Source organism: Psittacula echo, assembly GCF_963264785.1.
Source record: "Psittacula echo genome assembly, chromosome: 25".
In the NCBI taxonomy this organism is placed as follows: Eukaryota; Metazoa; Chordata; class Aves; order Psittaciformes; family Psittacidae; genus Psittacula; species Psittacula echo.
Window position 1 is genome coordinate 5,098,448 of NC_137760.1, and position 144,179 is coordinate 5,242,626.

Here is a 144,179-nt window from a genome sequence, read left to right on the forward strand (position 1 = left end):
CCTGTGAAAGTGTACCCATGTGCCTGAGTTTATACGCTGAATAAATTCACTGCAGCACACGTGTAAACCCTATTCTCACAAGATTTATGCACATCAATAGGGTTCCGCACAGTGCATGACATTAAGCACGTGTTTAAACCATCATGAGACTGGGAACAAAACATGTGAAGGGTGAAAGGGAAAATAGCTGGACAGAAAGGGGAATTAACGCGCCCTGTCATGGCATTCACATCCACAGGGCACAATGCAACAACTGCCCAGAGATACCTGAACTAGCTCTAGTTCTTGCTGTTGCAGGAAGTGGTTTAGCCCCCTAGCAAGCCACTCTGCTTAGCCTAATTTACCTACTAGGCAGAAGGGTGAATTAGCCTTGGCAAAGCAAACACCAGCACAGCTCCACAGCTTTTAGAGCATGCTACCTACCATTTATAGGCTGTATTGAGAGGTAACAATTGTGTAACTTTGGATCTGCTTAGTGCTTAACCTTCTACTTCATAATTTTCACTTCCCAGATACATCCAACTGCTTAGTTATGGCCCTTCTTTTGTTAAAGCTGTTCTCCATAAGCTGTGTATCTGCCTGCTGCCCTCCCCCTGAAAATATCACTCAGGTGCCTCCAATCTATATTAACAAATCGCTTACAGCTGGTGATGTGCAGCACAAAATGGAGATGAGGGGATGGACAGACAAGATGGTTGTCCCAGTTCAGCTTACTCAAACCCAGCAGTGTCCAGAGAAAACAACCTTACCCAATTCTCCAAGTTTTTATACTAAAATCAAAACCCAGCCCTCTCCTTTCGCTCTCTTACACACCACACAGACCGCAGAAGCAAAAATATGCCTTCTAAGGCTTTCAAAGTCCTGTTTGAAATTCATTCAAAGCCCAATGTCACATTTAACTTAAACCTTTGCTGACCGAACACCCCAATACCCCATTGTCCTAATTGCAAGCAGAGTGAAATGAGACCTTGGATTGAAATTGAGGGAGAATCTGAAGGCTGTGAACCCAAGGGGAGTTAAACCAGGACTACAATGAGCAAAGCCACCAGAGACTACTTAAGGTACTACTTGAGAGACAGCTTATCATGGCAGCAGACAGCATCTGAGAGCATTTTGGACCACAATTTTTCCACTGCATGACCAGCAAAACTCCATAGTTCCTCTAGAACCTTCCAGGAAGGAAATAAGCCTAGGCAGCAAGGTGAAGCCAAATGAGACTCAAAGCAGGATAAGGGCAATCTTGCTAGCAGGGCTGGGGTGTTCTTTAATTTCAGGCTCTATTTATTCAGAAGAACCACTTCAAGGAACAGATTCCATGAAAAGCCAAAGAGCCCCACTCATTCAGAGAGCTTTCAACACCCACTGAGCAGAACCATTACCATTATCACCCAAAACCATTGCTTTCTTCACACACAAAGCAACACCGCATCCTATTCCCCAAGCACAAAGCAGGATTTACTCTAAGGCAGCTCTAGGGTCACAGTTTCAAAACTACGTTCATTACTTCACAAAAATGGAGAAAAAGTAAATATAAAAAGAAATTTGAGGGGGAAAACCTCTCAGAGAACTTACCTGCCCCCTGCAAAGCCCAGCACCACTGAGCCGGTGCTGAGGAAGAGGCTGCAATCAGAGGTAACTAAAAGCACCTGAGCCCAGGCTGCTCCACAGGTGACCATTAGGTCACCCATCAGGTCACCACACCCCTGCCCTCTCTTGAATTCCCTCTGGTTTGGCTCTTCCTTTCGTTTAGGAAGAGGTTTGGCTGTGAAGGGCACCCATAAGGCTGGATAGCCACAACATTCAAGCAGAAAGGAGGAGAAAATGAGAAGAAAGTAGTTTGTTTTCTGAATTTTAGTGTATCTGGAGTTAGAACCACCTTATTTTTGTGACAGGGAGAATGAAAAACATTAATTTTCTGATGTTTTGGGTTTATCACAGTAATTTAATCATTACATTACTGTTCTCTATGCATGCCTACACGTTTCTCTGTGTGCATTGCTCTTTGTTCAATATCTCTGAAACAGACAGGCCAGCATGCCCCAGCATTCTTTTTCTCTATGCATAGGAACTGCTAAACCTTCAAGAAGCTCTTGTCTGCAGAGATTCACTGTTTTGAGGTGTGGCTTTCCTGCAGCACATCACTGAGGAAGTGCACACCCTTGGCAACCATGGCAGTTTGATTTCTAGACTTGTTTATTTCTTTGCTTCCCTTCAGCACATTCAGTGAGTAATTGTGAAGGGAAAACTTGCCCTCTCCCAGAATTAGAAGCTCTAGGATATTTGAAACACTATAAAGACAAAACAGCGAAAACAATCACATTTGCTTACTTCTCTGGAGAGATTCACTGAAGTCCTGCCAGCTAAAAGGAAAAATAACCCTAATGATTAAGGAGAGGCTGTGTGGAGGGGAGGACAGGAGCATACACTTCACTCAGGCAGGCAGACTTGTTCCACCTGCTGAAGAGAGGAAATGAAATTAATTCCTCTTTGTTTTCTTTCTTCCCCCATTAGAGTAGAGTTAATGTCTTGTGTTCCCCATCCCCACCTGCTAATAGCAGAGAATTACCTATTTTCTAGCTGGATCATAGAAGAACATGTTTAAAATGAAAACTGAAGTTGTGTGATGATGGGAAGAAGGGGGAAATTTGAGAAAGACAGAGAGAGATACTAAGCACTTGCTCAAGCACAGCTTTGGCTGAAGCAGGTAAGATGCATGTGGCACTTGGGCTTAATCCTGAGTCAAACTGGCCATTTGCCACAGGCCAGTGTGACTTGCAGCTGCCCTGAATGAAAGCAGGAAATTGCATTTTTGCTATTTATAAACTGTGAGAGTGAAAGAACATGAATACTATATGCCTCTCCCAATCCCATCTGTGGGGTTTTAAGTATCTTATAAGCCCCACTAGATTGTACTTCTCAGATCTTATAAGGGCATTCTCATCATACCAACCCAATAATATGGTTCAGCATAATTGGACCATTGTCTTTCATTATATTAAACTGGATAAATTCCCTTTTGGGTCGTAGCTCCTGTACAGCTCAAACTGAAGCGGTTCTCTTTATTTCAAGTAGTAGGAGCCAGAGCTGGTTTATCTGCATTGACTCTGTCACCACATGGCTCTTTGAATGACAGTCACAAAATCCTAACAGGGGTTACGGGGCTCATTTTCTCCCAGATTTATTCACACTTTGTACTTTAATATGTATCAAAAACACAACATAAGAACAAAGCACCCAATCTCAGGCAAAGTCAGCCTAACACAGCAAGGTTTCTCTCTAAATCAACCCAGTTTCTACGCAGCCTAATGCAAAGATGTCTAAGGAAAAAGAAAATCTACCTGCCGCTGCAATATAGATGTTGTGGCAACACAAAGGAAGGGGTCTGCTTCCACTGCAAATGTGGGCTTACGCCACCAGCTGAAGTTTAGTACCAAAAATCACTTCTCACTGCAAACAAACATGAAACCTAGGCTGGCTTTATAGTAAGATGTATTCATACAGATCCTATGCCTTGTAAAGGGGTAGCTCAAGTTGCAAGCAAGACCCTTTAATCTGTAGCATTCCTGTTCATTGCAATTTCCCAGCTGAGTCACCTACGAGGGTTTACAATGAAGCACTAACTTACCCAAGTGAGTTGTTCAAACAGATTATGGCTTGTCAGATTTCCCCAAGTAGAGCACCGTTAACTAGAGACGCCGGTGCTGCACTACCTACCAGCTGGGAAAAGAATTTAGTTTCTACTAGATATTGTGTAGTTCAGCTTTTCAGGGCAGGGAAATTCCCCCAGGGATGGGAAAAGCTAGAGCTGATGAGCACATCCATAAAAATAATAAAAAAGGCACTTGTGATTGTACCAAGATAATGACAGGAAATAAAAAGATTTCATGCACTGAACACTCCAGTATATTTAATCAAAGAGCTGCTCCAAAGGGGCCTCCTAACTAAGAGCTTGCTGTGGCATTTTGGAGCTTCTGAAATGGGATCCCTCCTGTCACTGTTGTGTTTGGTAATCAACTCTATAACCTTTGTAAGCCTCAAGTCCTTCCATGTCAGATCCTTTTGCCTTGTCTAGAGGAGGCTTATTAAGACTTGTGTCTCCAAAGCAACTGGAAGAGAGGCAATGCCATTCCAGAGAAGTGCTAACTAAGCACTTCTCACAACACCTTATAGTCAGATCCCACAAAACGTGCAAATGTACTTTGCAAGCAAATGAAGAGATCACCTTCACTTAAAGAGGTTGGAAACTAACCTCACGTTTTTCATAGATGGAGTGAAATGGGAAGAAGGGGCAAAGGAAAGGAGTTGCAAGAGACTATCACCTGGCTTCATCCTTAGCAGTGTTCAAGGCCAGGCTGGACAGAGCCTTGGGAGAAATAGTCTAGTGTGAGGTGACCCTGCCCATGGCAGGAGGCTGGACCTGGATGATCTTAAGGTCCTTTCCAACCCAAACCATTCTATGATTCTATGAGCTGACTTCTGTCCTTTTCATTCTGGAGGCATACTTTTAAGAGAAGCCTACAGGTATCTACAGTCTCTTTATCCTCTATCTGGCAACATCCACTTTCAAACTGCATGGCCCCTTTGCAGAAAAGACCCAGAAAACTTTCCAGTCCGGACTCTCAAACACTGCCTACCAGAACAATGCAGAGGGCATCAGGCTGTGGCTGAGCGTGCTTGATGCACCTCTGAACGGGCTAGAACAGAGTCCAAAAAAGAAATGATTACCTCCCTTCACTTAAACATCCATTCTTTCTTAATAAAGTATCCCAGGCATTGAATTTCAGGCCCAGTGTTTTCAGGGATATACGGGTTATTTCCAAGCCCAGCTATTACCAGTGCATGCGGTGACATTAATATGAGTAAATGCAGGAAAAAGGATGAAATAAAACATATCCTATTGAAGGAAATGAGAGCTCCTTAAGAAAGAAAAACACACATAGGAAAGACGTGGGCATATCAGGATACAAATGGGACACTGGGGAGTGCCGGATTCCACAAGCATGATGTTATTGAAGTGTTTGATACCAGAGTAAGCACCTGCAGATATGAATTACATCCTTGTTCAGACCACTAACATCGGAGTACTGACATCTCAGGAAGTGCTTATGTTATATTTCAAATCCCACTGCCAACTGCATAAATATCAAATAAATCAATCATAGATATAAAAGACATTATCTTAAGGACTTTAAAAAGCTGAACAAGCCACCTCTCTTCTCAAAGTAGTACCACCCTTAAATCATTTGGGCTTTTTCTGTCAGCTGCACCTGAAGAGCAGGATCATTAGTGCTGTTGACCATCAGACATTAAATGCTTCACCTCTGCACATCGAGCTAGAATTGGTATAGAAATAGTTAAAGCCACTAATAGTTCAGTGACCGTGTCAAAGCTTTTGCACACTGTAAATGTACTTTCCACTGCCTTCAAGAGGTGCTCATTTCATTTGAACACATGTAGAAACTGAGGCACCAAACTATAAAAAGAGTTGTGCGATATCAAGAGAGCTCTGGAGTGTCATGAGCAACACAAGCTCAGGAGCAGGAGGCCTCATACTGCTTATTAGACCTCACAGTCTTTATTTTCAGTGTATTTTAAGAAGTTATTTACTACTGAAGATGATGCAATCTAGCAATGATAGATTCTTGTGATAGAAAGGCATTATCAGCTGCATGTATTGTATAAAAAAACTCTTAGAAATAGACTCTTAACATAGTTCATCTCATTTTAAAGAGATCTTGGGAGTTAACTGAAAGTGTCTATTTTGTGCCAAAAAAATCAGGCTTTCAGTTTCTGCTCCAATTTTAAGTATTTTTAAAATTAAAAGCTACAAATTTCAACACAAATACAAAAAAAAAAAAAAAAAAAAAAAAAAAAGGATTGTAATAATTCCATGAGCTTTAATAAACAGTTTTTACCAGTGTTCCGGAATTTTGGATTTCTTTTCAATTTAAGACTTCCCCATAAGCTCTTATTAGATTAATTTGTTATTTTTCCTTGCTTGCCATGGGAGTCTTAATTACTATTGCTTCAAATACAGCTACAATCCATCTTAATCAAGCAGGGCCTATTTGGCCATAGAGCTAAATCATCTGGTGCAATCAGGTTTTCAAAGTTTGTTCTGCAGTGAAAAACTGGCTGAGGAGGGAAGCAAAAGTAAATCTATCTTCCTACTTTTTGTTAGCAGGAGCAGGAAGATGAAGTGGCCATTCTACTAGAGATGTGTAAGAGCTCAGAGGTTTTAAGCAGAAGTATATTCTGAGCCACAGAATGTGGGAGATGTGAAGACAATAAAAGGGCCTACTGCAAAGGAATTGAACCGGAATGAGTTTGTGAATTAAAATGGAAGCATCAGTAGAATCAAAACTTCACTGCTGGTGATAATCTCTCGAACTCCTAAGAACACCAATTCTCCACACCTAAGTAATTTCCAAGGAGAAACCTTTACAGGACTACTATTTTCCATGGAGTATACAGGGAACTCCTGTAGAAGTTCTGGTCCAGCCTCATCACTGTTATGCTGAGCTGTTTTCAGAGAAGAACACTAACATGACTTGTCAGTCACTCTGGAGATAGCAGAAGTATTGCAGACCAAGCAGCCCATCTGCTGCCTTAGAGGCTTCAGATGCTCTGGGAATTGCGAGTGTCAGAAGTCTGTGCTACTACTGAGTTTGCTGCACTTGTTCTGTGGCAGAAATGAAACATCTGAAGAGGTGGTTGTGTCATGATTCTGGACAACAGGTCCAAGCGCTGATCTTACAATCATACCTTTTTCCCCTACTGAAATAATACAGTACCACTTGGATGTTCCCATCTAGAACCCACTGCAGCCAACAGGAGGATTTCCTCTGATTTCAGTATGCTTCAGAACAGTCCCTCTCTTCTTACTATCTTATATATCTACAACACACTTTGTTATTAAATGATTTTATAACCTGAATGTAGCAGTAATATGCACAGTGTATTTAGTGTGTGTTTAATATAATTACATAATTTTAATGGGTTTTAGCAAAAGTCTTTTAAAATCCTGTGCCAATTTCCAGTCACCAGTTTCAGTGCCAGTCCCTCAGCAACCGGACCAGCTTCATGATCCTTCTTGTTAAGAACAGAGTCTGCCTGGGACAAAACACTTCTTAGAAAGATTAGATATCAAATTGGGATAGAGGAAGTGCCTGTAGGGCTCGACCTTCTTTTATGATTACAGAGTGCCACAGCCTTTGAGTGAGAAAACCAAACTCAATTAAGCTTTTGCTTGGTTTTGTTTTGCTAAGGAGCAATTGAAGGTGCCAAGAAAAAGATGTGAGATACAAAAATATCTCTTTGCCCATCAAACAAATCTGGGGCAGTAGAATGTGGTTTGCCAAAAAACAATGGGAACATGAAGTAGCACAGGAGGCTCCTTTCTAATTCAGCGCCATGGTCCAATTCAAGCCACTTATGAACCATCAAGTGACCTGCCCTGGAGCATGTCTGTCCAGGAAGTTATTCTTCTAGGTTTTATTACACTGGGATGTGTTTTTATTTTATATCCTGTAAGGTAATTGTGTGAATTAAAGATGAACAGTTCAAAACTTTGCAAATCCAACTTGCTTTTAGCTCCTTAACTGTCTGCGAAACAAACTGTGGACCTTTGTGAAACTGCAAGCTCATCAGCTTTCACCAGAGCAAGGAAAAAACTCAATCTGTTGATCTGCACTATTAAATTTAAGGAGTATACTTCTCCTTGTTCCGAGATTTTCATTTGATATAAGAAAGCTTATCAAGTGCCTCCTTCATTGATTGGGAACCAGTCCATACACAAGAGGAAACACAATACTGTTAGAGCTCAGACATTGTTCATATGGCTGCTGTCCCATTGATCCACCCAAATCCCTCCATCCTCTGGTCTTCTCAGAGGTTTTTCTCCTTTTAATCCTCAAAAAAACCCCTAAATTCAGTGTTTCCAAGGAAGCTTTCATAATTAAGATTTCATTAGGAGTTTGCATAGAAAACAAATTCATCTTTCTGCAGCTTTACTGTCAAAACTGAGACATTCCACTCCTAGAGTTCAGTTCACAAGATACAATAAGAGTGGGGAAAAATGTAATGACAAAAACAAAGGAGGTTCAAGTTTCCTTAAAAAAAGTCTAAGTCCCCCCTCCCCTCTGTTCAGCTGCAGTAAGGTGAAAGGCTAAATGTGGACAGAATGGTAATATGTAAGCGGTTTCTAAGCTTTCTGGTGGGAATACTTAACAGCCTAAGTATGTTTCCCCTGGAGACCTTCTCCACCATTTGGTCCAATTTCTTACTCCAAGAACTGAACCAATTCATGACGTAATGCTCCAGGGAAAACATTCCTCTTGAAAAAGAGTATCTTCCTAGGGAGAAGTTTGAAGAAAACATCTTAATATTGTTTAAACAGCTTTTGGCACGGTCATAGTAGTTGTGCTGCATTCAATACTGAAAGCAGAAGAAAGGCAGGCTAAAAATATGGAAAAGGAAAGTTTCAGGATTTGGTTTAAGGCTTCTCCTCAGCTACCACCCCAAGTCCCAAGCCCTTGCTGATCCTTAGTGGAATGAGAAAAAAGAAATGTTCAGAAGCAGAGATTTTCTTTGCTAATAAAAGAAGACCAATTTAAGACATTGGCTATTCTGTGTCAGTGTGAAACCACATACTTAATTTTGCCTAAAGCCTTATCATTTGCTTTAACTCTGATACAAAGGTGCAGTTCCAAGGCACTTAACACCGCAGATCTGGCTGTGACTGAGGCTCTTTGTGGCTCTATTAAGAGGCGCTATGCCAAACATTAGAAAAAGCTCCTGGCAGCAATGCTGTCCTTTGCATCTTGCATATGCAGCCATTCTCTGTGCTACCAACTGCTCTGCTTCCCCTTTGGATCCTCACTCTGTGAGGCAACTTTCATTTCTGTGACTGGCAACAGCTGGAGATCAGGGTATTGAGCAAGAGGAGGAAGCATTGGGAAGAGAGAAGCAAGGTAAGTGAGGCAGAGCAGACGGCAGAACACTCCAAACCGGAGGCAGTGGAACACACTGCTTCTGCACTGGGGAACTCCACGAGGTACAACAGACCTCTTCTCCTATGAGAAGCAAGCAGCAGGAGATGCAAAAGAGAAATGTAAAGTGAACATTTGGGTTTATATTCCATAGCTTATATTATGTAATGCTTGAAATTAAGATAAGCTACACGTACATTACCTACTCCCTTATATAAACCTTACAAAGCTTTCCTGGCAAAACAAACCACGGGTACTTAAGATTTTTTTTCTTGAGGGGAGAACAAAATGAGCTTTTTATTCATCATTCATATTTGTACCCACACGATTACTTTTTCCTCAATAGCACACACGAGGATACTCAGCGTATCCAAGTCACAGTTCAAATGTGAATTCCCTTACAACCTTAATAGATTTGCATTAGTGAATATTATTTACTACCAGAACTCAGTATTACTGACCTTCTGAACATGGAACTAAGTGCATTTGTTTGTCCAAACATTTGTGTGACATAGGCAGGTTATTTATGACAGAGTGAAACAGGGCTTCAAAAGTGTCTCCAGTATAACTCAGTTATTTAATGGATGGTGATATTAGATCCGTATTTTTCACCCTGATGTTACAAGCGCTGGCAAATAAATAGAAGACAAAGAGCAAGGAAACTGAGTAACAATTTAATTCAAGAACAAAACCAACCCAGACCACAGAGGGGACAAAAAGCCCAATTTTCTGATTTCTACCTTGTTTATTCACTACAGCATTAGGGCTTTGAAGGAATGATGTCTATCCACTCCTGCAACTTCTCTTTGGACTTTGAGACCCTGTTCGTAATCTTTAATGATTTGGTCACAACAATGTAAAAAATGAGGCTCATTTATCTACTTAAAATCATTAAGAGTTTTGCATATTATTTGTTCAAAGGGATTTTTGCTTGCAGGGTGGGATTATGAGGAATAACTGCTTTGGTTGCAGGGTGGAGGCTGTCTGGGCATGGTGGCTGCTCTGATCATCTAGTTTTACTCCTTTCACAGCCTAAATTAAAAATTGTTATTATTAATATGGCTCTTTGGGCTATAAAACATGTTGCACAACATGAAGTATCCCAGTAACACAGTGCAAGGATTTCACTCAGCTGCTCAGCAATGCTAAAACCAGCAGTAAGCCTGCACCATAACAGGGTATTTAAACTAAGCTTTAGTGGAGCTGGAAGCCAGTGCATAGCAGGCTCCTGTCAGGAGGTTTTACTGCTGGTTTGCTGGGTCTTGTGTTTGTACATTTTTCAGTTTCTTGGTAGACCCTAAACTTTTAAAGCCTTGAATCACAACTATTTATCACCCATCAGGGAGCTCCACAAAATGTATTTTCCTTCAGAGAGACTATTCTCATTAAAGAAAAAACTAATTTAAAAAAAGAGACAATATGCATTTTTTTGACTCTCCAATCTAGCCCAACTAGGAGGGATTCTTAAAACTAAATACTACGAGCCACAAAAAAATTAATGCCACCTGCAAGCTGTAAATATGTGTATTATTTAATTTTTTCCAAGTATTTTCTTTGGCTGTTACATTCAGCTGAACAAGGCCTAAAAATTGTCAAACTGAATTCTTGTTTCAGAGTAGAGCTCTAACTACTGCCAGTTTGAGTGAAACACACATCCAGGTTTAGGGAATATGTTTTATTTACTTTGGCTGCAGTGCAGGGTAGAACATTTTCCATCCCATCCGAATGCAGTCAAAAAGGTTTTGAAATATTGCACAATAAAAGCCATTCATTATATCTGTCTCCTCTCCCTTCCAAAAACAGAGCTGGCTGACCAGTTCCAAATCTGTGCAGGGGGCAGGAAGATGGGAGTCAAGGGGTCACTGGAAATAACCCAAGACTAACACCAGGTTCTTCAGGTTTGAGTTAGGGAATATGTTCCATGCCCTCATTCCCAGAGCACACAGGTTTTTCTTCTTCCCCCTCCAAAGCTTGGCTAAAGTAGTTCATTGCTCTGTTATGCACAATTTACAGGACTTAATTACAAAACTAATACATTAGCCTTCTTGTCTGTAAGTCACAGGCACAACTTCATCTTTCCTCCTGGGACACAGTGAAATTAGACTTTACCTTGTTTCAAGTGAAAGCATTTTGGTTTGCACTGTTTACCTCCTCATTTTAAAAAAGTGCAATTTGAAGGAATACCCAACTACACTTTACTGTTATAGATTGATTTCCATTGCTCACCTACCTGCTAGCAGCTTGAAAATAGGATTCTTTCACTGCCCACTCCTGCTCTGTGTGCTTAAGCTACATTTGACATACTTCAGTGGTGCTTTTTTTCCCTTCCTCTCTCCATTTCCCTGTACATGGATCTAACAATGCTTTTCTGTTTGCTTCCTTGGGCACAGATCAGTTCATCACTAAACTCCTTCCAGGTTTAAGTGAAGTATAAGAGTGCTAAAGGATTCAGAGTGAGGGGGGAAAAATAAAACACAATTTTTTTAGTGCTTTTCTAAACAGCAGCTAGAATAAATGAACGTATAATAGTGAATTTTATATGCCACACTTAGGTGTCTCCATATCCCCTTCTATGGCCCAATTAGTCAGAAGCAAGTAGAGAAGAATAAGCTGAAGACCAGGTAAAGCTTTAGATACAACTGAAGTTCAAGAAAAAAAAGCAGAAAAACATACAATTCTTGTTATTTTCTTTCCCCCACTTACCATGACTGTCAGGTTGGGGAAACTACTTCCATTAACTCCCATGTGAGAAAACTTGGTCATATCCTCTCCACTTTTGTGCATCTTCATTATGGCAAAATATTGGCATAAGACAATTCCTGGAACACACTAACACTTTACCTTTAAAATTTCCTGAAGAATTCAAGTGTGGGTATTGTTGTTCTTTGTATCTCCACCTCACATTAAGCAAATCTAAGCAAAGACTATGTCAGCTGTGAAATACTCCTTACCGCTAAGAACTCAGCTATCTGAGAATGGATGAAGCCTGCACTTCACAGGATAGCACACAAGTGATGTGTAATTACTCTTCCTTATTAACAACATCATAATTACAGAGCAGCAAAATAATCAGTCTTTCTAGGAGCCACACTTGTCCTTTCTGTCAGTCAGAGCATGATAATTACACGGCAATCTGGTAAATGCAGTTATTGGGCAATATACACTATTATCCTACTTGAAGCCATTTAAAGCCTATTTAAAGCCTATACAATACAGCACTTAACATTAGTCAAGTACTTTTAAACACAAAGTAAGCTTTGTAACAACCTTCTACAGAGAGGAAAAATACTCCCTTTAGAAGAGCAGGGACAGTAGATGAAAGGTGAGACTGGCCAACACCGTAAGTTTGCTTAGATGCCACTATAATACACAGACTGACATCGAGCTCAATACTGCACAAAGGTCAAAACAGTGACCCAAGTCAAAGGTGGCAAAGACTAGGACTGGAAAGCACATCAACAGCCGAAAAGTAGGACTCCAAACTTTAAATATCTCAACACATGTCTGCACTGGCCCACAATATACCTTTAATTTAATTCCTACACCCCAATATGGCAATGCAGCCAAGAGATGTCTTCAGAAAGCTCTTCTGTTGATTGAATGGGGATAGTGAAGTTGCTGGTCACTCAAAGGTTAATGTTAACTCCCTTGTAGAAAAACAAACCTGTAAGTGGAACAGCTTTGTTTATTCTGCTGCTACACTTCCTGTATAACAGCAGAGACACCAAGTTGTAGGTTACACCACTTCAGGAGTCTATACTCTTCTGAGGAAGAGCAGTGAGTCACTCGAGATCTGAATGTTTCACATACTAAGAGCATTTTGCTAGCCTTGCACAAAGAGCTGTCTCCCAAGTGCCCCAGTTCCTTCCCATGCTAAACAGCCCCCTGTGTTAGCACTCCTCCAGCTCCCTATTCCGTGACAGATTCTACTTCAGGTCTTAGCTATTAGGTAAGTCCCAGATCACCTCTTGCAACCCTAATCTCCAGCAATCAGAAAACACAGCCAGAAGAGACCTCAAGAGGCCATCCAGGCCCTATCCCTACCCCTAGGAAGGATCATATGTCATTCCTGACAGATATTTGTTTAATCTGTTCTTAAAAGCCTCCAGTGATGGAGATTCCACAACTTCCCAAGGCAATGTATTCTCAACCATCTCTGCTGCTGGAACTTTTTCTTAATGTTTAACAGAGACATTTTTTTCTTCTAATTTAAACACATTATTTCTTGTCCCATTCAGTCCAGATATGGAGAACAGATTATTACCTCCCCCTTACAACCTTCTGCATAACTGAAGACTCCTCTCCCCCCTCAAGTCCTCTCCAGGTTAAGTCCCATTCACTGCAACCTCTTTATTTCTCTGTAGGATCCAGCTTTGTCCTCATGTAAGCCATGCAAACTGCCACCAAGCATCTACATCTAATTCCTAACAGTCCTTTCCAACCTGGCAAGTTCTGCCAGGAAGAAAAGCCAAGCTCTGTTTTCTTCTCCTTATCCTTGCTCTTCTCTTTCTGACTTGACTTCACATCTGCAGTGCACTCAGCCTTCCCACTCAAGAAACCTCAAGAGAGAATTCTCTTCTAGGGCTGCAGCAACTGATGCATAAGGACAGCAATATCAGGAAAAGCATGTTCCAGGCAGCATTTCAGGTTAAGCCCTCAAGCATCACACACAGCTGCAGTGCTCTACCATGTTTCAGATCACAGCATGATTTCTATATGGGAAGTCATACCTGAATACAGGACAGCAGTTTCACTTTTCCAAATTCATTTCAATGTGTAGCACAGCTGCTGGCTTGATTTTTTAAATGTTAGAAGTAGCAGCTATTATTAGTTTTCATTTCAAGGAGCAGCTATTATTAGCTTTAATCTCCAGGAGCTCTAGAGTTGAACCTTAGCTAGTATGTTATGTGTATGTTATATTATACCATAAAAGCTCAGGTCAGACTGCCCTCTCCTGGTAAACCAACAGACTGCATCGCAATCGGTTCAACCCAAGAAACTATCCCCCTTCTGTCTCCCGGTCTAAAACAGTCACCGAGACACAAAAGAAAACCCCAAACAAAACCATCAAGAAAACTGTGTTTGGAGGTATTTAGATGTTTAGATGTGACACTGAGGGACACGTTTAGTTGTAACTTGGCAGCGCCAGGTAACAGTTAGATTTGATCTTACAAGTCTTCTCCAGCCAAAATGAGTCTGCAGCAACTTCAGTAACGTTTCTAAAGCGGCATAAGATAAACAGCATTTAAGTAGTGAAGTTTCTTTCAAGTTGCCTTTAGGAGTTCTTGTCTTGAGACAAACTGATGATGGCTGCAGAGAAAAGTAAAACATGCACAAAAAAAATTAAACTGCTCTGTTTGCTTTTAAGTGTTATAAAAGCAGTCAAGTACATAAAGTATTTTATTCCACATCAAGAATGTTAAAACCAAGGTCACAGCAGAGATCATTTGCAATGGAAAGCTATTTCCTTCAAGCTGGCACAGGTATTTCACTACGGCTGAAACACAACAGGATGACAAATGAAAGCAACAGCAAATGTGTAAGGAGACCACCTACAGTCATCACTTTTTATTACACTGTTCAGACTAGAAAAATGAAAACAGCAAGACAACAGGTCAACTTCTGGAGGATATGCACTGTTCAGTAACACACACACACCAAAGCTTGGACATAGCCAGAGATGGAGCACAGCTTTACTGTATGATGAATGTTTCATTCTCCTTAACCAACTTATTTTTTTTAAATTAGTTTTAGAAACAACACAGGTTTAAAAGCTTTTTTTTTTTTCTTTTCCTAATGTCCAACCTTCACAGCAGAAACAAAATTCATTAATTCTAACACAAAACTCAGCCTTACTTATAGGACCTCTAGTCTTGCTCGTGCCCAGAAGGTAAAGCAAAGTCTTTTCAGAAGATGGTAACAGCTTCCCCGCCTTCTACTCCTCTCCTTCAAGCCAGAAGTGATTTCTTTCTTATTTGCTGAGCATCTCAAGGGGTCTTTTTTTAGGATAATTTTGAAACCTGGAAAAAAATTCATGCAGATTTCAAAAACAATTTGTAAGGAATGCTCAAGCACATGGGAAACATCAACACTTCAAGCAATTCTAGCTGGACGGGCATAATTTGCAACAGTATGATATAACTACTAAAGACAAAGTCACATTTTATCTACTTCAACTTCAAAAATATAACAAAGGCTTAAGCTTGAATCCTGTTCTTTCAAAAGAAAGAGCCCTATCTAGAAACTAACTTGTCACCATAGGCTGTCTTTTTGAACTATCAAGTTCGTTCCTCTTTACTGAGAGTCACACATTTGCTGACACATCTCCAGTTTAGCAGCTTCCTACACTTACTGTGCATTTGAGTGGAGCAAATGGAGCAAGGTGGTCTGCTAAACACATCCAGTCTAATCATCACAACCAAGTTCCAAGAGCTAAAATCCCAGCCTGCTGTGCAGGTACCACAAGTGTAAAGACTTACCAAGAAAATCCCAGACTGCAATAACAAGTATGCAAATGCACATCAATGTTATTTAACTTCTATATATTGTCTTACTTGAGGTTTTTTCTAATACTAGCAGCGTTTCATTGCTATTGACCTGTAGACAGCACAAAGTCTGAGAACACGTAAGCACGGATGGAGACTATAGCAAAGGGGTGACGTCAAATTCAGTTCATCACAGAAGTTTATCCTCCTGATTACCTGCCATGACTGTCTACCAATGTCTACCTACTGAGAGCAATGCTCTCAGCCAAACTAGGTCTTCCACACAGTTCTGATCTTCAAGCATTTTAGGCATCAAGACAAGGAAAATCATTTCTAAGTTATCCAGAAAAATTAAGAAAGAAATAGTAAGGAAATGTAAGTGGGAGAGAGAAGAAAACAGCATTTAAGAGAGAGAACATGAGTCTAATACTGACCTTCACTTTAGACAATCAGATGGAACCTCACTAAATGTTATTTTCAAGAGGTATTTCTACTTCATCATCATGATTCTGGTTACTTCTGTCCTTCCTGTATACAGAATGTCTTCTGCTCCTTCTCCGGGTTGGAGAGTAAGTTCTTGTTTCTTGAGCTGTGAGTTCACACATGCTTTTCCTTCTCCACCTTTTGGAAGGCGCATCAGCAAGATTAACAGAGTCATTGTTCTTCCCTGGTGCAGAAAACTGGAGATTTTGTCCTTTACAGTGAAGGTTCTCAGATTCTGTAAGGGTGGATGTGCTTATTGTCCTTCTCCTGGTTTTGCAAGCAGAAGCTATCAGGGGAGGGTTCTTCTGGGTCTCACTGGCTAATTGAATCCATGCAAGTCCTTCCATTTCTGCACCTTTATGTAGTCTCATGCTGCGCCTCACTCTCTTTCCACCACTGTTATCACTCTTCTTTTTTTCTAGAGGAGTAGAGAAGATTTCTTCCACATTATAAGAACAAAATGGAAGACAGTTTCCAATGGGGAGAAAACACATGGCACTGCTGCTTCTTCTTCTTCTTCCTCTTGGTGGACCACTTCTTGCAGAATCCTTTTGTGGACACTGAGTTCTTTGGGCATCTGCATGTTCACTCATGTCCTGTTGGTGCAGAAACTCCAGCCCTGTCAGCTGCTCTGCCTCATTGAGATTTTCTTGTAATTTCCAATTTCCTATCAAGAAACCACTTTCTTTTGCCTTTTTTAAACAGGCAGTCTCTCCACCTTGTTGGAAATGGTCAGATGTATCAAAACCACACTTCGCATCTGGCACAACATTTGAAAACTGGGGAAAGAAATTGTTTTTGTAAATATGGGCAAACGTAACCCACAAAAACCTGGTTTCAAAGGGCTGACAACTAAACACATGCAACTGTTTTCCTGCTAAGTTTCATCATTCACAAAACACCCCAACCAACACACTGAATCCTGCAGGTTGAAATGTGGGACTAAACTTCTGCTGCTTGAAGCCTTGCTAAGTTCTGAATACCTCCTTCAAAGGCTGGGGGTTCCACAGCTTCTCCAGGCAGCCTGTTCCAATATTGAATCATTCAGGTTTTTCATTCCTCAAAACACTACTTGTTTTATCCAACAACATCAAGCACAATTCTGATTTTCTAGCAGTATTCTTAAGCTTATCAGTTACCTCCTGTTCATTGCCAGACACAGGCTTCAGATCACCCTCTGGCACCTGGAACACTCTGTCACTGGGGCTGCTGGTTTCTCCTGCATCCAGGTCCTCAGAACCTGAGGATGTATGAACCACACAGGTATTTTTCCCTCTTATTTCTTCAACCAACAACTTCTGTTGAACATCCTTGCCAGCATTTCCAGATTTGGCATCCTCTAAAAGTACATCCTCTGGATTGGAATAAGCATATGGTTACTTAACTCTAACGGTGAATGGACAAAGCCTTTTGTTAAATATTATAACAAAAGTTTTATAGTATTTTATTTACATACAAGTAACCTTTTAAACAACCATCCCACAAAAGCAGTGTGGAAACACTTCACTACTCATGCCCAGCTTACTAGTTTTAAAGACTATGAAAATATCGACATCAAGTCCAAGTCAGCTTTACACTGGAGTCCAACAGGACTTAAACTTACCCAGTTGGAGATTAGCATGTTAGATCCTCTGGACTCCACTATTACAAAAGCAATTAAAAGTAAAAAATGTATTCTGGGCCTTTTACCTATGCACAGAACTCAACCCTCAACAGTTTTTCTATGTAACTGTTGAAATAAAAAATTAGAAGGACCAGGAAGAGTATGGCAAAACAGAACTCAAAACCTTATTACCTGAAAAAAATGCAGTTGCCTTTGTTGAGTTCGAAGATGAGGCAGAGAAAAGCTCTGGAATTTCAGGGATAGGGCTGAGAAGAGGTTTCTTAGAAGCCATCTCTCTCTCCCCATATAAAGATTTTTTTACTTTTTTCCTTCTTCTTTTCCCATAGCCTGTATATTTTACTTTCTGAAAAGATGGAGAAGGCTGAATAAACCACAGTGTAATTATAATGTTCCTGTACAAGAGAATATTTGCAGCAACAGGAAACAGCACCCTTTAGAAAACCTTTATTAAATCAAATTAATCACTAGAACACACAAGAAGAGACACTCGGATTGAGTGTCCAAATTCAAAGATAAAGGCAAAATCACCAGCTGCAACTGGCCGACACTTACTTGTGTCTTTTTGGCAGCAGACGTGGTTACGTTCCTTTGTCTTTGAACCTTGTTCTTTCCTGGATTTTGAGTATCCTTAGCATTCCGATTACTTGTGGCTTTTGAGATGTTGAAATTGATCTCCTCTGAAATGGTGCTACACTGTCGAAGAACACGAATTTGAAGTTGTTGGGTGCGAGTGTGTTGTGCTTATTTTAAAAACATGGTTCATGTGTCACAAGAATCACATTGCAATAGTCTTGTTATTTCACAGATGATTCTGTAAGAGCTAGACACTGACAACTAGAAATCAAAGCTTTATAGAGCTAGTCTTCTCACACAGTACAATACAGCCCTGTTTGTACAAACAGGAGATTCTAATGAGAAAAGCGAAAATGTTCATCTTCAGCTATAAGAGATTCCCATCTGATACTGTGTCTGCCTTATGGCTAACAGCCAGGGTAACAGGAATGAAGAGCTTCAGCACTCAGCTGGGAACCACATTTTCAGCAATATCTGAAGTCATCACAGGCTGCACAATCACCTTGACCTTATCAGTCTCTACCTCATGTTCCTGTGACTCAAAGAAATTCAATCACACAGAAAAATCAGACAGAAAACTTTGTTTCTGTTCTCCTCAATTTTCTGTGATTCTGTTTTTAGACTCCCATGAGTGAACACCCTAATCTTATGAATGATTGTCTATGCATAAATCTTCTAAAATAGTGTCAGACTATTTAAGAAAGTTACTGGAAAATTCAATAATAAATTTAAGCATTAGACCATAACCAAAAATGTTTTTAATAACTGGAAAACCACTTTCACTCAAAAATGAGATTTCCTTAAGATATTATCTGCATTAAAATGATATATTCCCATATACCTGGATATAAACAACCCTCATACCTAAGCCTGTAAAACTCTTACAAGCATCAGGAGCCATAAATATAACAATTCTGCCTGAAGAAGTTAAAAAATAAAACAAACGTCATCACTAAACTCACCTTCCTTTTGGTAGAAGGAGTTTTTGTCATATCAGATTTGTCACTTTCTGCTATTATATACAAAGAAAATATGATTATTGATTCCGTTTCAACACAAAAAGTTAATCACATTTTGAGGAAAGTATCCATATCACTTCCAACATTCTGCATAGCATGGTTATTCACCTTAGTCTTGAATAACCAGTAACAATCTTAAGCTCTATCAAACATGGCAAGATTAAAAAAAAAAGCATTACAGCTTGCTTTACAAAACAGAGGAAAACAAACGTGGTGAGGATTTGGTAACAAAGTCTTTGCACAACTTTCATTGACATATATACGTACACATGCACAATCCCCCTTCAGCTTTCTGTTGTTGTCTTGCTGTTAAAACCTCCAAAATTACAATACCAGAATCAAGATAGTAAGCCAAAGTATTTAAAGCACTAAGTCTAATTAGATCAGCCACTTTCAGAGAAGAATACAAGGTCAAGTAACTTCCAGTTAACCAAAAGAACAGGTAAACACTGCAGCTACTGCAAAGACCACTAGAAGAAAGCAAGAGCATTTCCATGTTAGCACAACTGAAATAGATCCCTTTCTACGAAAAAAAAAAAAACAAAACCAAAACAAACAACCCTTGTGTCATATCTCAGTTTTCAGAGACAGAAAGATGTATTCTCTAATGACAAAAAACCAAGGTGGGGTTACCTTCTGCAGTTTCAACAGTTAATAAAAGGTCTTCTGCAGCAACAGAAGCCTCCAGTGACTCTTGAAGAGGCTCAGTACATTCCTTTAAACAAAAAAAAAGTTAGTTTTAGCAATATACTATACCAGATATATACTGAAAAACACCTTTTCTATCAGTGCTTGGAACAGACAAGTGATTTTACTTTCTTTCCTTAAAGTACATGACAGCTCATTTGCCATATATGGCAAAAAGAAAGTTATCAAAAGACAGCATCAAAAGTATATGAATTAGCAAAGTGAAAAACATTTCATGTGCTACCAGTACTCGATTTTAAACATAGCTCTATAGGCCAAAATGCTACTTAGAATTCAAAAACCAAAAGCAAGAGTTCTCAGTGCCATTCTAAAGCTTCCAGAAGGCCCTTTTTTAATATTTTAGCAATTTCTTTTCAAAATGAAGCAGACTGGGAAAAAAACTTAACCAAACCTGAACATTCAGAGAGACCAAGAGGCTGGGTTTATGGTTTAAAAAAAAGACTGCAACAAAACTCTTACATTGCTGCAATCAAAGTTCAGCTGTGGGAACGGTTCCTTAAGGAGACTTGACCTTGCAGAAGGGCTGTTGCTTCGTAGTCCTGGATGACTGACTGGGGTTGCTCCTTTGCGCAGCGGAGTATTTGCAGGTAAAGCTTCATCAAATATTTCTGGGCTCAGGACTTCTCCAAAAGTGACTCTCTTCAGCTTTTTGGAGCTCCATGTTTTTGTTTTCTCTATTGTAATAAAATACACTGGCTGCTTAGTGGACTTGGAACTGTCAGACAGCAGACTTTTCAAGGGCTTTTTATGGGTCTTAACATTCTCTTAAAAATCACCACCCCTTAAACAAAGAGCAAAATACCACCTTTATATGTTTTGGGGATTCCACCAGAAGTTTCACTATAGCTTTACCACGATATCAAGAATTAAGGAAGAAAGAAGACTAGGAATGACTGGCTGTTCCACAAGGTTTGGGGTGGGATTTTTTTTAGTTTCTTTTAATAGACACTATTTTTATTGCTAACCTTATTTTCTCCTTCACACAGTAGGATGCCACACTTGAGTTACTTTAGTGGTGGTTAATGCATATCATTCTTCAGAATTAGCAAAGAGGCAAATCCTTATGATGCCACAAAATACTTTGCCTATTTAAAAACCAAAAAGGGAATCTGACCTGTTTGCACTGCTTCAAAGGTTTCTGCGCAACTGGAGACTGCAAGAGATTCACCTCCTCCTCTGTCAATCATATTTGAGTATTCCTATCAAAATCAAGCAATACAATTATTTATTCAATACCATTTAATTAAAACATTGTCTTTGTGCAAATCAAAACTGAAAACACCGTCTGTAAGCAACATTTAATAATCAGTCCTAGTGCTTACGAAAACTTACTTGTTTCCTAAATGAATAAAACTCAACAACATAATATGGATCTTCTCTTACCATGAAAACATCAAGCAAAGCTTCCAAGATGACCAAACAGGAAACAGATATCCACTGAGAACATTATTTCAAAATGCATTTTAATTAGTAAAAATTATCTTCAACAATTCAACTTCTGGTAGTTCAATGATGACTGCAGAAGTTCATCCTTAGAACTCCACGTGAGCCAGTTAACCCACCTTGGTCAGCATTTTCTTCAGCACAGATCGCAAGAGGGAGCCGCTCTCTTCGTGCTCAGGTAGGGAACCCCTTCCTAAGTGTTGTGGTGTGACTGCTGCCTTGCTTTCATCACACATTCCCAGGCTGGGCTCTTCTGCAAAGCTGACTTTCCTTCTGCTTAGATCTGACATAACATTACTTGTAACGTCTTTAGTGATGTGCTCACAACTGGAATCTTTAGAGCAAGTAGACAAATATGACAATTAAAAACTGAAGTAAAATTGAGAAGACTATAGCATTAGCAACACGAAGTATAAGTGTACCCATCTCCATAGAATCTGTGCATCAACATCACAAAAAATCCATGTTTCTAAATCTCTGCTATTATTGTGCTACCTTTATATTTCATATTTTGAGAAATTTACAAACCATACAAAAGCAGAAAGGGAGCCCTACAGAAGGAAGAGGCATTTTACACAAGGATTTCTCTCTCATCCATATAAATCGGGGGGGAAATATGTATGCTGTAATGTACACAGAGGGACTCTCTACATTAACATTGCTCTCTCCTTCACAAGCATCAACTACTCAGCTATGCTTTTCCCTATAAATGGCGTGACTAGCACAACTAAGGGAAACTCCAATCATCCCCTGCTTGTGTGTCAGTTTAAACTTGCTTTTCGTATCAGAATCAAACTGCCAACACACCACCCAAGAGACCCTACCCCACCTTTCAAATATTTCAGTTCCTCTCATAAAAGCTATTTCCTTCCTATGAATTGTGCTTAAGTAAAAGCATGTTTAATGCTAAGTTGCACTGAACGAGCTCCGCATTCAGTTTTAAACTTTGACTTGAGCCTCCTCTGCAGCAGCACTTGAAAGAAGATCACTATTTTCAGTGTTATGCTTTTATGTCAAAGCTGCATCAGGTTTCTACCGCATTATTAATTGCAGACAAGATGACAGACATGGAATGACTGCTTGTGAAACATTTCCTTGCAAATATTGTAAGTATTTTTACTTTCTAATAAGCATATAACAGATTGTAACAGTGATGAATCCTCTTACCATGACCTGTTTCTAAGACATCTTTAGTTACAACAGTCTCCAACGACTCAATAGGATTGTGTTGCTCATAAACCCACTCCTAGAGAAAAAGTTACAAGATTTTATATGTGTATATATATATATATATATATATGTTCTCTGCCCACACTTATATTATAAAGTACCTTTGCAACAGCAGCAGCAGGCTCAGTGACAGTTGCCTCTTGGCAGGAAGACAAGACCTCGGTATCAGGCTTACTGCTGCTGGTCAAATTTTGTCTTGGATTCTCTTTCAGATCAGCTCCATTGTCACCAGACATGGACTTTTCACTGCACTGACTCAGGTTCTGCTCTTCTGTAAAACATACTTTGTTCTGAGCTGCATCAGATAAAAAACAAACAACAAACCACAAACTTCAGGTTTTTCAGTGAATGCTCCTTTTGTGGCTCTTCACCCAAAGGATGGGGAGATTCAAAAAGCTTGGTAACTTTCTAGTCAGGGAAAAAGAAAAAAATATGCATTTTAGGTTTTACTTAGAAAATAACTTTACCAAATCTTTAACACAAAGCAAGTTTGCTCTTTCATGGAAATGTTACTAGGCCCACCAATACCAGAGAAGCATTGTAGAAGCATCCACACTACTATTTTCTCACAGTAAAACCACAGTACTGCCCTGACTTGCTTTTGCAATACTTACTATTGTCGTTAATAAGGATGTCACACTTCAGTAATGTAATGGCATTTCTAAAATTACTGCACTTGAAAGTTATTAAATAAGTCTGTACATCACGATCAAGAGAGATAACAGTTACCACAGCTAAAACCAGTCATCAGGAAAACCATTCTCAGTTTCACAGAAAAAGTGTGAAAACACTAATTTACTTTTCACTAGGCATTAAAGGGTATAAATCTAGAAAGTAACCCTAAGAAAAGAGTTACCAAAACTGTTTGGGTTTTTTTTCTGGGGCTATTCTGAGAAACCACTATTCAGGATGCACTAAGAAATAAGATGGGTTTAAACAAACAAAACCTGTGCTAAACCTTATAAAGGAGCATTTCTTTTGCTGTTGTTTATATTAACTGTTTGTAGTTTAATACTTTTGGCCTAAAGGCAGACCTCACGCTTAAAATAAATCACTGACTACAAATATAACCAACTTACAAGAGCCCGTTCCTTGGGAAGTAGCATCCACTTGTGACAGTCCAGAGGAGCCAGTTTCTGCTTCAGCTTCTTGTACGGATTTAAAAGATGTTTGAAAAGCATCTATCTTGTCCTTCAACGACCTGGCAGGTTTGTATTTTAAAGGACTAACCTGCTAAAACAAAATTAACCACAAGATGGTTTGCTTTTTTCCCCAAGATGAAATGGGCTTATTACTTTCTATTTGAACTTTGGCACAAAAGAAACTCTGAGAAGCAGCAAATCTTGTATTTAATCTGGCTTCAATTTGAGTTGTGTGATAAAAATACACAAAAAAAGGAATTGTACCGAGAAATCTGTTAAGTTTTACTGCCTCTCAAAATCTGCCCCTCTAGATCAGAACCATAATTTGGTTTCTGACAGCCTACGCTACTTTAAGAACGTCTGATTATAAACCAAGACACTTATGCTAGCATTTACTTCACTTTAAACTATTAACACTTTAATTAGTCAAAAAACAAGCATGGCAAATACAGGTTATAGTGCACACAAGTTAAAATATACAAGCAAGCTGGGCATGGAGAGAAGACTCCAAACTCTGCATAAGCAAACCCTCTAACATCCCTCTATTCTAACGTAAGGTGTCCAAGGGAAGGCAATAAAATTCAGGCAATGGTTGTTCCTCCTCCTGGCTTCTTCCAGACACCTGCCTTCTCTTGCTGCCAGCATATGTCGATATTTGAGAAAGACTCTCACCTGTGCAAAAGCTGCTTTTTTCCTGTTACTTCTCTGTTGGGCAAGGTACCGAATAAGGGCGTTATTTTCTGGTGACCCCCGTACTCCAATTGTTGATCTTCGGCGAAATTTTAATGGAGTTGATTTCCCTGAAATAGAAAAAAAAATATATATATATAAAAAACTAAAATTCTTTTTGGAGTAATAATATCTGAAGTTTTAAAATGGCATTTTTGTTTGTTTAAGAGTGATTTGTGTTTATGAAAACATCTGAAGTTAGCTGCTCAGCTAAAGGATCCTTCCTGAGCAAAACCAAATTAGCTTCCTAAAAGCAAGTTAATATTTAACTAAACTACAAACCAACCAAAGAGCTGTATTTCACTTTTCCCATTGGTAATTAAGGAGCTGTCTACCAATATTTGCAGGATTCGTCTTACTACTGCCTTGTGAAACTCATCGACACCTCATTAACCATACTGAAAAACATTCAATAGGGAATTACAGCAACATCACATCACAGTCCTATCCTTGGGCATATTCCAACTCAGCCAGACAACCTGAACCTGACCTGAACTGAAGCTTTTGAAGAGAGGTTGGACTAGATGAACCTGAGATACCCCTCTGAGAAAGACAGCTGTCATTAGGCACTCCAGCCTTACCAGGAGATGGTATAGCGAAGCTTTCTTGAGTAATCCCAAATTCACCAGTTGTTACAGCTGCAAAGTCAACTTTTTTTTCCTGTTTCTCTGATGTTCCACAATCAGATTCTTCTGCTTTGTTCCTATTAGGTGTCAAGTAGCATTCACCACCCAAAGAAACGGGCCTACTTCGTGACAAATTTTCCTTGCTGTTCAAAGGCAAGGGAGGTTCAATGACCACATCCTTTGTTGGTGTATCAGAAAAGCTCCGAGTATACTGACAGCTACCATCCTCTTCCTTGTTGTGGCACGATTCCTTCCTGAGCCCTGTGCTGTATCTCGGGGTGCATTCTTGCAACTGCGCTTGGTTCCAGTCACTGACATTCTCCTTCTTGGATGCCTTGATGACTTTTGATTTAGTCACTTTGTAAAACTTCTGGCCTTTTGAGAGATCAGAGCAAATGGCCTCCTTCTCTTCAGGACAGACACTCTCATTTTCTTTAACTTTCAGGGGAACATTTACACTCTTTTGTCTCCCGCGCATTCTCAGTGATGTGTTCTAAGGAAAGCCAGCCTTTGCTCTCCTGTAATTACACATACCTAGCTAAAGGAAAAAGAAGATGTTTTAATAGCTACAGAGTAAGAGCAAGAGTTGGCCACCATTCTCAAACTTCTACTCAATCCAGGTTTTTTACCTCCAACCAAGTGTTTAACAATGGGGGGGCAGGGAGAGCCTAATCTCCAGACAGCTCCACAGAAAGGACACAAAAAGACGCTATAAATACGCATAGCAGAAGTGCTTCACACTGTGCTTCCACTCATCAATTTCATGTTAGTATAAAGTGTGTTAAGCACAAAGTACGTGTGAGGTGTCCCTGCCCATGGCAAGGATTTGGAACTAGATGATCTTAAGGTCCTTTCCAACCCAAACCATGATTCTATAATCACACTGTGATCGTTTTGCTTTAAGTGTTGCAGTAAGTATTAGCAGTTCAATATGAAGCAGAACATTAGGACGCTAAGATTTCCTGCACGTAGCTAACTGGATTTTAAGTTAAGCATGTAGAACTCAACAACGTCAGTCTGAAACTTTGGTTCCACAGATACATACGTTTTTCCGCACTTGGTGCAACAATTAAACTGTTAAATACCCCGTGCACAACTTGTATACACTAGAAATCGGTGCCTTCCTCTACCCGGTTGTACTAACGAGACGTGTGCCAGGGAGAACCTCCCCGTGCGGACTCACCCCCATTACCTCGGGGCCCACAACACCCCCAGCGCCCCCCAAACGCGCACCGCTCCCCCCTCAGGTACCCTCCCGGGGCTCCCCACTCCTTTATATCCCCTCACCAGCGCTCCCCATCTCCTTCTCCTTCGGCCCGGCTCACCCCACCTTACCGCAGCCCCCCTCACGCCCACCCCAACGCTTCCTCTCAGCCACCGGCTCCGTCCCGCCTCAGGAATTCAAACCGAACCGCAGTACCGCGTATCCCTCCGCGCCTTCGCCCCTCTCGGCCGCTTCCCCCTTGAGCTCACCGCCTACCACGGATAAAGGTGCACAGAATGAGAGCGGGTCGTGAGGAGAGGCAGCCCCGCGCCGCCTGCTCCCCGGTCACCGGTAGGGCTCCCCGGGACCGGGGGACTCTTTGTCTCTTTACGCGCGGAGGGATCACAGCTGTTGCCTGCGCGCTGAACGCGCATTTTCAAATCTCCAACGATCCGCGCCCACGTGACAGCCCACGACAAATCAGGGGCGACCCCGCCGCACCTCAAGCTTCATGCAAATGAGGGGCTCTACTCCTCCCTTGATTGGCTGCAGCCAGCCCGGGGGGCGTTTCCCCGCCCACCCGCCTCGCCCGCGGTGCGTGGTCGCTATTGGGCACCGCGCTCGGGGCGGTGCGGCCGCCATTGGCCGCGCTCATGCCGTTCAGCGGCCGCTGCCTTCCGGGTTCGGCAGGAGGAGCGGGGCCGCCGCCGCCGCAGCATGAGGCGGGTCACGCTGTTCGTTAACGGCAGCCCCCGGAACGGGAAGGTGAGGGGCGGGAGGGGAAGGGGGTCCCGCCCGCTTCCTGCGTGGTTCCCTTCTCCCTTCCCTTCAGGCGCCGGTGCCCGTGGCGGGACCCCCGCGCCGTGAGGAAAGGCCCTCAGCCGCCCCCTCAGGGTCGGCCTGAAGGGCCCCGCGGCCTGCGGGTGCTGGCCCTGGGAACCCCGGCTCCTGCCCGCCTGAGGGGATCGGGGGCCGCCGCACCCCTGGGGCCGCGGTTGAAGCCACCGCCGGGTCTCTCACGGTGGTGGTGCGGGTCCCGCCACGCCCGTCCTGGGGAAGGGTGGGAAGCGATCGGGAATGGTGACCGTCCCCGAAGTGTCACTGTTGGAAGCAGAAGGAAAAATGACTTTTCTTCACTGTGTAATGTGTTAAGTGCGCGGATGGCTCAGCTCCCGCTTTTACACGGCTTCCTTACAGAAACCTGGAATGGTTTGGGTCGGAAAGGACCTTGAGATCGTCTAGTTCCAACCCCCAAATGAGGTGCAGTAATGTGCCCACATTAAAGCCTCCTTTGCTTCTGAGATTCTGATTATTATATGATATGACACAAGGATATTGAAAACTAGACTTTCCATTTCTTATTACGGGCTTTTGCTTGCTGCCCTTGCAGCCTGTCATTTCAGATAGTGCAGGATGTCCTACCTTTCTGGGTGGTTTTATGTATGTCTGGTAAATGTGAGAGTTCCGTTCGATATACTGCAATATATTCTTCCTCAAACAAAAGTTACTACGTCAGACCCTAAGGAAAGTCTTCATCTTACAGGATGTCAGGCCTCTGCCACGTCAAACTAACGCTGGTGGAGAGCCAGCAAATAATCCTGCTTAAACTCTCTGGGTGTTTAAAACCTATGAAGTATTGCCTCAAGAGGGAAAATAGTGATGTTTCTAGGCACAACCAGCACGGGAAAAGGCCCTGTGGTTCTACTAAATGCTACCTATAGTCTCTAGTTCTTCCCATCCATGTCTGGAGTGAAGATAGTTAATGGGACTGTAGTTTAACCTTTGGTTTTAGAGAGGGAAATAAATTCTGGAGGGGCTTAGAGCAAATAGTAGTATTTCTTCAGAGAAATAAATAACTGAATCATAATACAGTACCAAGGCTCATTCCCTCACTGCCTCCTCAAGTACCTTGACTTGGGGTCACAGATGTGCAGGTCACCCTGTTTTAAGCCAGGTTTGCTTCTAACATCAAAGTTGGTCTGGGTGCTTCCTTTTAATAGTAAAGATCTGTACGTGATCTCCCTCCCTCTGTAAGAAGGTGTTGATAACCTGGTAACCAGTCTGAACTGACAGAAGCCATACGAACACAGAGCCTGCAGCTACTTCTCTCTCCCACAGGTTGTGGCTGTGTATGGGACTTTATCAGATTTGCTGTCTGTGGCTAGTAATAAGCTTGGAATAAAAGCGACCAGTGTTTACAATGGAAAAGGTGGACTCATTGATGATATCGCTTTGATTAGGTAAGGCTTAGCCAATGGAAATCAAATCACAGGTATGGATTAAGAGACTCACTGGCCTACTAATCCTCTGACCTTGATCAATAACCAGTGCTTTCCTTAAAAACAGACAGTATCATTCCCAGGCAGTATGCCTCAAGGAAAAATAATACTGTCTTTTGAACTTCAAAGCATTTCTATCTTGATGAATCAGAACTTGATACTGATTGAAGCTGCATTTTATACCTTTTAGCATCCTCCTGTGTTGATTCACGGTGTGCTGTATGTACCAGGAAAATCCCAGTGTTCTAGTCTGCACTTGGATGAGGGTTTCCCAAAAAGGAGGCAAACTCCAGCATTGCTTGGGCTTTGTAGAATAAATACTCCCAGAGTGGGGAGAAAAGAAACTCTTTTGTAAAACCGAACTGGTTGAGTAACAGAAATGATGCCTACCTGGTTGGTTCAGGTAACATCTCCAGTAACGTCAGTCACATTACAATCCACTAGAACCTGCAAAAGAGAGATGGAAATGAGATACTGAAGCTCTAAATAATGGCAACTGATTATCATTGACCTGAAACAAATCAGGAGGGGTTCCCACTGTGAAGGAAATGAAGAAGAAATGATGATTAATCTTATTTTTCCTCTTCCTCTCTCAGGGATGATGATGTTCTGTTTGTCTGTGAAGGGGAACCGTTCATTGGTAAGTCTCTAATTCTTATTCTCTTAACCTTTTGTTTAATGGAAAGAGGCTTTGTTTTGCTTGAATGTAAATCTGAAAGTTTATTTTCTGGTGTTTTCTTACCGTATGGAGCATTCAGAAATGAAACCATTTTTCTAAGAATGACTTTCTTCTCCGTGTAGATCCTCAGACTGATGGGAGACCTCATGAAGGACTGACAGGGTCCCACACGGACTGGTTAACACTCAATGTTGGAGGCCGATACTTCACCACTACACGGTAAAAGTGCAGCTCGTTGGGTTTGTTCTTAAAGGACTTGAGTTCAGTGAATAGGTTATAACAGTTGGTGAGGCTTCAGGTGCTTTTGCAAAAGAGCTAGAAAATAACTGCATGGAGTTGGAGGTCTTTGACTTCTGACGCTTTCTCTGGTTTTTGTATTTAGTTTTACACATGAAGTAAAACTGGTGAAAAGCCTGAACAGGCCTGGATTTATCCGTGGAATATTTCAGTTACCCAAGTGCTTTGTATTTAAAATATGATACGTCGGGTCAGAAACGTATTTTGCTATCCCACTATATGAGTTAGCAGCATGGTAGCTGTTGGAATGTGTAGCACACACCAGCATTGCCTTCAAGCTGTCAAGGGCAGAAAAGACACACGAACCCCCAAGTTTGTCTTGTGAGCAAAACATTCACTCAAATTGTGCTGCCTTTGTTTTCTAGGAGCACTTTGGTTAACAAAGAACCTGACAGTATGTTGGCCCACATGTTTAAAGATAAAGGTTAGTATATTGAAATAAGCTTTATTTGTTAAGGAACAAATTAGCAAAGCAGGCCAAAGGCACTGTCAAGTTGAGACTCTTGTTCATCATTTAAAATATCAAAAGTATGTTGAAGTATCGTAGCAAAACATATAATCTTTTTCAAATGATTATTTCTCCATTGCCCATGGAGCTTATCTCCCAAACTGAAAATACAGTTTCCATCCATAGTTAATATTTTGGGGTCTTTGATTTTAAGTTTTCATCTTATTGTTGCATCTTGCTCACTTTTGTCAATGAAATCAATGAGCAAACACTGCACAAGAGCCTTTAGGAAATGGGGACAGACTAAAATCTTAATTCTGCTTTGATCTGAGCAAAAATTCTAATGTATGTGATAAAACATTTTAGTTCTTTATAGCAGGAGGAGCAAGTTCATTTTAAGGTGATTTGCCCCCTCACACTCCTCTCTTCCTTCCTATTCTCTAAGAAACACCCTTTCAAGTGGAATGTTTCATAATCCAGTCCCCTTTGGTAATACAGTTCTGAAACTGAAGCAAATGCTCTTCTATTACTACATCAAATTTAATTATATATATGTTGTGGAAACAGATGCTTGGGGAAATAAGCAAGATCATAGAGGAGCATTCCTAATTGACCGCAGTCCAGAGTATTTTGAGCCAATTTTGAACTATTTGCGTCACGGACAGCTCATTGTAAATGATGGCATTAATTTGCTAGGTAGGTATTACCTGTATGACATCTCCTAAATTATTACTCTTTGGAAGTTAAACTTTGCCCTCAGGTAAAGGTGGTAAAATGAGTGGGACTTTTGTATGTTCATCTAAGTGTCTGGGATATTTCTTTGGTGGATTTATTCTCAAGCATTGCAATTCCTCATGCTTGGTTTAATGAAGATAGACTGCTGAAACTGATTTCTCTTGAGAACACGAAAAATTCTCCCCAATGGATTAATACCTGGCTGTAATTCTGGATTTGATGTCTTTAACCTATTACTGGTATTGGAAAAATCCTTTCTGAGTTATTTTTTCCTTTTAGCTGCAAGCAAGCTCACTTTTCCTCTGTCCAGTTCCATCTATTGTAATGTATTGGTTGTCAGTGTGATGAGTTTATGCTTTTCTTCGAGACTCCTTAAACTTCAAGTGATCTATTTATTCCTCTTTGTTAGCGTAGCTAAAATGTGTAAAAGGTGTTACAAGTAGGGAAAGTCAGTTGAATGGATGCTTCTCCACCAGTAAAGATGGATTAACCCAAACTTTTTGGCATGTTCTTAGTGTGGCTTTCTCCAGTGAGGGAAGAAGAGTGCTCTTTTGTTTAACACCTCCCTGTGCATAACAAATGCTGCTTTGTTTTGGTAGGTGTGTTGGAAGAAGCCAGGTTTTTTGGTATCGATTCACTAATTGAACATCTAGAAATAGCTATTAAGGTAATTTGTTTCCTTTAATACACAACTGCACATGCCCTGTCCTTCCAGGCAATATATAATGTTAGTCCTATCTATATTAGCTTTTAAACAACTCTCTCAACAGAATTCACAGCCAGCTGAGGATCATTCTCCTATATCTCGCAAGGAGTTTGTCCGATTCTTGCTGGCAACCCCAACCAAGTCCGAGCTGCGCTGTCAGGTGGGAAGATGCAGACTCTGTCTTGCTCTGTGGTGTTGATGTTCGGTGGGGAAATATCCTGCAGCATCATTCTGGGGTTGCTTGTTTTGTCCTTAGGGTCTCAATTTCAGTGGAGCAGATCTCTCACGTCTTGATCTTCGATACATCAACTTCAAGATGGCAAACCTGAGCCGGTGCAACCTGGCGCACGCCAACCTGTGCTGTGCCAATCTTGAGAGAGCTGACCTCTCCGGATCAGTGCTTGATGTAAGAGCTGCTGTGTCTTGGAAAGTCCAGGCTGTCCTTTACTTTAAGGGAAGAGGAATTGGAGCAAGCAGATAAGTGTAAAACATGTAGTTCTTCAGTATTTTCTAAGTTAGATCACAAGCTTTTTGATGCTCTTAGGTAAAAAAGGGGGAAAAAGGGCACTGAGTGATAACTATCTACCTTCTTGATGATAGAGAAGTAATTGTATAGCAAGTTCTTGCACTTCCTCACAATAACAAGGCAGTTGTGCTTTAATAGGATTCACTTACAAAACAGAAATGAAAACTCTTCTCTGCTCATTCTTGGTACTGTTCATCTTTGAGCTTTTACCAATCTCACTGACGTGTCTCTCTACCAGTGTGCAAACCTTCAAGGGGTGAAAATGCTGTGTTCCAATGCAGAAGGAGCATCTCTAAAAGGGTGCAATTTTGAAGATCCATCAGGCCTTAAAGCTAATTTGGAAGGTAAGGAGGTTTTGTGGAAACTGAACCACGTGTTTGTGAAGCTACATGGCATGTGAAAGGCTGGCTCTGGTTTGTACAAACAATGTCTTCACAAAACAAGTCCACAAATACAGGAGTGTGTGACCACATAATCATTAAATTCCAAGTTCTACCTTGATCTCTATCAATTTACATGGTTCTGAGGAAGCCGTGTTCTGGAGCTGCTGCTATTCTGACTGTTTCTCCTCATAAAACTATTCTTTGTGTGTTTTAGGTGCCAACCTGAAAGGTGTGGACATGGAAGGCAGTCAAATGACAGGAATTAATCTAAGAGTTGCAACGCTGAAAAATGCAAAACTAAAAAACTGTAATCTTAGAGGAGCAACTTTGGCAGGAACTGATCTGGAAGTGAGTTATGATTCGTTAATACACTAAGCAGTCAACTGATAAAATTGGGGCGATTGCTGGCTTTTGGCTGAGTTCTCCAGCTTCAAACCAGTTAGAGTGAACCAGTCTTTTTTCAGGCTTAGTGAGCTATAGATGATGTAAGCAATCTCATTCTAGCCTCACTTTGTCAGGTGAGTCTAATGTCTTGGATTTGCCAGCACCCCAAAGCCACAGGAATGGCTTGTCTCATCTCAAAAGTGATGCATGGAAACATTGCTAAACTTAACTCATAGCGTGCAATCATGCCATCACTGAAGAACTCAGAGAGAAACTCAGTTGCTTAGGTTTGTGGGGGACTTTGTTGATCCTGAGCCACCATTTGTAAACTAGTGATAGAATCTTACCTGACTGGTGGTGTGCGATACACTGCTGTCACAGTTAGAAAGACAAACTAGCTGACTCTACAAGCTGTGTACGTGGCTGTTCTTCCTCAAGTCCTAGAGAAGTCTTCAGAGTAACGTTTGGTGGGACTGCAGGAGGCAGCTTCTCCCTGGTGGTGTTCAGCAAGCATTAGTAACGCCTGGAAGAGAATTTGATACGAAGAGTTTAAGTCTTAACAGCATTAAAAATATCCCAGCTGCTGCTGTGGGAAGGTGCTTGTCACAAGAAGTAAATGAAACTCTAAACCTGAGAGATGGACGAGAAGCGTACACTGAAGCGTTTGGAGGTAGATGTGGTTTCTGTGGAAATGTGAAGTTTTGAACTAAGTTGTGGGTATATTCAATTAACACTGATTTTCCTTCTACCCTTTAGAACTGTGATCTATCAGGTTGTGATCTACAAGAAGCTAACTTGAGGGGATCTAATGTAAAAGGAGCTATCTTTGAAGAGATGCTGACACCTTTGCACATGTCTCAGAGCGTCAGATAGGGAAGAGAATATGCTGAAGAGGAAGGAATCAAAACCTCTGTTGTGACTTTCTTCACCTCCTCCCCTTATTAATTTAGAAGTGATGATTATTAGACAACTTACATTTGCAGTAGTGCCTAAGTAAACTCTTCTTTGATCACATTTGGGGGAGGGAGGGTTTGTTTAAAAGATAGAAACAGAAAGTGTCTGTTTCTACCTTTATGAACAGAGTGAGGAAATGGGCTGGTTTGGGGGGGAGAGTTGAATAGATTCATTGTTTAGCATTGCCTCACTTTGGAATGCATTTTAATTTATAAAGCACAATATATGCAATTCTATTTATTAAATCTGTAGCTGCAATATGAATAGAAAATGTTATTCATGTATAGTAGCAACAAAGTTCAGGTTTACAGTTAGGCTAGTGTATTTACAGTTAGTTTCTTCATTCATGCAGTGTGTTAAATGACACATGTGGTTTAGACAATGTCCACAGGATGTTTTCAGGTACTCCTCTGGAGTGAAAACAGTAGCTAACTGTCATCACTGTCATATTGCCTTGTAGTAGTTTGAATGCAGGTATAGAACAGCTTTATCATCTTCTAAACTGTGCAGGGGAAGCTGCTTCCACTGCAGGGATCTGCCTACGCAGCAACTTAAACACCCCCTGCTCAGAAATTGGATGTCTTCTTTAATCCTTTCCGAATTAGTGTGAAATTGCACTATCAATCACAGCTGGTAAGAAGAATTCTCTCGCTTTCAGATGTCCTCACCACTGCAAAGTGGAGTACCTGTAGAGTTTTCATTCTTTGTGGGGAATTAAATGTACATAGGCAAATACAATACTGTCACCAAAGTAGAGACAAGCATTTGCTCCATCCTCCATTGTTACTCCCATATATGAATATATAGCACCAGTTTCCCCTTAATGTACTATGCAAATACTCCTGTACACTGAATCCTTGAAAGCATGGGCATAACCCTCTTCCCAGCCAGATCTTAGTGTTCCACTTCGGGCCTGCTTAAAGCGGCTTTAAAAGCATCTTGTGTAGGGCACGGTACCCTTTCCACAACTGCTTTACCTGTGAGCAAATAGGGAACTGTGTGACTTCTGCAGTGCAGAAAGCCTCACAGCATCTCTTTAAGTGGTGGTGCACTTCATTCAAGCTGTTTCCCCTGTAGTGTCAATCTAGTTCTCATCTAACACATTTATTTTATACACAATCAAAAAGCACATGAAGAAACTATACCAAAAAGAAGAAGGTGCATCAAGAACTCTTACCTCAGATGCTTACTTAAAACACCCCAAAGTTAAAACTAACCTTGAATCTAAGCAAATACAGCTACTACTGGGAGTTAAGAACCAATGTGTCCTAAAACTTACAGAATGTGACACTGTTGGCAGTAGCTTGTCACTTTGGTGGGTTGTCTTTTACTTGCAGTGCATATTTCCTGTCCTCTGAGCAGAATTCTTCTTGTCTCAGTAGTTGTTGTGAAAATGCTGCTTTGCCATTGATCTAGAAAGATTAGTTCAGGACCAGCATATGATTTGTTGGGCGGGGGGAATTGCTGGATTCTCCCTTATTTTCAAGTTGGGTTGACTCAGGCATATGACTTGAACTTCTGGGACTCAAAATCCCAGTGTTCTGTGGGTCAGAATTGGGATTTTCCATCCTTAAGATTCCCAGGCCTCTTGATCTGGCTCCAGGACAGCACCAAATCCTTGGTGAAATACAACTATAGATTCAAGAGGAATAGTTCAGCGTGATTTCGGAGTCCTTTCTCCCACCTCATCGCTTTCATCGAGAGTGATGTGTCTGTTGCAGTAGAAGAAGATTCCTAGGGCTAGAGAAATAAATGAATTATTTTTCTTTATCATATTTTGTAGTTAGCAGAAGTAAAATATTGTATGGGAAAAAAAAAATCTCTATTTTCATAATCACTGTGTATAAACTATATTTGAAGTTCCACTGATGCACTATGTTTGGAATAATCACAGCATGTGGCATCATTCATTCACAGCTGAATTGAAGGTACCTCTTTTGCTATGACAAAGCTGTACGAATAGCCCAGGGTGGCCTATTCAGAACGTGCAGGTTCCAGCCTAATTTAAATTGCATTAATAAAAGTGTGAAATCTAAAAGTGTCTGGGTTGTCTTCTTGTAAACTGGGAGTCATCCACACCTGAGCACACACTCTGTGAGCTGTCTGTGGCTTAGGTGTCTTTACTTCTGCACAGACAATTGGGGTTTTAACTTGTCATTCACCTGCAACGCTTCTCAGCTTTCCTTTGATCCCACCCTTCATATTTGGTTACTAAAATAGCTGGAGTCAGAATTTACACAGGTATGTGCACCATTTGGAACACTTGGAGATGATCCTCACACAGCCCCAGCAGCTCAACTTAACAGGGAAGTGCTAAAGCACAGAAAAGAACCCCGTCCTTGATTTTGGTCTGTAAAGTGCTCACTATATGGCACAACAGTACAAATGCAGCACATCTGTGTAAGTGCCTGCTGTAGAGCACCTCGAGAACAAAACTGGGGAAAATCCAGTCCTTTCTTCAGTTTCCCACCTCCAGGACACATCTTCAGGCTAGGAATGCTGCCAGAATCAGAGGGGTTTACTGCTTTCCATTGCACTGGTCCTTACAAGTATTGGTGGGCAAACAAAAGCAGCTGTAATGTGTTCTTTAACCTCCCAGCTCCTTTATGGAAGTTAACAGCTGTGGCTTAGAGTTTGAGAGATGTGCAGCAGCTCACTAACACCACAATTATGTGCCCTTCCTGCCACTCTTTGGTAGGTCAGCTCTGGAGCTAGAACAGAAACCTGTGGAGAAACACAGCTGTAGAAAGATGCTAAGGCCAGACCATCATTAGACCGAGTTGAAGCAGTGGGTTAATTAGAGGTGCAATTATTGGGCTAAGCAGCCCCCTTTTCTCTTTAAATGTCATCCCTCAGGATGAACAAATCTTCCATTTACATTGAAATAACCTTAATTTTGGGGAGGCTCATCAGGGAAGGAAGGAGTTACAGGAAAACCTCCCTTCTAAAGCCATGTGCCTACACAGGAGTAATGTTTCTCCTACTGAAAGCAACTATTTTCACAGCTTGATCAGTTTATCAGCTGAAGTTAAATGTTGGCCACTCTTGCCGTGAGTAGGAGGAGCATTAGAGCAGGAAGAATTACTCTTTGCTAGTCACTAAATCCTCCTGAAATTATTTACTTTTCAAATGACTTTGAATCCAGTAATGTCAAAGAGGTCACGGGAGCAGGAAGAGAGGATGTTTGAAGAACACTGAGCAAGAGAGGTTCAGGTCTGCATCAAACAATGCAGAGCAAGTAAAATAGCTGCCAGGTGGGTCAAAAAATACATTTCTGCAGGCAAAAGTGCTGAATTTAACTCCTGCCTGCAAACAGCTACCGAGTCCTTCATGCAGCTGCAGTGCAAACACTCTCAGACTGAAGAGCACACATCCTTAAACACACACACGAGACCTTGGAACAGTCTTCCAGTATCTAAAGGGGTGACAAGAAACCTGGAGAGGGGCTTTGGACAAGGGCCTGTAGGGACAGGCCAAGGGGAATGGCTTGAACCTGCCAGAGGGGAGACTGAGATGAGCTCTTAGGCAGAAGCTCTTCCCTATGAGGGTGCTGAGGCGCTGGCACAGGGTGCCCAGAGAAGCTGTGGCTGCCCCATCCCTGGCAGTGTTCAAGGCCAGGTTGGACACAGGGGCTTGGAGCACCCTGCTCCAGTGGAAGGGGTCCCTGCCTGTGGCAGGGGTTGGAGCTGGAGCAGCTCTGTGCACATGTACAAGCCCAGGCTCTCATTTAAGCACGAAAGAACTGTTTCCTTCAGGCCTGATACACAGGGACAGGCTAAGCTGAATTCCTCACCCATTTCAAGACCTCCTCAACAACTTCCAACTTCACCCAAAAACGTTTAGTTACAAATTAGAACTCACTGCAAGAAAAGCTGGTGCACTTTCCGTGGGGCAGCAGCAATCAGCTGGATTTGAATGGCAGCTTTACAGCCTCTTAAAGAAGGGCTGTTACTTTTATTGCTCTTCGAGAAACCAGCTGAATTTAATAGCTGCGCAGGGGTGTTCCAATTATGTGCTTTACTCCTGCTGCATCACAGCACTTTTAAGCACAAAATTGCAGCCTGGGAGGTAGAATTAGATAAAGTCACCTGCTGGGAAGGGTTTGGCCTTGGGATGATTGTGTATAAAACCTGAGAGGACAAGAACACTCACAGGGCGCTGTCAAACGGAGGAGAGTTGGAGTTCCTCTGCAACCTCTCTCAGCAAGCAGGTAACGTGAGTGAGAAGCGTGCCATGTTCCTTTCTTACCTGTTCAGTGCTTACAGATGCTTGTATTAGAAGAAACTTGCATTAGAAGGGACTACAAATAGCACTTTTTAAGGAGCAGGGATAATAGAACAGAAGCTGGCTAAACTTAACGCATCTGTCCAACCTCCACAGGGACTTCCATGGAAACTTTGAGGTCCAGACATTCTGGAAGCTCTCAAAGGGGGATCAAAAATCCTAATGTAGATCCTCATCCAGATTTTTCAGCTATTAAATCTCTTTATAAGGAGCTAATCCACACTTGGAGAGGCTCAAAATCCAGCTCTCACATCAGCACAATGCCACTGGGGTGCAGAGAGCCAGAACTGCAGCATCTCCCTAATTCTGTAAGATCAAAATGGAGCTGTGATGTTGTTATGTTCAGAAAGACGTTGTGTTCTCTCACAGGATGGAGAAGTCCAGGAAGATCTCTGTCTGCATCCTCCTGCTTGTCCTGTCTGTGGAAATCTGCTCGGCTCAACACTGGTCTTATGGCCTGCAACCAGGAGGAAAACGGAGCGCGGAAAACGTGATGGGATCATTTCAGGAGGTGGGCTCTAGACTGTAAAACACCCTCTGGCTTTAGCTATGATCCCTCATCTGTAAAAGATGCAAGCAAAGAAGAGGTGACATAGCTTCACTGTCTATATATCTATATATCATTATGTCTATATATCTATGTATCATTATGTCTATATATCATTGTGTCTATATATTTATCTATCTATACATACGTATATACACACACACTTTTTTAAAGTAGTAACTGGAAAGTAACTGTTAGGGTAAGATAACCTTTGCCAGCCTTACATGAAGATGGAGAGGCCTGGGCAGCCTGCTCCAAAGGAGAGATGATGTAGTCTGAATTCCAGGTTAAACCTGATTTCATCCTCTCCCTACATTTCAGCCAACCCTCTGATGGGCTGTTTTAGACAACATTCATCCACCGATGTGGCAGGGGGTGGCTGTTATATGGCAATGAATTAGAGGGTAAGCAGTTGGATGACAAAGCTGATGTGGAAGCTTCTGTCCCCCAGTGACTTTCCCATCCTTTCTAGTACTTCCTATGTAGTCCCTTGTAACGGTAGTCCCAGCATCCTGATTTTAAGCTGGCTCCTGGGAAAGAGGTGAATGGAAGTTGTGCAGGGGAACAGTTTCCTCATCATCTGTACCAGGGCAGTGTTGCTTTAGCAGAACCAAACCCCCTTTCTCAAGGGCTCCGTCATTTCCCACTCCAGATTGCAAGTGACATGGAGAAAATCGGGGAAGTGCAAAGGACGGAATGCCCAGGCTCGTACCAGCGTTCCAGGCTCAGTGCTCTGAAGGAAGCCGTGGTGAGTAATGAATGTAACTTTATCCCTATGGAAAAATTAGGGGATGGGTGCAGGCTGGGAATGTACATGGAGCGAAGAGAAAAAAGGCTGGTGGAGGAAGAGGAAGAGGCATTAAGTCCAGTTCACATGTGGCAATCCTGGCTCTGCCCCAGTGTCTGCATCATCCTCAAGTACCTCAGTCCTAGGACAGGGCTACGTTATCCTTATGCTCCGGTGTAGCAATGTCATTACCCACTAAATCAAAACCAAGTCAAACACATTCCACCTTAACATAAATCTATGCAGCATTCACAGATGCTTAACTTCAAAAGGCACTCTTTGCCAGCTGAAGGATCAAGCCATATGGAAGCTGCTGCTCCCAAGGTCCCTAGGCTGGGAAATGGATTTTCCATTAGATGCTCTAATGCCATGACAGCAGAGACTTTGCATCCAAACTAACTGCCATGGAAAGAATACTCTCAAGCAAAAATGTGCTCTTTAATTAATACAGCAACACCTTGATGGGGCCAGATGGGCACCACTTCCTGGGAAGTGTCTCTGAGCTGTCCTAGAAGTTGAAACTCTCAATCTGTACTTCACTTGTGAAGCCAAGAGCAGAAGCTTAAAGTACGCACTGCAGCTTTCACCGAGGAACCTGGCCCGAATGAAGGCTCATGAATTGAGTACCAGTGCTGCAGGCAGGGCACAGCCAGGCTGCCACTGAATTTTCATGCAGGAACTACCTAAACTACCCAAAAATGAAGTATTTTTTAGGTCATCTTTAATCCTATTTGTCCTGAACATAAAATGGAACATATAGGTTGGACACAGGGGCTCGGAGCAAGCTGCTCTAGTGGAAGGTGTCCCTGCGTGGCAGGGGTTGGAACTGGGTGAGCTTTAAGGTCCCTTCCAACCCAAACCATTATCAGATTCTTCCAACTTAGTTCTTGGGCTTGCTCAGAAACTGCTGCTGATCTTGCACATCAGTACAAAAGCTCCTAAACCCCAGCATCAAACCCTTAGGTTGCATGTTTTATTCCTGTAGCACAGCCTGAACTATGTGGCCTTCTTATTTCTAGCTGTTTAATGACACTGAAAACAAAGTCAAGCTTTTCCCAGATGCAGCTTTTCCGATGTAACACATTCCTGGAGTTGCTACAGGAATCTTGTGCAATGAAAGGGGAGGTGTCTGGAAATGGTCCACCCTGTGGAAAAACGATTCCAGTTATCTTCATCATTTCCTGGAGAAGCTGGTAGTGAGCACAAACAAGAATACACCTAGCTAAGGCACATCAGGGCAAACCAGAACGTGTTCAGCCAGGGCATCCATCCAAAACACCTCAGGCTTCTGACTCTGGGGCAAGAACATACAGAAATAAACAGATAGGAGACCAGATCCATCAGGATGTGACACAGGAACACAGCTTCCATTCAAACAGCACTAAGCTACACAGAGACTGGTAACAGGGCAACTGTGCCACTCTGTAATGACCCTGTGATGCTTTTGCTTTCTTGTCTCTGCTCTCTTGGCCAGCTGCTTCAGCTCACAGAGACATTGCTCTGTTCAAGTTCATGCTGCTTGCCCTGAACTGCTGTCAATGTGTGGTGCTGAACAGCTGCTGGGTTACACTCCAAGAATCGCTGCGGTGCTGGACCCACCAACAGATGTAAAGTTGGTCATGCACTTTGGGATGAAAAGGGCCATTATAAGTGCCAGCTACATTATACCGGATGATCAGATCCCAGGGCAGGTGGCAGAGGGATCATGTCGGGTCAGATTTATGTCATTCTCATCCTCCTCCCATGTAGACCATGAGCATTTGAGCATCTGACCAAGCCTTAAAATTCCATTATCAAAGTTATTTCTTCTCTTTAAAAGAAGTATATGATGTGTGTGTCTACAGGAAAGTCTGATGGAAGAAGCCAGACGAAAGAAGCCGTAACCCATGAAGCCAAAGGGAACAACAGACCCAGAATAAAATGTCAAAGCTATCAAAAACCCCCTCAATTCTCTTCAAATGGACTCTGCTCAGATTGCTGTATGTGAATAAATCCTCTGCAGTTGCACGTAAATAGTAGGAGATAATTGTTGTGTTGATTACCAGCTTGCATGTAAAAGAGAACATGTTCCAGTCCAGTGGTGGGGACTCAGCAGCAGAGGGTCTGCTTTGTGTCCTGCAATGAGAACTTGGACATAACAGCTTTTGTTTCCCATATGCAGACAATGCCTGGCCAAGGGCTGTGTCTGATCTCACTGGTCTCTGGATAAAACACTCATACAACATTAAAAACCAAGACTAAACTTACAGTTGGGATGTAATTCCACTCGCGCTTCTGTACTCCTTGCATGGAAGACCTTTGTATGCTCTTTTTTTACGGGTTCACTCATAAAAACTACATTTATTTTAAAAAGGTATTTACAAACTTTACAACAGTTAATACATTTTAAAAAGCACGAGAATTTATACACCTTGCTTTACAGACTTAGTGAATCAGATGTCATTTACCCAGAGAGATGCAGACTCCCTTTCCAAGGCTTAGCTCCTGCTCTTTCTTCAGAGCCAGTTTAAAAGCTGCATTTTTTGCTGATTCAACTGCAAAGAACTAAAAGAAAGAGGAGAAAGAAAAAGGTCTTTGCAGTCTGCAGAGGTGCACTTTGTAACTAAACCATCACACCCAGGATCTCAAACCACTCACAAAATACTGTTACACAACATCCATATCCTCCTGAATTCAAGATGAACGAGTCCCAAGGTTTATCATGTCATTAAACCTTTGTAACAGCAACACTGAAAAACAACATCAATTAATACCATGCATGTTGGGGCTGAATTTCAGAGCTGCTGAGGATTTACACCTCTGCTTAAGAAAACAGACAACTGCAGACCACGCATGTGAAAACCAGGTTTGAAGTATGCAGTCAGGCATGTCCAGAGGTTCAGACAGCCTTAACTCAGGACAGTCAGACCAATACAGCATCAACAGATGCTTTTCACCTTTTATTAAGCTCCTCTATACTTCTTTGTGTACTCTCTGTAGTGCCACAAACTCCTAAAGACGCTTTCATGTTAACAGGAGCAGAGCCAGGTGAACCTCCTGTGCCTTTGAATGAAATCACATTATTCCTTTTCTTTTTCTTTCCCATGTAGTCCTAGGAAAAGCTCACCCTGATCCCCTAGATAATTTGGTCTGCGACAGTAAATATCAAATAGAGAAGGTTTTTAATTACAAGAATTAAAAGAAGGCAGCAGTATTGGGTCAGGAATGCTTTCACCATAAAAAAGCTTACAGTTAAATTACAGACATCTTAAACTTACTATTTCCATTTACACTTACAAAAATAAATAAGGAGAGAAAATCTGAGCCATCATCACTCCAAGTCTAACTCACTGTTCGTGTGTGGAGCACACACTGGGCTGCACAGTGTGAGAGTCGTTAGATGCAGGTTCTCCAAACCCACTGCATAGACATGATGGTGCTTTCTGCCACTGCAGATCACAGAGCTGTTCTCACTGGAATCGGTGTCCTTTCCTAATCCAATAATCCACTGCAATGGAAAGCTGTCTGTTTCCCTCCTCCCTGATGGGGATTAGAGCCTGTATCATTTTTAAAGGAATTTATCACAGCATGACAAGTTTTAATTAAAAGCTCCAGAAAACAAGTGTTGAGCATATTTCTCCAAAGCAAACCAAAATCCTCTAAGACTTGACATGTAACACTAGCTTTGAAGAGCACAGCTATGAAATGAGATTAGAGTTTGTCTTCTCTGCAGACTCGATATTTAACTTGGACGTTTGTTTAATTCAAAAGCCATGAATTGGATAGAAACGCTGCTGTTTGCTTTCACTTCTGGGGTGCAGAGATGACAATGTTAATGTTCTACTCCCATTTCTAGCCCTCCAGTTTAGAAGGCAGTAGATGACACTTCCAAAAGCACCTAATGAACGTGGAAGATGGTTCTGATTTTGAAAACGAAGTAGTGAGACCTTAAATTGACTCTGAAAGTTAAATCTCAGCCTTTAAGCCAGGGAAGTACCATAGCAAAGAGCAGAACACTTAAATCACAGTGGTCTGGTGGGATCTCTCCTAAGAGCGGGCACTTTATTTCACTTAATGAAAATGAGCCAGGCCCCATCCTTATTCACACACTTAAATGCCCAACTGCCTTTAAGAATCTGACACTTAGAAGACAATGCTCTTTCCTGAAACTGGCACAAAGCCCCAAAGCATCAATACAGAAAGTCCTTCTCGTACCTCTAAGCAGACTGTGCTGACTTGTATCAGCTAAGAACAGATCTCCTCACACACCACAAGGTGAATACTACACCTGTCAAAATGGAACACCTATTTGTGAGTTAGTTTCCCAAAGGCAAGAAGGGGAAACACAGAGAGTTTACAGCACTTCAGACTGGGGAACAGAACTAATGCTAAGGAAGGAAAAATCCCCCAACCTTAAACCCCTTTCTGGCAGATTCGCCAAAGAAATGCCCTAAATATCCCAGGAAGGAAACTCTTGCTCTGTGCTCTTCAGGCATCAGCTGTTCCTTTCCTTCCAGTTAGGGTGATGCCTCAGTTACAATGGTCTCCAACTGGCCAGATGATAAAGGCAGCAAGGAGAAATGCCTGAGCTGTGTGGACAAGCACACCAAGGCCGAGTTTAAGGAACCTGCCAGGTGAGGCAATGGATTGCAAGGCAGAGCACACAGGAAGGTAACACCTTCACCGCTTTTTAAGGAGTGGCTCTATAGTAAAAGCCAAAGACCAAAATACAAATGAAAGGCCTGTTCATAATCTATAAAACTGCAAAAGAACACCCGAAATAGCGAGAACCAAAGAGCATTATGGAAAGGGTCACTGAAGATCAGCTGCACAGCTCCTCCCAAGGTCAGACTTCCTCCAGTGAGGTTTTTCTGCATGGACTAGTTCCCTCCTCCAGGGAAAGAACCCAATGTATGAGTTAAAGTGATTAAAGCAGATCAAAAGAGTAGAGAAATAAGACTCAAAAGTCACTTGGAACCAGAATCCCCACAGGTGACAGCTAGCTTGTTTCCCCACAACTGACAAACCCTTAGCTGAGATTCCTACACAGAGTCCTTTGTTTCTGCTGGCTTACCACAGGAGTTAAAAGTCAATCTGATCTGAAAGAGAAATGCACCCAAGGCTGAGGTAACAGGCAGATGCAGAATGGGGGAAGGCACTGAATTAACAAGAGATGGAGTTAATGCCCACTTTGCTACAATTCAGACCACATCCTGATGTTCTGCCTCAAGCAAAAAACAAGAAGTTCTTGTTCAAGTGAAGAGTTTCAGAGGACCTGAACCTTTCGTTCATGTGTGCAGCAGAAGGAAGACAGTGGTTACAAGAGGAGGAAGTGGACAAACAATGAAAGACAAGAAAACCGTGTGGTTTTCAAGTCAAGCAGCACCTACATCCAAGAACATAATGTGGAGCTGACAAGTCTTACAATGCACCAGAGAGGGGGGGGAACCACGGTCAAGTTGTCCAGGAAGGTTTCCAAGATGTCCCCTGAGAAGGCAACAACGCAGAAGGCAGTTGTACGTGTGCTAAAGCAACAACAGGGCTGCAGATGTGCGTGATGCGACTGCAACTTCCAAATGGCTCCAACCTGTTCTGTGATGTGAATCCAATAGGATCCCTCCACGGGAGCAATCTGTTCCACAGGGCCCTGCAGGCACCAAAGCAAATGCAGCTTCTGAGGTTTCTTTAACAGGAGCCATACTGAAGTCAAAGGAATGTGTAAGAACAAAAGAAAGGGCTACTTCAGTCTGAACAAAAACCACCCTGGGGTTGCTTTGGTTTTGTTTCTCCCTGAATAGAGCAGAACTGCACTGGAAGGCAGTTTGAAACTGAATTGTCTTCTGGCTTCCCATCTCAGGGCTGCAGCACAGAGCAAGTAGCCCTGAAAGGTGCAAAATGAGGAGTATTGATCACAAATGGTGATGTCCTGAAGTGGTGAATAGTTAATGCATCCCAGTGGCTGTTAAAAACCCAGATCAAGGGAGGCTGGAAAACAAAGTGCAAGAACTGCCACAAATGGGTGCGGGTTAAAAACCAGGATGAGAATTAGCTATGGTTTTGTGAATTTACCCAGCCAAAGTGAAGGTTACAGTAACTTTCAGACTTTGTTTCTGAGGTCAGGATGTACAGTTAGATCTGTGCACTCCATCCTCTCAGGTGCTGGTACCAGTACAGTGCTGGTCTCAGTGCAGCTTCTGTTCTTCTCACATATTCACTGGTGTGAGGCACCTTTTTGCACCCTATTGAAAAGCACCAGATGAAACATGCCACCAAGTCCCCAATGCAAGCACAAACCGGGCAGGTAACACAGTTCAGGGTGGAGTATCAACTGCTCTGTAGTGTGAAAACCAGAATCAACAGTGAAATTCTGACAAAGTACTGGTGAACCTAAACTCTCCATTGGGAATGAGCAACTGCCACTACCAAGAGCAGAGATGGTAGATGTATGTATTTAAGGTGAAGGCAGAATGTCTGCACTTCATCTTCAATACATATGATGACTAGCAGAAAAAAAAGACCTTATTGTGCTAACAAAGCTCAGGTCTCTGCCTGCAATCAAGAACCTTCAGAGACTGCACATCATACACCAGCACCTGACATCCCAGGAGCTGACATTTCACAACTCAGGGCTGGCTGTGATCTGTTTCACTTCACACAGATCCGGGCTGGGCTATGCCATAGGGACAGGAGGAGGGAAGCGCAGCTGTAAAGTGTAATGAACTTCTGTGAAAACACTGCAGGACACATACTGGTGTGGCTTACCTTGTTCCACACACTGGTGCAAATCACTACAGTGACAGACCTACACTAGGAATGAGCTGCTGAAATTGCATCAGGGAAAGAACTCGGGACAGACAAGACTAAGAGAAGGATTCCAGCAGGGTGACCTCTCCTGCTATGTGATTAGTGTCTCAGTACTGGAAAGGTAAACCAGAGATTAGGGAAGACAGTCACAATATCAGTTCCTTTTGGTATCTCCCAAAGCAAACTCCAAAGGGAGTGAATGGAACGGCAGGCGAGATCACTGGTGGGTTTGGGGCAGAGAGCCCCAGCACTGTCAGTAAAAAGAAAGCAGGCATTTCAGTCTGGGTGCTTGCTGTCGCGCTGGTGGGCGCTGATCCCCACTACAAGCCTTGCTCTGAAGAGACAACACTGGATTTCCTGGTTTTCGGGGGTGGAGGGGGAGGTTTGGCTTCACGTCTGCTGGGGAGCGGTGGAGCAACCTGAGAAGACAGAACAAAAACACACCTTAAAATGAACCATTGCCAGCAAGTTAAGGCATTCTGCTTTAGCAAACAAGAAATACCAAACGTCCTGTACTGCCTGATGCTTCTTCCAGGACCAAATCTTTGAATTCAGCCTCTCAGTACTATATGCTGTTGACCACAAGGGCAAACAAGGACAGAAGCCCAGGAGCTAATAGAAGAAGGTATGTTTCAGTTGCTAGAATACACTTTGGCTGCAGATAGACTTTAGCTGCTTCTGACCTGACTTCAAGTCAAAGCCATTTGTCCCTCTGTCCCACTCCTGTTTATCAGCAGAAAGGCAATCAAATCATTTCCCTTATGGTTTCAAAATTCACCTATGTTTATCTTGCTGGCTAGATGAATTGCACCAAGTAGGGGTCAGAAGGATGCAAAATGCTTCCAAATCAGAAAGGTACAAGGAACTGCACTAAATGGCAGCAAGTGAAGGTCTACTAAAGCAAGCCACAGCCTCCTGCCCAGCACAAGGGCTTGCAGGATGCTTCTTGTGCTTTGCTCTAGTGGTTCTTTCAAGGAAACCCTTCAGAAAACACTTTTACAATCTCTTTTTAGTGCCTCTGAATCCTCTTCATTGGGCTGCAAGCCAAGGTCAATGCTGCAAGCCAGAACATGTCAGTAATTAGCTTTCTTACAAGGCTCAAGGGAAAGAGGCTCTTTTATTAATCCTCTTGAACCAGTGACTTCCACAGCATCCCTCGAGCTGTCATAGTGCCACCATTCACACCACCTACAGCAGCTATATTGCCTCTTCTCATTCAATCCTGAGCAAATGAAGGGCAAAGTAGAAAGCCCTCCTATTTATCCCATGCTTCAAGGCTTTATGCCAGCGCTGTATCTCTCTCTAACAGAATTAAGTGATCAGCAGGTTTGCTGTCTTCCTGTGCTGTCAGAGCAATCATTCGTTACATTCTTTTTGGTCAAATTCCAGTTCATCTCACTAAAGTACTCCATAAATCCTCTTGGCAAGTTGGACTGGGGAAGACATCCAGCCCTTGCACAGTTACAAAAGGATGCTTTCTTTTGCTGTCCACTGGTAAGCAATTACAGCCTCCTTTTACGAGCACTAGTTCAGGGGCAGATGAAACCATTCTGACACAATGACCAGAGTACTTGAGCATGATGTATCTGCAGGCTGTTTGGAATCCCCTAGTATAAGAGAAACGTTAGTTTAGAGCATAAAAAAAGTGGCAATTTGATGTTCTTAGAAGTAAACCAACTTCATGAAGTGGAGAACAAGGCTGTGACTAAGATGGTGATATAATACAGACTGGTTTCAGTGACTAATACATGGACAAATTAGATTATTCTGAGCTGAGAACTCAACAGCAGACATTTATTGTTTCCGAACATGTGTGAACTCTTTTCCCTTCTCTTCCAGGACCGGATTACAGTGCTGGGCTACGCTGATCCTGGTTTTGAAACTTTTCAATCATTGTGCTTGTTTGTTTCCAATAGATCTTCCCCCCCCAGTCTGCCTAACCCAGGACAACACAACTCCCACTTGGAATCCAAAACCAAGGGATTGCATTTGACAGCAAAAAACCCTCTCCTCCTTTTGTGGTTTCAGGGAGTGAACCAGTCAACCGAGGAGACAAGTTTGAAGCAGCACCACCCTAGAAGCAGCTCGGAAAATTCCGCTGCTGTCTCTGTCTCAAAAGCTGTTTTCCAAAGAAATGTCAGCTCTCATTTCCTTACCTCCACAGAATTCCTAGGGTTGCTGTTCTCATAGGGCTTGCTCTTGGGCGGAGGGGGAGGTGGGGTGCTCTGTAAGCCAGCACTTGCCAGTCCATCAGCTTGCAAGGAGGGAAAACCTAGAAGCAGCAACAGTAATGAGAGGAGACATTCAAGTAGGTGGAAAAGGAACGGGACATGGGATTGGCCATGTAGAATTTTAAGCACAAGATATTAAATGAATCTCTCTTCTGGTCTGCTAACAGTTCTCTGCTTTAGCAGCTAAACCTGAATGGGTACGTCAGAGTAGAGGCACAGTTGGACCTCCGTTAAGTTCCAAATGCCCAGAAGAGTTCTGTCTTCATCCAGTGAATCTAAGCTTATGTGAAAAATGCATGCCTGAGAGAAAACTGAATCCATTATCACATCTGCAATGTTCAGTGGGGTTTCCTTTCAGCCTGGGCCTCAACCTGAGAATTCACTTTGATTTTAACTCCAATTGATGGAGCAGATAAGGACCAGACTTCAGAAGAATTCCTGCTACTGAAGGCAGTTAAAACCACTTGCTAAGTACAAGAGTGAGGTTTCAAATTCCTTTCACAGCTCTTTCTTCACACAGTATTCCTGCAGTTGTTCGTGTTTCTGGTTGTCTCCTCACTCCATCCCAGTCTGACATGTATTCTTTGGTTTTAATCCTCTCACAACAGTTCTAGGCTAGTTCAGTTCACATTCTACACTGGATTCTGAATTACATACACCTAGGAGGAAGGACAGTCAGGTCCTATGTATGAACTTCAAACAGAGCAGTAGAGTGAGAAAGGCAAGAGCAAGCAAGGAAGCTGTCAGTGGTGACACCACAGCTGTAATTTTACCTTAGCCATGTTGATCTGTTGTCTCAGAACAAACTACAGAGCTTGCTGCATGTGCAAGGAAGGGGAAATGCTCATTCTGCTAATGATAAACTCCATCTCTGTCAGGTGTCACATTTATCAGCCGAGCCTCCAAGCTGCAGAGCAGCTTCTCCTGAAACCTTCTGCCACGTGATGGGAGTTACTGTCCACGAATTACCAAAGCCTTCAGGGCTTGCTGAGAAAATCCTGCCACAGAACTATGAGAAACACCCTGCTGGATTGATGCAGTTCCACCCAGTGAATCCACAGGAGATACCCGTCTAGTATGGGCTGTAACCCCCTGACCTGATGCATCTACAAGCATCTACATTGATTGCATGTGATGTTCTCCTTGGGGTTTAATATACCTTCCCTCAAGTCAATACAGGAGGAAACAAGAAAGAAACTGGAAAAAGTGTTCTCTGGAGTTCATCTGATACACTGATTGCAACAAGTGATATGGAAGTCACAAGTACGATTGTAGGGCCTTTGATAGCACTGCCAAACCCTGTTATCTGACAAAAACGTCTGCAGATATTAGCAGCCCAGAGTCACTTTCTGTGAAGTACTTCAGAGCAGTTCCTCCCTCCCTCCCTCCCCAGTGAGGTTACCTCAGCAGATACACAGTAATTCCTACTATTGCCCTGAAATAACAGAACTTACTTTGGGTTCTTGGGGTTTTGGGAGTGATGGGTGGTGGGCTTCGAGGTGTTGATTGCTGGAGCGAGGAACCCTGAAGCAAAGTCAGTCTGTTGTCTCCTAATTGAAGACTCTTTGGCCTTTGTGCTTTTCCTGACATGCCCTGGTTGAAACAGAGAGTAAACAAACCCCTTAGAAGTCAGCAAGGTTGCTGCACACGCATGGGATAACCAGACCTGTCACAGAGGCATCAGCATGCTCCAGAAAAGCCATACGTAGACAGAAAGGTGCAGTCAGGTGAAACGTTAAGAGTGAAAGCACTGCACGAGCTGAGCCATGTCAAAAGGCATTCACTGTGCTCCTATGACACATCCAGTTCTCTGTGGGACCTTACTAACTGTGTAGCAATAGTAAACTGCTTTTAATGACCTTAGTGTATTAAATGAGAAGGGAAGATGTCAGGCTAAAGAACTGCTGCATTTGACCTGCAGTTCTGTAAACAGACTTGGAAGGGGTAAGTCTTTCCAAGAAGAAAACACGGATGAAATTTGGGCGCAAGTCAGGACCATTGGTATCATCCAGCTCCTTAGGGCTGTGAAACAAGACTAGTTTAGGTTTCAAAGAGCAAATCCCTTGTGTATGGGACTTGGGAGATATTGTTCCAGTTCCTTCCAGTGTCACACATGTCCTCTGTGCTCTTCATTCAAATAATGAGGTCATCTGAATACAGCCTCAGTGTCCCAGTGAACTGGTCGACACCATGGGCATTCTCCCAGATCTTTTCCCTCCAGTTTTACTTCATCAAGTGATCAGCAGCTGATACCACAGTTTGTGGGCTAAACCCATGGAATTCAAGGGCAGCTCTTGCAGAGGCAGAAGGCCAGGTCTCATGAACCACTAACATTTACAACCGCAGCCTTTCCTCTGGGGTTGAAAGCCTGTCAATACCAAATGACATGATTCTAGAACCACCTTCCCCCTTCTTAGAAATATTCTGCAGGCTCCAAGTGCTGGCAGCACCACTCAGATTTGATGAGAATTCCTGAATATATAAGCAGCATAACCTGTTCCTGCCAGATTCAGCCGAGGTCTTGGGAGAAAAGGCGAAATAGAAGAACCTGTGTTTCTCATTGTTTATGCAGCCTGTGTTAAGTCAAATCAGTATCACTGAATCACCAGATTAACTACTCAGATTCTCCCATGCTCTCTGACAGGGTAACATAGCCTTTGCATCAATCAGGATAATACTCCAAGGTCAAACAACTCTGCTTCTGGGCTGAAACTTACCCGTTTGTATTAGGTGTTCATTCTAAATCCCACTGTCAACCTTAATGCCAAACAGCCTCCACCACATTCCCCATTACAACACTCCTGTGGGGATACAGATTCTCTTGCAAATTATCTGCTCAAGGAGTAAACACTCCTGCCCTCCCGCAGGAGCTCTGCAGCAGAGTACGCACTGGAAGAACCAGTTTTTCCAAGTCCCAAGCTGGTGACCTAAGTACCAGACCTTCTTTATTCAACTCCCCAGCCTATCAAACCGATCTTCACTGATGACTACGTCTGATGAGTGCAGTGGTGCTGACTGACAGCAGCTGAACATCTGGTTTGACAGCTGGATTCTTCGAGTGGGCTCGCACTGTCTGCTTGCTCCAACAAAAACAGAACAATTCTACATGGGGCTGAGCGCATCAGAGAGTCCTCCACTCCTACAAGACTCGAGGGCACTGAGCACCTAGATGAAACATCAGTGCCTCATGCTTCCAGTGTGTACCTGAAGCCAAACTGCAGTTGGGTCGGTGACACAAGTTTTCCACATAAAAAAGAAAGCCAGAATGACTCAGATGACCAAAGCTTTTGGTATTTGAACCCCTCCCACTATTTAGTGAAGTTCCCAATGACAAGCATGGCTGATGGAAACATTAAAGGCTCCTGCTAAGGATTTTACTATTGATAGTTTTTAAAGGCTTTTTTACCATTTTGGAAGTCAGTTCCAGTTCTGGCTCTTTCTCTACAATAACCTGAGACTTGCTAATACTCCACTCCTTCCGCTTCAGTTTGCTACTCCGGTTATCACCGTCATCTTTCATGGGCAGCTCCTCAGCTCTGGAAGCTGTTGATATTCTTCTCTCCAAGAGAGGTTCCAGAATAGATCTGTAGCCCACACCGAGAGTGAAAAAACATGAAACATTAGTCCATGAGACGTGTAAAGTGCTGTCTGCTAAAAGCTGTGATCTCTTAGTTTGAATAACAGATTACTGCAAAACACTCAGCTCTGACCAAGGCGTTTTCAGTGAGATTTGTGCTCCTAAGTTACTCCAGCTATTTGCCAGACCTGCATTTTCTGCTGAACCCTGCCACTGAGCCTGTTGTGTGACCTCGAGCAAGTCACCCAGACCCCCTGGCTGTCACAGATGCAAACTAAATGCACAGAGAAGTGACATCAGGAAATCTTTCCATGTGTGGCAGCTACAAATAGGTAGGAGGAACAAGTACCATATGACTGAGCATCTCTTTGCAGACCACACCAAACTAAATTACCTGGCAGTATCTTACAGCTCTGTTTCCCAGTATTCCTGGGGAAGAAATACAGTGCGCATCTGAAATACACTGCCTCCACCCCTCTTCAGTATCGTATAGGTAACTGGGACTTCAGAAACAGTCAACTCCCAGAACTACCCCTAGCTGAGCTTCAGACCCCCTGTAAATGGGAATAACAACATTAGCTTCCATTTAAAGTTTGACGTGTGTAAGAATTCCTATTGTGTATGGAATAAATCTTCTTTTGAAGAGTAATTAATTCTGGCAAAGGCACATCCCCACCCAAGTACATCCCAGGTAAAAGCTGATGATTACTAACCCATCTGAACCCGGTCTGGAAGAAGTGCTATCAGATGACGTGGAAGATGAAGAGACTACAGAAGAGGCCACAGATGTGACAGAGAGCCGTCTCAGCGTGGAGGACATGATATAGGGCAACACCACAGAGCCTGACCTGCTCTGCTTCCTTTCGGTGAGGGAGGGAGGCTGCAGACAAACATGCGTGTGATAAGTCATGTAACACTAACTCACAAGTGGGAAAGGGGAGACTTGGGTTTCTTTAAGGCAGGACACTAAACACCCAGATATGCTTACCAAAGTGATCACACCATACTGCTTCTCTACCTTCTTCTTCAGCTCCTTGAAGCAGGCTATCAGTCTGTCATGCAGAGGCTTCAGCTGCTCTGTCAGCTTCTCACCGTGGATCCTAATGCCTTCTGCCAACAATGGCATCTGAAAGGAGAAATAAAAAGAAGCTACAAAAGGACAAATCAGCTCTCCTGTTCCAGGAATGAATTTTCTGTGTATGCTCCACATCTCAGATACACTTAAAGGACATAAATCAACGCGGTTTGAGTTTGCAGAGGCAAAAAAAGCAGCCACACAGTAAGGAAGCTCAGCCACTGACTCGTACCTTGACTGTTCGAGCTCCAGGTGTTCAAGAAATGTGAACACTTTCCCCCCCTACACCTATGGCTCTCTCTTCCCCACTCAGATTCCATATTCTGCTTTAGAAAACAGAGCATGTTAAATGCTGGAGTATCACTTCTTAGGCCCTAAAGCTGTGTGACTGTGAGGTAGCTTTAACTGGGCCCTGTTGTGTAGGGATATGTACGGTTGCAATCTGCACTGCAAGAAAACAGGGCAGTTTTTCATTGCTATGCAGGCCAAGAGAGACAACATTCAGTGCTCAGACTGACAGAACATTAGGTCTGATGATTTCCTGAAAAGGTAAAAGCTATTTTGTTACACTCATGAAGGAAAAATCTATGCCCCATTGGCACCTACTTCAGAACAGTATTTTAGAGCAATGCAAGGCAAATGGAACACTCTAGGCCACAATTTCAGAATACAGCAGCTTCCAGATTGTTCTTATGGCATTTATCTCCATTCTCTCTCCAAAACAATGATGCTGGAAAAACATCTGCACATACAGTGCTCCCCCTTCTTCCCCACTACTATACCTGTAGAGCAATGAGTTGCTTGAGCAGTTCAATTTTATCTTGATCTTCAGGATGTTCTTGAAGATACTTCTCTGTGAAAAAGGCCTGAAAGCAGAGACGGAAAATGAGACAGACACCACATTTCTTCAGTTCCAACTCCTTCTCATAGAACAGCATTGATGTGAATAACCCACGTTACATCACTTCTTGCACAAGTGCAAGCAGCAGATCCTGTCTCTTGAGTTCTCACTTTCAAAAGGCTCTTTTATTTTTAGCACTCTGTGACCTACAGTACACACCAACCACCTCAGCAGCAGAAAGCTGAACAGGGCATCATCTGCCTGCAACTTCCTTAAGCTCTGTGATTGAGGCTCTTAAGTACAATGTTATCACACGAAGCTTGTCACAAAGGCACAGCAGAAATACAGGCTGCGTTGAGATTTTTGACTCGTGGTTTGATTCAACAAAGCACCTTTAGTCCGTGCTTCTGATGTGTTTAACCTTTAATCAACAGAATCTGCTCTCGGTTTAAAGTTGAACAAACACAGGACGCTTTTCCTGGATTGAAGCCTTAAAATGGTGCCAAGTCACATGAAGTGTATTGAAAACGTATCACAATTCCTGGTCAGAAGAATTTCATTTTTCTCTTTCCTAGATAAAACTCCTCATAATTTTTCATCTGGTTTGAAAACACGTCCCTGCTCCATTTCAGCCTCTGCGTTCCACTAACTGGACTGTATGTACAAGTGTTTATAGGCCTAGAGGTACGATTCTGCAAGAGGCTGATGTCAAGAGGAGGGCAGCCTCTGGAAGGACTAATGGGTAGGTCCCAGAGGATTCTTCTTGAAAGTGTTTAATTATTGCAAGAAGAAAGAGCACGTTAGAAACACAGACTTTGGCTTTTGGCTACAATGAAACAATTAAAACTCAAGATTTTAGCCGCCCACAAAAGCCAAATGTTCTGCACTGATCTGCAGCTGAAATAGGAAAATATGAAGCAGAAATGAGTATTTCCAGATGTGCTTCAGATACTTTGTGTTTCCTCGTTTTAACTGCTTTCCCACTTTCGTAATTCTAAACTTTATGTCAACCTTAATTCATAAAATGGGAGGGTTTAGGGCCAAATTCAGCCCTGGCAAAGCATACGCAGCTCCTCTGGAATCAGCAGAGTTAGACCCCAGATAAATCAGACCCTCTCTCATGTAACTTTTGCACTTCATTCCATGTGACTGGAACACATCTGAGTAGAATTAAAATGTGTTTTAACACCATCCACTCAGTTTATGGAAATGAGCAATGTATTTTGTGCTGGGAATACCATCATCAGATACTGGGAGTAAACACCTCAAGTTAAACATCACGGAAAGGGAAGAACATGCATTCAACTGAAGTCAACTGAATCACAGAATAAACCTGGAGAGGAAATACTGCTTTTTTCCTGAAATATCTGCTCTTTGCTGCAATACACCAAAGACAGATTATCTGCTGGAAAGAGAAATCCTCATTTGCCTCACCACTCTATATTAGTTCTATGGAGAAACACGAGCTCTTGCTTTCCTTTGTCACTTGCGCTGTGCATTGGGCTGACCAAGCACCTCAATGCCCCCATGAGGTAGGATCATGTTATTAGCACTGCCATAAATGAGGCCCAAAAGAGCTGGATCATTCATTTCTGCGGCAACGCACAGCACTAAAACTAAGCACTAAAGATGTGGTTGTTTCCCACCCTGTAGTCTAGGGGAAATCTCTCATCTTTGCTCTTTTCTCCTCTTCTTTGAGCTCTGAACACACAGATACAGCTACAGAATGCACTAAGTCTGAGTAGTAGCTGAAAACTGAACTTGAAATCTCCCACAGAATCATAGAATCAACCAGGTTGAAAAAGACCCTTAAGATCATCTAGTCCAACCTTTACCCCACCACTAAGCCGCGTCACTAAAGGCTTCAATCCAGGTCTTCAATACTGCAGAGGTCAACAGACTGAGCTACACATGAAGTGAAAAGAGACCTTTTCGTAGTTGGTATATCCTCCCATCACTGCTGGGTCCACAATCCCATTCAGGAGCATAGAGAGAGGATGTACAGGAAGACTCCGGTCCCAGACATGCTGCTGCACGATGTTGCTGATTTTCTCATTGGTTAGCTCCATCGTTTCTATGGCATTCTCCAAGGGGCTGATCTCTTCCTGATGGAAAGAAGAAACAGAATAAACCTTCATCTGCCTCCACTGAATATGAAGGTAAGTAACTCCTCATATACGAATGGCAGCCTAACAGTGGAAGGACTACTTCTCCTCACTGCTGCAAGACTCTTTACTTCATGAAAGATTAGAAGGGATTAGACCCAAGCCAAGTGCAGAACTCACCGTTGTAATATGTTTCACTTCAAACCACTTGAGGATGCCTGGAAATGAATACGCTGTTGTGTAGGTTGTCCTTTCTATCCACATGTTCTAGTTAGAGAAGGAAATAAAATTCCAAGATGTAAAGAAAATATTGGTCTTGCAATTTAATTCTCTTCTGCAGTAGAGCACAGAGGCAGGCTTCCAGAACGAGCTGGCAGGACTTACACAATCATTCTGGGGTGGAATCCAGGGGGGTTTGCAAGAAATACCAACTCTATTGCAGTGGTATCAACATTAGCAGCAGCAGGCCCTTACCCTCCGTGTGGACCACTACCAGCAGGACTGCTACTATGGCATATTTAGTGTGAGTTATACGCAACATGCCCAAACACTGCACATGAGCAACACTACACCTCATAGGCAGCAAGGACAAAGGTGATGACACTACATCCAAGGCTCACTCTCCAATTTAAACCTTAGAAGTTGGCCTAAAGTTGAACTGCTCCATCACAGTTAGTGGCTGGCCTCCCCATGGATGGCTACACCACTCACAGCACAATATTTATGGATTCCAGATCAAGGATTTTGAATGTTACAACTTCAGCTGTGGAACCCCTTGACATTATCACATCGCCCTTTGTTTCTCCTGCATTTTTAGTACCAAAACTCCACTGCCCAGGTGGAGGGGGAAAAGTGACAGTGCTGCTCAAAACACCACCAACAAAATACAGGTATAGAACTGTTTGCTCATAGCTCAGACACTCAAGACAACTGGCATTGAAAGCCAAGGACTCACAGCAAACTCGTTGTCAGGATCTTTCTCTCCTTTCCTGACTGGTCGGGAGTGTGTGAACTGCTGCACCTCGTTTGCTCTGTAGTAGCTAGAAAGAAGCAGAGTAAATGGTGAGTCTTCTCACCTCCCATCCTCCTTACATTAATGTTCTTCTGCTTCCTCTCAAAACCAACCAAGTTTAAACCGGACTGTGAAAAGATTTACACAGGACACAAAGGCACCTCCTCCTCTGTGCCTGGGCTAGTTGAGAAAAATACAGAGGAAAAGAGGGAAAAGAAATTACTTTAAAATCTGTTCAGGAACAGGTTTATCTTTGTAATTAGGTGGCAGGTTCATCACAGGCTTCACAATAAAGCATTGCACATCTGAGCAGCTATAGTTAAGGATGAAAAACTGCTGGAAACCAGGAGAGGGAAGGAAATACCCTCCCTGTTTTCCTCAAATGTCAGAGACTTCTCAACAATTCCCTGTGCTCTTGTCACGTTTGAAGAAAAACACTTCCTAGTTCATCAGCAACCATGGGCATTCTATTGCTTCTCGTAGTTTGTCCTCTACTTGTGAACTAAAAGCCGCAAAGATAAGGGCTGTACAAATACTTCCAACTACTGAAAATCCCTGGCGGGATGCTTGGGAAGCCTCGGTGTTAGTGATTTCTGCTCTGGAGACAGGGAACAAGATTCTGTCCTAGGTTCTGTAATGGATGCGTCTGTCTCTCTTCTCTCCCTCAGCACCCCATGGTTATTCGTCAGATTTTTCCATACAGTGAAGGAGCTTCTCCTTCTCTCCCACTTTTTAGATGGATAAAGCTAACTGAAGAAGTGGACTGGTTTCAATCAGTGAATGTCTACTTCATCTTCAGCTTTCGCATCTGCAAACCATGACAGATAGTAAAAGTAAATTAGTAATAGTATCCCTAAGCACAACAGCTTAACAGTGTTGTTCCTCCAGAGTGGAATTGAAGGCTTTACAGAAGTAAAAACCTGTATGGAGAAGTAAAGCATGAACTATTTGATTCTCATTCACAGATTATTCCTGCGAATCACCTCCCAGTTGCCCCCTGAAGTGGCAGTGTTTTACTGGTGGGCAAAGTAGTCCTACACATCCTTTATTTCACTGCGGGTAGTTCTGAGCAGTATTTGGAAAGCAAGGACAAGGTCTTTCTGCCCACACTGATGAGCCAGCTGGATACCAGCCAAATCAGAACCCAAGCCCTCATAGCCACGCTAGACTGAGCACTGAGCCCAAGCTAATACATTCTTTCTCTCAGGAGAGCTTATTAGCTTGGGCTCCATGCCATGCCAAGTGTGCTCTACAGCTTCAACTCAGAACTGGTGGAAGACTCGTGTTTAGGTATGTAGGCATTCCCCAGGGTGGTGCAGAGCCCACTTGGTACCTCCAGGACCCTATTCTGAAACAACCAAAGGAAGAATGAGACATTTGATCACAAAAGAGTGAGAGAAGATTAGAAGCAAAAAAGAGCCTGAGACAAAGGAGGTTAAAAAAGCATGAAATTAAACCACACTGCAGAGCCATCAACGCCTGCCTAACACAACAAGAGATTTGGGCACTCCAACTCTTCATCTTTTCTGAAGGTGTTTGTAAGAGTCCGAGAAGAAACTGTACCAAATCCAAACTGTGCAGCTGCTCCCCTTTATAGTGGGGCTATGCCAAAGACCCGGAACCAAACACCCCCAAACTTTTGGAAGAGTTCAGATCTGGATCCAAATTTTGCAGTTCAGGTTCATCTTGAGCCAAACCCGTTACAACAAACACAAACAGATGCTAAGGAAGTAGTTGAAACAAAGCAGCAACAGAAGAGGCATTTTTTGATACCAAGTTTGGTCTTGAATGACTTTTAATTTCCTATGTGGATTTAGTGCTTGGCAGGCTTATTGCAAGGGAAGCATCTGGTATCACTGCTTGAGTTGTGCCTTTGTGCACAGACTTTTAAGGCCAAAATGGACCATCAGATTCTCTAGTCTGGCCTGTGTAACACTGGCCTGTAGAGCAGAGGCTGGAAGCCCAGTAACTTGGTTGTTACTGATACACATCTTCCAGGAGCATGCCTCCTGTCAATTGGAAGTCACAAACAAGACTCTTGCTAGGTTGCACTTGGTCATGCTCACAGTTAAGAGAAAGAGGACCTTAAGCCTTAAGTGTGCTCCGGGACACACAGTTTGGAGTCCCACCAGCATAAGGAAAAAATAGTAATAATAAAATCGTTAAAAGTGCTGCTCACCCAACAACTTCCACCATCAAAATCACATCACACTGCTTGCAAAATGGCTTTGAGGCAATCAAAAACCAAACCAACTACTCCCTAAATGCTACTTCACCGCAAGCAAGAAGAGAACATACTTCCACTTACTTCACATCTCACTTCCACTGCCTGTATTTCACCTCTTAACCTAGAAGGACCAAACTGGAGCACACCTACTCTACAGTAGTGATCACCTGCTTGAGAAGGTGGCACGAGAAATCCTGACCTGCCATTTGTTAAGGTTTCATCCTAACAGCAATTTGTTTAACTCTGACAACAATATCAAGCTGTCTTTCACTATGTTTTAAGGTCACTACTGCAATTCTGGATAGTCTTATTTTCATGCCAGTCCCTGCCTTCAAGGTCCCCCTGGTGCAGTAAGTTCCTTGCTTATTATTGTTGTTTATCAGTTCTAGGAATTGGTTATTCTAGGCAAGAGGCAAACCATGAATGTGCCAAAATGTATTTGAACCAAAGGATACACTGTTTAGGAGAAGACTTGATCTCTTCTCCTGGAGGGGCAGTGCTGGTCATCTTCTCTGCACTAGGGAACTGGGTCAGTAGCTTCAGGTTGAAGTCCTCCCTTCGTTCATACTCTTTGCCACGATAGATGAAAATCTTATTCTGTGGGTAGCAGAAGAAAAAGAGAATTAACCGGAAACACAGCCATGAGCAAGAGCTTTCCAAACACACACAGGGAATCTCAGGTTTAGTTTATACGAAGGGCTGTCTCCCGGCTTAACAACCAGAACACGTGAGAAGAAACACAGGCTGGAGTGAGAACAGGAGCAAGGCCCTGCAATGGCAACCTCGTATTTGCCTAGGAAATTCACTGTTCCACACACATTACTGAACTCGTTCGTCCTTTCCAGCACTCTAAGCACATTCAACACATGAAATCTCAGTCAGGGGGCTGATTTCAGGGAAGATAACGTGTGGTTCCTGGAAGGGATGGATTCAAAGCCATGACCTGGAGATGAAAGCCCCCGATGCCATCCGGTTACACAGTTCCAAGTTAACATATTTCTTTTTTATTAAGCTTGGCTTCCATTTAAGGCCAATAACTTCTAACAACTCCAGTCTGAAAATGTGAATGTTCCTTCATTTTAAATCATAATCAGGGATATTTTCTAGCGTGCTGCACCCTGCCCATCTGACTCACTTTGGCTGGATTCTTGTATTATAGTTAGCAGAGATCCAGCAATGCTCAGCAGCAATCTCAAACAGGAAGCACCTTTGCATTTTAATCCTTCTGTGTGGGACAGACTCTCACTAATGTGCTTGAGCATTGAAATGATCCCTGTCCTGAAAATAAGGTTGATTCAGGCTGAAAAGCAACAGGATAAATTCTTTACAAGCTACCCATTGGCACAAATATGTATGTATGAATGGCAACAATCATATTTCTGAGGAAGCCTCCAGGGCACAAATACAAAGGTAGATTCTGTTTTAAGTCCTTATAAGAACATACCACTCACCTAACAAACCCTACTGCAACACACTAGCTTTATTAAAGCTGGTAACACAAACAGATCTGGTCTCTTGCTTGTCTCTTTTTATGCACTGAAGTGTTTTTAAATCCTTCAGGGATTTCTCTCAGAGGAAAAGGAGTTTGCATCTCGGAAGCTCTGCAAAAGTACTTTTAGGGTACCCACTACCCCAGAATGTGAGTGCTGAAGCATTCTTACCCGGAGAAAAGAAGGGAACCCCTGACCATAGTATCCAACAGCGAAGTACTCTGGCTGAGGCCTCATTGCCTTCATGATGTTCTCATAAAAAGTAGCTCGTTTCTTCTGAAAAAGAAAAAGGCCCCAGCATTTTCCCTTTGGAGTATTCAGGGACACGGCCAGACTGCAGCAACATTCCCAGCGGCCACTGCTGATCTCTTAGTTCTCCCCTCCAGAATACGTTTGACAACTGCGCTTTGATACCGTGTCTCCTACTTATCCATTTACTTGGTTAAATATTTGGTTTTCCTGGGCCAGAATGAACTTCATCTCTTGGTGTGCAGACATGAGAGCAGTGCCACGGCTTTCAGGACACCAGGACGACACTGGAAATCCTGAACTACAGCAGCACAAATTAGAACTAGATATGTTCTGAAACTGAGCAGACACAAATGGTGACAAATGTCAGAGAACTGGCAGAAAGCAAACTGGGCAGATGACTCTCATATGAAAGAACATAAAGACCATCTGGCTTAACATCTTTAACCGCTAAAAAACATCATCCGGAACCAAGACGATTCTATAGTGCTGTGCTCGTGCACAGTAGTTTTACCACAGAACTAACAAGGTGATGAGATTTATGCACCGTGCAAATGTTACCTTATGTGATTAACACCAAAAATGCAAAACATCTGCATATGATGTTGTCATGCTAATTATGAGGTAAAAACCGCACACTGAAAAAAGAGTATGAAAATATTCTTCTAATATTAAGCTTTATGAAACCATGGAGATTACGTTGGTTTGTTTTGTCACAGAATCATGGTTTGGGGTTGGAAAGGACCTTAAGATCATCCAGTTCCAAACCCCTGCCATAGGCAGGGATGCCTCACACTAGACCATGTCACCCAAAGCTCTGTCAAACCTGGCCTTGAACACTGCCAGGGATGGAGCATTTACCACATCCCTGAGCAACCCATTCCAGTGCCTCAGCACCCTCACAGTAAAGAACTTCTTTCTTATATCCAATCTAAACTTCCCCTGTTTTAGTTTAAACCCATCACCCCTTGCCCTACTGCTACAGATCCTGATGAAGAGTCCCTCCCCAGCATCCCTGTAGGCCCCCCGCAGATATTGCTGTCTTTAACATAATGTATTTTGGGCTTATACTGCCCAACAATATTAATTTAAGCAGTCAGCAGAGAATGGAGAAAATGGAGAAAAAAGTGTCTTACCAGGAGATTCCCAAGTCCCTCATAATCAAAGACCTTGTTCTCATACATGTCAGCCAACTCTTTGCTTAGTTGAATGGCTTTTTCCCACATCTCCATGGAGGGCAATGGGAGGCAGGTGGGGGAAGAAGAGCACAAGCAACATAAAAGGCTCAGTTAAAAGCATTCATTACCAGAGATAGGTAAACAAAGCATTCAGCTGATTCTCATTCAGGCAGCACTTTCATGCACTGCCAACTTTCCCTCAGCCTCCACGCTCTACGTTTCTTGCAATCATTATTACAGCCACACAGCTCTTTTGATTTGTAGATCTGAAAGTGATTTACAAAGGTTTCCACTGCTGCTCCTGATAGAGAAAACTGAGGCACAACGAGGTGGAAGGACATGTCTAAACTAAACAGCAAGGGAGGAAAGCCCAGGTGGTCTCCTCCTACACTAAAACTTCATTCACTGCATCACGCTTCCTTGTGTTTGTCTCAATTAGCTCTGGTAGCACCATCTATCCAAAGTGCAACCAGCATAAGCTCAGTATCAGCCAGACAAGCCATTCTTACCGCAATGCAAAAGCCATTACCCAGAAAAAGGAAGGAAAACACCAGCAGGTTTTTTCTCATCTGTCCAGTATCTTGAACAGGGTTTTCAGTCCCTATTAAAAAGCCAGCCCTAAGCATCAAAGGCCCATTATGGAATCACGTTTGCTTTTACTGTTGAAACCAACTTCAGCCAGCTACATTCCCCAAGGCAAGGATTTAGCGGTGAAGTGTAAGAACACTGCAGAGACACTCACTTTGCCCCTGTCGAAGAAGGAGATAATTTCTTGGTAGAGTTTCTCCTTGAGTTCCTGCTGTGAGTAGACACAGTAGCTGTCCCTCTGCAGAAGGTGAGCGACGCACGGCTCTTCAGACCACTGGTACAGAAGAGAAAAAGGCAAAGTTGAAAGAACTGGAACATTTTGAGGTCAACAAATCCTTACAGTGGAGAGACCCAGCTTCTGCAGGGATGCATTCAAGACAAATCCATCAGCAATGCAAAGGGAGAACAAGGAAATTTTGCAGTTAAGTTCTATCTGCAAAACTGGTGTGATTTTGGCTTAAGGTTTTATGCAGAGCACTAACTAGACGTGCATGCTTGATTCATCTGTGGAAGACGTGAAGAGGTTGACAAATGCAAATGAAGACTGCTTAGGCTAATGCCGTTTGCAGTGTTCACACAGAAGTGGGAAAAACCCTGTACTATGACCTCAAACATGGACATTTTCTCCCAGCTCACTACAGCACTCTGTTGCACCAAGAGTATGGAACAAATTGATGCTAATAACATCTTTATTTCATCCCTTTAGCTATGTAGTCAGAACATGTGAGAGAAGAAACACAATGAACACGAGACCCTAGGGAATGCAAACTCACATTAACAAAACCAGGTGAACTGTTTAATCTGAGCTATTTGCACTTCGTTTCAAACCCATACCCTGACAGCGGAAACTGAAACTGGCTTCAGTGTAATACCTGGAGCAGCTCTGCGTGCAGGAGGAGAGTGTACGCTGCCTCTGTGTAGTTCTCACAGTCTGTGTGCAGGTCCCGGAGTTTATACAGATACCTAAGGAAGCAGAAAGCAGCTGTTGATGTGAAGGACACTGCATCAGTGCACAGGACACCAAGAGAAAGAAAGGCTACACATAGAGGTTTCTGGAGGGAAACAGCCTACCTGATATAAATGTCCTCTCGCTTCTTCTCCTTGTAAAAATTCTGCCAGTAGAAAGAAGTCAAACTTTCATGATGTGAAGCACCATGGATTTGTGTGATCATCTCTAGGTGAGTAACTTAAGCATCAGGTTTAGGTACTTCAAAGATCTTTGCTGTCATTTTGCCTACTTAGGTGCATTTATCCCTGTAACCATCCCTTTAACATGAGGTGGGGCTACTATCATCTCTAGAAAAGGGGGGAGTCAAAGAGACAAAGTGACCTGTCTGAAGTTATACAGGCTCTTTGCAGTGGAATAGGGACTTAAGCCCACATTTCCCAAACTATCAGCAAGCCATCTATCCTGCCTGTATTTCAGGGCTTCAGATTACTATGGAGACAAGGACTTGATTTTGGACTGTATTTCTTTATATTTTATAGCTGTTGATAGATGGTAGCCTGATTTGGGCCCATCATTATCCAGAAATGGCATAAAAAATAACTTAAAATCCTACAAAAATCCTTCAGAATCCACAAAAGCCAGGTCAGTAAAGCAGCCCTTCAGACCCAGCCTTCCCCATACCAGCACATTGACAGTGCAGCTCATGCGGTTCTCCTTGCTCTCATCATGCATGATGGTCCTGTAGTCCAGCAGGTTCTCCAGGAGGCTGCTCACCAGCAAAGCAAACACTTCTCCAGATGCAGAGAGGTATTTATGCTTCCGACAGTGCTCCAGGAGGCTGCAGATACACCCAGAGGGACAGAAGGGTAACCTCAGGCAAGGGTCTGAGTAATGGTAAGCAGAACTTCAGTGTAAATCACCCAAACAGTTACTCAGCTACGAGTCAAATACACTCCCTCAAGAGAGACTCTCATAGTGCCAAAGAGCACATCACACCCACGGGCCTGAGATACCCAAGTCAGGCAGGTCAAAGTGTGTCTTACTGATCAAAACCCTGGGTCCTACTCTTGGTGTTAAAAGAAGGCTCTGATTTTGCTTTAACTCCGAGCCTCCTGTTCCCAAGCTTTTCCACTTACAAGCTCCCTGCCAGTTTGGCACCCGCCTCTGGGCTTTCAGCGCCAAGTTTAGGGTAGCTGTGCAAGCTGCTGCTCCAGAATAAAAGCATCATTTTAAGGCAATCAGTCTCAGAATACCCACAGAGCATTAAGACCACTGTCTCCCTGTTCACTGCAGTAATGAATTAGAGGGTTTCTGCACTAGAAAAATAGCCAACTGAGCTGTGAAAAAGTGCCTCCACGTGCTTTGTAAGACTTACAGTTTCTCCAGCAGAATCTTGTACTGTTCATCCCCTCGGCCACCCTCCACTTCCTGGTCCAGCTTGGTTATCAACTCATTTTCAAACTGAAAAGGCAAAAAACCACAATCCAATAAAGAGCAACTCTCAGGAGCGTGGTCTGAACACTAGCAATGTTTGTGGCTGGTGTCTCTGAACCACCCCACTGTAAGATGCTGGTGTTACAAGCCCAGCTAGAGGACGCTTTCATTGCTGGACCACACTAAAAATGGTAAGAAAGCAAGACAAGATTGGACCAAAGAAATACAGTCCTTCCTCTCTCATCCTACAGTCACCGGAAAGCCATGGTCTGGGGTAATCCTCCCTCTTCTCCCCCACCATTAACGGTTCAGTTTTGCTAGGATGCAGAAGCATTCTACCAGCCAGCTTACAGCATGGTCATTCCCTCACCCTACAGAAACTGAACTACCGCCATCAGTTAAGGGCAAGTCACAACTTGTAACTGCTAATTAAAGCAACTTCTCATGAAGCAAGAACCAAGTCCTGTGTGATTATCTGTCTAGCCATGAAGGTATGCCCTGTTATGTGCAAGCAGGTCAAGTACACAGTCTCAGTTGTAGCTGTAGCTAGTATAGAAATAGCACTGGAACGGAAAATCCATGCCACATGCATCCTGCTTCCTTCTACTGATTCCAAAAACCCCCAAGACCCTGGGGCCAACCACACCAAAGACAGATGACCCCAAGGGAAGAAAGATCCCATATGCACACTGAAGCTGGGGTCTAAGCTGGTGTGAGGATGGTGCTTAGGGAGACGCACGTCACATTTGACAAGAGTCTGAAACGCCAAGGTGGCTGCCTTTTGGATGGATGGCTTCAACCCATCTCCAGGGAGAAGACTGTCCACAGCATAACTACAGTGTCCCCTGCCTGCCAGTTGAGATGTTAATGCCTGATATCCCCAGAGGAAAGCTGGAAGAATAAGTCCTTCGAAACTGCAGTGAAAGCTTAACCTCAGGGCAAAAGTGAAGCTCCTCTTTTTCCTTCCTTACTTTCTGGTGCTTTCTCAGTAACAATAAAAGGTAACTTCTGGAGAAATTAGCACAGGGTTGGAACTCAGGGATCCAGGTCCCGTTCCCTGCTCTGTCCTTTTACTTGTGTATCCTCAAGCAAATTGTGTCTGTCCTTTCTACCCCTGTTCTCCTTTCCATAATGATGGCATCAATAGTCATGTGTTGTCAAATCTGAAGTCAATGAGGGATTAGTCAGGACATAACCAACTACATAGTCCTAACACTGGCCTGTCCAGCCATTTTCTGTAGAGTAACTTGCATTTACTGCCAAAGATCTGTCTTGGGGGAATTTATATTGTTATTATAAATGGAAATAGACATTATCTTTCAGAGTACTCTCTCAGGGGCTTCAAATTGCTTCAAAACGTAGATGTGGGCATTCACACATGTGCAAATGCAGAAAGCTATGGAAAACAGGAATTCATTCATTATCTAAGTCATGCAAAGGTAGTCAGGGACAGAAGAGTCCTGACTCCTACAAACCACAGAACTTCCCAAAGCCTATGGCACGAGGCTTGTTTTGTGTGGGGTTTTTGTACTTGTTTTCTTTTTCTCTTCTCCTTGCCCAGTGCAGAACATCTGCACTGAAAATACCAGGCTCCCTTACCATATGGAAGTTTCCGTTCCCACTGAAGTTGAACTCGCACTGCATCATATCAAAGAAGATAGGAATGGTGGCTTTCCGTAGCTCAGGCTCTGGGACCAGGGTTACCTCCAGGATTGGGCCTACCATTGCTGGAATGAACTTTATTTTGTGGGGACCTGCAAGAACGCCAAAGGCAGACACATCTTAATGGCAGGATTTGGATATTCAAATGTTTAAGCACATTATTCCCATAAAGTAAAGGCCATAAACCACAGACACTCTACTTGGAACGTGTATTTTATGTGGATAATGGCTACTTAAGGTAGAATCAACACGTACAGCTCTAAAATTTAGCAGCAGTCCAAGGAAATAACTGAACTGAGCTGCGTGCAGTGCTGCAAATCACAAAGGCTCTCTGGAAAATCATACTCTTGTCGTTTGCATGGCAGCACATCCTTTAAAGGGAAGCTAAGAAATTCTCTCAACAGCTTCTGCAAGCTATTCAGAGAGAAAGGAAAGAGATTTTGTGTGCTGGAACAGCTGAACCTTAAGCGTATTTCCCCACATTGAACATGAGCAGCTTTCATAAAGTAATAAAGGATGTGAAACACAGCTTGGGAGCTTGGATAAAGACAATTCTTTAGCTGGAACTCACCCAGGTTATACCACATATCCCTTATTTTGAAGCCAATTTCTTTCCTCATGTCCCCATACCTAGAAAAAAGTGTTAGAAAGAAAAAGCTGAAAGAGGCCTGAACACTGAAATTACCTTTCAAAGCTGCTGAAGAAATGAATGGCAAACCCAAAGATCTATCACCCTCTCCTTAAAACAAACAGCACACACAAACCTGAATATGCTGAATAGCAAGGGGTCTCACAGACTCTCTTCCCTACTAAAGGTCTACCAAGAAATTCCTCATTATTACAGACCTTTTGTTAGATGTTCACCTCATCCTTTTAATTCCTTACCCTGCCCAGCACTAATGCACAGGGAAAGAGAATGGCCATGGGCCAATGTGACAGAAGACTGCAGAGTTCCCGAGGGCAGAACAAAGCTGCAGCCCTGCTGCTTCATGCAATTCTACTGAGAATTTTGTTGTATTTCATGGTTTTCCCTAAAGCTTTAACTGCTGTTATCGAGTCAATGCAGCAATATTGAATCATCAGGCATCCTAAAGCTGTCATTATTGCAGACAAAAGATGGCAAACTTTAACTGTGTATACCCTAGCAAAATTCCATGTCAAGTCTACAAAGACATTTAGGCACTTGATTCTAGCTACATGCAGAAGGAACAGCTGCTCGGTGTCTTTGTGAATTTGGCCAAGTTACTAAAAATGACTCCTTTTGGGCTGAGGAATGCCTCTGAAGTGTTCTTCTTTCAAAACAGAAAAAGCACAGAGAGGGGACTAAGAATTTGTAGAGCTTTTAGGATTCTTGCTTATCTACCTTCTGCAATGCAGGAGGAACTGCATCAGGTATTGCTTTGGGAACTATGGCAAGACTTTTATTGCAGACCTTACAGTGGAAAGAATCTTCTGGCAAGGTGCTGAAGTTCAGCTCAAACAACTTAGGATCTGCCTGACCAGACTGATATCCACAATGTAAAGACTTGATACCTGTCCTGGTCACTCCTCCCTTTATTATCATTCATTAATCAAGTACTTTCACAACACGCTTCATCTCATTGTAAGGTTGTACGGGTACGTCTGGAATGGTACCAAAGCAGCTTCTTCAAAGCAAAGAGACCTGGCAACTTTGTGCATGGAAACTCACTTCTTGATAATTTTGTTGCGTTTGGCTTGTGAGAAGGTCTCCAGCTGGAGGGATTCATGAGTGAGGAAGGCCACGGCCAAATGGAAATAGTTGTTCCAGAGCTGTGGAAGAGAAACAAGTCTAAAAGAGGAGAAGACAAAGGAAAAGCAACAACCAGCTACAACACAGCTACACAGCCCCAGATGCTGTAGTGTTAATGAGGAAGGGTACCCACAGTGAGCTGGCAGATGAGTGTGTTCCCAGTCATCGCAGGCAAGCCACAAGCACACAGCAACTTCAAATTTCTCACTCCTTTTAGCTTGTACTTGCCAACTAAAGGCAGTGACAATGGTATCCCCATACAGTATTTTTAACTCAACCAGTCAAGTACAAATCAGCTATACTCAGCACAGTGCTAAACTTGACCTTGGAAAGCCTGCAGCAGTTGTATTCGCTTGCAACTTACTGCTGCACTAACCACAGTTCTGTAATTCAGAGCTGCTCTGCATTCTCCTGCTTCGCTGTGAAAGACTACAGACATTTTCCATCTCTACATATCTCTTAACAGGGGGGTTTATTTGTTCTTCCTGCCTTTCACGACCAGGGGCCACAAGAAAATCCAAAACCAATGGAACTATCACCTGGAGTTCAAAACTGGTTTGATCCAGAAAGAAACGGTTGAGTACAGAGGTAAACTGGTTCACCGCCCGCAGGAAAACCCTGGAAGAGATAAAAACGATAAAATCGAGTAAAAGGTGGCTAACACCGGAGCTCTGGGTTTAGGACTCCTACATGTAAGCTCAGGAGACAAGAACAGATGCTCGCTGCTGTCTCGTGGACAGCAGGTTTGGGCCATGCTTTGCTGCCCAGCACAGCAGACAGCGAGCCAAAGCCATTCAAATTGTACAGACTTAACAGAAGAATGACTCACATAAGGCCAAACAAAGCCCACAGCAGAGGGCAGAAGTGAATCTAAGTAGTTCAAGTTCACAGGTAGCACACTAAACCCTAGACCACTCATGTCCAACTCCAGCTTTATGTTTCCCATGTGATTCCCTTAGAATTGAAACCAAAAAGGCTTCTCTGGTTTATGTTGTGCTCTTCAGCAGATAAGTGACTGGCTGAAAGACTGCATGGTTTTAGCTGTGTGCCTTTGGGCAGGAGAAGAAAGAGTTCCAGTTCCAGCAACAGAAATGGCAGTGCAGGCACTGCAATGTACTGAAATCTGTTTTAAATCACCCTGAAAGTGTAAAAGAGAAAAAGGCTTTGTGACCCCAGGGACTCACAAGCCTGCTCGGGTGAGTCCCCCTCCATTCAGAAGCAGAAAGGTTCCAAAGCAGTAACAAGACTTAAAATAGCAGCAACTCGGTACCTGCTCTGCATCATATTCATGACCATCCAGTCAGCTGCATAGACATTTTTTCCAATCAGATCCTTAAACATAATGAATGTTTCCATCAGGAAGTCCTGTTGGAAAAATGAAACCCACAGCCCATCAAGTTGAACATGGTAATCTTTTATCCACAGGAAAATGCAGATGTTTCGACTGCATTGATGAACAGCTGCACTGATTAGCCATCAATGCGCTGCACCTCCTAAGAAGAATCTCTGATTGTGTGGGTATATCCCAATAACTAAATTATTTCTGACATCTCATCCATCCAATTACAGAAGGAGGAATAATTCCACAGAACATGTTGAGCTGTTTAATTAAATCTGTCTTTACTGTTTTGCATTAAGCTGTGTTGTAGGGAGCTCTGGTGCACAAGTTGGATTAAAAAGCAAAACCAATATTCAAGGACTTGTTTCCAAATGACAGTACAACAGCCCTATGCAGTATCTTCCATAAAGATGGAAATTATAATGTATTTTCCCTTCCCAATTAGTTAAGTCTTTTCTGGTCCAGTTTAAGAAGGATCATTTAAACAAGGTAGAGAACACGCTTTCAGACACATAGTTTAGGACATTACTGGAGGAAAAGACTTGTTGCACAAACACTAAACTGCTCCAAACAAAGCTATATCCCACCTTAAGACGTGGGTAAGGCAAGGTTGAATTGTAGAGCAAGAAAAAAGGAAAAGGAAAAAGAAGAGAGATAAGCAAAAAGAGGTAATATCAATAGGATTGATCTCTATATTGTGGTCTCTACAGATATAAATGGCACCTATGAGCATATAAATGGCTTCTGTTGCCTGCAAAGACATAAGCATTCAAAAATGAGAGGGCCACAAAGAAGGTCACATGAGACATCACCACCTTGCAGAGATCATCAGGAAAATCAATCCATCAATCCATCTGTTGAGCTGAAAAGCTTTCTCTAGAGAATGGCAAATGACATCGATGTAGAGAGAGAAATGGGCATTTGGTGCTGCCTCAGTAAAAATCCTTTAGGCATTATTAAATCAGAGCTTGACGGAAGGGTCTGGACCTGACATGGGGCACCTTGAAGGTATGAGTTAACTTCTAACAGTGTTTAACCAACCAAGTAACAATGCCCTGGCAGGGCTGGAAACAGCAGAGCAAACTCAAACCAGCAACAACAACAAAACCAAACCCAACTACTGCAGTAAAGCCAAAGACAACGTTCTGTTGGTGTTCACAACTACTGCACCCCCACAAACACGGGCTTGCTTCAGAAGATGTAAGGATTCCACATCTCAGGAAGCATTTGTCTAACCTTACACCGGATTTCAGTTATGATGGTCTCCTACCCAAAACTGCTCTTCAGGAGAAGGAAAAGCTCTGAACTGAGGCCAAATCAATGTGTAATTTGTTTTGATTCTGCCTTGAATCCACCTTTATCAAAGTCCACAAAGGTGACTTCCTAGCACTCTTCCTCCTCAGACACAGTGTTTCTATAGAACCCCACTGAAAACCTTCTCATCCATTTTCTTCACGAACACTAAGAGAATTCCTAAATCAACTTGGTTTTGTCTGTTCTTCCTTCACAAAAAGTTACTTGGGTAATAGAGAAAGCCAGTCTAAAACTGGATGATGAGTGCTCTACAACGCAGCCGAGTCGCCTTTTAGATGCAGAAGTGATAAAATGTGTGTCCTGTAGGTGGCTATGTTGCCCAACAGATTGCAGTTCCAACTGCACAGGGAAACAGAGATCACCTTGCCATCCAAAATGAATGACAAACACTTTCTTGTGGGTTTTGATCTGGCTTTTACAGGAAGAACACAACTCCAGGCCCTTCCTTGGCAATAAGCCCTTCCTTCAATAAGAAATAATGTCCTTCCTTCAATAAGCAAGCACTACTAAGCTGCACAGCAAGGAGTAAGGGGACAAAGAAGCCAGCACAGTTGCCGTGTCATGCTTCAGAGACTTGCCTAAATACTGGGTTCAGTTCTTGTTCTGGGCAGTCTGAAGGAAAATCTGGACACAGCTGTTAATTCTAAGGGCTTCCAGAAACATAAAAACTGAATGTCTCACCTGGTTTCATACTGAAAGTCTCTGGGGACATGAACTGGACACAGTTTTCAACACAAAGGGAACTATTTGCATTGCTGCCCACTAAAGCCAGACTAAAGCATTTAATTAAAATCTAGAGGAGCAGAAAGAATTAGATAAAGAGAAGAGGACCACAAAGAGATACAGTGACAGCAAGAGAGGGGGAAATGCTTTTTCTCTTCCATCTCCATTCACTTTTCTGGTTCTTTTACTTTTTACTTGCACAGACTTAAATAGTCATTAAAGATGCTTTTACTCAATGCTACAAATGCTGTTCTCAGGCTGCACTTAGTGAGCAGCATCCACTGTGTATACCCAGCAGGGTGATGTCAATGCACCCTCAGTGGCTGAGGCACTAGGTGCCCATAAGTCATTGCTGATGAATTCAGTATAATCACTCCAAACTGAGCACGATAACTTGAAATAACCTTTCAGAAACACAGTGTAATGCTTTATGGACTGAGCTAATTCCCCAGCCAGGCTGACTTACAATAATGTCCTGCCTGGTTTTGAAAGTATTGATGTAATGGCTGTAATGGAAGTCATCCATCTGCCTCAGGATGGCTGTCATGCAGGCCACAAAAATACCCTGGAATAGGAAAAAAACAGACATTTGATTATTTTCCTGCATGAACCACTTCATCATATTTTAACGGCCTTTTCCAACCTAAATGATTCTATGATTTTCAGATTTACTACGTCCAACCGTAATTCTCATGGCTGACATTGGGAATAGCATTAACTTGACCTTAGAGTTATTAAAAATAAGATATTGTTATATATGCCCAGCTCTTGATTTTTCTATCTTTCTGTAGACGAAGCACAGGGCAAATTAGAACATACCAACTTGCTTATATGTTCTAAGATGCCACATAGTGGTCAGAAAGGCCCCTTAGAGATGCTTCATTTAATCCTATTCAGCCAAGGTGACAAAAGAGCATTTTTTTCAGCAGTGACTCCTTGTGTATTAGAAATTGCACTGAAACCAAATTCTTTGTGCACAAGGGCCCAAACGCACTTGAAATCACAGCTGACTGTGACTCACTTCAATCTGCTGCTGGAGTAGGACAATATGTATCCTAATACCTGGTCTCAGAAAACCACCAAAAGCCATGTTTTAGTGGCACAGAAGCCCTGCAGGAAATGGAAAGATGATTTCATAAACCACTGCTACACGCTGAAATATCCCAGGAGAATAAATTCCACTACAACAAATGGTAAAGTAATAAGTGAAGCAAGTAAAAGGCTCTCACTATGTGCGGAGACTGCCTGCTCATTCCAATCACCGTGCGGTTTATTCTCCTCAGCAGGCGTTCCATGATCAGCTGGATGTGGACAGCAGTGGGCCCCTGGGGACAGTCAGTGAGGAAAAGCTGAGACAATTCTTAATGTACACTCTTCTATGCTGCCCTGACAGTGGTTAACTGTTATTAGAGGATGCATAAAAGGAGATCTGAGAACACCCAAGCAATCAATTTGAATACTGTTAGGTATGCACGTGGTGGAGAGCTAGCATAACCGATCTATAGCAGCTTCATTAGTTCATCCTGGCAGAGCTAAACCAAAGCTGGTGCTTTGCTCTGGCTTTGTTTCCTCTTCAGTTCAAACTATTCTTTTCACAGCAACTTTGAATCAATTTCCACGACTAATGTGAGGTGTAACTGTGTTCTCCTGACTGAATAATGGTCCTTGTCCCTATTTCATTGCGAAATGCAAGGATTTTTACAGCTTCCTCCAAAGAGTTCAACAAGCCACCAAAATACCCAGGAATAACATTCTGGTTCCTAGAAAGGAAAGTAATTGCTTTTTGTACTGGGTGATACTCACTAATTCAGCCTTTCATGGCTCCTTCTCAGACACAGCTACTTTATGTGCAAAGAGATTCAAAGAACTCTACAGCAATGCAACCCAATTTCTGCCAACATCAGCAATTTGGCAATTCCTTAGAATTCTTCAGAAAACTTGGTAAGTCTTCAAAGCATAAGCTGAGAACACTCCTTTGCCATAACTTCTCAAAAGAAGAATTAACCTTCATTTGCACCCTTGACAGTTGATGCTCACCACATCCTTCCGATCCAGGACTTCAAGAACATTGCTAAGTAGCTGTGAGCAGGCCTCATGGTCAGGCTTGTTTGAGTTGTCATCCAACTGGCCACTTAGCTGATCTATTAGGAGTGGCAGAAGAGCATCTCTGCACTCTAAAAAAGGAAACAGAGCACCATATCTTGTTGGTCTCAGCATACTTGGGCACCACACAGCAGCTTTCTGCTCAGAACTTTATCTTGAACACCAAAACATGCTTAAATCCGCATGAGTTACCACTAACAGACTAGAGAGAGTAAAACAAAACCTGTAATCATATGTATTGCATCAAACAGCACACTCAGGCCTTCTGCCTCCTTCTAAATCAAGAGACTGCATTAGGATCATATAGTATTAGGCACTATATAAAGACTGAACAGCAAAAAAGGCTGTTCCATGGAAAGGAGCATGTCTAAAGGTGGATTTAACAGTAGGCTACTGGTGACGACTGATATAAAGGACATGGGAACCTGAAAGACATTTTTATGGGTGCATGGCCCCATGCAGAATCCGGAGACTCTGATCTGCTACTTACCAGCCTGCTTGAACAGATCACTCTCGACTATCTTGGTCATGCAGTTCAGCTTCTGTCGAACTAACTGGTTGTCAGGAATGCTCTGGATAAACTTGCTGAAGAGGACACTAGTGTGCAAACCACAAAGCAAGCAGATGGTCAGTGTTTTCACCAAGCTGATTCCATCCTACACTTGCGCTGTCCTGCACCTCGGCAAGTCAAGTAGTTTTGTCACTGTGTGGACACGTTACCTGCAAGGGGGCTCCAGACAAATTACTATGGAACCCAAACTTTTGCAGGCTTAAACCTCCTAAAATGAAGCTTGCATCTCAAGAAACAGGAGAAATGAAAGCAGAATTGTGCAAAGCTTTAGCAGACCACTGCTGAAACTTGAACCACTGCTACATACAACAGCAAAAGCGCATCCTTCCAGATGCCCCTTTCATCAGGAGTGATGACTCATTTCAGTCTGAGATTCCATTAAATTAAATTCCATGTACATTTGCTGTCTGTCTACTGTTTAGGAGCAAATTATTTGTGTCAGAACAAGGAAGCATGGCTTGGAGGTTCTGGGCAAAGCTATGAGCCCCAAAGAACAGAAATCCACATAGTGTTGTCTATTTCCTCAACAGATACAACTTTTGTTTTCCTGACCAAGGCTTTGCCTTTGCCACATGCTTCAGTTTACCTCAGGACTCATTAAGATGGAACTTGCACGTTTCAATCTATCACTTCTCAGCCCTCAAATCTGGGTTTCCAGTTAAATCTTCAAGTGTCGAAGGGATGCACAGATTCCTCTGAACTAAAGTGACCTCCCTTAAAGCCCTGCAAGTGCCTTCTCAAATTCACAGAGAGTATGGGCAGCATCATGTCATAATCAGAGTGGCTGCTCCTAGGAAAGTCTCCAACATTCTTTCTGACAGACAAGCAGGGTTTAGAGGACAAACAAAGTTACCTGAGCTCAACAGGGTCAAATACTAGTTTGACATCATTTATGATGCTTGGCAAATACTTTAAAGCTGCACCCTGCAAGAAATAAAAACAAGGACATAAAACACACATGGAAACTGAGTTAGATGAGTCAGTTCATTCTAGAAGGGTGTAAAGTCTCAACAACAATACCCATAGTTCACATGGCAAATCCAGCTTTTGTCAAGAGCAAATATGTGGACACCTGTAGAGAACTGGCTTAAGATCAAATTTATGCATCCAAAGAGCCTCCAGCAATCAGACATCTGCAGTGCAGGGTGGAAAAGGTGACAAAGGAAGGACCCAAAGCCAAGTTCTTTTGTTTCTGCAAACATCCTACAGTCCCAGGGATTAAGCTCCCTACAGCCTCATATGAAAAGCACTACTCAAAACTAAGTTCTGTGTACTTTAGTATGTTCACATACACAGTAGTAAGTTATGTAGGTAGTAGTATGGCTTCCATAAGTGTAGCATGCAGACAACTAGGTGCAACAGCAATGAAAGATCTCTGTTCTATGGCTGCTGCCAGATACTCTGACTGCCTGAGAATCAAAGCTGGGCTTTAAATTACCCAAGTGCTAATTAAAAGTTTAGAATCAATCTTTCCTTCAAACAGAGAAGAGCATGTTGGCTACAAGAACTGAAATAATGCAATCTAAAGGCCTCATTGCCTTTAGCAATTTAGCAGCCTGATTGCACGGCTGCTCTCAGAGCACAAACAGAAGGCTCACAATCCGGCTGACACCAGATGAACAAGGCTAAAATCTAAAATAAATTCAGGAACCATTTGGTTTTTCATTACTTTCACTCCCAGCATCCCTGAGTTTTGCACTAGTTTCACATTTCTATCTCCATCACCCTCAAGCTTGGTGTTACTGGTTGAAGTGTCTGCACGCTGCAGTAGATGACATCTTCACTGGCTGTTAGCTTTCACCCTAGCAGGTGCTGAAGGGCTTCCAGCAAAGCCATGGCTCTCATCTTTATTTGATCAACTTTGGGGCTTAAATATTCCTTTCCTGCCACATACAGCTCATTAAAACAGACAGAGGTGGGGTGTGACTCATCTGAATGGGTTTTATGTGCCTCAAAGCTTGTCCCTTCTTCTCACCCCGCTCCCTCAGCTGTAGCCGTTAATAAAAGCTCTTCCCTTGCCCTGCACATCATGCATACCTTAATCTTGACAGCCTCTTCTAAAGGCCGGTCCATGAGGACATTGAAGGAGAGGAAGAGCTTGCGTATTGCATCATTAAATTCATCCCCAGCTTCACTTTTCCCATAAAACCTGCAAAGACCAGCAAGGGCTAGTTACACACATAAATCTAGGCTAACAGAGTCATAGTAGCTGAAATATGATGTTATCCTATGGAACAACATCTTAATGCCGTCTCCTTCTACAAAGACATGAGCGTAAAAAATGGCATTAGGGATTCTGCAGTGATTTCCTGCTGAAATCTGTTCTAAGGGAACACTGCACTTTTCAAACTGCCATTGCACCATATTCTGCTTGGCTTCCAAGAATCAAGTAGCTCATTCTCTATGAAAGAAAAGAGCCAAAATGAACATGAGCAAAGGACGCCAAACATTCACAGCAGATCTCTGAAAACATGTTTTGAGGGTACAGCAAAAACACTGTCATTGACCATGTCCTGTTTGGACATGGTATCAACACCACCTCTCAAGTAACTGTGGGGCATTTGTTTCTCCAAGTTTCTTAAAATGAGGAATTCATTCTATGTTTTGATTATTCAATACAGAATGGGTTCCTTTTCAGCACTACCAAAACGCTTCTAGAAGGATTCCCCTCAACTTTCAACTTTCATTTAACTTACTTTCTCCAGCTACAAAGGGCAGAAAGATACTCTTAATTCAAGGATAGAGAATATGCTCAAAAATATCCCCTCCAATGGTGCTGACTGGAAGCAACTCCACTGACTTCCAAGAAGAGACATAAGGATGGCAATGACCTTGCTCTCACCTCAGGTACAATATTCGGGACTGCACAATGAATCGGAACAGGTACTTCAAGGCTTTCAGAGCAGCAAACAGCAGTTCTGTCTTGCTGGAGTCATCAGCATTTCCCACATAACAGTTTAGCACTTTGGTGAGTTTCCTTTGGAAATAAAAGAAAAAGGAGAACTAATACAGACACAGTTGGGTTTCTGTGGAAGTCCAGCTTCCTTATTCCAGAGAGGAACTACAGCCTAATAAATCAATAGCAGACAAGAGTTCCTCTTCACAGCCTATTTCCTTCCAAAATTCTTGGCTTTATGGGATGCCCGATCTTCCAGCAGCAATACTAGACCAAAGCACTCAAAAACTGTAAGGGAGAGATGTACACAAACTGACTGCACTAAACTTGTTCCAATAGGAAATCAAGCTGAAAACCATGAAGATGTTTTCACAGCACAGACACAGAGGACTATGGGTCAGAAGAAAGCCTGAATCACAGAGTTTGGGACAGGATTTTCCACAATAGCTGTGGTTTTTCCTCAAAGAAAAAAGGAATCCTGCAACAGAAACTTCTTACAGGGGAAAAAGAGTAATTACAGAGTTTCTTTGTCTCCTGAAAGCAGGGAAGAGGGTGGAACACTCTTGTCCGGTCAATGCTGCCTTCATCACATCAGTGTAGTTTATCCAAAACCATCTGTGGCCTTGTGGTTACCAATACTTACACATATGCCAGGGTTGCACTGAAGTGCTTGTAAATGTAAGTTTCAAGTACAGGGTTGAAATGCTGGAACTTGATGTCTCCAATCAAAGAAATAATAAATACCTGCCAAAAACACGAAAGGAAACAGATGTACAGAGCCACAACCTCTAACTCTCTCAAACAGAACTCAGGCTCTCGTTGCACGTCATTTATTTTGCTGGCTCATGGGTTTTGTTTGCTTTCCTAAAAGCATTAATGCTGCAGATAGTATTATTCATATTCTGATAGTGACTAAATACTGTGGTGTGTGTGACTGCATCATTGCTCAGAGGGAAGGTACTTAAAGGGAGCTACTTCTCAAAGCTACAGCAGTGATACAGGAAGCAGCACTACTCACAGCCTAGGTAACACTGTCATAGCTGCTTGTGCACACAGCTGCTGAAAGCTGGTTTTCAGACTAAGAAGTGATACTTTTCAAGCTAGACCTTGAGATTCTGATGATCGTAGTAAACACTCAGTCCTGTTGCTGCAATGACATCCATTAGAGCCAGGACATTCTGTCCCCCTGTATTTGCTTCTCTGACCAATGTCAGTTGGATGCATCTAACTTCATCTTTCTTCCTGAACTGCCAAGTACGTGTTTGCTGATCAGCATGAAGCAGCTCTGTTACTGAACACCAAAGCTGGTGCCTTTCACACACATAGCACACAGCCCCTCCAAAGACACAGAAAACTCCCTGTGAAGTCTTTTATTCAGTCATTACAATCCTTCTGTCAAGGTTCTCAGGAGCCTAAATCCTGGGCTAGGATTTAGGGTGCAGAGGTTGCAACCGCAGCCACAAATCCTCCACCGTCATGACCCTGAACATTTCATTTAGGGCTTCAGATAGGCTCTTCTCTGCTGTAAACTGCCTTAAATGCAGATAACTTAAAAGTTACCTAAGAAATTACTATAAATCAAGTAAACATTTATTCCTGTTTTTACTGTGGTTACTAAAAAGCTTGCTGCATATCTCAGTCCTTAAGATGCCTTAAGAAATGTTTAAATAGAACTGATTTCTTGGAGCAAATTACCAATCACTCATCTGAAGGAAGTGCCAGGAACAGCCTGAGAACATGGCTGAAAACCAAGTACTCCAAATGCACAAAAGACTCACTCACCAGCGCATCAAACACGAGGAAGTCATAGGTCTCATTCTCTGACATTTCCATCATGATGTTGAAAAGTGCATCGAGGGTGTCTTGCAAAAACTTGAGGGGAAAAAAGTAGTAAAAGGGTGGGAAAAGACAACAGGAATCCTGCACTTTTGGATCATTTTCCCCCTTCTGGCCTAGCCCAGCTGATCTGTAAAAGCTGCCCATGAATGAACACTGAAAAAGGGATCCTAGTCCTATGTTCATTCACATCCTTGTCATGATCATCACACTATTCTCTCTCACTATAGCAAGCAGGATCTTTTCTTACCAGCTCTGAGTAGCCCCACTTTTCTGTTCCATTGCCTTTTTATCCAGCAAGAGACCTACTGCACACAATTTTTTTTCTGTAGTTTAAGCTTGCACTGGGCCAAATCAACCACATTACGCTGTACTAAAGCACGACGCTGTACATAAAGACTGGTTTGCAATGACACAACACTTACTTCAGTAGTTCAGGATACAGGGGAAAATAAAGTCACCACTATCACCCTGATCCTGGTAACATTTAACTTGTGTAATTCCAGAGAGCTCTTGGGGCAAAGTATAACTTCTGCTCTATTGCTCAGCAGCTTGAAAGGTTCTCACAGCCTATACAGAGAGCTTTCAGATACAGCACTATTACAACATACCCAAGCATGTGCATAACAAGGAGACTCACATCTCTCTGCATACCTTTACAATTTCTCCTCCTTCCACCTCCATTAGCTTCCTTAGGTTGTGAGCTATGTTCTGGGAGTTGGAACGCCAGTTCAACAAACCCAGCAGGTCAACTAGGAAGACAGAACATCAGCAATTAGACAGATTACAACATCACAGCTGACTTCACGGCTGCAGAACAATACACAACAAGGACTAGAGGTTACTTTTAGAACCAGCTTACAAGGAAAACTCATGCTGATGTATAGAATATTACCTTGAGATGGCTCTTTTTTCTTGGCAAGAGAGTTTTGCTAGGAATGGAAACCTTGGTGTTATTTGATAACACAAGGCATTTGGTGGACAATTCTGCAGGCTTCTCATGTACTCAAGAGAAGGCATTTCAAGCTAGGAATTTTACTGGAGTGTGTGACTCTCTTAGTAGTGCTTGTGTTTACCTTAGAGGAGTCTCCTGGAGGTGGTTCTTAAAGTTAAAAGTGAAACCTCTTGTATAAATGACATTAAGATGCAGACATGGCTTCTAGTGGCTGTGTAACATCAGCTTGTGCTGGCAACATGATTCCACTGGCACATGGAACAGCAAGATTAAAGCTAATTGCATAAAGAAAGCACCCTCTTTATTTCAAATATCCAGCATGATACAGGTCGGCTGCTCATGCAAGTCCTACCATTCTGGGTAAGTTTGGTGGAGCAGATCAAAGTGGCAATCTGGAAGCTGTCTTTTGTACTATCTTTAGTGGGTGTGAAGTTGGTTAGATGGTGCAGATTCTTCCCCGAGGGGGTGTCCTTCTCCTCCATCTCCGTTTTGGTACAAGGAAGAGTTAAGTAGCATTTAGCATCTTCCATTTTCTTGTTATCACCCTGTTGTTAAACACAGCAAAGACAAGGGTTATCTCACACTGAGCACACCTCATCTAAACTCTTGCAGTTCTCATCTACAGACACACTTCAAGACGGCCAGAGAGGGCTTTAAACACCTTTTCCTGGCTAGAGTTGTTTACTCACGTTATCCAGCCCTCTAACTTTAGGGAACAGAAGTTGCCCATACTGCCAATGAACTCAGCTCTTTTCAGAGCTGAGCCACAATGTTTAGGAGGGCTCGTGCTCCCCTCACTTTCTACTGCAATGAATTAACTTTTTCCTCTTACTGTGATTCAAGGCACCAGATCTTTCTTCTCAACACACACTCATCCTCCAAAGCAGGCGTTCACCTGCCTGTTTGCTGCACACTCTTAAGATGAGTATCTATGTATCTACCACCCGATCATGCTTGAAAAGTTATTTAAGATCTCTGCAATGTTGGTATCTACATTGCTAGGAAAAAAGCCAGCCAAGAGAGCTGTTTTGATTAGTCAAACAAAAATGAAGACTGCAAATGCCCAAACTACCTTATAAACAATCAAATTGTGTTTGCCATCTTGTAGTGTTGTTCCATCTGCATTCATCAACTTCACAAAGCCCATGCCGAAAGCTCTCTCAGACTTATCCCTAGCTGCAAACAGAAGGAAAAAGCTTTACTAGGAATTGTCTTATTTACACCCATACTAGCCATAATGCAGCTCTCTAACTACATGCTGCTTTTTCCTTTATTTAACAGCATCACACATCTGTGTCTTACACTGCTGATCTTGTTTACCCTAATGAGAAATCCTCCTATAGGAAGATCATTAGGAGCCCACCAGACTTGCACTGAATTTTGAAATGAATTAAACCCAACACCATACACACAGAAGCCAAAGCAGCAACGAACACTGACAACTGGCTTTCAAGGGGGCTAATACGTTCCTCCCCATCGCATTTGAGGTTTAGAACAAAACCAGCACCAAGCCTTTTTTAAAGGCTGCTTGCAAGGAAATGCACAACACTGGAAACAGGTAGAAATGCAAGTGCTACAGCTTTGGTGGATACTCAGAACACCTTAGTGAGAGTAGGAAGAGGACAGGACTCCTGCAGATCTTCTGGTACTTACACTCCTGTGACGACCGATGACGGAAAGTGAATCTCAAATGGCAACGACTGACTTCTTCTATTGCAATGGACACCTGCACATGATAACACAGGGAAAAATGCAGCACCAGAACTCTCTATCTCCAGTCAATTTACAGGACATTCTGTTACTGGTGCAGATACTGGTTTTAAACTAGGTCTCTTTCTACACGAAGGAAGCAAGACTGTAAATTTCACACTCCTACCTTCACAGTTTCATACCAGCAAGGTTGCTTGACTTGATAATAAACAACAGACTTGTATTCGGAGACACCTTCATAACCAGCACCAGGATGGATAGCTTTCTTTGGACAAAAAGACAAGGATGGGGGGGAAGAAGAGGTAAGGCCTTGAGTGAAAGCAGGAAGTATCTTGGGTCTGAAATTTTCACAGCATACAACTCAAGTCTGTGCTTTCTGGTCAAGAGAGCTCAATGCATGTCAACTCTTTGAAACTTTAACAGAATCTCTACAGATCTGCTTACATCTCATTGATTATAAAAACCCCAAATCCATAGCGAAGCAAGTATTCAAATTGGGTCACTGAGATCACCCATAATCTTTCTTGCTCAGTATCAGACAGCTCTTGCGTACATGCAATACTTAAGATCCTACGGACTGGAAGTCTCATCTAGCAAAGACAGCAGCCTTGTAACCTCCTCCTACCTCTTGGAGATTTCCATCTTCATCATGCACGGACATGGTGACTTCTACATTCTTGGGAGTCTTCTTCTTCCCTTTGTCAAACTCCCCTTGTATCAGGGTGACGTAGATATCATTTCGAACATCACCTAAAATTCACAGCCCTTAATGAGTTGGGTTTTCTCATACCAGTTTTATGGGTTAACATTTAGCATTATCCTTACCTTCTTCTCAGCCTTTACTGAGCCTTTAACCACCCCCAACATCACACCATTTCATCTTCATCTCAAATTATACAAAACCTTTCAAAATGAACCATTCTCCTTTTAATAAACCTCTGTCTATGTAACTTCTATTCAGTGTACTGAGCTCTACAGGGCTAAGTCCACTTTGAATGGATTAAATAAAGCAGGGCAAACCTATATGCAACAAAAACATCTCCCTGACTAAAGAGAGGTTTGCTTCCCCAGAGTGTACACACTATCAGTTCTCAATACAAAAAGGAAGCTGATGTTTTCACTTCTTGGATAGAAATAACAGATCAGCTGGAAGTTCACAGCAAAATGAACACAACTTTTCAGACAGCTTTAAAATAAGTCTGGTCATAGCAGAAAATGGCTCTTTCACCCCATGGCAGGGGAGAGGCACATGGGACTTACCAGGAAGGATTATCTCAGGGAATCCCATTTTGCGAGCCACAGCAGTTGATCTGTCTACAAGGTGGGAAAAATCCTTTTGAACCTGTGCTAGATCACCAGGAAGCAGCTTCAGGGAGACCCAAAGACCTAAGAAAAGAAAGGCAATGCTTGTTTACTGAAAAACAAAGAGCATGAAAACATGACATTTGAGGTTATGCTTAACAGAAAACTTGCTTCATGTGATCTCCATGCAAGAATGCTTTAAATATCCCAAGCTGGTTCTCACTTGCCCACTTCTCTAGTTCCTAGAATAAGACCTTACTGTGCAAGCACATCCTCTGACATAAAATACATACTTTCTGAGCTGAATCTGCTATTATATATGTTATATATAATATAACATAATATAATATATAACATATATTATATATATAACATATATTATATATATAACATATATTATATATATAACATATAATATAACATAATATTATAAACATATATAATATATATAATATATATAATATATATATTATAGTGTATTTGAGTAAAGTCCAGACACACAAGAGCAGAAGAATCCTGAATAATGCAGCTTAAATCCAGAGCCATGTTCACTCAAAAACATCTGATGTCCACATAAAAAGTAGTACTGCATTAGTAGCAAATAAATCACCAGCAAGAGAAGCTCTTTTCACACAAGCCAGAACAGATCACAGAATCACAGAGTAGTTAGGGTTGGAAAGGACCTTAAGATCATCAAGTTCCAACCCCCCTCACAAACATTACAAAGACATCCATTGGGCTCAGGGAAGGGAGCAAACTCCTGAGTTCTGGACTTTCACAAGCCATTTGTTTTCCTCTGCAGGCCAGGGGAACCCTTCCCTGCACCAGGTTTTTCCATTAGCTTCTCACCCAACTGCTATACCTTGCCCTTTGTGATTCACTTCCTTTGCAGCGATGACTTTGTTGAAGACAGAAGTGAGGGGCTCATTTTCTCCAATCACATGGGAAGTTATCAGTGGGGACATGATGAGCTGTCGCTGCCTGATGTATGTTTCCATGGCGATCCTAGGAGAACAACAAGAGGGATCAGGAAGCAGACAGACCAACAGGCAACATGTGCTCTGCAAGGAGAGGGCTGGCCAACACTGGCTGTTTTCCAAAGAAACTTATTCTTAAAGGATTCTATGGGAATCTTTTTACTTCTTCACCTGCACAAACCCAATGAAACGCATTTAAACTCTCAAACTAGGAAATGCACCACAGTGCTAGCTCAGGCTTAGGATAAGTAACACTGACCTACAGACCTGGTGACCACATTTGTCTATAGCAGCCTTCAGGACAAGCATAAACCCAGCCAGCTGCACAGCTCTTATTTTCCATCCACAGACCCTGCAGATCTGTGAGAGCAAATCCAGCTGTGGGGCCCACACAGGAGCAGCTCAGCACATACTCGAGCGATAAGTTCAAGTGTTTCTGAAAATCTTGCCTCTCAACCCCCAAATAGTTTTGAAGGTCCCATCCCTCAGACCCCACAGCATTCATCTGTGCTCTTCTTTCTTATGATATGGGTACCTAGCAATTTCAGCTGCATTGCCACAACTCCCTAAGCAGTTTCTCCTACCGTGCAGACATGCAAACCAAAGGGAACAAAGGCTTCAGAGGACTGACAAAAACCATTTCCTTCAAAGAGCTGACTACTGCTGTAAGCTAATCTATTTGTAGAGCCCTTGGTACACAGCCAGGCTCCCATGCAAATCTGTCCTTCTCCAAAGGACAACTGCTTTAAATAAGCCACATATGTGATGAACTCTGAAGTCCAATACTTACTGCTGAAATGGAATAAAATGTTGCTTTTCCTCATCATCCACCTTCCCATGTATGATATCAGTTATGTCCATCACTGCAATGACACAAGTTCATCCCACAGTTTTGCCAAGTTGCTAAAGAATACAGAGAGAACTTTCTGCTATGAGCCTGGAAACAAGAATTGCTTATTTTGGGCCAATGCCACTCGTAACAGCATCACTCTCATCTCAACTATTGAAAAGGCACTTTTCCACTGATGTGTAAGTCAGCCTATGGTAGTGAATGTGAATATACTCTCTGATAAAAACCTGGTGGGACTCTGGCATTTCAAGGCAAAGAAATTATACTTTGATTTCAAATGTTGGTTATATTGAATTTGTTTTCCACCACAAATTTCAAGCAGGACTCTTCAAGCAGGAATTGAACAGGAATTGAAAAGGAGCTGGATGTCTCATTCACCAAGGCTCCTTTAAAACCTCCAGCTTTATCCCATTAGTCCTGAGGAGCAAATCCCTCCTCTGAAAAAGTCTACTGTGCTGATGGCAGTGTGTTATCATTCTAGGGAGTGACTGAAGAGAACAGGAACAGTATTTCATCTTCATATACAACGTTCATTAAAAGGTCTCAAAGGGGTACTACATCCAGCTCAGTATCAGCATCTCCATTTGGAAGCCAGAGATGCTGACACTAAGAGGTTAGCAGGCTTCGCTGACACACAGCACACACTTCCAGTTGTGAGCCCATTGTCCCATGCTCTTTTCTCCACGGATGGAATGTGTCATACCTGCCACACCAAACGGCCTCCGGAGTCCACAGGTATGCTTCTTCCCATCTTTCAGCTCCATATGCCCCACCCTCACAATCTGGCACACCAAGCTGATTTTCGGTCTGATCAAGTCAGAACTGCTTAAATCCTAGAAATCATTTAAAATCCAGGTTACATCAGTCTGCTTCAGCAATGGAAGCGAGGAAGACAGAGGGAGTTCAATGGGTTTTCTTAGACTACACACATATAAAAAGAAATCTATTGGGTTTTTACAAGTAAAACCTGTTCCCTTTGAGCCCCGGGGGAAAAAACAACAAAACACTGGCAATTTCACCCAGCAATTTCTAACCCTCTCATTCCTCTCTGATAACACAGTACTGGAAGGAGAGTAAATGATGTCAATCATCAAAATACTAGATCCTGATGACCAGGCAGTTAGCTTGTGCCACCTCTGCTACTTGTCAGAAGTTACTCCATTCATGCACAATTCTTCCATTACCATCTTGCTGCAAGTAACAAACTCCAACACAGAAAAGGATCAGCAAAGCAATGGACTGAAAAACAAACAACTGTGATCTCAAGCCTAGATTTTCATTGCAGTTAGGCTCCAACAGAGAAGTGCTTAACAGGATTTTCAGCAATGCATGGGTGAGCAACACTCACTGACAGTACTATGCAAATAACCTTTATTACTGCTTTGGATGTATATAAAAACCCCAAAATGTTTCAGCATTTCTCTGAGGCCACCTATAACATCTTAAGTATCCATGAAAACACCCTTAAATGCTGGATGTGACCCTGGCCCTGCTCCATGGGAAGAGGGGAGAGGTGAAGAACCCAAAATTCAGATGTCTGCAGCATGGGGAAGAATCTCCAGGGTGTAAATACAGTTACTTACAGTAAAGACTGCTTGAAGGTTATTCAGTTTCTCGATTTCTTTAGGCATCCCATTACTGCCCCAACGAACCAGGTAATTTTCACTGCAAATAAAGGAAGACAGTTAAATCAAGCAACACCTGAAATTCCCATTTCCTGGCAAAAGCTCAAAGGCATTTGGATCTTTCAGGAATATCTGAAAAATTCTACCAAAAAATCTTCTATCTCAAAGTGGTTCTGAAGTGACTCATTGCAGTGAAGGCAGAAGGGAAGCAGGATGTGAGTGAGCATCTTCAGTTACCTCCCTACAAAACTCTGACTTCATGTCCACCCCTGATAACTCCAGTGATGGAGACAGAGTGTGCCTGACACACACATGCTTCAGTGATAAAGTTCTTCATATCTTCCCCTACTGGTAAAAGATGCCCAACTCTTAGGTGTGAACTTGCACTGACTCGACAGCAAACATCATGCATATATAGATGATTCAACTGGAAGCAAATGGATCAAGTCCAGTGACAACAGTAGGGATAATTAAGAATATAAAAGGACAATCTGGGATGTTGGCTAAATATCCCAAAAATGCCCTGTTTGAAAAGTGCATGGGCTCAGAACCTTGACTTCTCCAAAATCTCATCTGAAATTAAATAACCCCCTTCCAAATCTCCACTGGGGCAGCAACCAATGGAACTGGAAAAATGGATCAGCGGGATCTTCCTTTCTAACCTCTACTTGCTCCTTCAGAATGACCCCCGTGATGCCTAAATTACTTCTGCATCTACAGGAACCCCTTACCTGATGAATTTGGAGAGATCAGGATCATAGAGGCTCATTAACAGCTCTGCATCTTCTCCAATATTGCAGACAAAGTTCTTGAAGTTTACATACAGGCTGTATGTATGTGTCGTGTTGAATATTGGCTGCCCGCGGAGGTCCAAATTCTGTTGCAGGGACTGCAAAGGAGAACACTTCCGTTAAAAACAAACAGAAGAGTTTAGTTCTGCTGCCAAAGCAGGAATGTAAAAATACAGTGGGTACTAGTTAGTTGAAGAGGACAAAGCCAACGACAAGAGATGGACCTTCTCTTCCTGGATCCTTTCATCGATCCTCTTGGATGCAATTTCATGCGACTTGAAGAGAGAGATTGTGCTGGTTTCATCTGGGTCCAAGATGTTCCCATTGTCATCTCGTACAACCAGGTCCAAACCTAGGATCCTGAATAGCACACGAGTCAGAAGACAAAAGAAATGACAGGATGTAAGAAGCAGAGGTGACTGAGACAGCACAAACCACAGCTCCAACTGTGGACTGCACCAATGCAAACCAACTCCATTCACACAACAATCACATTGCTGGTTTTCCTGCCTCAAAAGTGTTATTCTCCATTTTCCCATTATAGGGAAAAATAATTCATCAGGTAACTTCATTTTAAGGTGACATCTTCTTTGTTGGCTGATTATTATTCTTTACCACAAGCTTTCTTCTTACTTGACTTAGTTGACCTGAATCAAGCCTGACAGGCAGACAAATGAGCTCTGGAGACAATCCCTGTTCCCTCCAAACTAATGAAAGGTGCAGTTTTGGTGGCCTATAGAATGATATTACTCAGCTGCTGAGAAAGCAGTTTACTTCATTGCCAGCATCCAAATCTCAGCTCCTGCCAGCCAGGCACAAACTGTGCTCCATGAGAAATGCCATCATGTGCCAGCAGTTATGCAGAATGAAGACACGTAAGGTCTCCTGCCAAGTCAAAGAGATTGTTGGCATATGAAGAACCAACTGCCCGCCTGGCAGGCTAGTTACATTGTGATGGGAACTGGAAGCTCTAATTGTCCCCTTTCCAGTGGATACTTAATTCAGCGCTCGCCTCACGGTCATTTCCATTATTTCCTATTAGTAGCCATCGATATCCTTTACTGGGATTTGGATTCTCCCCTCCCCTCCAGACCCAGTCTGGGGTTTACCTGTTGCCGTAGTCAATCTTAGCAGTGACCTTCTTCTTGAGCTCAGCGAGCTCATCTTTGGGGAGGGTTCCAGACAGTATCTGTGACCTCCACTCTATCAGGCTGTAAGTCATTTGCTGGACATGCCGGAACTGTGTTGTCTTGTTAGCCTACAGGACAAAAAGGGACACTTTTAAACAATGAGCTCAGTGATCCTGCTGAAAAGTGCTCAGTTGAATCTAGCATACAGGTTGTATTGAACTAGAACTATCTCAGAAACTGGCACTTCACAACATTACAAGATGAGAGCCACGGAACAAGTACTTTGCACTGCCAAGGTTTAAGTGCCTCAAGATTTGCGGTCTTCACCTTTTCTTCAGGGCATTATTTCAGACAAACTTCACAGACAAAACCAGATTTCTGGCTCGGATGGATGACCTCGATATACAGGATGGAGAGATGATGTTAAGTGACTGCAACTGTGTTCTAACAGACAGGAATGCCAACATCATATACAAAGGCTCTTTCTCCCCACCTCTGCCACTCTCAGAACGTGTGACATTCAGCAAATCAGTTCTCATGACTATTTCCAGGGTTTTTTGCCCATTTAGATTTTAAGACTCTGAGGCAGAAACTTGATTTGCTTTTACAAGTCTAAAGGTGATACCAACACATAAATATTAACCACAGATGACCCACACTGAAGCCCACACTGGATTCTTCTCATGTCTGCTCCTCCTCCATTTCCATGCCTGCCTGCTTTCTTACCCTGTCCCATCACACCCCCAAAATCTATTACATTAAGAAAAGGAGTAGCAGTAAATGCAGCAGTATCTGGGACACACTGCTTCCCTGCCAGTACGCACATTGTATGTCAAGGTTCATACTCTACCTGCTGGGAACTCACATGGATCACTGTGCCCGTGTGTGATCTGCAGACAAGGGTTTCATGGGAATCAGAATAGCTCTGCAGAAACCCAATAATCGCTCTGGCTGGCGTCTATCAGTGCATAAGGCTGAATATCACCTTACACATTTGTACAGAACTGAATGAAATCAGTCTTGATCCATCCCGTGCTTTTAAGCACTACCCCAGCAGCAGCTGCTCAGTATCTACCATGCCAGAGACTGTCCATGAATGCAACAAGAAGTTCACATGACTGGATTCCCAGGCACCACCTCCCCAGTCTACCCAGGTACTCGCTCCTGTCTGCTGCAGTCAGCAGTCACTGCATTTCCATCTTGTGCTATAAATGCAGCATCTGTAATTAGAAAGCACTGACTGAACAGGACACCAAAACCTGCTTCGTGAAGAGTTTCCTCCTGCCATTTCAACTGCTATCATCTTTAATTCATGGAAACACTTCTCATGCTGTTTGCTGGTTCCACCCTAATGAAATCAGTCACACCTATCACCTCTTTCCCATAGTTTCAGGCTCCAAGGCTGATGCCATAATTAAAATGTGGATGGCTATGTGGTAACCTACATATTTATATGCACTTAAGCAACTAAGCCTTTAGAAGTGTCACCTAAATCATTTATACCACTCAAAAGAGAACCCAGCCTCTACCAGCACACAGAGAGCCAGCTACTGGGATGATTCTGACCTGCACTGAGTGCCAAGTGCAGCTCATGTTCAGAGGGAGGTGCCACAAATCAAAGGACTTAAATGTTTATAGTTATGCAGCTCCAAAATGACCGTCAAGAGGTTCTTGACTCTCACATCTCACCCAACAGCCAGCAGGAATTGGCCAATGCTTCAGGCAGCAGCTGACTACTGTCACTTCTCTGTAGCAAAGCTGTTAATGTTTAACCATGAACCCCAACTGCTCCCACACAGCCAGAAAGAGAGGCTCAGTTCAATTATTTCCCCACTCTGCTCTCTGCAAAGAACATGAATGGCATCAACTACTCCTAATTTGCCCGGAGAACACAAATCTAAAGGGAGTTATAAGTAGCCATCTTCCTTTGGATTTGGGCCACGGGGCTGACAGGGGCAAGATGAGTGTTTTACTTCCTATGGGGAAGATGTTAGAGACATATTTAGCAAACAAAGAAAGAAAACGTTCTTAACGTGCATAAAAATAATGATAAAGAGAAGGCAACCGGTGTTAGCTTCCAGGGAAACACAGAGCAGGCCTCACTGTGACAGCTGGCTAAAGCTGAATTATCTCCCCAGCTGTTTACATTACCTGGCTCCTACAAACTACACAAAGTTCAAAACTCTCACCCATTTTTATACCTATCTTGCAGTGGAGACAATACCCACTGGTGTTAGAAGTGGGCTGTGAAATGAAGAAGTAAAATGCTGCCAAAGAGAAAAAAATCAACTGTGTTTCCTTCTTCTCCTCAAATACCTCCTTCTTCCTTTAGCCTTTCTTATTCCTCTTTTCGTTATATACACACTGCAGGGGAAAAGAAAATAAACTCAAATCCATTTCTAACCACAACATTTTCCAAGGCTATTTTAAGACTTCTATTGGTTAAGCACAGGAACATGAAAGATTTTTGCTCTTAAGAAAAATAGATTCTGAGGCTAGGATGCTGAAGTTACTGAGGAAAAAAGAGAAGCCAGGAACAAACCTCTCTTTTCACACAGTAATACCCTCACATACAGCTTCTCATTACATTAAGAGGGGGGAATAAATTCTTGTGGTTTCGTGGCACACAAGATGTACTTGTGGCCTGGTGAAGTTTTCAAGAGGAAAGCTTGCTCTGGGTAAACTGAATGGTTAGAGATAATTTAAACCCATCCCCTCATCTCAGAGCACACACAACACAGGCTACTCACTACTAACCCAAGAAAAATCAAGTTTGACTCTCCTTAATATGCCTTAATAATCACCTTCAAAAGAAGGCAATTCATTGTGAACTCCAGTTGTGTTTCTTTGACCAAGAATGCACCTACCTCAGTAAAACCACCCATTCGATGTGTTTCCCTGGCTTCTGACTTCTACGAGGTGACTATCATCTGGCCAGGCTACTGAACAGATTTAGGAGACAAGAGGCGTCTCTGCTGCCCTATTGAGAACTAAATATGTTATTGTGACTTTGCCCTCCACACATGGCCCTACTCCTCTTCCCATCCTTTGGCCATCTTGCCTATTTGAGCTGTAGGCACTCTGGGGTGAAGATCAACCATTCTGTTAAGTACCTACAATACACCTAGAAAAGCAGAGTTCATACTTGTTAAAGGTTCTGCTAAAAGAACATCACACAACTTGCCCTCAACAGGACAGACACACAACAAAGCAGGAACCTTTTACTAGTGAGCTGTGACACACACAGAGCCCCAACCACCTGACATGATGATGAGTACGACTTGTGGCAATCAATGCTTCCTCACTGCTGTGTCATCACATTTATGCGAGTACATGGATTAAAATAGAACATTTTTAGCCTCTTAAAACCAATTTGACAATACTGATAGTTTTACAGTTCTGCATAATGTTCTATTCCAAAGTCTTCAAGCACCCTGCAAAAAGCCCAGCCTCATCTCATCTGGGGTCATGTAATAAAACAGCAACCACTAAAGAAAACTTACCACATATAACTTGTGCCAGATAACTGCCCACTCTCTCAGGGTAGAAGTGAGTTCTTGGCCAAGGGGCAATTCACTTGGAATCACAGTTTCATGTTGTCTGGATAAAAAAGAAGACAGAAACAAAGGTGTTACACTCGAGATTAAAACTTAGTAGTAAGAGACCTGTTTTTGATAACCATGTAAATGGAGTTTGAGGTGAATATTCACACAGTTCACACGATGCTAAACTGTTCAATTGGTTCTCCAACACATACAGGCACATTCATTATCCATTTTTAATGCAAACATGTTTAGTTAATAAGAGTACTTTCTAAAGTCTCTTCCTCTGCAACTGCTGTTTTCCTTCCACTATAATGATCACAGAATCAGCTCTAAGAACCAAATGAGGAGTCATTTCCTTAAGTGTTTTCCAAGACAGGAAGGAATCCACACTCCTGTTGGCTACTTGGCTGCGAGCAGGAGCCAAGTTATGACTTGCAGGAGTCCCTAGAGGAGCTAAATGTAGCTTGATTGACCTGCCTCCCTACTAACTTGTCTAGCAGAGCTCTCTCATGCTTGCATATAGTATTCTCCTCCACCTATAAATACAACTGGCTTGGTATGTACAATGCTCTGACAAAAAGAAGTGACACTCGCACAGGTCCTGTGCGCTGCTGCACACACAGAGCAGTAGCATGCATTACAATCACCACTAAAGTTGTTTGCTTGTTTGTTGGTTTCTAAATGCTACCAAAAGTACATCTCAGGAAGTGCCAACTTACCCCCGGTCCTTCACAATGGCCTCTTTTAAATGGATGTATGTTTCTGGGAAAATGCCCTAAAAATAAACACAGAAATCAAGTAAACCAATTGCACCCTAGGATATAACAGGACAAAAATGGATTCAGCAGGAAGCAGGGAAAAGGGGTAAGAGCATGATCAGAACAGGAATTGTGACTGATGCTTACTGTTTAAATGTGTGAGGTCGAGCAGCCCTGGTATCACAGAAGAAAAGACACTAAAGAGCACCAGGCTGCAAGCTTGAGCACTGTATCTGGTATAAGCATCTCAGAGGAGTAAAGTCTCTGTTGCACTGTAACAACCCTCATCTTCCTGACTGAAATCCTATGAACTCTTGCAAGCTATCAGTTGTACTCATCTGCCCTTGCTACAGAATATTGTTGGAGTCATTTGTCAAGCTGCCCTGTGGGTCTCTAGAAAAACCTAACACACACCACCATCGGGAGACATTCACCTGCTCCAAGTCTCCTTTATTTAAAGGAAACCTTCTAGGAGTGCTGGAATCCTTTTCTGTTTTCTTTTCACTCCCTGTACACCTGAAAAATGGAGGCTGTGATGGATGATACCGCATGAGAGGTGCCAGGATCCCTATAGGAAACCAGACTTCCAGGCAGTTTTCAGACTGGTTTTGCAAACCTTAAGCAGTTTGGCTGAGATCCATGCATGCATGATTTTGGGGAATATTTTCCAAGTCAAATCAAAACTCTAATCTTAGCATTACATAGAACTAATGCTGGATGTGTACAGGTTCAAGACCATAATATTAAAGCAGTAAGCTAGTGTATGCAGATATGCAACAGTCAATTTTGCTACTTTAAACTCCCTTACGCATGCTTACAGTGGAGGAGTACCCAGTGAATGGTTCTGAAACGTTTAGCTCAAGGACATTTCTTTCTATCACTTAGAAAAAGGACATGGAGATCAGGAGTCCTGCCCAATACTAAGACGAGAAATACAGCAGAAGCACAGCAGCTTCCAGCACTGGATGGGGTCTGGCAAGGTGTGACATCAAAATCAGCCCCTGAAAAATGAGCTCATACCTTCTTGGATTTATTCCGGAGCGTGTATCCTCGGTACCAGCCTGTCAAAGGGAAACACAAACATTCATACTTAGTGTTGCCTCTCTAGAGCCACTGCCATTCTCACCATGCTTCTATCTATTGAGCCTGCTTATTTGAGATCTACTGTTGCGAAGCCACCTCTGCTCTATTTGGGTCCTCAGAGCAGGGCAGAAGGTGCCTCTTCCTGCCACGGACTGACACCCTCACACCTACTCCAGCTACCCATTGGGGTTGTACTGACAGGGCACTCCATGCTACATGTTTTGAAAGGGGCAATCCTTGCTCCATAAAGCTCACACAACACAGAACTACTGGTCTGATCATTTGACAGATGAGGCAGAGACACACAGACATGCACACAGAACCACTGGCTCAAGGTCATATAGAAAGAGAAATACATTCAAGTATCCCAAGTCCAATTCTTTCTCATGAAGTGCATTTTCACCCAGATCATCTTCTGGATTGTGCTTGAGCTCCACTTTGTACAGGTTCTTTATTTTCTCCTGTGACTCAGTCTAAAACCTTCCTTCAAAGGAAGGCTGAAAGAGAATGTTTTATTAGATAAGGCAAAGAGCTGCTTGCCCTGGTACAGATATTGTTTCTCAACATTATCTGGACAGGATCTAGTAAAGTATAAGGTACAAAGTAATAACAGTGGTCTCCACAACTCGGAAGCATCACTTTGAGATGTAGGCTCCCCTCTCTTCAGCACCCACGGTCTGAGCAGTATTTTGATTTCAAGGTCACTGAAATGCAAGTGCATGAAACTTGCTGGACTTCTGCTGTCCTCAAGTGAGCTTTGCTAAATGTGCAGAGAGCAGAGGAGCAGAGCTGTGGGCAGGGCATTCCCACTCTTCTTCCACCGCGTCCAAACTGAAGGACAACGGGGTTTTTCTCTCCCCCATCACCGTGTCATTTGCCTGTGCTGTGTATGAGCCGTGCATGCTCAAGCACTCTTTCCGCTGGGTGCCTGTTCTTTGCCATAAGCAACAGTTTCCGTCACCTTGAGCTCTCCAGAAGTCACTGTACTGAAAATAACAAATTAACACTCTGGCAGAATAATCTGCTCCGTTTTCAATGCTGCTGCGCAGACATAATGTCCCTTGTACCACCCGGGGACAGGATGCAAGCTTGCACTTTCTCACTGACTCTCAGCCGTTAAAAACATCATTCCAAATGGCAGGATGCTGCAACCCCAGCTCTCAGTTAACTCTGCTCCTAGAGCACTGGTTTATGCCTCTTCTCCTAAGGTTCTACTTGAATTGGTACTGAAAACACTGACTCTTAGCAAACGTGAAGGGTATAGATTAAGGTCTGTAACACATGACTGATGTTCAGAGCTATCATGAGAGACATCACCAATCCAAGACGATTACACTCAGCCAGCTGGCCGAGGGAGCAGCACCAAGAGGCAAAGGGATTTAAAGGAATAATCAGGCAAAGGGGAGGGGAGGGTGGGTAGTTGTTTGCTTGGTTTCTTTCCCCCCATATATATTTAGCAAAGAAGGTTCCATGAAGAATCCTGGATCTGAGACCCCTTGACCATCAATCACAGCTTAAGGTGGGACTTGAGTGGTTTTGATTTGCTCTGAGGTTTTTTGGGGGGGGTTATAAGGGCTGTTGTTTGGTTTTGGTTTGGTTTCTTGGAAGGGGTTTTAAGCACAGTTTTGACCCCTTTCCTCAGCAACAAGAAAGTGAATCGGCTCGACCACACAACCCCAAATATTCCAGTGGTAACTTGGAAGCAGAGAAGAAATTCCATTCTTTCCACAGGATGAAGATGAGATTAGCCATTGATCATGGACCAATGGATAAGGTACTGGATTAGGGATGAGAAGATTTAGGCTCTATTTTTGTCTAAGTTGTAATTAATTGAATGGCCAAGCACTGGTTATTTAGGGTGTAATACAAAGCTCATGCAATTTAACAGGAATATTTTCCCAGTGATTCTCATTCCATCTGACACAGCCTCCCAGCTTCCTCATACTTAACATGACCTCTTGGCATTAACCGCGTTCCTCTGCCATATTTTGCAATCATTGCATACAAGCACGTTGTATATTATTACACAAAAGTCTTTCAACAAGGATCCCAGGCAATTCTTTCCGAATCCTGCTCCAGTGTTCAATCCTCTTCTTCAGCATTTCCAAAGGAACAACAGCTTTTGCTGCTGGCCAATTGATTCCTCGATTTCTCCTTCAAAAAGAAACCCAAATCTGCCTAAAGCTTCATGGGAATAACAGATTATTCCAGGGTTTCTGTGGAGTGTTTCCCTCAGCAGAGAGGTGCTAAACGGAGCAAGGCTTTTCAGTTGGAGATGACAGGGCAAGTTTTGGCTACTACAGCACTCAAAGGGAAGCCCGATGAAGAACGCAGCAAGAGCAGACTGTGTCTTGCAAAGAAATGTCATCAAGTTTGGGCTTTGGGGTTTAAGTGGAACACTTGTCCTCAATTCCACCTTTGCATGTAATGATTCAGAAGACAACAGTTTAGGTGCTGAAAAGTTATCCGCAATGATGCAATCCCACATCACATGCTTAACCACAAGGCCTCTGTTCCTCTTCCACTGTGGTGCAGCCTCTCAGAACCACAACACACAGCACTGCACTGAAAAAACAAGGGATTGCTTCAGTTGCCTACAGTGGTCAGAGGAAATGTGAAAGATTGAAACTGGGATCAAATTGAATGCAAACTTATTGTCATTGGGAGAAGAAAGTGACAGGAAGCACAGCATGTGGCACACGTTCCTTCTACCCACGACTTGGCTATTTCCCACAGCTTGCATGAAGTAACAATATATACTGCAGATTAGAGAAGATTCCCTGAAACAGAGATGTTTCCTCCCCAGCTCATGGCTCAAGGACAGATTCCCAGCGAGTAAATCCTGCACCGAAGCAGCCTTGGGTGCAGCAAGTTTCCTTCTTCTCTTGGATTCTGCAGCATAAGCCCAGTCTTAACAATATTTGGCAATCCTGCTGGATAAGCATGCTCTGCTTATCTTATTATCAAGTGGCTAAAGTAATTTTGCACAAAGGCCTCATGGCCTTCTGCAAGCAGATGAGGGGAGAGAAAGGAGAAAGGAGGGGGAAAAAACCCCTTGCTTTGCAGTTTACAAGAGTGTAGCACGAAAAAGACCCCTAAACCAAGAAAACCACCCTTCACAGACAGTGTATTTGTTTTAAAGGGAAGGCAAGCCTAAGAAAACTGGTATCCTCTGGATCTTCATGTCTAATAAATACACCAGGGGGCTTCAAAGCACGCTTGAAGCTCTGAGGTTGTCCCTGTATGGATCCAAGCTGCAGTGGGCATCAGCACATTATAGCTTGTACCAGAGATATCCAAAACCTTTACTTCAAACTGTTCACTCTATGGTTTCAGCTCTGATGAGCTTCACTTTAACTTTGTCCAAGCTGAAGCTACTGGGGGAGGTATATGACTTCTGCCTATAGGGATGATCACCCTCTGATGAATCCTTGACACAGGCAAGCAGCAGTCCAGCAATCTACCATGGTATCACTCCCTTATCCTTTGGTGCACTCACAATGCCTAACTATGTAGTTAAAACTGGCACTTACAAAACATTAGGCAAAGCATCTGCTTAGGCATGGAAAAGAAAGCTTTACCATTAAGTTACATGGCAGAGACTTACCTCAAATTTGGCCAGCTTTCCAAGGACTTCCAGCCTCTGCAACAGGCCTCAAACTCCCGACAGCATGCACTAGCATAAATGAGCAGGGAATTTGCAATTTAAAAGTGTTTTTTCTCATTGTGAGGCCATCAGGCAGTACAACAGCAGCACCTGACTGCAGGCAATCTGCCTAAGAGTCTGCAAAGCTACGTACCATTACAAGTTTGTGGCCTGCACCTAAGTGCATCCGCACCTTCTGGCTTGCACTTTAATTCCTCTTTGCTCCTCACACACCTCTCCCAGTGGCTTAGCTGTATCAGTGTTATGTCTCAAAGCTATTCAGCTAGTTGAGAGTCAGATAACAGTTATTGTTACCAACAAAACCTAGCACAAGCTTCAGCCTTGCTGCCTTGCTGTCAAGGAACAAACCCTGCACTTCAATTCTTACAGACAGAGCGGAGCCAGCCAAAACCTCAGATGCAGAATACAAAGAGCTTTCAAGTGAGGGCTGGCTGCTACAGAGAGAGCCTTCCCTGAACTGAGGAATGAATACCTGCTGGCTTCAACCAGGAGGAAAAAGGAGGCATGTTCTAGATGACTGCAGAGCTGGAAGCAAACAGGGGTTCAACAGCATGGAGAACCTTCTGGTAACTCACAGAAGATGCTCCTGTGCATCCTGAAGTAGGGAATAGCAGGGAGTAAGATTTTCCAAGTGGCTATTACCACTGCATGACAGCATCTGGACAATCCTGGAAAACTCCTCCTTAATTCCCTAAGGAATGTTCCGATAGCCTAAGGAATGCCCTCGGCCGGGAGCTGCAGGGATAACGTACACACCAAGAAAAGGACTTCACAAGGCACCCCAGAGCCTTTCTTCTTGCAAAGCCAACGCCCTGGTTAAATGGAATCTTTTTCTAAACTGGGACTTGTGTACCCAGATAAGAGCAGTGATTAGTGAACAAAACCCCACTTCTATCAGCCTGGAGCTGTATTGGGAAGTTCACATCATCAGCAAGAGAAGCAAGCAAAAAAAGCTGCTGTGGGAACACTAATCCTCAAAACCAACCCACAGATATCCGGAAACAAAGCTGAAAGCTCATGTCCCAAAAGAAAGAGAAATAGATACAATGAGACCTAAGAATTTCCTCCCAGGCAGACAGAGTATCAGAACTTGGAGTTCTAAAGATGAATTTATGGGAAACAAGACCAGAGCCACAGCAGAGCTGTGATCTCAGAGGCAATCTGCATCTCTTACTTCAGATTCACATGTCTCTGGCCTGGATTTTTGGCTGCTCTTTCTAGAAGTATTCAGTTGTAGTGCAGTAACTCCTAGGTGCCTCAGTCACAAATGAGGATGCCACACGACGGCTCAGCATATGAAAACAGTCAAAACACATTCACTTTCCCAAACAGTTTACAATCACTCTTCTCCAGCTGAAGTTCTAAACTGGGATATTTCAGGTAGAAGGGATGCCATTTGGGTATTCACTTTCTATTCTTGACTGTCTCTCCATTAAACAGCCAATTACAAACCAAGCAGTAAGACTGAACAATGATGTTGCTCTAAAAAAGGACAAAAAATTCGCTCAACATTATGGGAAGTACAAGATGCAGCCTCTTCATGAGGGCAATTTTTATCCCCAATCTTCCCCCTCTTCCTTGCGTCTTTTCACAAATCCAATTCCTAAGTTAGTGCTATTATATACAGAGTTTATTCCCTTTCTCCCTCTCTCTCCACCAAACGCACTCACCGCTATCACACAAATCAGTGTAAAAACACACTTCAACACCACAATATGCTTTGACATGTAGGACTTGGCTGCTTCCAGTGTCAAGGTCAAAGAGAAAAGGAAAAGGAACAGTTGGCTACGAACAAAATGCTAAACAAGCAGCTTGCTGCTCCCAGCAGAGCTACTGAAGAGGTTTTGTACATTGAGTCCTTTTCAACCTGATGCTGCTTGTGAAAACAATTGAGTTTATACGTTGGAAAGAGTGTTTAAATTTTGGAGAGCCTTCTAGTACATTCTGTACAATACCTCAATGGCTGTGTTCCATTCCTAACACTGCAATCTTCATTCAGCAGCAGCAGATCTGAAGCACAAGTGTGATTTGCATCTTGTTTAGAACAGGGGTTCTGTTTTCCTTTCTGCAAGATGTTTTACATTAAGGTATGTATTATGAAGAACTTCGCAGTAAAGTACTGGGAGAAACAGCCTAGGAAAGGCATGGGAGCTCTGTAACTGGAGGCATTTTAAAACACACAATGCCAGCTCGTGATATTATGGCTTAAACCAACATTCCTTTCGGAACAATTAGACCTGGCCTCTCCTCTTCTTTCATCCGCTGCCTCCGCTGTCTCAGATCAAAGCAATAACTGAGGTTAAAAGCTACTTTTCTTTTTAATTATTACTATTTTCTAGCTGGATCAGTTCATCCCATGACTCTAGAAGGAGGCCTGGCACAAGGAGGAGTCAGTGTAAGCAGGTATGGGATGAAAACAGGAATGAACAGCCAGAAGTAAGTGTTTCTCTTGCCGTGCTGCCTTGGGATGCCAGTGACATCTTACCTCGACAAACCTCTGCCAGGAGCAGTGTAGATCTGATTGCTGCTTCTGTGGTTGATTGCCTTTTTAATACAGCTTTAACAATAAAGTGCATCCAGCAAGCTTTGGGCTTTTGGACATATTGGAAGTTGAAAATCTAGTTCTGAGATTTGTATTCTTTTAAAAAAGTATCTGAATTTGTTATATGTACTTTCAAAAACCACTGCAAAGTACCTGGAAGTGAGCTGCGACCTACCTTCATACATCTCCAGAATGTGAACTGTATCACCAACTTGCAAGGAGAGCTCCACATCTTGTACAGCATCGTAATTGTAGATGGCTAAAGAGGAAGAGGGGGAGAGAGAAATGAGAACCACAGGCATGAAAGCTGTGAAGTGACCAGATACTGAAATCTGGTATCATGGCATGCGTCAAAGGCAGAATATGATTTTGACAGAGCACTATGAAGTCCCCTCGCTGTCCTGTGTATGTAATACACCAGAAAAGCATGTAGCAGATCTATTTCCAGTTCCTATCATCATCTCCTGCAAGGATAATAAACATCATCTAAAAGCCAACAAAGTTTGTCTTTTACCTTTAAGAACACAGGTCTGTGACACTCTACGAAGAAGCTGCCTCCTGTCACTTCACTGACAACCTGCCCAGCAAAGGTCACTGCTGCCTCACACAGGGGATAGGGATCAATGAGGTAACTGTGATTTTTGATCAGCATTTCGCAGCATTAACTGCAATGCAGCACTCACAAGCATTGGCAAAACAACATCAATTGGGTGTCCTAAGGAAAACTGGCACTATTCTATCCTCAACAGACTATTCACTGCTAAGGGCTCTTCCCAGACAAGAACCAATCTTAGCATGAAAACTTGAGATTCTCTGCAAATTTAATCCCTACCAAGACGAAGCTAATCCAAATGCTTATCGGCTTCCCAGTGGGAATAGGATTAAGTCCAGAAGTCCAGGCTTCTAAACTGCCTTTTCTCTGGAACTTTCTTGAGGTGCACAGATTCACTGGGCAAAGCAGAAAAGCCTTTCTCAGAGCTGCTGCAGGCTTCTCAGGTGAGAAAGTTTAATCTGAGTTTGCTTTCAAACCAGTGCAGGTAAAAAAGAGAGAAAGCAGCCGGGACAATGCTTTGCTATGGTTCAATGAATGGAATCAGAACAGACCACTCCTCCACTAAATGAGATTACCTGATTTCTTTCCTTCTAACACTGGTTTAAGCACAGTTCACATCTTGAATGCAGCAACACAACCCCCTCACACACACAAGTGCCATATTTACACATCCCAATCTGTTCCCCAAGGAAACCTATTACTGAAAGAAGCCCAAGTGTTGAGTTTGAAGAAGGCAAATCAATGCTGCAAAGGTTTGCAGGGGGCTCTGGGAAAATCCTGCAGATTCAGAGGGGTTGTGCTCGAAGAACTCCGTAAATTCAGTAAATAAATGCAATAAATGGAGCTCTTCTGTCAGGAAATTCCCATCCAGTGCCTATCATTTCCATCAGGAGGAGGTATATTGCCTCCTGGAACGGATCCAGCACAAACAAATGACTGTGGCTCACCACACCGGAAATTCCCTCACATACACCAGCTTCTAACTATAAATAATCCCAGGGAAGCAGGCAGGAGACGTGAATTCCCTGCAGGATCTGAAATAGACCCTGATCACAAACACATACTTCTTTTCTTACGCTGCAGGGGCCGTGTTTGTTCTCAGTGGCTCTAAGTCATGCCTGCCATAACCCCAGTGCCTGCAGAGATACACTCAGAGGATGGGTTGAATCCATGATGCTGTTTTCCAGTGGGTCACAGGAACGTTGCTGGACTTTTGCTCCTAAGGCTTTGACATCCAGTTTCCTCTCTCTCCCTGCAACACTGTTGTAAGCCAAGACATAAAAACCTGGATGAGTTTAAGAAATGAAGAACTTGGTAATCTGGATATTCAGTTTAAACATCTTAAAGGCCCCAGAATAGGCCCAGAAGTAAAAATCCCATCAACATCCTTACAGAAAAATTGGGATAATGTTTATGACCGAAGACAAACATGAACATACACAGGAGCAGATCAGAGTAACCCACTAAGACGACCTTGTTTTGACAGACGCCACGATCAGGAATGGTCAGAACTGGTTAATATGGTATTTAATTCAGTTAAAGAGCAACTGCTCTGCCAGATACAGAACATAACCCTGCCAGGGTTTGCAGGAGTCAGCAGGGAAGTGCAGCGCCCACCCCAAAGGGAAGTGAAGCCCTGTGGCCATGCCTTCTGCTGCAGCAAACCTGCCAAATCCCCAGCGCTGAGTGATGTCGCAATCCATGACTTGGATGGGACATCTCCAAACCTCCCCAAGGTGCAGCAGGAAGCAGTGTGGATGAATAAAACAATCCAGGCTTCCTTTGGAGTCACTGCTGGCTACCGGGATGCTGCACTACCCAGAGGTGCCATTCCCCCCAGGTGAAGTCCAGGCATCACACACACTATAGACATCAGTAATCCCCCAGCACTGTCTGCAGGCTTCCAAGATTTAAAGGAGAGCATCTTTGCCAATTTCTAACTTGGCTGATACACTCTGTCTGCTCCTGTGGTTACAGCTGGACTGCCTTGATTTCTGTCCTAAAACACTGCTCGGGATTCCTGTCCTCATTTTGCATGAGAAACGGCTCCTGGTCACAAATGCACGTGTGCTTCTATGGAGAGGGATTCCTCCACCCAGTTCCTAGATGCCTTGGGTTTCTGTGGGACAAACAGACATTATATAAATACCAGGCTGTATTTTTCCGTAAGTTGCTGCTTCAGCCCCAGACAAAAGCAGTCTGAGCAGCACCCAGTGTCCCACGGAAAGGTGGGCGGCCATCAGACAAGCCTTTCTTTTGAGAACACACAGCCAATTCAAACCCCAAGCGCACAACAGCCCCAAGAAGAGGGAGAACTGAGCAGTGCAGTTCCCTTCCCCGAAGATCACAACAGCCACAGAACAGAGAACTGAACACTGCAGTTCCCTTCTCTTTCCCTTCTCTACCAGAAAGGTTTCAGATCCCATGTGTAGCACTTGGAAGCTAAAGGAACGCACTTCTGCACATCCAAAACAAGGCAAGACTGGTAGTGTCTTGCTTTGCTGGGCTGAATTAAGCAAGAGCAGAGGGTCACTGTATATAAAATCTCCTACCCAATGGTTATGCACAAGGTTATAAAAGACAAATTGCTGGCATATTTTCCCTGGGAGCTTCACTGATGCTTCCTGCTGCCTGATGTCACTCCTGTCCCAAAGAGTCCATCTGCAGTTATTTGAACTGCTTCGCCTCTTCTTCCTTGTGTGTATTTAATCTGACCTCTCGCAGACTTGAAAGGAAAAAGAAGCTGCACAAAACAAGCATGGTCGTGGCATGAAAACATCAAAATCCTTCATATAAATCCTGACAGCAGCAAGAATGGAAAAGGGGAAAAAAAAGAAGAGCCTTTTGTGCCCAAATTTGCAGGAGTATCTAAAGTTAAGTCTTTCTGCTTCAAGCTAAACTTCAGTTGAGATTTTGTCCTTTGAAATTCACTTTAGAACAGTGATTCCTTCTTTTTATCATCCTGAATGAAAAGCAGCACTCAAGTCTAGCAAATTCAATACAAATACAGAGGCAAAGGTGGGGAACATGATCCATGAGAAGGAGACAGTGGGTTTGTTTGAGCGCTCACATTCTTTTGAGCGTAACTAGAGGCAATATAAGGAATTATTTCATTTACAGTCTCCAGTTTGATGAGTGGGAAGTCTAAGAAATGGGGTTTTCTACAGTGCATCCAGCCCATGGAATTCATTAGGAGGGAAGGTCAGAGGAGTCAACATTGGGGCTGGTTTGGAAAGGGCAACAGATAACTTTATGACTTATGACAGCAGCCAGAGTAATGGAGGTGAAGATAAGGAAAAGCAATTTTCATGCTTCGGGGCAGAAGGTGATTCCTCAGAGCAGATGGAGAAGGAACTTTAAAGGCATTGCACAACACGGCATGCACGCTGCATGCGGGGTACACTGCTCTCCTCTGAAGCATCACACAGTAGTCATCCCAGAACCAAGGGCTACACAAAAGGAAAGCAGAGGCAGGAAACCTGGGCTTTCCAGGGTAGCCAGGGCTCTGAGCAATGACTAACAGTGAGCTGGATGTTTCTGAGAAGGCACAGAGCGTGATGTGGGCTGGCACACAGCAGTATTATGGTGGGAAGAGCAGGTTTAGATATGTCACTCCCTCCAGTTGCATGAAGACAGCAGATTAATCACAGCACACTCTGTGGAACACCAGAGAGTGACACTTAAAGCAGTAAGAAGCCCCAATGTCATGCACAGGGGAGAAAATGAGAAGCAGCAAGACTGTTACAAAGAAAACCCAAAACTGAAACACACTTTGCAAACCCACAGTGCTTCACTTTATCCAAGAGCCCTGGGAGGAGCCTTCATCTCCAAGAGGTCTGTCAAGCAGCTCATGGAGCCTGCTCTCGTTTTCAGTGAAACCAGATCCCATGAAAGTCAGGCTCTTTTCTTCAGTGCCTACCCACAACATCCACATGGAAGGAAGGTGGTGGTGCAGTGGGCTCCAATACCACATATACATCTGGCCTTAAAGAGCCAGTACACACCCCGGATGAGTGATCGCCTGCACTCGTACAGTGCCTGTCACACAGTACCACCAATGCAGGGCAGAAAGCCAGTGACCGGTCTCTTCTGGATGCAGAGAAGCTGAGGGCAGAAAAACTGAACATCATCCTGCTCATCTGCAGCACACTCAAAGGTGAAAATCAAGCATTAACTCCTAGACCCATTTTAACCCCAAGACTAACCCATTTTCAGGACTGTTCTAAAAGCGAAGTGAAGCTAAACCATCTGAAACCGAAGTGAATGAGGCAGAAACTGTCACGTACTATTTTGTGTGTAATTCCGAGCAGAACAAAACGGAATGCTCCTCTCAATAACTTGTTCAAATGCATTTCAAATGTGGATTATTGGCCTGAAAAGCAGAGCTGCTGCACGATCCATTATCTCTAACTTGGCTCAAAATAACCACCCCTCCACCCATCACAGACACGATAGCCGCTTCCAAATACCATGTCCCACTTCTCTGCAGCCTGCCCTCACCGCTATCTGATAGGAGAGGGCTGTGCCTTGCTTCCTCTGAACAAAGAATCACATTCAGAGCTCTTGCAGTAACCAGACTTCGTCCCATTACATCTTTCAACTGAAGAGTCAAGAACTATTGTACAGAAACAGAAGTATGTGCTTTTCTGCTGCAGACCCCTGCATTAAGCCATGGCATTTCTGCTGGGCGCCCCATTTGGAGAAGCCTGGTATGCTCTCTGCTGCCAAGATGTAACCAAAAAAACAGTGGCTTTATTTAAAAGACAAGGAACTGCCCAAGGAATTAATTCTTAATAGGAACAAAGGCTTTTTGATGTTGGAGCAAAAATGTTCTTGTAGCTTCCCAGGAATTTGTGTCTGAAGAATTGAGAATAACATAATGAAGATTCAGATGTCAGATGACTTCAAAACCGAAAAAGTAAGCCACAGTTCACCACTGGAAACATGCACATTAACTGGTTATGAGAAAAATCACTCCTGAAAGTGTTGATGCCGAGTTCCACACAAAGTTCCAAGTGACTGCTTAGCATTCTGAATGCAAATAATGCAGAACAGCAGGATTACACGGATGGAAATGCTCTCATTAACAGCCATCATGAGACCTCAAACACATGATGAGCTGGAGGTGGACCTGTAACATCTTCTGTACTTCAAACTTCAGGCTGGCCTTACACACAGGAATACACCTGGAAAGACTTTCACTTATCCTTAAACTTGGTTATCCCATCCCTGGAAGTGTCCAAGGACGGGACTTGGAACAAGCTGCTCTAGTGGAAGGTGTCCCTGCCTGTGGCAGGGGGTTAGAACTGGATGAGCTTTAGGGTTCCTTCCCACCCAAATCATTCCACAGTTCTGTAATCTTTAAAAAGGGCATTAAACCAATGGAGGAATCATACCACCTGCCTATGCAGGAGGATATGGCATCGCCTGTTTAATTTGGGTTCAGTAACTACCAAGTTTCTATATTCATTCCTTTCCTTTGAGAACCAGGAGAGAAGCAAGAACATCCACTGTCCCTGACTTGCTTCCTACACTTGCAGTTCCCACCTAAGACTATTCTAATAACCAAACTCAAACAGGGTGCTACCTGCTTATGTGCCCAGCACAAGGAAGGGTGTCTGCCTTCCCTCTGATGCACAGCGCATCAAAAACCTGGTAGGGTTTTCCTGATTTCCTCTGAATAAGAGAATATTACCCTGGGGATGGGATGGGCAAATAATCTAATGTTTTGCAGAGTGTGTCATGCACAGACTGATTTCCAAACCTGGGACTGAGGAAGATTTTCTCTTTCAGTCATGCCATCATCAACTTGTGGATACTCGCACCTCTCCATCACACATTGGATCAGATTCTAGGATCAATGGTTTCATCTCTTAAAGCCTGAATTGCTTTCAAAACCCCCAACTGAATAAACTCAGCCCCTGGGAATAGGGATGGCTTCACAAGCATCACCCAGGTGCTCCAACTAGATGATCTAATGGTCTCCTATGTCTTTAATCTCTACAGATGCCAACTGCAGTCAGTTCCATAACAATGCTCTGGAGCAAGTGGCAGACCCAGTGACAAATTAGTCCATGTATTTTAATTAGAGCTTCATAGATTCAGATCAGGCAAACTGAGATGATTCAGAACTGCTGAAGCAAGAGCCACACTGATTATAAAGGAAAAAGAAATAATCTCCATCTTTTCATGTCTGCAGAATTCCCATTAGTCTTCTTCCCCTTAAATATTTATTGCAGTGTTTATACCATAGTAGCTGTAGGAAAATAAGGGAGATCCTGTTCTCAAAGTGCATCTCTACTGCAATAAGGACAGAGATGTACACCCGAAAACAAGTCTCTCCAAATACACTTACACAGACACCCTGGGCAGAACCCACTCTGCCTTCACCCTGAATCAACTCAGAGCTTCCAGGATTTGCAATAACCCACCCTGCCCTCAAAAGTTACACAGCAGCCCCCATCTCCCAAAGCTCAATTTTCCTTCCTACCCATCTCAACATGGAGTTAAAGCTCTGCTGTTTTTATACACACAGACCATCTTACTGCAAATGCGTACCAGAATAACGCACACAGAGCCACAGTACACAACAGTTACTATGCATTTACTGTACATATGGGTAACCCACACACAAATCGTTGGCTGTGGCATCTTCTTCAGGCTCTCTACTTCCTTTTATCATTTTCTCCCTAACGGGCCCTTAGGGATTTTGAGCTCAGATAAAGAATTAATCTACGTTATCCGTCTCAGCTTATGTCTGGAGTAAAAGGGAGTGGCGTGAGCCAATGGAGAAATAAATCAGTACTAGCAGTATAAGAGCCAACCTGCTCCTGAATATACCCAATCTGGTGCTCGATAGAAGAAAACATCAATGAAAACCCCCCAGGCCTGCAATTCCAGTCTCCCTGGAACATCATGAAATGTCCCCTTTTGCAGATGCACAGATGGAAAAAGAAAACAGCCCAGCCTCTCTACTTGGAGATTCACACTTCTGTGACCTTTTATCAGGCTCTCTTGATACCTCCTTACACAACAACCATCTAGGGTTTTCTGCAACATCACTTCGGCTGTGGTTTAGAGAAATGCCCTTGGCTTTGGCTCCCACTGCATTAGCAGCCTCCATCTACTTCCTGCAGTCAGCGAGAACACCTCACAGTGCTCAAACATAAGAAGGGAAGATAAAACAATGAGGTGTTAACCACAGTGTGAAACAGTTTCTAAGGCTAGGGCCTGTTTCAGCTGTGGCTGATTCAAGCTAACCAAAAACGCAATAGCATTGTCAGTGTTGCGGTGGAATGAACAGACGCAGGAGAACCCAGCTTGGAACTCGCGTGCCAAAAGCAGCTTCCAAGTGCAAGAAGATGACAACACACTGCTTGTCCAGTCTGGAAGGTGGTCCTTGACTTAAGGGTTCTCAACGCAGCTGCTGGAAGACGTTGCAGTTTCACTGAGCCACATCCTCCAGTTGACACAGAAGCAGGCAGTGATGCTGAACTGCCATTCTGGGTTAGTGGTGCTCAAGGCTGAAGGTGCAGCCACAGCTCCCAATGTTGCTATTGCTACAGAGAAACCTCAGCTCTGGTGCTATCAAAGCTGATCTTCCACCAGCTCTAATTTCACAAAACATCTATCTAGTGTGCTTAATCACTTCATTCCTTTACTAAGATGTGCGTTCAACTGCTTTCCCTGTAACACAGTGACCTTCTCAGCATGCAGGATACAAGACTAGACTGCTCCTTTTCATCTCCTGGCGAGGCTACAGGAACTAGATACCACAATGACAGGAGCCTTATAGATCTTATTAGGTTAAAGGGTGCTTGATATTATTGTAAGGTGCATTTCTTCCAAGCCCTGGAGCTTTATCCTGCTTCTTTGAAATCTGAGCAGTAACATCTAGCCTGAATGATTAGTTTTCTCCCCAAAATACATTAAATCATAGTCTTGTCTTTTAGAGCAATCATTTTAACCCCATTTCAACTACCATTTGAGCAGAGAAATCAACAGGACTGCACTGGCTTCAACTGAATCAGAATCTGGTTTGTGTTCAGGCCTATTGGTAGCATGGGAATTCAATAAACTTAAGTATAATCCATCTTCTCTGTGCTGTGCATTTTAGAGAAAGAGATGCAGAAGAAAAGAGGCACACAACCAGTCTTTGGGTTGTCCTCTACAAAAGAAGGGGTCCATCCCTTTGTTCTTCTGAGCACTGTGGTACTTACATTCTGGCTTTAACAAATTCATATACACACCAGAGGTTTGAAATCCAGTTTCCACAGGAGTAACCCCTGACGTGGAACATTTCCGTTTCTGTGGTCTGTGAAGGAACAAATGCTCATGTACAGTATAGAGGCTGCAAATGAATTTTACCAAGTCTATCCGTAATAACCTTTCTTTTCCCCTCCAAGCCTGCAAACGTGCAACTGGTGTTCAGATACACGAAGTACAAGAACTTTTGCAATGAAATCTTCAAGCGGATTTGTAAAAGCAAAACCCCATCACTTGATAAATTGGACATCTCAGCTAATTCCCAACTTGAAAGCGTGTGGCACTTTCAAAAGAATTAAGTAAATTTGCCACTGGCTTTAAATTACTGTCCTAGTTCTTACTGGGCAAAACATCAAAGGGAGTAGAAAGAAAACCTGGAAATACTACTGTACAGAACCAAGAGAGCTACTATCTAATGAGTTCTGCTGTTTGCATTCGTTCCAGGGGGAGTCAGGGTGAAGAGGAGGTCTAATGAGTACAGCACTGGAGCACGGAGCCCAACTCTGCCTACAGGCTGCTCTTCACCATACAGTTCACTTGAGTTAAAACCCCTTGTCCCTGGCTAGCATCACACCTACACATATCAACTCTAAACTCAAGCTGATGGACCCACACAGAATATAAAGCTAAGGGATCCCACTTCATCAGCTGCAAACAAATGTGACCCACCAGAATTCCAGCCATAAATCTTTGTCCAACTGTTCTCAGGCCTTCAACACCTTCCCCTTCCCATCCACGTGCTCAGAAAGAGACAGACAAGCTCCCCTGCAATCTGAATGAGAAGAATTCATAGCATGGCTTAGCCCACTGCAGTTTAAGAAACTTGGGACATGCTGCCAAGAAACTCTTCACCTCCACTGGATAGCACCTCTGTGGAAACTAGCACTGGAGCTAACTCATGCTGGAAGGGCAGAGACAGACAGGATTTCTGATGTGCATAACCACAGGGATTGCAGTTGGCCTCTGTACCTCCAGTCCTTCCCATTCAACATGGGCTTCCTAACAGACTCCTCTCTCATAATGGATGCCCGTGGTTTCATTGATTCATGTTTGCAAAATGACACAAGCCCCACTCAGAGAGCTGGCACTGCACAGAGATGCACAGCTCCAGATACCTCTCATTCCAAAGCGGTTTTATCTTGCCACCTATCTCAGGTAACATGCAAACAGCAAACAGGAGAACAGTGCTGAAATGAGGAGCAGGAAATCTTGGCTGGGAACTAAAGGTCTTGCTCTGGAAGGAAAAAAGCCAAAGAAGAATATTGATCCCTTTGTTGTCCAGAAGGATGAAGAACCAGCTACTTCCCATCTGCAGTAAGCACATCAGTTTTCATTAAACTGCATGAGATGCAGAGAGAGAAAGAATTTGGCACTGCAGCTTTCCCTTCACTTTCTACAGCTACTTCAAGCCTTTCCATTAAGCTCCATCTCTCTGCAGCTTGATACCCCCAGTGAGAATGGAGACCTGCAAGAATCAGGTCTCTAATATTAAAGCTACTTACACTTGCATTAAAAAAGGAAAAGGAAAAAGCACTCTCTCAGCACTAATTGGCCACTATTTGCCCATGACATTCTGAAACAGCATCAGAACTTTAGAGCTGAAGTGATAAACTCTTCTATTATTAGAGGATCAAAGTACCAAGCTTCTCGAGAGCAGGAAGCTGTTATTATCTCCACTGTATCTCAAGGAACTTTTTGCCCAGATTCAGCACTTTCCAGAATGGGATCCACTTTAATTGCAGCAACACCTCCAGAAGTCAGCAGACACTTCTAGAAATGCTGTTTGTCAAAGTAAGAATAAGAAAAGGAATGGTGACACATCCTCTCATGTCAGCAATGCCTTTGAAGTCCACAGGATTAGTTTCACAGGGAACTACTTAAGGAGTAGAGTAGTAATCACAAAAAGTAAGAGGAAATAGGCTCAGGATAATGTGGATTAACAAAAACTAGGACGGGCTGTGGAAGTGAGAAGCAGCACGGCCAACCTGGACATCAAATAAACCAAGACACAGCAGTAAAAACTGGGGAACCAAATCAGAAAGAAAGCATTGCCCACGACTTTGAAGAGTCAAACCTTCTGCTGTCAGCAATGCCAAGTTTTCACTTTTCCCTGCTGGAAGCGATGTTGGGATTGCCATCAACAAGACAATTTGGACGCAAATCACAATAAAGCAAACGGAAGGAAAACTGAGTATAGAGTGTTTCTATCAACAGCAAGGAAGACACACACTTCTGCAGTAGGAATGGGCTCTTGCGTCCTTCTAGAGCCCTTGTCAGGGTCCCGACGCACAACAGTGGACTTGAGTTAGAAGCATCCTGCAGGAATGGGAGGCACAAGGCAAGCAGCAAGTTGAAACAGAGTTGTGCTCAAGTCTGACATGATGTGCTACTGTCAGGCCTGTGAAAGTCCTTTGATCAGATTGTATTGAGCCAGCTTTGCAGAAGATATACGAGGTTTGAACATGAAGCCAAGAGCTGATGGCTTCAGCATATCAGAAGTTATCACAAATCAAACCATTAGGAAGAAAATCATATTCTGCAGCACTCTCTCTTCCTCTCTGCTCCTTTGCATTTCTGCTCCCATAAATCACAAGTGTAGCTGGCAGGCACTGGTTTACATTTGAAAAATTACTGCCATTCCTAAGACATGATGCAGCTGATTGTAACTCAAGCACCACATGGTATTCTGACAAAGTAAATACTTCTTCGCGACAAGAACAGTCCCATGCTCCGGTCCCTGCAGCAGGGAAAGAGGTAATGGCTTGAAAATGACCATTAGGGGTAATTACCTGCCAGTTTAGAAAAAAACCAATTCAAAAAGGGAAAAAAACCCAATACAACAAAAGATAATGGACTGAGACTCAAAGGCTTTTTGCCACCATAACAAACAGTTTCTTTGGTCGCATGGCTAAGGTACTGCAGCCATAGCAAGCAGCCACACTTCTGCAATCAGATCAAATCAGGCCATTCCTTTTCTAACAGTCACCCATGCAGACACTTGAAGGGCAACATGGGAACCCCTGGAACAGGATGTGAAGAGGCTGGGAAAGAAGCTGCCCCAAAGCTTCTCAGGCTTTCCCGACAGTATCTTTCCTTCCCAAATAAGAGGTGAAGCACATTGCAAGGAAGCTTTGTGAGACCCAGAAAATCCCACCACCTAAACAGGCAAGATGCTGCCCATCAGATGATCGGCAGTGTTTTTGTCCCTCTACAAGGCTGAAGCTTCCAAAATCCCATCTGTTAGTGGGCTGCAAACCCACTGCAAGTGAGAAAGTGTAAACCGTTTGTCTCTCACGTATGCTTCCCTAAAAGTGCTGCAGCTCCCAATCTTGCACTCTCTGCTGTCTGCCATTTCAAACACAGTCCATATGCCATCTGTACTATCCATAGCAAAGGCTTAACCAATAGAGGACAAACTAGAAGGCAGCAAATCAATCTGAACCCACAATCAACAAAACATGTAGAATATAATCCAGGACACAAACCATTCTGAACTGAAACGCAAGGAGCAGACAAGTGACTTTGAATCACACTGGAATCACACTTCTCGGAATTTCTTACTGCTTTGGTATGATTTACAGGGTTATGTTTAAAATAAATGCAAGTAGTTCCACGTTTCCAAAGCACAGATCACTGACACAGCCTGTCTGAAAAGAACTTGTATCTTCACACTTCACAACTAGCAATTTACCCATGCTACCAGTGAATGGGAGTTGTTACCATCCCATGGCCTGTATTGTACAGACCAGTGGCATTACCCTCATTACAACCACCCTGCTAACTGGCACCAGTAGGTACCTTGGGCAGCAGGCAGATTACTGGCCCCAGCAGCTCACACTTCCCTCTCAATCCTCACCAACTGCTTTGAAGTCAGTGCAGAATCAGTGAGGACTGGTACCCGAGCACAAGCTTGACCACCACACAGGATGCAACTGCATATAGGAACCTGACAAGTCTGCAAGCCTCAAGGTGACAATCATAGCATCAACTGGGCTGGAAAAGGCCTTAAAGATCATCAAGTCCAAGCACTGCCAAGGCCACCATCTCACTACGGGCCTCGGCTACACTATTTCTAAGCACTTCCAAGGAACAGTGACTCCAGTCCTGCCCTGGGCAGCCTGTTCCAATGCCTGAGCACCCTCTGGGGAAGGAATTGTTCCTCAGCTCCATCTAAACCTGCCCTGGTGCAGCTTGAGGCCGTTTCCTCTCGTCCCATCCCTTGTTCCTTGGGAGCAGAGCCCAGCCCCTCCTGGCTCCATCCTCCTGTCAGGCGGTTGTAGGGAGCAATGAGGTCCTCCCTGAGCCTTCTCTTCTCCAGACTGAACCCCCCAGGTCCCTCAGCCCTTCCCCATCACTTGTGCTCCAGGCCCTGCACCAGCTCTGTTCCCTTCTCTGGCCCTGCTCCACCACCTCAATGTCTCTCTTGTAGTGAGGGGCCCAGAACTGAACACAGGACTCGAGGTGCGGCCTCACCAGTGCCCTGCGCAGGGGCACAATCCCTGCCCTGGTCCTGCTGCCGCGCTGGTGCTGACACAGGCAATATTACTATTCCATTAACGCCATGTATCAAACGCTGCCTGATAAAGCCAGTCTCTGCATAAATACTGCTGTTGTCTGCCTGTGCGTTAATCCTATCAGTTCGGGTTGCAAATTAAATGCACGAGCTGAAGCATTACAGACTCTGTGTCAGTTTGGTTCATGTGTCTGCATACATGGGCAAGAAGTACCTGAAGCTGCCTGAACACACAGGTATAAGGGGACGTGTGGGCAGAGGCAGTTTATCCCCCACCCTGCTTACTCACAAGCCAGAGCCCTTTTGGGGAGAGGAGCTGTCAGCAGCAGCAGTTGGCTCAAGCCAGCACAAAATACCACCCCGGAAGCTAATAAAAAGGAAGCCAGAGGAGTGCCTCTGATTCATCCCACTGCCCAAGGCCATTCTTCAGGTAGAAGAGCCTTGCTCAAAGATGTGTGTCAAAACCCCATCATAATCCAGCCAATCACACCAGCATTACAGAGCTTGATTCTAACACCAAAACCTTTTTAATTCCTGATGCTCAGAGTAACCTCACCAAGTCATACAAAGGGGCTCCCCTACACAAATAGCCTGGGCTGTTACCTGCACAGAAGAAACAAAGTTCAGGGCGTACAATACTCCACACCCTCCCAGTTACCAGAGCAGAAAGCAGATAAGGTTGGGCTGTGTGTAATAGCTGGGGAGCTCAAGCCACAGTCCTGCAAGAAGCAGGCTGCCTTTCTGCAAACCCACCGTGAAATCACGTGGCGAACCCATTTCAAATGCACTCTGAAATACAGCGCAGGACGAGGCTCTTTGCCTTTAAACTCATGGACTGAGCTGGAATGAACCACCTCAGGGGAGCTGGGCAGTTAACACTTTGCCTGCATGAACATCAACATTTTTCTCACATCAGGAAGCCCACTGTGGCACAAGGCGCACAGAAGATCACCCTTCATTAAAACAATCATAAGTTGCTTGTGTCAGTAGTGGTTTCCGGTCTGTTGTTCTCTGCCCAGCCTCACAAAGCAACCTCAAAATTGGGCGGGTTTCAAATCTGTCAAACTCTCAAGAAAAGGAGAACTTACCACCACCAGCACCACTGGTTATGTTCCTCCTAGAGAAAAAAACGAGCCAGCACCCAACAGTCTCCTTTGACACATGAGGGAGACAGGGCAGAAGGCACAAGGTGTCAATCAAGCTTCCACCATGCCTCACCCTATGTCAAGATTTCCACCCTCTGCAAAGGTCTCACCCACAGTCCTGAATTCACTCATTACAACCTTCGTATCCTGTCAGCACTTTTTCCAGCCACATCTTTACGAGAAAACAGTCATTTTTTTGCTGCTATGTTAGAGCCCTCTCCACTGTGAAACATGCTGGAGAGACAAAACTCGAAAGGCCACTCCTGAACACGCATGATTCCAGCAACCCCGCGCTCCCAGCGTGCGAAGGGGACACGCACCCCGGCCTCCATCCCTGCGGGCTCACAGTGACCACCCACTGCTGAAACTGGAAGAGAGCACCAGCCGAAGGGAGAACGGAGAAAGTGCGCGGAGCGAAGCGAGTCACGGGCGTGCAGCAGCAAAGGAACGGCTGGAGACGGGGGAAGGACTCGCGGAGGGACGCCGGAGCCGAGCCGCGGGGCTCGACGAGCGCGGAAGGGACAGACGGGGCTTGCAGGGGGGGGCCGAGCGGCCCGGGCTGGCACTCACCGACCCCGTACTTCTCCCGCTTGGTGGGGATCCAGCGGGCCATGCCGGCGGTCCCCGCGGCGCGGCTCGGCGCGGCTCGGCTCAGCGCGGCTCGGCTCGGCTCAGCGCGGCCGCTCTCCCGCGCTGCCGGGGCCCGGGCGCCCCGCGCCGCTCCGCCATGGCACCAAACTTCCCGCAGCGCTCAACTTCGGAGCCGGCCCCGCCGCGCCGAGCGGAGGAGAGGGCGGGCAGCAGGAGGAGGGGAAGGCGGCGGCTCTGCCCGCCCCGGCGGGGATCACCTGCTCCCGCCCCGCCCCGCAGCGCGGCCCGGCGCTGCCGCAAGGTGCTGATGGGGCAGCGGGGAGAGAACGGGGAACACGGGGGGAAGCGGTAATGGGGCGGGCGGGATGGGGGATGCCGCCCCTCGCTGCTCCTCAGTGCACGGGTGTGGACAGGCGCAGACACTGTGCCGCTGTTACAAACACAGATCTGTAAAAGTCAGTCATTAATAACTCCTAACAGTCTTCCAATATCTAAAGGGGTGAGAGGAAACCTGGAAAGGGGCTTTGGATAAGGGCATATAGTGACAGGACAGGGGAAATGGCTTTAACCTGCCCGAGGGGAGATTGAGATGCTCTCTTAGGCAGAAGCTCTTCCCTGTGAGGGTGCTGAGGCGCTGGCCCAGGGTGCCCAGAGAAGCTGTGGCTGCCCCATCCCTGGCAGTGTTCAAGGCCAGGTTGGACACAGGAGCTTGAACCAACCCGCTCTAGTGGCAGGTGTCCACTGGGGATTGGAACTGGATGAGCTCTGAGGTCCCTTCAACCCAAACCAGGCTGTGATTCTATGAAAACAAAAGGGTTATTTTAAAAGCACTCCAAGCATTTGCAAAATGGTCACAGGACTGCACTCTGCTAAAGACACAATGTTCTTGTTTGTAAGATTGACTTGGCACTCGATGACGTTAAACCTCCACTTGAGCGCGGTGCTGGGAACCAGGACTTGATGATAAAGTATTCTCATGGCCCAGGCTCCTGCCAGGCAAGGCTGGTGCTCTGACCCCAACCAGAGCAGCTGGCTTCTGGGCTGGCAACCTGGGAGAGGGATAGTCAGTAACACCTACTACTTAGGCCCTGAATTATGCAGCAGCATTGCAAATCACAGCAGCAGATGGCTCACAAAGAGTTAGGTCCGAGCTAAGCAGATCCAGGTTCTCACCAGATCTCTGGTGCTCCAAGTAACTACATCTTTTCTTAGTGCCTGGTCTCAGCCCACATCCCTGCCGCATGTTCCATACTCCAGACTCTCCTGTGTTTCCAGTAAGTTTAATTTGCCTTGATCTTCACTAGTGCCCCGAAGTGGCAGAGTAATATCAGCAACACTACTTACATTTGCTCTAGCAAATAAACTTGTTCTTTGCAAGCAGAATGTTGAACATAAGGACACTTGATATCACTTATTAGCTACAGAATCATTGTATAATTGTTTTTCTAACAATATGTGGTGATCTGTCATCTGTCAAGAATGTGTGGCCCATGAATATGTTACACACACAGCACGTTACTCATCTAGCTGTCATGTGCAGAAGTGTTACACCCAGTTTCCACCAGAAAGCCAAACCCTTCTCTAAAATGATGCTTGGATCTTCTCCCAGGGCTGCTCATGACACGACTGAGATGCTCCCAACTACATGCAGATGTGTACATCTGAGCCACTGCACATGAGAACTCTGCCGCTTAGAGGCTAACCGTGGGCTCCTTCAGTACTGAAACAGCACCTGAAGCTTCAACACAGTCTGTCAATAAGCAGGATGAGAAAATAGATGTGCAACTAGTTAACTGGAACTGGTTAACTGTTACCTGTAAAACACTAATTCGACCCAGCCAACCATGATGAGATGTTGTACTGGCACATACCTGCAGTCATTGTTCTTATGCACAAAACCCTGCAGCTCTAGCTAGATTTAGTAGTGTCCCAGTCCTTGGGGTGGTTTTGTAGAGCTGGGAGCTCACAGAGAGCACAGGGCGCTGCCTGGAGTCCATCCCCTTGGCACAGCATGGGGGCATCCAAGCAAATACTGAGATATTTTGCAAACCCTTTTACTCTGGAAGATTCACCCAGACTTTTTTTATGGAAGCTTAACACTGCCAAGCACTTTGAGACCTTAACATGAAGAGCAATGTAGCCAGGCTAGCAAGACAAGTGAACAGGTTGTTCTAGGCCTCTCTGCTCTGATCTTGGTCTGCCTGGATTCCCAAATGCTCCCTGCTATGGATGGGATATGGCTTTTCTGTGGCCCCTCCAAAGAGCAAGCCATGCTGTTTTCGCATTCCATCCTGCCCGGGGAACACTCCATCCGCTCCTGGAGGGCTGCTCTAGTGATGCCCGAAGTGTTGCAGTGCTTCAAGCTATCCATTCCTCACTGCAATCCAAGGTGCTATGTGTGTGCTAACACTTCAAGTTAGTTTAAATGACACATTCACCAATTTCCCCTACTTCACTGATAAAACCAGCTACTCTCGTTACTACTTGCCTATCTTTCATGCTTTGCTCTGGTTTTCATTTGCTGCCAAGAATTTGCTTTACCTGGGCTGGAAAATACTGGCACAGCGCAGGCAGCTTCACTACAAAATCAGGAATCTTCGAGTGAAATCAAGATTTGCAAATGTCAGGAACACATGAAGGAAACAATCTCAGCTACCACCGAAAGGAGGGCTTATCTCAGAAAGCCTTTCATTTCATTTTATAGCACCAAATACATTTTTCCTTCTCTTTCTTTCTTTTAATGCCCAAGTGCTGTTTAACAGGGCTGTGTGAACAGCCTGGACCCTGTTTTTCTCTGCCCCAAACAGGAGCAGGAGATATAGTTAAATTCTAATCAGAGATTAACTCGCTATATATAAACCCTGCATCAAAACCATAGTAGTCAGGTTCCAGATCAGAACTAGAGAGAATGGGAGTGACTAAGGTCCCTTCACATTTTAAGTGCACTTAAGGATGTCGTATTACTCTGGGTGTTTTACTTCACAGTTGAAGGAACAGGCTCTTTGCAAATTATCAGTCTGGTTTAGTAAAACTTTTATCTAAACTCAGCAGTTCAGAATGTGAAGTTAACAGAGTCATCACAAAGTCCGTGGCTTAGGAACAGTTCTGAAGTGCTTACTCTAAGGCACGTAATTCTAGTGCCCTCCTGTGTTCCAGATAAGAACTACAGTAGCTAAAGAATACACAGACCTTCACTGAATGAATGGTTTTTCCTGTGATCTAACACTTCAGAACCCTCCTAGTCGCCAGCCTGAATCCTATCTAGCTTGGATCTCAAACCAGAAAGCTGGCACTTGAGTCAAGCGGTTTACTTTCAAAGCAAGAGAAAGGATGTGGAAACAGCGTGGAGAAAAACCTAAACTAACAAAACCATACTGTTCAGCAGAACAGTAAGCAGGTTTAGCACAGCAACTACAAAACTACCACTACAACTAAAGCATCTGTTCATTCATTTAATAACTCAATCCCTGTAGCTGATGAATGATCAGCTCCGGATGAGAATTGGACTCTTGATCACCAGCAGAAACCATAAATACAAAGCAGCAGATAAGCCAGATAAAGCAATTAAATATGCAAATACACACATGGACCACAAATAGGAGGAAAGAGTGGTTTGAGGCATCTGCCTGCACATGTTTCATCATGGAACAATATTTAACATCTTATCTGAAGATCTCATATAGCTGAATATTTACTGCAAATCCTTGTATAATAATGTTACAGTTTTGTACTTAGTTTGACAGGACTGTGAGCTCATTTTGCTGTTCTGTTAAAGTAACAGATATTTCTAAACCATTCTTCAACAAACCCACTCTTTACCTGCACCCGTTTCACTGCACTCTTGTTTTTCTGGATCATTCTGCACTAGCACGGCTGTAAGAAAGGGCAAGCATTCGTTAACTGAGGTTTATACCTCTACAACCCACTTTCTGATCATCACATGGAGCTAAGGTATGACAAACTTGTACAACTAAAGAGTAACCAAAGGACTGTGGAATCAACACCAGCTCATGCATTATTGCAAGATCTCTCTCTTGCACACGTACATTCCAGTATGCTCCATCTTCCTGCAGTGACGGAAAGAAACAATCTCCACTGGAAGAAATACATAGCAACTCTGTGCACACTTCACCGACCCAAGGTCTGACATGAATGGGTGTTCACTGTTTCTTTGGTTTATATGCAGTATAAATATATAAATATATAAAGTATAAATATATGCAGTATAAATTGCTTCTTAAGCAAGGCCTAGAGTATTTCTCTGAACAGAACAGAGGAGCAAATTCCTGGGAGGCTGACTGCATATGATAACACTGTTATCCTCCATGGACAGGAGATTTCCTGTCCAAAACTGATGTATGTCTCAGAGACAGATCTGCAAAGGTATTCAGATGTTTAATGATGCTGAAAGGTGCCTTGTAGGAATTTAGAAGTAAGTCAAAAGCCAATTCCTGTTGAAATGAATCTAAAGTTTCTCAGAAAGCCATTCAGGCTTAGATGCACTAGTGTGTATCTAAGTTAATAAAGACCTGAAACTGCATGTCCCCAGCACTGTGCCACACAGGTTTATCAGCTCAAATCCAGAAGCTGCATAGACACTGCCTTCACATGGGTTTACTCAGCTGGGTTCAGCAACATTCAAAATCTTCCCAGTTTTAATGACTTCAGGATCTGCATTCAAATAATAGGCAGGCACAGATTTCCTGGCGAGGTCAAGAGGACCTTCCTTCCCCTGAGCAGCACCAACTGCCACAACTAGGGTAGCATGGGACATGGCTGCACACAGCACCACGTAGTTTCCCTGGATTCCCTCCAAGTCAGTCCTGGGGGGCAGAACTGTTGATTCCAATCCAGTTCTACCACTGCTGACTGGGGTAATCTGGTGCGGAGCAGGGTAACTGTTAGACAGGTTTATCACTATTTCCCCAAGAAGAATTCTAGATGAAATACAGCCATTTTTGTTTCATGATTTTGTGCAAATATTTCCAAAGCCATCTGACTACTGAAACCTGACTCCTTTTCTAATTAAACAGGAATGGGGACTATAAGAACCCTCAGGCAGCTTTGGCAATTTCTGCCTTGATATATTCTTAAGTCAGACGAGGAGGTTCTGAGGAATCAGTTAGTTGGCTTTCCATTTTAATAGCGTTGTAGTTTTATGTCTGAGTTTATTAAAATTTCAAAGCTTAGCTTCCCTACCCCTCCTCCATCTGTTTCTTTTTAAGGCAAGATAGAAGAATCTTCTCATCTACTCTGCATTTTATCCAGATGGTGATCTCTCCCCTTTGTTCAGACACGAATTCTATCCATGCAAATGAAAGCATCAATCACACAATCAACTTGTGCATTAGTTGCAAAGCTCAGGAGGATATTTGCTTCATCAGAAAATGCAAGGAGTTAACACCCCATCTGCACCATTTCAGAGTATGTTCAGAGCTGCAAGTGACAGCATGATGCATGCCTTCATTTACCTGTCTGCACCAACTCCATTTGAGAAGGCCAACAGCACCTACAGGAATAAGGTATTAAGTCCCAAATCCACTATTGCTGAAATGAAACTCAATGGGAAATGATACTCAAGTAGTAAAACATTTAGAGATCTCACTTGTAAAACTGCTTTCAACTATCTTCATCATCTATAATTCACTTGAGCCCATTTCCTACTGCCACATGCACTGAGGAAGAGCCTCGCAGGCCAGCAGCAAATCCAACTCTTCAGCTCATGAATGAATTACTGCTGGAGCCAGTTTATTCTTCCTGTTAGTAACTCATTCAGTGCTCATGCTCCTCAACACATGTAAATCAGCACAACCTCAGTGGAAGAAATCAGTTTGCTTGCTTCTCACATTCCATGCACCAAATGCTGGTCTCAGTAATGTCAGAAAGGGTTGTGACATCAATTTCTGTTGGAGAGCATCTGACTGATATATTTCAAGTCATGATGCCAAGATTTTCCCCAACAGCTGGCTATTAAATGGTTTTATCTTGCTGTTGAGCTTCTTCTAAAGAGGTCAGCAGAAGGTTTAGGCAGAGGTTATCTCACAATTCCCTTTGCCTGAAGGACTGCTGCATGTTTGATGAAAGGTTTTACAAGTCAATGGCCTTGGGTAAAATCCCATAATCAAAACTGCTGGCCTGGAATTTGTGCCTGTTTCTAGGGAATAAAAGAACAAAAAAGTTGGACAGAAATAGACTTCCAATACTGCACACTTCTATTACCAAATCTGTGATGAAGAAAGATGCAGATCTCTGCTACCTTGTCCTGTCAGCAACCGAGGTGATGAGGCAGGAGCTACCCAAATAAAGCCTGCCAGAAAATACCACAAGCAGAGTCAGCAGATTCAAGGAATCAGCAAAATACACACTGCCAGCTGCTGGAAATGAGCAGTTCTCCACCAGGGAGAGTATTCCGACAAGGATTTGCACTAACAGAAGTTCTGATGTGTGGCCAGAGGGGCAGACACTTCCACAAAGAATGACCATTATCAACTCATCATTAAACCACTGGAGAAGAAAATCTGTGCATGTGTCCGAGTCTGGTATCTAGTCAGACTCAGGGTTATTTCAACCTCCCTCAGCTACCGCTGTGAGCTTTATAAATGAAGAATGATCAGAAGCAAGGAGCAAGGAACTCTTCCTTCAGAAAGACTGAAGTCTTTGTTGCTTTCTACAGAACTAGTCACAGGGTTATAGTTCTGTCCCTTTGTTCTTAACTAGATTAAAAAACGTATTCACACACTTTCTAATAATGTTTTCTATGGAAGCAATTGCTTGTAGCAGCTCCATGAATGGTTTGGAACTGTGAAAAGGAAGCAGAGAATTTGGCTAGATTTGGAACAGCAAAAAAGTGTCCCTAGGGCAATATCTGTTTAATGGCACCATTCACACCGTGAATATGCCCCTTGTGCTCTCCGATGGAATAATTACTGTGGAAATGAATGTTTTAGAGAAAGGTATTGCTGATCAAATACTTCATTTCAATGCTAAGGTACTGTGGGCTTATTATGTGATACTGTTCCCATTTACTATGGAAAATTAAAACTAGGTTTATAATGAGTGAGATACAAGAGAGCTCAGCTCATTTCCTGATAGTAGAATACACTTTGTTATTGCTGCCATTGTGGCATTCTTCACCCACCCATAAGAGACATTTCATTGCAAAAGCCTGAAGGATAAAGGGAAAGGTTACTGAGTATGTAATTACAACACGTGGACCAGCAAGGGAAGCTGTGATGAAAGTTTAGCACTAAAAATAGATGGAAAGGTGTTTTGCCAGCCCTTGAGAAGCTGCGATGAAATCGGTAGTAATGTTCAGATTAACAAGATGAAGATTTCAGCACAGTTCTGGGTATAGCACCACAAGCTACAGGTAGTGTTCATCACTGAAGGATACTTTTTGCTCTAGCCAATAGTTTAGTAGCTTAGACAGAAACTCTGCTTAATTATACCAGGAGGAATCCAGGTTGAGTTTTAATTTTCTCTTCCTTATTGCTGCTTCTCTGCTATCATACAGGCCACAACCCTCAGGTGGAGCCATTACAGCACAACTACACTGGAACAACAGGTAGGAAGAGACTTGCAGACTCTGAATTCATCTTTTCCTTTTGTGCCTGTTATCCTGCTCCTCCCTCCTCTTTGACATCAGGTGAGAGATGAAAAGGAGTTACTGATGGCAAGCATTTTCATTAAGAATCCTGGTTAATTCCAAAGCGCCTGTTAGCAGAAGCCCTTGTGCAGTGCTGGTGGTATTCATCCATCACAGCTGAATCACGGCTATCGACTGCTTTATATTTAATATACATCTTACATCTTTAATGTCTGAAGAGCTTGTTCCCGACAGTGTCCTCAGCAGGGGTGAGGTGGTCAGATTTAATCAACATTTCCAAGGCTGGAAATGAGCTTCCAATAATTCTTAGGGGTTGTCTTCAGCAGACTGCAATCAATAATTCCTTTTTAAAAACCTGTCCTCTGTTTCTTCCTCTGCTCCTGGGAGCCTGTATGAAAAGTGTTACTACAAAAATCAAGCTAAAAACACCTATTTCAGTTGGAAGCCTGTTACATGCAGGAGTAGAGTGGGTTTTCCTAAGGAGTTCAAATGCACTCTATAAGAAAAGGCCATTGTTTTGCCTTGGTTCAGAGGTTGCTCCTTACAAGAAAAGTCACCATTCAGCTGGTGATGGAAGATGTAGATTCAGGTGGACAGACAGCAGCAGCGGAATGATCTGTCCCGGCTATCACAGGAGTTGGCCGCCTGCTTGTCTCTGTTATCTGCAATTCTTTCTGAAATAATAAGTCAATGCTAATAAAGAGAAATATAAAATCAAAATCTTAGAACTGATGAGCTCAAGCTAATGTTTAATGCTGCAGTTTCTAATCACAAACAACAAAGGCACTCAGGAAGTCCCACAGTCTAATACCCAGACACATATTCTGTGACTCGGACTAACCTCCACTCAGTATGGACCAATAAAGCTGTGGTTTGTTGCAAATGATGCTCATATACAACTCATCAGCAGCACAAATCTACAACTGAAGGGTTCTCGATACAGTGTATTTTTTGCATCCTCAATAAAGACAATCCCCCTGTATTGACTTACAGGGCTTGATTTATTTGCATAAGCAGCTTAGAGATCTCTATAGGGACTGCTCTGAACAAGCAGAGAGTTTTATTAGGTGGTGAGCACTTCAGAATAGAAAAATAATGACTGTATGCTTCTTGTGACTCAGTTCCATTTGCACAGGAATAAATGAGCACATGAATGACACATTCATAGTCCTAAGAATTTCTCCATTCATCTAATACTGACTCTTTTTATGAGTTTTATCTTGCTAATTTTTCTTCTGCATCTTTCTTATTTCCCTTTCCTCCCATTGAAAAAGAGGAAAGAGACAGATTCACAATATGGGGAGCCAAAATGAAGGAACAATACCCACACAATAACCCAGGGTACTGCCTGATGCATGCAGTACTGCTGATAAGAGACTCTGCAGAGCTTTAAATGGCTTCTGGAAATCAGTTCTCTCTGGCTTTCTTTTTGAAGGGAATTTATTGTAAAGGCTCATTCAGTTTTGATTCTCCAGAGGCTGAATACTTCTCCTGGGAACCCCTTCATTCTATCAATCAAAGGTTAGATGACATTCAAAGTCTTGCACCCCTCTTGCATATGGAGACCTTCAAGAGTGTAGCTGGCTCCGTGCAGTGCAGCAGTCACATAACACACTGAATTCAGGGCTTTTTTCTTGTCTAAAGGGGAGCAGGAAAAAGGGCAGCAAAGTAGGCTTGGTTCTCATTGCGTGCAGGAATGGGGTGGAACAGGCAACAACATGAACACAGACACCGTGTTTGTTGCCTCGATGGTTTGTTCTAACATAAGAATCCACTCGATTGTTTCATCCTCCCAGAGAAGCAAAACTTCTACAACTGCACTGCGAGGAAAAGAAATCTAAGGCAAGCAGTGGGATGTAGGGAGAAGGAGGGAGTTAGAAATGGGTTCTTTTAAAGGTCGAAGCCCACAGGCCTCATGCGAGCAGATATTCTGCATAAAGAGAGACCTACACGCTTTCTCTTAGGGGAAATCCTCAAGGTTACCGCAGGCCCCGCGTTTGCAAGAAGACGCTGTTACATGTATTAAACACTAGATGCCACTACGAGATCAGCATGGAAACCAACAGTGCCAGCCCAGGCGCGGCAGGGAGTAGTCCAACTTCTGCTCTTCACTGCACAACGGGAACAGCCCTGGACCGTTTTATAGCAAGCCTACAGCACAGTCTGTGCTATTTGGGACCAACGGCTGGTTCCTTGGCAGCAGCAACAGACAAGCAAATGAAACCAGCTCCACATGAACCCATGAAGGAGCAATTTGCACTGAAGAGTTAGTGTGCAGTATTCCAGTTTCTGCCAAGTTATCTCCTACTAAAGTCCTTGCCTGCCTCCAACACTTCTGCAGCAAACAGCAGCAACAAACAAGAAGAGACTGCATGTTCTTCTACACAAAAAACTACTATAGATGAGATGCAATCGTCATTCAGTTATGCTCTCAGTATTTGCTGTGTGAGAACAAGTGCATTTGCAGAGTCATGCTCCATGAGGATTCTCTATAGATGTGCACATCAGTTACAACCCAAAGCATCCTCACTCTCCAAAGTATGTATATATTTTTAGCAATACTTCGTGTGGGAGCCCAGAAGAACCAGGGGTCAAGAGGAGACAAGATGCTGCCAACTGGCTGAGTGCTAACTCACTCCAGTAATGGCTCCACAGGTCCTACAGGAAGTAGGAACCACTGCCTTGCATGGAACAGCATTTGGCTCTATGGAAGGCAGTGTCTCTGGCACCTTGCTGTGCACAGAACTTGTCACTGGGTGACAAGCAGTCACTTGTTCCTGTAGGGAAACAGCTATTGCTGTGCTCAGACTCATGCCCTCAGCACATACCCACCACCAGCACCGTCTATAACCTCCCTCTCTAGCCAGGCCAAGCACCATGTTTTCACTGCTGTGTGCAGTGAGGCAGTCTGAGACAGTGTCTATCCCTGCACTAGCATCATGTAGCTCGCTTGCAGGAACACGCTGACACATTGACTCTATTTCTGTGGCTCAGGAGTATGTCTGGACTGACGTCAGATCACTGTTGCCAGGCATTCGGAAGTATATTCACTGCCTATAGCAAAGCAGAATCAACCAACTAAGCAAAAGAAGATAAAATTACTTGCTAGCAACTGGTAACTCTCTATAGTAGGTCGGGAAAAGCTTCCCTCTGTCTTCCTATTCATCTGGATTTTAACCAGTGAGTTGAGTATAGACATCGAAGAGGAACAGATTGTCAATACCCTGCCTAAATAACACTCATCTCTTAACACGGCAGCCTAAAAACATGAACTAATTTGTTCATCCAAACTGCACCACAACAAAGGCAGGAAGACTTGATTGTGTTATTGCTTTACTGACATCAAAGACTAATCAGAGTAAGACAAAGTGCTTGATGCAACACCAGCTTTCAGGGCAGAGGATTAAGCACTGTGGGAGTCCTGAATCAGGCACACATTCTTTTAGAAGCCTGTGAAGTAACAGAAATAGAGATGACAGGCTGGAACATTAGTTCAGTCCTGAGATATAAGTGAGACACACTTACAGTACTTAAGAAATGGAAAAACTCCCCTAAAACTACACAAGAAGGATGGAGCCTTTTGTCCTTTGAGAAAATATGTGCATTTCTTATGCATGCTCATGTACAATCTGTAATTACTTGTCCAAAGGCTGCATTAGAAAGCAAATGAGGATGCTGAATCTGATGTACATCAGCACCACTCTGCTGCCTTCAATGACACACGGACACAGCTCAGGCCTTTGCATGTTTCCCACGTCTCAAGATACAAATCCATCAATTGAAGGACCAGCTCTGACTCTTTTCGATGTGGTGATTCAGCTCTCTCTGGTTTCAGTGAGTACCAGATGGGATGGCTGATTCAGGAGCAGTTCCATGTACTGTTTTATGGGAGGGGAGGCAGAAGCAGACTTAATCTGCAATTTGATGAAGCCATCCCCAGCCCTATGCACATGGAAATGTTTGTTTCAGCACTGCAGGGAACACACTGATCTCCTGGCGAGGAGCAGGATCGTCTGCCTGAATGAGGGGCCTCTGCATTCTTTCCTCTAAGGTGGAAATTCATACAGCCTTATCTACGACTTGGCTACTTCCAGTTTTCACCCACTTAAGAAACGTCAGTTAGATTCATATGCAAGTAGTGATTAGAAAATACACTGTAGGGAACACTCCTCTGCTGCGCTACAGTCCCCACTCTGAGAGGCATCTCCTGCAAAAGACTCCAGGATATCTACTAATGCAGGTTTAATCTCTTATTCCAGTCTGATTAACAGGACTGCTGTAGCAGAACAGCATAATTAGCCAGTACAAAACCTTCCCAGTTTTATTCAAAAGAAATCAAGGATTAAAAACCAACCCAGCTCTTGATAATACACTGCCAGAGATGGTGCAATTCAGTAAAGACCTAATGATGGGAAGAGAACAGTGAGAGTTTGTATCACCTGAGCTTAAAATCAGCCATTATTCCCTTCTCGTAACACAGCAGAAGGAATGCAGGACAAACCTGCATCACCTTGAGTGGTACAGAAAAACAAATAGCAGCACAGTGAGTCCTGGCAGATACAGTCCACTTGAGAATCAAAAGAGTATATAACTACAGATGTTCCAGCTCTCTATTTACGTCAGTTCTGCTTCTCCGGCATTACATAAGATTAATGCATCCTGGTGTATTGTCTCACTCATCCTGGCTTTAAGGCTGCCACAATTTCATGCTAGTCTCCTTTCTCCTTTCCTTTTTCCGCCAGAACTAGCATTTCAGAGGCCTACAGAATAAGCTCCTTTCCAGTTCTTTCCCTGTATGCAAGATCCAGCCCAGCAGCCTCACATTTCAGGCCACCCCTTCATGTTTCTGCTGAGAAATCTGCTGACTCTCTGGCATGTAAGGAAAAGGACAGGGTCCTGAACACAGCATCTGGTACTGTTTGGGGCTAAACTGCTCTGTGGAATCTGTGTCTGGTACATTAGCTATTGAACTATCGATTCCATCATTTCAGTCAACAAATTTAAGCTGATAATGTGGCTAAATCAGTTATTAATAGCTACACTACAGTAAGTTTTAAGGCTTCGGAAGAATCCATTCTATAAATCCCAGCTTTAAGCCTTCCTATTTCTATGTTTCAGAGATGATTTTCGCTCTGATCTTACCTGCTGCAGATCACTGCATTCCCTGAGAAAAAACCGCTTGGAAGTGGTCTATCAGGCAGGGCTGTTTCCTTCCTGCAGGCTGGCGCTTGGTGGCACCAGAGTTCACACAACGGAAAGTAAAGGTAGAGATGAATCAGCAGCATTTCGCTGCTGCTGTAGCTGATGCAGTGTCCCTAACCCCGCTCAATGAGCTCTGAAGGCTCTGCGCTCTCTCTGGACATGCATGTGCTGTATAATTCCAAGTGAATCGCTATCTGCTTTGTTTTCTGCCACCTTCTCTCAAGTCTCCACAGCATTTAGAATTGTGACTTCTCACATCAGAGGAAATTGAACAACTTCTCTCATTTGCAAAGCCAAAAGTACAGCGAACACTTCAGAGACAGGCACAAATCAGGTCTGCCCTGTTAACACAGGACTGCAGTCAGTCCTTAGTATTAGCAGGAAGCCAGCTCCTTTTGATCTGGATTCCACATACTCTGCAGGAGCCCATGCATACGCATGAGCTAGCAGCATTAATCTGTATGAACGTGCAAGTTGCTATTCAACTTATATCTAAATTATAGTTTTGGCTTGGTTAAATATTACTTTGTGGTTTTAGGTTAACAAAATACCTGCCTCTGCTTTGATTCCTTAGAAGAAAGAAGTCTTAGATGCATTTATCATCAAAATGGCCATTAAAACAGGAGAAGCTTTGAGCACGAAACAGCAGGTACATTTGGTGACATTGGAACTCTTCTCAGAGCAGCACCCTGGCAGAGTAGTAATAAATTACAAGGTAGGCTAAGCAAGGGTCTTCTTCTTACATCAAAATAACTGCAAACCCTGTTTACCAAGTTCATAATACACAAATTCACAAGATTTAAATATACTATTCCTGTTACAGATGGATGTTTTCATATAAACAAGCACTCAGGAGACTATGGAAAGCTTTGTGTAAGAACTAATATGCCAGCAGCGACTGCCCGGCACTGCAGTTGTGAAGGCAGAGTAGACACTTCCAAAATCACTTCTGTGCTTTAATCCTCTAAAAACTGCTTCTCAGAACCTTTAGAAACCAGCATCTTTTATGACCTCACATAAAAGGAGTTTAAGGGACTGTTAAAAATCTCGAGGAAATTCAGCAGCTTCATAATCTCCTTCTTGTAAGCGCCAAACTGATTCAGCAACATTCAGCGACCGCTGCAGAACATGTTTGATGACTGTGAAGTTACTAACAGGGTAACGTGCTACCCAGTGCTGAAATCTTTTTATATCCCACAGAACTTTTTAACTCACGAAAGCACAGAATCAGGGAAAAAGTGGTTTTTTGGACAAAGTCAAGCCGTGGGTGACCAAGTTTGGGATGTGCTGTACAAAGGTTCTACCCTTCACAAGCTGGTTTCAGATCAACAGCCCATACTAGAACTGTGTCTGGGCATGGTCCTACCTCCAATTACCAGTAAATCAAGGGGGTTAACAGCCAGAGCCCAGTATTAACCTCACTGCAGCAGAGACTGCAGCAAGTGGGTTGGACACACCCCATTAAAGATGCAGTACATCATTTCTGCCCTTCAAGCTTACTTCATCCCCTTTGCTGCAGTGCTGCAATGGGTTTGTCGACAAACACAAAGCTTAACTCTTTTCAGAGCAAACTGCCTCAAATCTGTAGGCATCACGTTGTGCACTGTTTAAGCCAGAAACTTAGGATATAAGTGACCTCTATGCACTATAGATAACTTCTTTCCTCAAAACAATATTATAATATTGTCATAATGTCAAGAATAGTTTGGTTTGCTGTTTTTCACACAGAAGTGCCTGCTGCACAGAACAGGGCTAGCAAACATCTGCTTAGGAATCTTAATTCCTGGCTCTTCATTGCAAAGACCCAATACAAGGCAAGCATGACAGTGCAGTTTTCCCAAACCCATCTGGGTTAGATGGCAAACTGAGGCACGGGTTACACACAATTCTCTTACAGGCTTTGATTAAGCTTTTGATGAAAAATCAGCTATTTTTAAATCCAGGTCAACCTCAGTGAACAGTTCTGGTCAGGAGAATGCAGGAAAAGTGGAACTTTGCTGACGCTAAAGCAGAGAAACATTTTCGGAAGGAGCACCTTTGACTTTTCCTTTCACAACTGAGCTGAATTTGTTTCCAAGATCACGATTTTAGCTGTGTCAGGTTACCCCCCAAAGCCATCAGTTACACACTAAGACTCAGCTTCCATTGCGGCTCTTCCTTGCCACTGAATAAAGCTACTGTGCAGGGATGTGAGGAAACCGGGACAAAAGATCTAGTAGTTCATCTAGCGATGGCTGTCACTGGCTTGGAAAAGAGCTGCTGTAGACAATAAATTAGAGCAGTCCCAGAGGTTAGACCTATTTGAATTTGGGAAGAGCCAAACCAGCATTATCCTTACTCCTCTGTGAAGGGCAGCCCAGATTCCAAGCCTGAGAACACGGAGTGAGAACCTATGGGACTTTATTAATGACTCTGCAGTATGGACAGGAGGGATGCACTGCAGCATCACAGGGCTTGCTGTTCTCTGTCAGAGCCTGGATTTCTGCCTTCCTCCTACCCCTCATGTTAACAGTGTAATTGCCTGAGGCTGCACAAAAGAAAAGAAACCCAAGGCAAAATGTTAAGTCCAGTATGGAGGAAAGCACTGAAACATGCCTTTTGGAGAGTGGCCAGTTATAGAGGACAGAAGAAAAATAGATGCCCTGTGAAAACACAAACTGGAGTGACATTGAGTCCTTACGTATAAGCCCGACACATGAACCTAATGGAGAAAACTATGTTCTTTTGTATTCACATCAATGCCTAAACCTCCCATTAACAGAAAGAAAACTCTGTCAGTAGCTTTCCAGTGCCTGTCTGTAGCAGCAAGGGTGAGAGCTACTGTCTCACTACTAACAGCTGAAGCATTGAATCCTTGCTGCTTCAGTCAGAACAACAGTAAAGTACAGTGGGTTCTGTCAAGCAGGTGGGTCTGATTCTCCTTTTACACACAGGTAATTTATTGATGGGTATAAAGGCATATACATGAGAGTGAGATTCAAAGCAGTCCATGTCATACAAGACTGCTGTGCAATTTTTATACCTATATTTAGAGATACCTTTCCCAAAAACTGTGGCAATGAAAGCATACTCCTGTCTAGTAATACAGACTACTGGCTATAGGATTTAGTGTTGTAGGCTGGAATAGTAAGGAAACAACAGAGGGTTCCTCAAGCACTTGCAATCAGCAAGAAGCATTGGCATTAAAGGAGTGCAGATACCCCTGATCCTGCTCAGCCTAGTTGCAGATGCTTTTCAATGCTCAGCTCCTGAAGTCTCAGACATGCAGCTCTTTAGCATCTTAGCCTTTTCCTTACTTCTCCTTGTTCTAAAAAGCAAACAAAAAATAACCCCACAGGAACTGCATGACATAACGCAATTCAGTTTAAAATGGGAATTGTTCAGGAAGAGTTCAGCTAGCACACAAAGGTGACTGGGACAGAAAGGAGTATATAGCACAGGACAAGTATATTGCACTAAAGGACGTGGTAGAGAAAGAGTTAATCTGCATTGCACAAAATAAACCATCCTCTTTCCTATAAATCTTTTGTAAAGGAATAAAGGCAAAGGATTCTGCTCTGAGATACCCCAAGGTTAGGTGATGCACTAACCCACTACTGGGTATTGGCCTCAGAACCTGGAATAACCTGCAGCAGCCTTTGGCTTCTTGTCCTCAGAGTTCAGCACTGAAAACTGGAGGATATGTAGCTTGGTTGTGAAGACAATTAAATCAAACCAGAAACATCTGCATCACACACCAGTGAATGTACCTACTGAAGAGAAGAGAGGGGCAGGCAGGGAGAGGAGGGAGCAGGGAAGGGAGAAAGAGAAGAATAGAGTTGCTTGGTTTATTGACATGCCTGATGTATAAGGTCAATTTGTTTGCTGTTTTCTGCCAATGCACAAGTGTCATGTTCTGCTGTCGCTGCTGATCTCTAGACAACTCCCAAACACTGATACTTGTGCTGCCATGCCATAGCTAGGCTGACAAAAGTGATCTTGTGAAGATAAAAGGCAGAATCTCTCTTGAGCCTATCCTTCCAAAATATCCCTTGGCTCAAAACAGAAATAAAGGAAGCAGGATTTGGCCCTGCTTGGTACTAAAAATGTAACTCCTATAGGATGATTCTTGATTTTTCATGTAACATTTTACAACCTTACTTACAGTGGCCCTGTGGTCAGATATCTCCTTCCTTTAAAAATCACAGGATCTATAAATGCTTCAGGCTGACATGTAAAGTATATTGGGACATGAAGGTTCAAAGCAGCTCTGGTTGAGAATGAGTATATTAGCAGCCTTGTATGAAAGAGACAACCCTCTCTTCCTCAAAAGCTTTCCCTTTCATGTCTGTTAAGCTACCTGTTATTAAAATAAACATTCATCACAGCTACAGACTCTGCTCACACACACCTTCTGCCACTGCTCTGCATTTCAAAGGAACACATTTGTTATAAATGTGAAAGAGTAAACTACAGGAAGGCTTTGCTGTGGCAGAGAGAGTAAGGACATGCAGGTATGCAGAAATAAGCATCACTGAACACTGTATTTAACCAACAGATATTTAGAACACAAGGTTAGTTTAACATCTGTGAGCCTCAGTTGCTGTTAACTTAAACCCACTGGCATGACAGCTCCAGATCTCCTAAGCACTTCTGATCCTTCCATAGGAGCATGGGGGTGCACAGAGATGTCCCCCATTCCACAGCAAGTCTCCTGCTAACTCACAGTGAGAAGTTAGGGGCATAAATAGTCTTCAGAACTGGGTGGAACTGCTGACAAAGCTCCCAGTAACTAACAGATTCAGGCACGTTTGTGTGAGGACCATAGAAATCAATATAAAGAGTCCCATTTCCTTTAGCTGCTTTAGGATGTACTAATATATTAGGATATAGTGCTGATAAAGAGGAAGTTAAACACTCAATGGGTGGAGTCTGTTTTCTCATATGGATACTAGGTTATTACATGGGGTTGCAAGGAGGGACAGTGGTTAATGGCTAACTGAAGATGACAGCCAGGTTCAGGCTGGTCTTCCTTACTGCACCCTGCCATTTGGGGCCAAATGTCTTCCATTATTTACTTATCAATTTAAAACGTTCTCTCTGTGAGAATCTGTGCTTGTACTGCTCCTCCTACAAAACTTCGCAGCTCTTACTTCATTCTCAGCGGTTTAGTACCATCTTAACATTGAAAGAACTCTTAGGAATACTACCAGAATGTCAAAATGTCACATATAAGAATGTCAGTAAGTGACAAAAGAGACAGTGACAAAACCAAAACGTACAGTTTTGCACATTGAGTGAAAGGAAAGAAATCATTATTACGGCATGTAAAAAGATCCACTGAATTGCTCATCTCTGTTGCAACTGCTGAGCCAACATTGCTTCCACCTAGTCCCTTCAGGAGCGGAATCAGGCAGAATAAGGAGAGCTAACTGCTTTGCCCGTGTACATTAGCTCAGTGTCCAATGATATTGAGCAGTGAAGATGGGCTCAAGTAGGTTTTCTGATGGGAAACTCTTTCTGCCTTGTGCAAAGAACAGAATAGTAAGAAAAGCTGAAAGCAGCTCCGGGTTGTGGCAGGCTCACCACTTGAAAAGACATTTAAACAAACACACCCCAGCAAAAGCTGGAGTGAAATGTCCATTTCTGAAACCAGAGAGCGAGGTGCAGGGAGACTGGGTTATTTTTAAATCACACTTGCATGCAAAATCACAGCTTGCAGCCACATCTGCTGAACTCACAATAGCAATTGCCCTTGTAATGGGATCTGCAGACTTCTAAACCCCAGCCCATTGATTAGTTGCAGGAGCGCAGGATGTGATTCTATTTATTCCTTTCTTTGTGCCTGCAGCAGCACACTTCATCAATGAACTGATCAGAAACACTGATGGGGGAAAAAGCAGCAATAATCTAACATCAAAGACAATTTCTGTGCACAAACACTACTTATCAGATCTGCCTTCACCTAGAGTGAAACTTAACCTTAAATGTACTCCAAGTTACTAGGAAGACTGTGAGTAATTAAGTTCCAGACAGCTTCCTTCTTGACAGTATGTATTATTTCCACTACAGAGGTACGCTGGAGTCTAGTCCTGAGCCAGAAAACTATAATGTGAGATAATGAATATCTCTTAAAAGAAAAGCAAGAGAAGGTGGTTGGAAAACAAGTAGTCTAAACTGGACTGAAACACTCCAGTAAAAAGCTTTTGAAGGAAACAGTATCATCAAATAGCTAGAAGAGGGGTCTGATAATAAAAACTCTTTTGGAATGCAAGGACTAAGTTGAGGAGCCTCAGAGCCCTTTGGTGACGTTTTGCTCTCCATGCAGAAAGGCAGACTAGTGATTAGGCCAGTATATGGAGAAAGCAAAGTGACAGTCCTGACATCTGATGGGTACCTCTCAAGGTGTAACTGCCAGTCACTTTAGCAGTCATTTTAGAGCAGAGGATAAAATGCTGTAAGCCCAGCTTACCTTTCTGTGGAGTAGTGACAAAAGCATGTGCAAGTGTGGTTACTGCTGGCTTTGCATCTCTTAAGAAGTAGCAAAACTGGACACTAATGACATTATCTGATGTCTGATATTGGGCCTTACCCTGCTGTCTTTCCAATCAGCAGCAGAATTCCTGCTGGATGTAAAGATGGCAGATTGGGCTCATTAAACTTTGAGTAAATTCCCAGCAGCAGCTCAGTGTGCTCCTCCCTCCTCAGCTATTGTTCATGCTGTAATCAGGCATATCCATCACACAGCCTTGCATCTGTCTGTGTCCTCTTCCCTCGCCCAAACCTCAGCCTTTAGTCTCCATGAACAATGGATGTGATGACCCTGTAAGTCTCTTTCATATGAGGTAACTACAAATGGGAATATGCCTTTGTTCATAACATAGTATGGTGTGGACAAGGCAGAGGTTAGCATATGGCATTTGCTAATGGTCCTTCCTATCCCACATTTCTCATAGGCAGATAATTTAATAGAGCTGATGTCTATATCCCTTAACAAATTGAATTTAAAATGTTGCAGCAGCTGCACATGTGAGAGAATCTACATGCTCTGCGACAACCTATTTTCTTATGGGCAGTAACAGAACATGCACAAGCAAAACCACACAGAATTTAGGGCAATGGACAAGGCAACACCTTCCTCTTACTATAAAACCACATATAAAACCAGTTACCTAGAAGTATAAATGCACTTACCTAGTAGTATAAATGTAGCCATGCAGCCATTTGTCTTCTCTCATGTTTTATTAGAGCCATTAGTTAAGCATCATAAGCACAGGGCATTTCTGGTGCAACAGCATAACTAAATTCAGGTTCCTGTTCTCCCATGAACACCCTCAGAAAATCACTTACAGCCAGTACTACAAAGATCTTCAGAAGTATCAAACTGAAGGATGTGCTGTGGGACCCACAGGAATGCACAGAAGTGTGTTATGGGAGTAGCTCTCTTTAAAGTGCCATGAATTTGTGCCATTCCCAACAGGGGAATGGGAATGTGCCATTGTGTGTGCAGAGGATACGTGCACTGACATTTTGTGTTCAGATGTATTCCAAATGGGAGCCAGATGGTTCATGCTCTGATGAAAAGCAATCAGTAACAGTTTGCCATTATTTTCCAAAGCCAGGCTAGTGCTTGCCTACCTCTCTAAACCAGGATGTGCATGAGTTTTTCCAAGCTCTATTGCCAATATGACACCAGATGCACAGGGATATCAGAAAACTTCACCTCTTATACCCAGGTAATAACAGATTCTCTACGGCAGGATCCAGCAAACTTCCTCTTGCTACAATTTCTAACACACCACATCCATGTAGGTGGTCAGCCTATCCTTACAACAGCTCGTAACCAACTCTCCTACCTCCTGAGGCATCTGTTTCATAAACCATTTTACTGTGGTCCATAAGCGAAGCTGCATACTCACACTTTTTTCCCTTCATCAAAGCCTCCAGAACAACAAAAAGTTGGCATAAATAATTCACAGCGTTACCAAGAAAAGCAGCAAAGCTGCAGCACTTTCCTATCTGCTTCGACACAGTATTAGTCCAGATATGTGATTTACAAGTGCTGGATCTTGAAAAACACTGGTTGGAATGATCTCATCACGGAAGACAACCTGTCTGAAACAAAACCAATCATGCTGAGTCTCTGTCTTTGTATTTATTTATTGCCATGCCAATAGTGAAATGAAAGATTTAGCCAGAGCCCTAAATGAACCCCCAGCTCCTGTGAGAACTGATGTACAAATGTCTGCCAGGCTCCTGGCATGTCTGGGTCATGTGAGGTCTAGCAGCAATGCTTATGCCCCTGTGAGGGGGTGCTGCTGTCTGGGAAGCTTCCCTATGTAATACTGCTGCTATTCCCAAAAAAAGCTATTCATGCCTGGAATTTCTGAGGAGGATGGGTGAAAATTTGGTTTCACTACTCCAGCTTGTAAAACTGCCTGTTCAGTGAGTGCCTGATCAGCAGAAATAAATCTTCAGCTACATCAACCTTGGGAACAAGTTCATTACCTTGAACTACTTACATTGACAGCTTTGGCTCTGAAGCTCACAGATTCAAAGTTTAGCCCTGAGCAAGGCAGCAGGTAATAACAATGTCATATCCATAATGTATAGATGTTAATAAGTGAATGTTCTCCAACATGCTCATAGTCAGACCCCTGACTTTATAGCATTAGCTTCTGCTTCCTTCCTTTCCAATGATGTAATTCCATTCAGTCACCATGTGCCTCCTGATGCCCATTTATAAACTCCCCGAGCGATAACCTGGATCATGCTTTCACACATGAAACATCTGGGCTCCAAGCTGAACCCCAGCACCTCTCTGACTCTTCTCAATTGTTCTTTGTATTACCTCATACAGATGGAGTACTGTAATTAAACTGTCAGAGCCACACACATGCAGTGAATCATCTTTAAATACAGTTCCTAGAGAGTGGGTCTCTGGTGTGTGGGTTGCAGTGGAGGCAGATAGTGAGCTAAATGCTTCACAGGGTAAAGCAACACAGACTTAAAGAAATCCAGACATAGGTTAAATGTTATGTAGGTCTATGTGCTAAACATTTTATGATATTAAGCTAGGCAATATTATCCTGATAAAGAGCTAGGGTGGGCTGGAGCCATACCTCAGGTACATTTCATATTCTCTTTCCTTCCTGACCATACTAATGGATTTATGGAAAACAAAGATACTTTTTATTATTGAAATGAATGATTTGTGTGATGAAAAGTTGTAACTTCTATATTCTTGTCCCACTTCCAGGCCTCTGATTCCCTAAAGTGTGAAAGTCAGGATGTTAAAGGGTACACGTATCTCCCCACCGCAGATCATGTATGTCCTATTTCACAACACAGGATGCTATGCACACAGAGTCCTCAGACCCCAACAGAAAAGACAGCTTTTTCTCAATAGGTCTAGAACAAACCTGGCCTGTTCTACCTCCTGCTCACCCCTCTTCATGCCTGTTTTGCCATCCAAGTGCAGGGGTTTTGAGGAGGCTCATCTGTAATTCCCCAGTCCACAAGCAGCTGAGTCTGTCCATGCAAGAGCACTTTAACACACAGTCCGGACAAGCCTTGCAAATCTCAGTGCGTATTAGTGGCTGCAGCAAAGGGCTCAGATGGCAGATATTCACTGCAATTATTCAGGGGATGGCAAGCCAATTTTGTGCCTTGTTAAGTAAATAACTCCCTTAACAGGTTGGGTTTACAGATCTGGTGAACCAGCCTGGGGAAACAAAGTTGTCATTTTACACATCACCATTCTGAATGTTGTCAGACTGCAGAAAAGACACAGCCAGGGTCATTCTCTTCAGATTCTTCACCAGAATCAATAATCAAATGTATTAACATCAGACACTAACATGAATGTCCTCATTTTGGTTTCACTTTGCAGTGGAGTAATTTTGGAGCAACTCATGAGAAGCTGTGGTGACCATGGTCTCTATAATGAGCAAAGACAATAGGACCATCTTTAGAACACATTGCCAGTACCATTTCAATGTTCTTTAACTAATACTTAGCGAGGACAATCCAAATCTCTTTTGAAGCTGATTAGTATTTGTGATGCATCTTGAGATCTGCAGATTAAAAGCTCTAGAATAAGACAATGTTTTACCCTCTTATTAGTCAATCGAGCATACAGAAACACACATTGAAATTAAATAGCTGGATAAACCTTGATGCTTCCTCTCCCCTTTACTTTCCTCTATCCTTTAATTCCCCTTCTTTGATAAACTATTACATTTCAAGAGCCCAGTGTTTAATACTCCTTTTGCAGCTACACAGAGAGATTAGGAATGATCTACCCATTACCTACCAGAAGACTCACAAGCATCAGTTCCAAATGTTCTAAATCAGTTTACCAGCCACAGAGACTTTGATGAGGAGTGTGGGAGGAAGACAGAGACACACAGAGAAGGGAACACCATCAACCTTCCTACACAGACTCCTTATTAAGTTGAGTAATCCCCTTAAAGCTATTCAAATGAAATCTTAAAGCCTGATGTAACTGATGTTGCAGGCAGACAGATAGATAATTCTGCCTATATAAATAACTATGAGAATTGCAGGACTTGGCAAAAAAGATTCTCTAATTCCAAGCCTCCTCTCTAACCCTCTTGTCTCTCCAGAAGAACTTATTCATTATGCAGCATCTGCATACCCCTAAAGAAGTGCAGCTAGGAGTGGATGAGCTAAAACCAGACTGGAACAAGGAAGCAATAAGTCTGTAAGCAGATTCTGGAACACAGGCTAAGGAAAAGCAAAAGGCTTTTCCTGCATCTGACCAGCAGCTCAGTAGAAGCCAGAATTTCAGAGCTCAGAAATGAGCTTTCAGGTTCTTATTCTTCTAGAAAATCCTCCCCAGAAGTCATGTTCCCAAACACGTCAGTATTAGCACCCGGTGAGATTCAGAGCAGGTCCCTGCCAAGGACTGGATTTAGATTTGTGATTACTGTGGCCACTGAACTAAAATAAATGCCAGAGTTAGAAGCAGCAGGGACTAATGATCAAGCTTTTTTTGTGTGTTACTAATGTACCCAGCTAGCTCATGGCTATTTTTGAGCCTATAGTTAGGTTTCAGGCCAGGAAGAGCTAATGAGCCATATTTATTGTGGGACTGGCCACAATTGGCCTGGCTTTGTCCTAACACTTGTAAGAACCCGGCTTTCAGTGGTTTGTTAAATGCAAAAATGCTTTAATTTTGCATCTCTTTCCCTATTTTATGCATTTTAGAATCAATTAGTGTGAGCACCATGGCAAAAAAAACATATAAAAATGAAAGATGTTCCCTGCAGAATTTGGCTTGCATGCTGTAAGCAGTACAAGGGGTTAAACACTACAGGAACAGGATTAAAAAGAGATTATATTAATATTTAAACTTTAGTTTACTGTCTAAGTCTACAAGGGCTCTGCGAAAAACCATGCATGATTACTTAATTAAAATGCTTGAAAATGCATCAGAATGAAGCAAGATACGACCATGCAGTGATGCTCCCCATTACTAAACTGCAAGACCCTGCTTTACAATACAGGAAGGCAAAAAAAAACCTCTGAAGTACAAGTTAGACTTTGTTTTTTCTTTTTAATATGAAATGTAGAAGTACTGAACAAAAGGAAACAGGGTTTTAAAACAGCAAGAAGGAGGTAATCTTAAAAAATGCAGTGCTAACATCTCTTTGTAATAATATAAAGGAAGTAACTTTATAGGATAGTTCAATATAGAGCTGTGAGCAAGCAATCATCATTTACTGATAAGAAAGCTTGTTCAAACAAGTGCTTTGATTTAGAAGAGACCAGGACTCTTCATTTAATGAATTCCTACCTGGTACACCATTAACTGCCCCTGATGTTTGGAAAGGACAAACAGTGAAATGCTCTGGCAGTGTTTTCCTACAGCAGCAGGTAGTACGTACACAGCACCCGTTTCCCCCCAAGCCATTGCCCCCGTGAAACCACCACAGTCCTGCACCAGGATTCATCTTTCCTATTTCCCTGCACAGCATCCTCCCCAAAGCTGCGCACAGGGCGAGTTTATAGAGTTTAGTGCCATGTCCTGCAGCAATCCCAGAGAAAGAAGAGGTTAAAGGAGCAGCTTGTACAGCAGGCAATAGAAAGCAGCAATACACAGTGCTTTATTGCTGCCTATTCCAGCAAAGCCCACACAAAAAACCATGCTTCCCCTGCCCCAGCCCTTCTTCCAAGAAATGTCAGCCCGATGGATGATCACTGCTGATTCAGTGCCCAGGAGGGCTCCTTTAAAGAAGAAAATTGCTGCAGCACTCACTGTATTCATCAAATATTATTGCTGCTCTCTAGAGGAACAAGATGATCCGTTACCAAAGGAGAAACAGATTCAGTATCACCTTATGGTAGCTGCAGTGATACATTTTTATTTTAAAGCAATGCCTTCCTTTGGTTGGGACCCAGAAAGGGACAAAATACAAGAGAGAAAGAGAAAGAAAAGAGAGAGGTAAGTCAGGCTAGAGGAAAAGCAGAGTCTGAGCAGCCTCTATCAGTCTCACTGCGGGAGATTAGGAAGACTGGGAAGTTCAAAAGGAGGAGCAGGCGCTGCAGGAGTGACTCAGCATCCTTCTGCGGCAAAAGGGGAGGATGACAGCAGCCACCGCCCTCCCCCGGCTGCCTGCACACGGCAGCAGGACACACTGCAGCCACACCAGAGCCCTTCCCATAGTGAGCTGGTCTCCTTCTCACAAACCTCCCTGCAAAGGACTGCCAACAGCCACAGCTTCCTCCATAGCCACCGCCTCCCCAGAGCACCCATAGGACCCACTCTCTAGGGGCTGGCTCCAGGGAGAGCATCCGCAAAGCTGCCACATTCCCACCTTCCCACTGCAAGCCAGAGACCACCAAGCAATGCTTTTAACTTCCACATCCTACCCATAGGGAGCAGGAGAGCAGCTGATTGCTCTTCCTCTCCTGCACCCCATCTAATTCTTACACCACGATATACCACTGACTTTAACAACCGGCATGGGATAGGAAAGGGAAAAAGAAGGGCAAAACTTACTGCACGTCCAGACCCACACAACTGAAGCTGCTCTCCCACATGAAGTGCATATGAAGGTGCACATGGGAAAAGAATCTCATGCTTGGTGTGCAAGGGCAGGCACAGAAGTTGACTCCTCTCATGCTGTTTAGAGTGGGAAACTGGGCTCTTCTCACTCCCACTGTGGAAATGGGCCCAGTTCCCGCAGTCTGGACTTGGTGGGGAGATGCACTTGGTGCCCACAAACACCACCCTGTAAGTTAGTGCTTGGCAAAGGCCATAAGGAAGCGAGGGAAAAGAGACCTACGGCTGGTACAAAGCCCACTCTTGCTCATGTTCTGTTAGGTTTATCTTGATTTCCTATCTGTTCCCATCTTACATTTCTATATTTAACACCTTCCCCTTGAGTATTGTTGATTTGGGCAAGGGGATAAACAGACATTTTCTACCTCCCAAACACCTTCCCTGGGAAAAAACAGTTCTGATCCCAGGGATACCCCAATCACCTGGTTTTGTTACATCATTTTTAGCTACTTGAGGAATTTTATGCAGTATAAACCACAACCATTAGCTCTTGGGGTGAGATCTGGAGGTGATAAGGCCGCTAAAAGCTTGCTAACTATATGAAAGCTAGGGCAAAGCAGGCACTGCTGCTAATGGGAAAGGGGAAGCTTGCTCTTTCCAAGGCTTTTCCTGCTTGCAGCAGTTAGGCTCCTGGCCAAAGGGAGCCTGGGACATGGTAGCTCCTCCTTTATGCGGGACTCTCCTCCTCAATCCCTCCCTCCTCTCTCTTTGAAAGTTGGTGCAGTGTTGAACTTTTGCCAGAAACTGGACCTGCTGCAGAAGCAGCAGCTTCCCAGAGGGAGGAGGGAAGAGGCAGACTGACTAACGCCTTCTCTAAGCTCCTCTTGACAGCAGCTAGTCAGACAATCCCTTCTCCCTCTTCCATACCCTCTCTGCTTATATCACACCTCTATCAATCCATAAATTCCCACTACAGAGAACACAAGTAGGGTAGGACCCCACTGCAGGGACCTACCATCACATCCTTGCAGTGACAGGCAGAGGACACTGCCAAGGGCTGACGCAAGAGAGTTTGCTTCTCCTTTTCCATTTGCAAAAGGTCAGATCCCTCTCTACCATGTCCCATCCCTCCCTAAGGATGTACAAAGAAGCTTGTTTAAGCTTTTCCCTTGGGCTGCACCTGCCTCTTGCTATCCCTGACACACCAGTCCTAGGCCCTTATTAGACCTCATGCATGCAGATTCCATCTCCTTCTCTGAGGAGTCCAGGAAAAACAAGTTTCTGCTCCCTTTCTGCCATCCCTGGTCCCCCTGAAGTGCAGCTCCGTGGGGTACATCCCGGCAGGAGGCGCTGGAGGAGTACACGGAGCAAAGGGGAACTGCAAACCCCGATTAACTCTTCCTGCAGCCTTCTTCCCCTGCATTTCTCAGTCCACTGCAGACTGTCCTGAGGCATGGCAAGCTTCCTAAAGGAGTAATTTAGGTCAGATTATATGGATAGTAATTTTGCACCTCAAGGCGAGCCCTAGATGCAGTTGTACAGTCTTGCCCGGCCTAAATGAAATCTGCAATGAGTGGTTTTTTAGCTCTGAACACAGCAGCATCAAACCTTGGGGGCCATCAAACTCAATAGGCTGCCTCCTGTCTCACTCATCAGACTGCATTACTATAACAAATAACTCCCTTCCTCTTTCCTCCCCCTCAGCTATCCCACACATACACACTTGGTGGAGGCAGCCTCAAAATTACCTCTGTGACTTCCTGTGCCTACAAATAAAGTCATTTGTTTCCTCCTGGCTGTGCAGTGCTGCAGCAGCAGCTGTCTGCAGGGCTGCAAGTGGCAGAATGGCTTCTCTGTCTGCAGCAGAATGTGCAGGCTCTTAGCATCTAACCACCTTCCTGAACATCTGATATCCACATTTACTGGTCTTATTCCAAACTTCAGATGTTACCAGATTTAAAGGTCATGTTAGTTACAGAAACAACCCAGGTTGTGCCACTTCTCCCTTGCTCCAATCAGTGGAAACAAGAGCACTGCCATGCTCACAAATGGCTTCAATAAATACACGAGGAATATCCCAGCCTTACACAGCCACACAAGTACATATTAGACCTTGTACAAATGCCTTCACTGAAATCTTTTAAAGCATATTCCTCCTTATGATAAACACTTTAACTGATCCAGAAGTGCTACTTCTGCGCTTTATGGGTACTGCCACACATCGTAGAGCCAGTCTGCTAGACAAAGTATGTAAATTCAGAGGGCGAGCCTGCTCTTAAGCACTTGCAATGTAATTAGGCAAGAACCGTCTGCAAAGGAAAAATGTTACCTGAAGTCTGGGGCATTGAAGACTCGGCCTCTAAGCTGCTGCTTTCTGGAGCAGAGAAGCTGCAAACGCATTTCAAGAGTAGTGCTTGACTTGCCCAAGATTACACAAAGCACGAAGACTTCCTTAAATCTGGTTACAACCATTTTTGGTTTGTGTCTATGAGCTGTGCTTAGATCTGGTTTTCTTATTATATAGGGACTTTTTAGCCCATGAGCATAAAGGAAGCATCTCCCAACAATACAACCAGTATTTATGCAGTTAGGATTCTCCCTTTAAATAGAAATGAGCTGATAACTCCCCATACAATTTCTGGGGTGCTACTGAAAGATGTGGTACTCTCTCCTTAATGTTACAGTATGTGGTGCAGTAACACAAAGAGGTTAACAGTGTTTTATCCCGTGGTTTTACCCTTTCCCAATCGAAAATTTTCAGGAATTCCAGTTTAAAGAGCAGAACTGGAAGAGATAATCTTGTCTGGATTTATAACGCATGAACTGATGTAAATGTAGCAACTCAAACTGCCACAAAAACCTCCTGGTTTGATGGTTTAGCAAATTATATACTTGAGAATCCTCTGCTACAATCTCGTCTTCTGCTTGTACATACCCATATACCACGACATGTAACCATTACACTGATGTGCTGCTGTAGGTGAGAGAGTGCTCTCAACTTTCCCAAATGTCATCTCATCTGCAAGCAGGCACAAACCAGGAGGCAGTTAGAACCCTCCACTGCAAAACAAATGGCTTTTACACTGCTGCCCAGCTGGATTGCTCTGTAGTGCAGGCAGCTGCACTGAAAGGTGGAACATG

At 43.3% G+C, this 144,179-nt stretch overlaps 3 protein-coding genes across 7 annotated transcripts; 1 reads left to right on the forward strand and 2 right to left on the reverse strand.

Annotated features, from left to right (window-relative positions):
* Window positions 1-14,229: 14,229 nt before the first annotated feature.
* CDCA2 (cell division cycle associated 2) lies at window positions 14,230-26,685 on the reverse strand. Of its 3 annotated transcripts, XR_013958514.1 has the most exons (17): window positions 26,526-26,685; window positions 25,008-25,590; window positions 24,370-24,497; window positions 23,635-23,788; window positions 22,657-22,850; window positions 22,493-22,571; window positions 21,445-21,659; window positions 20,997-21,081; window positions 20,342-20,556; window positions 19,808-19,889; window positions 19,118-19,167; window positions 18,135-18,275; window positions 17,754-17,925; window positions 17,098-17,312; window positions 15,910-16,737; window positions 14,847-15,010; window positions 14,230-14,300 (listed from the first exon to the last, which is right to left on the reverse strand). XR_013958514.1 is itself a non-coding variant. In XM_080634457.1 (16 exons), exons 2-15 carry the CDS (start codon window positions 25,528-25,530, stop codon window positions 15,940-15,942), a joined length of 3,048 nt encoding a protein of 1,015 aa, XP_080490583.1. In that variant the 5' UTR covers window positions 25,531-25,590; window positions 26,526-26,685; the 3' UTR covers window positions 14,488-15,010; window positions 15,910-15,939. The 3 variants fall into 3 exon arrangements, 2 of the variants coding, with proteins under 2 accessions (XP_080490583.1, XP_080490582.1); XM_080634457.1 differs by lacking the exon at window positions 14,230-14,300 and having other exon boundaries at window positions 14,488-15,010; window positions 23,635-23,785; XM_080634456.1 differs by lacking the exon at window positions 14,230-14,300 and having other exon boundaries at window positions 14,488-15,010.
* A 254-nt stretch (window positions 26,686-26,939) lies between these two features.
* On the forward strand, window positions 26,940-35,640 carry KCTD9 (potassium channel tetramerization domain containing 9). Of its 3 annotated transcripts, none has more exons than XR_013958515.1 (12): window positions 26,940-27,021; window positions 28,375-28,496; window positions 29,132-29,175; window positions 29,337-29,433; window positions 29,877-29,935; window positions 30,527-30,655; window positions 31,294-31,361; window positions 31,465-31,560; window positions 31,657-31,806; window positions 32,165-32,270; window positions 32,524-33,363; window positions 33,450-33,556. XR_013958515.1 is itself a non-coding variant. In XM_080634467.1 (12 exons), exons 1-12 carry the CDS (start codon window positions 26,974-26,976, stop codon window positions 33,564-33,566), a joined length of 1,170 nt encoding a protein of 389 aa, XP_080490593.1. In that variant the 5' UTR covers window positions 26,940-26,973; the 3' UTR covers window positions 33,567-35,640. The 3 variants fall into 3 exon arrangements, 2 of the variants coding, with proteins under 2 accessions (XP_080490593.1, XP_080490594.1); XM_080634467.1 differs by having other exon boundaries at window positions 32,524-32,657; window positions 33,450-35,640; XM_080634468.1 differs by lacking the exon at window positions 30,527-30,655 and having other exon boundaries at window positions 32,524-32,657; window positions 33,450-35,640.
* Window positions 35,641-46,368: 10,728 nt separating this feature from the next.
* Window positions 46,369-115,243, reverse strand: DOCK5 (dedicator of cytokinesis 5; the record flags this gene model as incomplete). Its single annotated transcript, XM_080634607.1, has 52 exons — window positions 46,369-46,467; window positions 48,205-48,320; window positions 49,734-49,872; window positions 51,686-51,863; window positions 52,570-52,736; window positions 52,845-52,982; window positions 53,714-53,797; window positions 55,701-55,877; window positions 56,058-56,144; window positions 56,833-56,917; window positions 57,113-57,194; window positions 59,572-59,713; window positions 60,778-60,882; window positions 61,992-62,081; window positions 62,776-62,895; window positions 63,494-63,584; window positions 63,693-63,733; window positions 64,252-64,408; window positions 64,946-65,031; window positions 66,604-66,758; window positions 67,238-67,296; window positions 68,357-68,457; window positions 68,977-69,055; window positions 69,708-69,802; window positions 72,280-72,378; window positions 73,043-73,138; window positions 73,851-73,987; window positions 74,407-74,513; window positions 75,341-75,411; window positions 76,525-76,636; window positions 77,330-77,464; window positions 78,027-78,127; window positions 79,166-79,255; window positions 79,874-79,971; window positions 80,527-80,719; window positions 81,247-81,350; window positions 81,828-81,900; window positions 82,051-82,149; window positions 82,510-82,634; window positions 83,145-83,270; window positions 84,049-84,191; window positions 84,954-85,026; window positions 85,717-85,846; window positions 86,597-86,678; window positions 87,370-87,527; window positions 87,654-87,789; window positions 88,539-88,687; window positions 92,063-92,159; window positions 92,824-92,879; window positions 93,883-93,923; window positions 100,330-100,413; window positions 115,201-115,243. 52 exons carry the CDS (start codon window positions 115,241-115,243, stop codon window positions 46,369-46,371), a joined length of 5,631 nt encoding a protein of 1,876 aa, XP_080490733.1.
* Window positions 115,244-144,179: the final 28,936 nt, after the last annotated feature.

What these genes read in the sequence shown, in the direction of transcription:
- CDCA2 (XM_080634456.1), bottom strand. Translation starts at nt 25,530, where the DNA reads ATGCGCGGGAGACAAAAGAGTGTAAATGTTCCCCTGAAAGTTAAAGAA. An exon ending in CTCCTTCTACCAAAAGGAAG is followed by an intron (nt 18,276 to 19,117) that starts GTGAGTTTAGTG and finishes GTTCTTCGACAG; the next exon opens with TGTAGCACCATTTCAGAGGA. An exon ending in TGTCTGGCAATGAACAGGAG is followed by an intron (nt 16,738 to 17,097) that starts GTAACTGATAAG and finishes TTCTTTCCCCAG; the next exon opens with TTTTCAAATGTTGTGCCAGA.
- KCTD9 (XM_080634467.1), top strand. Translation starts at nt 26,974, where the DNA reads ATGAGGCGGGTCACGCTGTTCGTTAACGGCAGCCCCCGGAACGGGAAG. An exon ending in TGAAGGGGAACCGTTCATTG is followed by an intron (nt 29,176 to 29,336) that starts GTAAGTCTCTAA and finishes TTCTCCGTGTAG; the next exon opens with ATCCTCAGACTGATGGGAGA. An exon ending in TGATGGCATTAATTTGCTAG is followed by an intron (nt 30,656 to 31,293) that starts GTAGGTATTACC and finishes TTGTTTTGGTAG; the next exon opens with GTGTGTTGGAAGAAGCCAGG.